The sequence below is a fragment of the Lampris incognitus genome, chromosome 2, assembly GCF_029633865.1.
Source record: "Lampris incognitus isolate fLamInc1 chromosome 2, fLamInc1.hap2, whole genome shotgun sequence".
NCBI lineage: Eukaryota > Metazoa > Chordata > Actinopteri > Lampriformes > Lampridae > Lampris > Lampris incognitus.
The window spans coordinates 48,522,434-48,644,329 of record NC_079212.1 but is presented as its reverse complement, the minus strand read 5'-3'; the positions used below and the strand labels follow the sequence as shown (position 1 = coordinate 48,644,329).

At 45.4% G+C, this 121,896-nt stretch overlaps 2 protein-coding genes across 2 annotated transcripts; both read left to right on the top strand.

Annotated features, from left to right (window-relative positions):
* Positions 1-2,092: 2,092 nt before the first annotated feature.
* On the top strand, positions 2,093-68,226 carry usp19 (ubiquitin specific peptidase 19). Its single transcript, XM_056302110.1, has 26 exons — positions 2,093-2,385; positions 3,844-4,192; positions 15,990-16,118; positions 16,458-16,594; positions 16,888-17,469; positions 20,951-21,356; positions 27,007-27,163; positions 27,295-27,366; positions 27,590-27,705; positions 42,135-42,373; positions 43,957-44,149; positions 45,237-45,370; positions 46,485-46,643; positions 47,335-47,445; positions 47,610-47,720; positions 47,885-47,986; positions 49,475-49,615; positions 49,932-50,050; positions 50,260-50,403; positions 53,544-53,932; positions 54,074-54,184; positions 55,274-55,499; positions 55,851-56,003; positions 56,147-56,313; positions 56,634-56,809; positions 66,845-68,226. Exons 2-26 carry the CDS (start codon positions 3,991-3,993, stop codon positions 66,983-66,985), a joined length of 4,617 nt encoding a protein of 1,538 aa, XP_056158085.1. The 5' UTR covers positions 2,093-2,385; positions 3,844-3,990; the 3' UTR covers positions 66,986-68,226.
* Positions 68,227-68,535: 309 nt separating this feature from the next.
* si:dkey-32e6.3 (uncharacterized) lies at positions 68,536-86,570 on the top strand. The gene is made up of 6 exons (XM_056299935.1): positions 68,536-68,824; positions 70,740-70,912; positions 76,158-76,376; positions 83,502-83,662; positions 83,794-83,926; positions 85,919-86,570. The coding sequence occupies exons 1-6, from the start codon at positions 68,536-68,538 to the stop codon at positions 86,093-86,095; spliced, it is 1,152 nt and encodes a 383-aa protein (XP_056155910.1). The 3' UTR covers positions 86,096-86,570.
* The last annotated feature ends 35,326 nt before the right edge of the window (positions 86,571-121,896 follow it).

Genomic DNA, 121,896 nt, shown 5'->3' with positions numbered 1-121,896 from the left:
CATCAGGGAGGGGGGAAGGAAGCCATTTTGAAACGCCTCTGTGTACATATCTAATAGCATGGGGGCTAACTCCAGTGCATAGCACTTGTAGAATTCAGCTGTGAAGCCGTCAAGGCCAGGGGCTTTACCTGATGGTAGGCTTCTAATGACCTCTACTATCTCCTCAACAGTGATGGGCTCATCTAATAACTCACGCTGCTCATCAGACAGAGTGGGGAGGTTCAGACTACCAAGGAAGGTTTGGATTTCCTCACTGTTTGCCTGCAATTCAGAAGTGTACAGGCTGGTGTAAAATTGTCTAAACTCTGCATTGATATCTGAGGAGTCTGATAATAGGGTCCCCGCCTTGATCTCTAATTGCTGGTATGGCGCTCATTGTCTCCTTCTGCTTTATGTATCTGGTAAGCATTCTCCCTGCTTTGTCTCCCTCTTCAAATTGTTTATGCCTGGCTCTGAATAAGGGCAAACTCTGCTTTCTCAGTGAGAATGGAGCTAAATTGATATGTAAGACGTGTGAGGGAGGTTAAATTGGTAGGCGTCATGTTTTGTATATAGACGGTCTCAGCTGTCTCAATTTGTTTTTCTAATTCAATTTGTTTAGCCATATTCCGTTTTTTCTTAAAAGAGACATGTGGAATGACATGTCCTCTTAGGAAGGCTTTCATGGCTTCCCATGCTGTTCCCATTGATGGGGATGGTAGTAGATTAGTTTCCTTATAGAGGTTTATTTGGGCTTTTAAGGATCCTCTGAAGCCAGCATCCAGAAGAAGGCTTGAATTCATCCTCCATCTTGGAGTCCTATTCAACTTGTTAAAGGGGAGAATGCTGACCATTACGTGAGCGTGGTCTGAAATGTGAACACTACCAATACTCTAGTATTGGTAGTATTCTAGAGAGGATATTGCAGAGGATACAATCAGTGGTGGATCTAGAGATTTTTTCCTGGGGTGGCAAAGGGGTGGCAAGACTGTGTCCCAGAGGTGGCAGCTGCCACCCCTTGCCACCCTGTAGCTCCGCGCCTGTGAGGGGGAGGGGGATTCTAAATCGGCGACTTCTGTTTGAGATGAGTTTGGTGCGGGTCTCATTGACCTTCACCATGCATGTACATAAAATGTACTTTAAAAACATATTATCTGATTTACAAATATGGCGACAGGCATGGGCGCAAGTCCATGAATACTGGAATGGCATCCAGCGCTTTACCTGTGCCCCCGTCCATAGGGTTAGTGGTTGTGTCAGGAAGGGCATCCGACGTAAAATTTTGCCAAATCAATATGCAGATTGACAAGCCCATACCGGATCGAACAACGGTCAGCATTGGTGCTGTGCCCTCACAGGGTCCTGATGGAAACTGTAAAATCTGCTGTGGCGACCCCTGAAAAACAGGGAAAAGGCTGAAAGAAGAAAGATCTGATTTACAAATGGGGTGGCAACAGGGGTGGCAAGACTGTGTCCCAGAGGTGGCAGCTGCCACCCCTTGCCACCCTGTGGATCCGCCCCTGGATACAATGGAGTCTGAGATAAAGGCCGGGTGAAGGTTTTTGTTCCTCAGCAAAGCCTCTACTGGTTGATTGGTGGGATCAGGTGCGTTAACAGGTGTGTAATTGTTTTGTCGGAACAAAAGCCTTCGCTCACACTCGCCCTTTTTGGGAAAGATTGCCCACCCCTGAGTCAGAGCATGGAGCCAAACCTTGAGGCCAGAGCTGCACGTGTGCCCCACCCGGTCAGTGCACACAACCGGCCCGTGTACCTGCGTGACTTCGTGGCCGAGTTATCACACGTGGGCTCTTTTGAGGGGGGGTAACTTCCGCCTGGCCTTGCCGGAGCGACGCCGTGGTCCGCTCCTGTGTTACCCTAAGTCGACTCTTAGTGGAGTTGGTGATCAGAGGGAGCACGCTGCCGCTGGAGTTTCGCCAGTGTGTCTGTCATTTCAACACGACAGTTACGGCCGGTGTGCGCGCGCGTGTGCGAGAGAGACGCAGGTGGGACGTTTCTCCTTGCGCTCCTGCCTCCTCAGGTCACGTGCCCTCCTCGGCGGAAGTAGGCAGTGCGCGCGCGCCCCCGTTTTTTGGTTTGGCCGTTTATTTTGTTCCCTAAACAAAGTGCGAATCGCCTCAGCCGCGGCCGAGTGACAGAAGAGCCGAGCGACTCATAGCTGCTCGTCGCCTGCCCTCGCTTCGCTCGGCTACGCACAGGCAAGGATTATCAGAAATGGATCCCGGATAAAGGAAAAGGAAGATTCCAGAAAGACCGCGGCGAGAGCGCCCGTAGCAGTGGAGCGGCCCACGGCCGCGAAGCGCTTTAGCACCAGGACGCAGCTGACCGACTCGCCGGTCATTGTGCGGGAAGAGCTGGACTCGCCCCTTCGCTAACATCGAGTGTTGTGTAAGTCGGTTCGCGTTAAACGGGATAGGTTTTTTTTTTTTGTTGCGCAATTTAACTGCGGATAAGTTGTTAGCCGCCGGCGGTGTCAGGCTGTATTGTTTGTCCAACATTAGTGTGACAAGCAATTTCACGTCGGCTAACGTTTGGGGGCTAATGACATTAGCGGCTAGCCGCTAATGTCTCTGAGGCTAGCGGCTGGCTGGCTAGCTAGCGCTAGCCTCAGAGAAAGCTGTTGGGAGCGTTCGATTAACTGCCGGCTGCACGCCAGCCCCGAGACGCGGAGGACGCGGGTCATGGCCACTAACACTGTGTTCACCACCGCGCACCGGTGACGTCGTCGGTGGATTTATTTTCCTCCTTTTGACCAGGAGCGCGGGTATTTAATATCCGGCTGAATTGCTGGAGAGTTTCTGTCATGTTGGTGGCCGTAATGTTACCCCGGCGCTGTGGAGTTATTATAAAGAACTTGCTCCTATTCATACCTACAGTGTTGATGAAGCTGATGCTTATCCATGGCGATGATTAGGCTTGTGGATGGATCGTGAGCCGGGGGGTGGGCAATCGTATCCGGGAAGGGCCAGTGTGGCTGAAGGTTTTTGTCCCAGCCAAGCAGTTGGAACCTGATCCCACTAATCAACCGGTAGGGTCTTGGCTGAGGAACTTGATTAGGAGACACGGGTGTGTACCTGCTTGCTTGGAACAAACACCTTCACCCACACTGGCCCTTCCCGGATAAGCTTGCCCACCCCTGCATACGCACAACTTAATGGTTTGGCACATGACGGATAATGTTACACGTACAGTAAAACAAACCTCCCCAGTCGACCGGCAAAGAAGTCGATGTTCGGGGTCGGGAAGATGCCGCATAGTCCCGCTGGCAAAGTGTTGTGTCAGCAGCATAGATTACGTTCATGCATAGCAAAATTATTTTGTCTCCTGTCTGAAGGAAGGGTTTATTGTTCGTGCTTTCAGTTAGTTCATACACAATCTTAGCAATCTGTTTTGAGCTATGCTAAGGAAATGGGGGAAGGATCAACGTCAGACCCAACTGGCTATTGCTAGCAAGAAGTAGACAGGTGTACAGCCATATGTCTGCTTATGATTAGACAGTTTGCCCATGTCTAATTCAGTGCCTCCCCAGATATTTGAAACCCGCACCTGATTGTTGTGAAGTCTCTCTCTCTCTCTCTCTCTCTCTCTCTCTCTCTCTCTCTCTCTCTCTCTCTCTCTCTCTCTCTCTCTCTCTCTCTCTCTCTCTCTCTCTCTGGGCAGGTGAGATAGGTCAGACAAAGAAAGAGATGATTAATGACTTAAACCATGTTGGCACTTGGGCTTTTCTATTGTTAGACTGTGCTCAAATTGCTACTGTTTCCATATATAACAGCTGAAATTTTATTCTCCATCATCTTCCCCTTCTGACTTTATATTGTCTCTTTTTTTCCTCATTGTCTCCCCTAGCCATCCTGATTCTGTTCTAGAGGAGCTCAGCCCCTTACCATCGCCAAGATAGCCGGGCCAGGCAGGAAGAGGCACACCTCAGATCCAGATCCCAGCAGCAGTAGTGACTCCAGCGACGGGCAGCCCGTTGGCGCCAAGTGCTTGAAGATGGCAAGCAGCAGTGGGAGTAGCATGGCCGGTAGTGAGACAGTGGGCCGTCGCAGTGGGACTCAGCAGCAGAGAAGAGGCAGTGGTCCAGACAACAGAGCAGATATGTCCTCCAGCAAGAAGAAGCAGAAGGACAGAGCGAACCAGGAGAGCAGAGAGGCCAAGAGGGCAGCAGCTGGAGTTATTGCTGAGGCCAAGAAAGGTCAGTATGGCGGAAAAGGCTCCAATTAACAATGGTCTTATTAATAAATCTACTTGTTGATCAATGTAAAGGCCTAATTTATACAAAAAAAGGACATGCATTTTAAAATGTGAAAGGTTACCGATATTTACACTTTTCATTAGAGCTGACCCGGATACCTAGAAACGTAGATGCTTCGATCGGTACCATGATAATCAATACCAAAATCACTCATGGAGCATTTATTGATTTATTTTTCAATTAACCTTAACTAATGCTCTTTGAATTGTCTGCTACCAATAAGTACGCTAAGCACAGATGACACTGAGAATGGCTTTCCAGCCATTTTTCCAGTGTGTGCTTCCAAGCACACTGGCTTAGCCCCACTGCAAGACAAAGCGTTAGTTGATGTTAAACTGAACATTGCAGTGTCATGAGGTTATTTAGATTATCATCCTTATGCAACAAAACTGACCACACTTCTTTCTGCAGTGACAAGAACAGATATGAAAGAGAGGTTTCACCTTATGATTCAAGCATCCTAACAGGTCTGCTATTTAGAAATACCAGACCACAGGAATCTTTAATTGACCAATCATAATGGAGTATTCAGTGTGTAATAAAGTTTAAAATAAATAGATTAATAAATCGATAATGCTTGTATTCAGTTTAGGTCAGAATGTCCAGTCTTGAAATAACCTAATCATACATTTTAATATTTTTTTTTATAACTGAGATTAACACAGGATTTATTGGTTATTTCTTTTTTTTAAATTCAGGGCGTACATTGTGTGTTACTTTGTATCGATGCTTTGCTCATGAATGATGATGAATCAGCAGCATATGTGATGTTAGTAGCATTGGCAGGGCTGTATCCTTGTTTTTACACAATTCCACGACCTTTAATCGAGGGCTGGTGTTTGATTAAACATTTTACAGGGGGTGGTTGCAACAATCTGAACAGATAGCACTGAATGACATCAGATTTCAAAGCCAATCCGATGCACGCACTCCAAAATAAGAACACATTAGTATGTTTCACTTTCAGTTTCTGTTTATGGTACTGGAATGAGTTTCAACCAGGCTTTATTTGGTAATGTGGTTGTACAAGTTGGACTAATTTAGAATTAGAATACTTTATTCATCCCTGAGGGGAAGTTGGGTAGAGATATGTAAATGAAATGAATGTGGAGAACTGTATCTGGTGATACAGTATTCCATTTAAGTAGATCTGGCAAAGTAGTTCAGGCTGGAATACAACTGGCTTGTGTGATGGATGTGTCTGATTCTGGAGGTCAAAATGCTGATGCAGAAAATATCACATTTTCTGTGAGTCCTTAACCAAGGAGGATGAAGAGCCCTTGTTTCCAACAGAAGGAACTGGGATTCTTCTCAAAATTTGTATTTTTTTCTGACATTTCAGGTCAGTTTGTCATCAGTTTTATATTTCCCTCAATATTGAAAGCAATATCAACTTTATTTATTTTTGAGTTTTTTTTTTTTTGGAATTTTTTTTTTACTCCCCCCAATTGTATCCAGCCAATCACACCATTCTTCCGAGCCATGCCTGTCGCTGCTCCACCACCTCTGCCGATCTGGGGAGGGCTGCAGACTACCACATGCCTCCTCTGATACATGTGGAGTCGCCAGCCGCTTCTTTTCACCTGACAGTGAGGAGTTTCACCAGGGGGACGTAGCATGTGGGGGGGCTCACGCTATTCCCCCCAGTTCCCCCTCCTCCCAAACAGGTGCCCGACTGACCAAAGGAGGTGCTAGTGCAGCGACCAGGACACATACCCACATCTGGTTTCCCACCCACAGATGCCCAACCAAGCCGGAGGTAACACAGGGATTCGAACCGGCGATCCCCGTGTTGGTAGGCAACGGAATGGACCACTGCACTACCTGGATGTCCCGTATCAACTTTATAAAAGGAAATAAAAAAAGTCTTGTTCAGAAGGTTGGATTTTATCCCTAGCCATACACTATGAATCCCCACACCTTTGCTGCTCATTTTCACATAAATCCCATAAGTTTTTCTTTCTACTGGAAGCACTTTATGGTAGATATATACACTAAAAATAGCATTTGATCACAAAGTTCACATTTGTCTCTGACATGGATTATGGTTGGTATTGCCAGCATTTCATTGCCCTTTGAAATGGATGTGGCTTATTAGGTGTAGTACTGCCTTACTGATATGTACAAGATTGTGCTATGTTCATGATTCAAATGTGGCCCATTGACGAGCCACATTTTTGTAATGCATTAGTTGTGTTTCGCTCTATGTTCCCTTGCTCCTGCTAAAATGCTTTGTGAATTGTATCCCTGTGCATTTACATGTTAGCTAACCCAGCACACTGATAAGTCTAGTACCAAGGAAGCACACTGTTTTCGCTGGTTATGCTGTGTGTTAACCAAATGTTAGGGCGTAGCATGGTGCAACAGTATGTTTGTGCTTCAACCTTCTTTCGTGTGTGTGTGTGTGTGTGTGTGTGTGTGTGTGTGTGTGTGTGTGTGTGTGTGTGTGTGTGTGTGTGTGTGTGTGTGTGTGTGTGTGTGTGTGTGTGTGTGTGTGTGTGTGTGTGTGTGTGTGTGTGTGTGTGTGTGTGTGTGTGTGTGTGTTTTACATATCTTGCTGTGCACAATGTCAAGCTCAAATGCTGTGTAATCCTAGCTGAGAGAGACAGCCCCTGATCTGGGAAACTGGGTATTGTCAAGGTCATGAGAATAACCTTTACCCTTCCTTTGAGCACGCTACTCCGTCTTCCTTCCTGTCGTAGCTAGCATAAACTCAGCCAGATTTGTGCACGAGGCTGTCAGTCATGTCCTAAACCAAGGTGGCCACTGTTGACATGAGATGCATTCCACGGTGTTAAGCATGCTATTTCCCCATCTTTACTCGAGTTAGAAACACACGCTTTATTAGCCAGTCTTATAGTTGCTAGTAACTATAAGGCTGAATGCAAAACCAGTTTGTAGCTCTCATATAAATTTAATATAAATCCTTCAGATATCTAAAGCAAGTTGCTGTGTTTTATCCGTGATATTTGTATGGAAAAAGCACAGGTGTAACACACTCTAGTATTACGGTGTTGACCGGGCTGCGATGGATGGCTTATAACACAGTTACAGCAAAACGTCATGTTTCAAATTTGGTACATGTTCTCATTTAAGATTGGTTTACATTCCACACAGCTGAAATATGTTCCAATGAGTTGGAAGATGACTCAGTGCGGGATGAGGTTACTTTTACTTTCACACCATAAAGAACATAATGTCACTGTGAGCAAAAAGCATGTATTGCATATGGGGGAATTTTCTCTTTATTACATAAACAAATACATATGTACCTATTTAAAGCTTGTGAATGGCTCAGTCCTGGACAGAAATATATTTTCAAATACTCGAGACGATTTTGAGGGCATCTGAGTAGCGTAGCGGTCTGTCTACCAACATGGGGATCGCCGGTTCGAATCGCCGTGTTACCTCTGGCTTGGTCAGACATCCCTACAGACACAATTGGCCGTGTCTGCGGGTGGGAAGCCTAATGCGGGTATGTGTCCTGGTCGCCGCACTAGCGCGTCCTCTGGTTGGTCAGGGTGCCTGTTCGGGGGGAGGGGGAACTGGGGGGGAATAGCGTGATCCTCCCATGCGCTACGTCCCCCTGGTGAAACTCCTCACTGTCAGGTGAAAAGAAGCGGCTGGCGACTCCACATGTATCGGAGGAGGCATGTGGTAGTCTGCAGCCCTCCCCGGATTGGCAGAGGGGGTGGAGCAGCGACTAGGACGGCTCGGAAAATAGGGTAATTGGCCGGGTACAACTGGGGAGAAAAGGGGGGGGGTGGTAAAAAAAAAACCAAGACGATTCTGCCATTTCAGAAGTAAGGGAGTTTGTTGTGACACAAATCCCCTAACTTGAAATGTAAATTCAACCGAGGAGATTATTTTTGATCCCGAAGAAGTTGGTGATCACAGTCCAGTGGTTATACATAACCAGCCAGTTACACAGGTTAGTCGTATAAGTATCTTGGTGTTCACACTGATGGCGCTATAACCTGGGTATGTTCTTGACTCCTCCAAAGAACGTATTCTTTATGTAGATTGCATCTGTATTGAGTCGAACAAAAAAGTATGTTTCTGTTTTATTAGGCTGCTTAGAAAGTGTAATCAGGTGTGGAATGACCTGCATGGTTTGGGAACCTTCCTGTGTCATCAAAATCAAAGTTATTGTGTTACAAACATCGGTCAGAAAGATCATTATAATCTTCTGTATCTCTTTGGCCAGTACATACTTAAACAGGTAAAGAGAATCCTCTGTTATCCATCCCATAATCTGTACTCGCAGTACAAGCGGTTACCATCAGGCAGACTATACAGGACTGGGCAGTGCAAATTGAATCGATTTTTAAGAACTCTTTTGTGCCTGTATCAGTTGGTGTTTTAAACAGTTTTTGTCCTGCAGTACAGAGGCTTGTACTGCAGGACAAAAACATAAACGAGTTGTTGCCTCAGGTTCTGTATTTTTTTCACCTTAATGCATTTCTGCTTCTGTTTTACTGACATTGTGTGTCTATATGTGTTGATGGGTCTAGTCTAGCTTTGTAGAGTCCAAGTCAAATTTTCCAATGGGGACAATAAAGTATCTGTCTTTGTCCTGTCTCTCTCTCCATCTAGCTAGCTATCTACGAAGATGCGTTGTTTGGTTACAAAATGGTGAAATGGTAATGATTTTTCTCCACTTTAGTTGCCTCACCATATTTTGTCATGCTGAAAGTGGCTCTGTTACCCCCCCCACCCCCCCACCAAACATTGGCATTGCAGACACAACAAGTGGCTGTTAAGCTGCTTTCATTTTCAGTTGGCTCTACTGCAGATGCATGCTTTTTGCCAAAAAGCACCAATAATTACTGCAGTTAAACTGTGTACTTGCTAGTGTGGTGTGGCGTAATGGAAGGCTGTGTAAAGTTTGGCCAAGGTATGACGATAAGGAAGTGAGCCAGGCAAAAAATACATTATTTATGACCTTTTTTCCTTAAGCAGATGCAGATGCTTTTGTCCAAAACAATTATTAAGAGTCAGCAATTGGCAAATAGGTTCGAGTGTTACCAGCTAGCGTCATAGAGCACTAAACGGTAATCCTAACAAAGTCAAAAGTGTATGTCATGTCAAGTGCATTTAGGGCACCTTAAATCATCAATCGGGAATGATGAAAGTATGACATGGATTGACAATTATATGTCTCAGTATCGTGGATATATCATAGCCATCAGTGCTTATCATGTCAAGCGCACATAGAAGGGCACAATAGTAGGTGGTGTCTGATTAAGGGCTCAGTAGTGTTTTATTGTTGATCAGTGGTTCGAATTCCTGTGTTACCTCTGGCTTGGTTGGGCGTCCCTACAGACACAATTGGCCGTGTCTCTGTGGGTGGGAAGCCGGATGTGGGCATGTGTCCTGGTCGCTGCACTAGCTCCTCCTTTGGTTGGTTGGGGCGCCTGTTCGGGTGGGAAGGGGGAACTGGGGGGAATAGCGTGATCTTCCCATGTGCTACGTCTCACCTGTCGAAACATCTCACTGTCAGGTGAAAAGAAGCAGCTGTTGACTCCACATGTATCCGAGGAGGCAAGTGGTAGTCTGAGGCCCTCCCCAGATAAGCAGAGGGGGTGGAGCAGCGGCCGGGACGGCTCGGAAGAGTGGGATAATTGGCCGGATACAATCGGGAAGGAAACAAAGGGGGGGGGGCAAGAATTAGCCGATACTGATCAATTAAAATCAGCATCGATAGGCCTCGATACTGATCTGTCGGATCGAATCAGTACATCCTTAGTAAAAAAGTGTAATGATTTGCGCTGGGCCTTGAGGCACACCTGTTGTTGTAACCTGTCAGGAGGTGGACACCTCACCCCTCCATGACATGTGGTATGACCTCCCTGTTAGGTACGCTTTGAACCACTTTAGGGCAGTGCAGATAATGCCCAGGCCTGATAATGTCTACAGTATGCGACAGTCTGGTGATTCACTGTGAATGCAGGAGGTAGGTCAAGGACAGTTACTACAGAGGACTTGCCATATTGCTTTGGCTTTTTATGGAGTGCCAGAGTAACTGCACGAAGAACAGGTTTAGTAGAGTGGACACTCTTAAAACCATACTGCTTTGGATCAAGTAGGTTGTTTAGAGAGATAAAGGAGGAGCGCTTATTGCATGCGCCCTCACATGAAGTCGTTTTAACTAATAATGGGAACAGTGAGGCCGGCCCATAACTTGGAGCCCAAATAGGATAAAGTAGGTTGTTTGTTTTTTGAGCAACTGGGTGACCTTGAGCATGCTTAGTGATAATCTCAAACTTTTTAAATTAAACGAATGTCTGTCTTGTATATAACTGACTATGGTAAAATAGTAGTGATTCAACTCACTTTCAGTTCGTGAAAGTGTTTGCAATTTCGGTAGTTCAGTACGACACTTGCTGTGGAAAAAGCTTAAAGCTGTTCATATAATCCATGAAACTGACAGGTTTTACTTCAGTCAGCAGCGGTTGGTCCACCAGAGAGGATAGGTGGAACTTCCTCTCTGGTGGACCAATGAGATAAGCTCTGCTTGGTCCAACAAAGATAATATGTTAACACAGGATAATAACTGACATTTATTTTGCCAGTGAGCAGTGACTGGTCCACCAGAGAGGATAAGGTAGAACTTCTTCCCTGGTGGACCTACTTTAGAGAAGCATCAAAGATAGTCAACTAGCAAAAGATAGCAATCTAATGGACAGTGGAACTCTTCAAGATTGACACTTTAAGGTTAAAAGGGGAAAAAAAAACCCAGGTGATAGTTGAGTTTAAAGTGAAGGTTAGATAGGAGATGACGATAAGAGTGATTGACCGATTAAGGTGGGATGACGGTATGGGATCAAGAGCCCAAACGGTGAGAGGAGAGAAGTTTGGAAGGAGTTGTAGGGAGTTGGATGTAATGTGGTCTTGGGGCTGGTGGGCAGTGGAATGGCAGAGATTGGAGGAGTAAATTAACCACTGATGACTGTCACTTTCTCAAAGTGGAGAGCAAAGGCATTTGAACTGAGGGAAAAGATTGGTGAGGGAGGATTGATGTGAGAGGAGAAGGTGGAGAACAGCTCGTGGAGGCTGGAGGCATTGGAAACCTTTTCACTTTATGACTCCATAAAAAATATTGAAGAAGTCCTTTAGGATTTAAGGTTGAAACTCTCCAGTGCGCTCTAGTTTCATTGTGACAAGAATAAAAGAATCGTCTGCTTCTCCCTTGCGTCTGACTGACATACAGGATAAGCAAGCAGAACATGTCTTGTTTGACACAAAATGACTCTTGATATAAAAATAAGTTACTCAACACTTGGTTCGAATCCCCGTGTTACTTCCAGCTTGGTCGGGCATCCCTACAGACACAGTTGGCCGTATCTGCGGGTGGGAAGCTGGATGTGTGTATTTGTCCTGGTCGCTGCATTAGCGCCTCCTCTGGTTGGTCGGGGCACCTGTTCAGGGGGGAGGGGTAACGGGGGGTGGGGTGGGGTGGCGTGATCCTCACACGCGCTATGTCCCCCTGGTGAAACTCCTCACTGTCAGGTGAAAAGAAGCGGCTGGCGACGCCACATGTATCGGAGAAGGCATGTGGTAGTCTGCAGCCCCCCCCCCCCCCCCCCCCCGATTGACAGAGGGCGTGGAGCAGCGACCAGGATGGCTTGGAAGAGTGGGGCTACTGGCCAGATACATTTGGGGAGAAAAAGGGGGGAAAATCCAAAGGAAAAAACCCATTACATACACTCGCCACTTTATTTTCAGGATGTCCTAAACGATTGTTGCACCGTTTGAATGCAGGTAGGGTTTAAGAGGCCCAAATCATTGTTTAACTGGATGGCATGTCATCACTAAGGATTCACAATACAGAATTTTATGCTTGTAACTGATCATTTACACAGTCATTTTGGCAAATGCCGATATTTTTCATTTCATTGAAATTCCACCATGCATGTTAGTTTCCACTGGTGGATTTTACCAAAAATGTGTACTTACTGCAACTGTGATGTTTGGTACAGATGCACACATTGAAAAAACACTGCTCTGTTACCATCTGTCCTGATTTCTTAGTAAACACTGCACTGTTTCTGGTGTTGCAGTCACTGAAGGACCTGAGCACGCAAGCTCCTTCAACTTGAATGGAGACAACATGCAACATTTACTTTGGCATACTGTTTTCAAACATCTTTGCGTTTGTTCTTCGACTGGAGGATCCTTCAAAGCACCCTTATAAATACTGTCGCTGTTGCCTGAAATGAAAACAGTTTTTTGTCAATATGTCTTTCTTTTATAGGCTCTTGTGCAACATGTCTCTCCATCAGTGCCTATTGGTGTATCAATGCGTCATCATATCGGTGGGACATATCTAGCATATGTCACAGTACGCCCAATGACTGCTGGGATAGGCTCCAGCATCCCCGCAACCCTAAGCAGGATAAAGCGGTTTGGACAATGGATGGATGGATATCTGGCATAGTTTTGATATGTCTCGATACTAACACCTTTTTAAGTAGTCATCAGCTATTGCCAATAAGTTGACCAAGATATTGTACATCCCTGCTTCTTACTGTTGATAAGACAGTACCCTCTGCTAAAGCCAAGACCAATAGACAAAAGACCACCCGTTATCCAAACCGCTTATCCTGCTCTCAGGGTCGCGGGGATGCTGGAGCCTATCCCAGCAGTCATTGGGCGGCAAGCGGGGAGACACCCGGACAGGTCGCCAGGCCATTACAGCCCCCCCAAACACACACACACACACACACACACACACACACTTTCACACTTGGGGACAATTTAGTAAGGCTGATGTTGCATGATATTTGACGCTTTCATTTCTGCTGAGTGAAGGTTGTCAAACGTTTTGTGTCTGAGCATACAGTAAACTGAAGACTGTTGTACTGGTGTGTCTGTAATCACGGTCAAGGTCACTGAATGAAATTGGCTCCCAGCATATGCTTTTTAGAGCCATCCTCATGCAGGTTTTCAATTGTTTATTTTTTTTTTCCAAGATTATTTTTTGGCATTTTCCGCCTTTATTTGACAGGGATAGTAGAGAGACAGGAAAGGCAGGGGAGAGAGAGGGGATGACATGCAGCAAAGGGCCTGGGCCAGATTCGAACGCGGGCCGCTGTGGTAAGGACTCAGCCTTATGCGCTCTACCAGGTGAGCCACCAGGGCGCCCCGCAGGTTACACTAGATAGAGTGGAGACGGTTAACGAAATTACTTAGTGTTGTGCTTTGTCAAATGAAAACTTGTGAGTGCATGGCTCAGTGGTACATTTTTGGACCAAGGTTCAGACCTAGTATGCTGCTCAGTGCGTCTGTGATCCTCCTTGTTCCTGGCCTGCTTGGCTGATTTTTTTTTTTTTAATTTTTGAGATACTTTATTGATCTCCCGTAGGGAAATTACGCTCCGCATGGAACCCACCCTAGCTGTGTAGCTAGGAGCAGTGGGCAGCTGCTGTGCAGCACCCGGGGACCAACTCCAGTTCGTCTTGCCATGCCTCGGTTAGGGGCAGAGACGGGAGTATTACCCCTAACATGCATGTGCTTTTGATGGTGGGAGGAAACTGGAGCACCCGAAGAAAACCCAACACAGACACGGGGAGAACATGCAAACTCCACAGAGGATGACCTGGGATGACCCCCAAGGTTGGACAGCCGAACCCAGGACCTTCAATATGTTGATAAATATGATAAATATGTTGATTTGACTGCAGATGGACTGTAGACAAGTCTGAGCCGACACATTGCAAAAACACTGATGTTCACTTTATGTTTAATGAAAAAGTAATGGCCATCCGAAAACTGTAATTCCAAACAATGGATGCAGATGGAAATGCTCAGGCTGCACCACTTTGTTAGGATTTACCTTTTGGCTTTCTTGTTTTTGTTGTTTTTTTTTTTTTTTGCTTAGAGGTCATATTTTATACACATGATATGAAAAGTACAGCTTAGCAGTGCTTCATCAGGAATATAACTCTCTTCAGCTTTAAGGGATTGGGTGTTGCTTGTGACCTTTCCCACCCATATGGGAGGGAGGGGGAGAGAGAGAGAGGAAAAAAGCTCTTCAGCCAGTGTTGCAGACTAAATCGAGTGCGGGTGTGTGCAGGGTCTACGTATGGAGCCTCCATGCCAGCAGAGTCCTCACACTGCTGGCAGTATATGTTTGGTGGCTGCTAAAACTCTGATCAGTATGACGAAAGGTACATCTTTTTGTTGATAATGACATCTGGTGTTTGAATTTTTCTTAGAAGAAGGAGGTTTGTAACGTTAGTCAGCATGTTTTGTTATGTACTGTGAATGTGAATAAGTGATTTGGTGTGATTAGATGAACTTGAATCCCCAAGTTGAAATTGAGTTGTTGCAGCAACAAGACAAGGAGCTTAGACATGAATACACGCAGAAGTAAGATGTACACATAGTAGTCCATAAAATGTGATTTTAAAAAGTGAAAAGTTGTAAGACTTTATAAAATGATGAAAAATCTGACAAGAAGTGATAATTTGCTGATAAACTGTTGGAGTTGTAGGAAATGCTTGTGCATGTGTATATTTTCCATAGGGTATGTGTGGCAGGATCTATTTTAGAAGTGCTCCTATGGTTGGCTGAGTTCAGTTTATTCTCTGTGTGCCAGCTTCTGTCTGAAAGCATTGGCCTGACCCACTTATTCATATGAGGGCATTGGTGTGACCCATGAGTGTGTGAGCAGGTGCATCTCCATGTGCGTGCCCTCTTCATGTGGCCTGGTTGTTTGCTATCGCTGTTTACTCTTATTAGCCAAGTGAGTTTTTTCCCCCCTGTTTGTCTGACCAAAGTGTTGCTCTGTGGGTTTTGTAGTATTTTTTTTCTTTCCCTTTTTGTCTGCTCCTCCGTATTTGTCCGATTAAGACTGACTATCCTCCGTCCCGTGTGTTGTTTATGCTTCTGAGAGGGAAGGAAGGAACTTAATCTTGTCCGTGAATTTATATTTATTTCAGTGTGACTCTTAAGCCTCTTACAGGCTGTGTGATTTTAGCTGTCCTGTAAGTTTACTGCAGGCCACACTTTGATATGGATCTAATAAACTTGGTACGACATCAAGTTTGATGTATGTAGACTGTATGATAACACTACTGAATCACAGGCTACGACACAAGCTCATAAAAACGTCATCAGCATGCTTGCCACATCAGTGCGCATGATCCAACTATGCTGCTGGTAGAGCAACAGGACGCCAAGCAGGAATTGAGTCCTTTCAGTGGTCGCCACAGCTCGTTCTGTTGCTCGTGTTGAATCCATCACATTTGGGTCACAGACACTAACAGTCTGTTTGTTTGTGTTTAGTGCAGCAAAGATCCTGCGTGGTCTTGATCAGTGCGTCATTTCCTGCTGCATTTCTATTGGTTGGTTAGTAGACGTAGTTCGCAGCAGCAGTCACATTGTGAGATGGTCATCCTACATTTTTGACACTGTCAGACTTTTGTCCCAGCTTATCTTTGGTCGCAGGACCGTAAATTCGGCCGTCTTTGAACCTGTCTCACAGTCTGATGTAGGACCATCATTTTGGAGCCCCGAGCAAAGATATCGCCACATTTAGTCATCTTTCATCTGAGACGGCCCACATCACACAGTCTGTAGGAGGCTTTAGTCAAATTGTCACATCCACACTGGCCAGAGTTGAAGAGTGGTCTAACTGAAGTGCAAGGAAGGATGGAAATAGATAGGCCTAAATCCTCTTTTATTTTTTGCCCATCAGTTTCTGATTGTCTGTCGCCTTTCTGTATTTCAGATGTGTTTGTGGACTGGAAGCAGAATGCCAATGAGGTGATTGTCAGGCTGCGCTGTGGAGAGGAAGTGCAGCGGGTCGAGGATGTTGGAACAACCTTCACAGATACACACTGCCACATACAGTTCCCAGGTCAGTCATATGATGTAATAAATCCCTTTATTGTGTCCAACAAGTAATAAAACCTGGGACACAGGATTAAACCAAATGAGAGCAATACAATTGATAATTTAGTGAGCAATTAACTTACTCTAGACATATTTGTCATTTGTTTGTAATTTGACACTCACTCCATTGAATACTCAGCTGTCCATTATTAGTTTTTTTCTGTGTTGGAGGGTTTGAGTAAACAAGAATCTGACTCGTATTTTCGCCTCTGTGCTTGTTTATCTTTTTAGGTTTAGTGTAGACATCCTCTTCTTCCTTGGTATGTGTTGTTTTAGTCCTTATTGTCTGTGTGTGTTGTTTCAGATGGGCGCCAGTGGGGCTGTCGGTTGCAGGAGGAGATCGAGGCTTCCTGTAGCAGGGTCCAGTACAAGGAGAAGGGAGGGTTCCTGTTGCTCACCATGCACAAGAAGATTCCCTTCCATATCTGGCCTTCATTAATGGTGAGATGTCTAACTGAATGGTCACCACAGGTGTTGGCCCCCTCAGTACCAAAAATATCGAAGTGTCTTCAGCTTTTTGGGGTGATGTTAAAGTGTGTTAGTGTTATGGATTAACCTGAAAATTTTGAGGAGTTTTCACCATTTCCTCTTGGTCTTGTGTCTAACATATCTAAGCCTCTTTATTTTGTACTTGATTGTTCCTCCCACATTTAATCCTGCTAAAAACAACAGACCTTCCGTGTTGGTTTTTCTCTGGTCAACACAGCATTTTGTTTTGGTCCTTTCTGCTTTAGTCAAACAAAAAGGACAAGGAGCCAGTAACCACAGTGACCAAGAGCGGCAATGAGCAGTTCACCTCGCCTCTGGCAAAGAGCAAAAAGAAGTCTGTTTCCTCTGAGTTAGAAGAGAAAACAAAACTGTCAAGCCTCCAACCCCAGCCTCCCGCCTCGCCTGCACGCAGTGAGCTGAGACGCAGCAGTGGCAAAGCAGACCGGGGCATTAAACGCTCCCTTAAAAACAAACAAGTGGTTGACAAACCCTCTGTGGACTCTGTTGGGGTGAAAGATGGAGCAGGAGATGGGACAGCTGACATTAACAGGCCTGCTACTATCACCAGGGGGGACCAGCAACCTCTTGAACCTAGTGCAAAGCACACCACGGTACGAGCCTCTAAGACCACTAAGGAGGCTACATTAGCAGCTGACGGGGACTCTCCAAAAGCTACAGCAGCCAATGGGAAAGAGCCACAGACACAGCCATCCGCTGGTCAGAGCTTGCAGACAGACCCCAGGGATGGAGAGAACAGGGTGGAGAGAATACGTAATGGCCGGGAACATAGACCTGTAGTGGCCTCCACTGCCGCCACCCATGCCCAGGTAAACAAATCTCAGGTTAGTTGGTATTTGAAACGTACACCAACATTGTAGGTGTGTACACAGATGGATGCCAAAGGGGGAGTGATAAGAGTAGCTTAAATGAATATAACTGCTTATTTTAAAAGGCCACCCACTGGGGACTTTTTGGTTGATTCAAAGATTTTTTTCAGTGATTACAGGGTACCCGTGGATCCTTAATAAGTCTTAAAACATCTTGAATTTCTTTTTGTTTAATTCAAGGTCAAAAAATGTTTTAAAACATCTGGAATTTTAGGAGGGGAGGCGTTCAATTTATTCTGGGGCAGAACAAATGAGTATATATCTGGTTTTTGTTCAGTTTTTATGTTTTCTTTTATTCCACAACAGCCTGAAGATTGTTGCAAGCAATATACAAAGAATTTGCACTACATTGCATACGTTGGGGTCCGCGGTGGTGTAGCGGTCTAAGCATCGGCTTTGTGTCGATGCAGTTGCCCACTGGGGACCGGGGTTCGCGCCTCGGTCTCGTCAGATCCGATTATGGCCGGACTTGATGAAGCAGCAATTATTGGCAACGCTGTCTTCGGGAGGGGGGCGGAGTCGGCTTGTGTTCATCACATGAATGTGTGTGTTGGAAAAAGCAGTGGTTCAGCCTGGAGTCGCCTTGTCACGAAAGTGGGGAGGCGACTCCTTCGAGACTGCTGGCCGGGGAGATGCAGTTGGCGAACGCACACAGTATGAGGGTGAGTGTTTCAACTAAAATAGGGATCGATTGGCCACTAAATTGGGAGAAAATCAGAAATAAATTTATAAATTGCATACGTTAGATCTCCAGGGACAGTGGGACTGGCAGGCAGTAGCTAGCGGGCGACCGATGAGGCGGCAAGGGGGAAAAAAAATCAAACAATCTGTTGGAGGATGACAAATATTGTGGGTGGCTTAAACAATCCAGCAATTCTTACGAGGCACGATGTGAATTTTGTGACAAAACATTCAAACTGGTGACAGTGGGTTGTAAAGCACTAGATTCCTACATGAAATCAGAAAAGCAGAAGCGCTATGCTATGCTAGCACTCGAGAGGGCACTGTGGCCATCAAGTCATATATGTTGAGCCCATTGTTAGCTTGTCTGCTCTCGATAACGTTGGAGCTAATTTGTCTGCTTTCTTTGTTGACCCTGTCTCCAGTCAGCCTAACTGGCACTAGACAGTATAACATGGCTGCACCCCCATGAAGACACCCACCAGAGACGGGGAGAGAGCTGAAGTCTGCAGGGACAAGGACCTGCACAGCACTCTCACCATGAAAATTTAAAAAGTGTTTTGAAATGTTATTAATCATCTGTTTTTAGTGAAGAGGATGTTACCTTCCCCTCGTGGCCCCTCTCTGTCCATGTCACTGTACCAGGGAGCCTTGGCTGAGTCGCAGGTTTGCCACAGCGGTTGTCTGTATTGGGGCTCTGGCACAGTAAAGAAACACGGACACAGAGGGTCGATGAGGGCGCAACGTCCTATTTATTCAAAGTGGAGAAAATTAAATACACGACTTAAAAACATGTTAAAAGACGAGGAATAAAGTTTGTGGGGAGAGGGCTAAAGGCAGCGTGGACAGCTCTCTCCCAGGCTCTGGTGTGTCTGGTGTGTGTCAGTTTGGGAAAAGCCGCTTCACACAGTTTACTCACCAGTTAGTTTATAGTAATATAAGTGATATACATACAGAAACCATGCCTTACAGTTTAGCAATCATAAAAATTGACTTTGGGACGATTGATTTTAGAGTTAGTGACAATACTGGGGTGGTAGGGAAAATTTTTTGCGGTTACATTTTGAGTCTTTTTTTATTGTATTCAAAACATTCTGTTCATATGAACTTAGGATAAATGAAGATATGTGTGAATACTGTGAGTGTCCCATTTTCGAAAAGGAGATAGCTCAAGGTTTTTGAAAGCTGAAGGGATTGCCCAATTGGACATGCTGGGTCCAAAAACAGTGGACCTGTGCTCTAACTATACAAGATTACCGTCCCTTTCAAATACGGTTGATGTAGGAGTGTGAAAGAAAAACAAAAACAAGGACTGTCTCTATCAGTCACTTCCAGTGAGCCCCCCTCCCCTTTCCAAACGGTACTACAAGTGTGCTCTCTTACTGAGTATCATATTTTGTAATGTATCCTAATGCCTTATATACATCATAAATATTTTTATGAATCGCATGTGAAAACTATACACCGATCAGCCAAAACATTAAAATGACCTGCCTGATATTTAGTAGGTCCCTCTCGGGCCTCCAAAAAAGCTCTGACCCATTGAGACATGGACTCTTCAACACCTGAAGGTGCCCTCTGGTATCTGGCACCAAGATGTTAGCAGCAGATCCTTTAAGTCCTGTAAGTTGTGAGGTGGGGCCTCCATGGATCGGACTTGTTTTTCTAGCCCATCACACAGATGCTTGTGTGATGGGCTAGAGATCTGGGGAATTTGGAGGCCAAGGCAACACCTTGAACCCTTTGTCATGTTCCTCAAATCATTCCTTAACAATTTTTGCAGTGTGGCAGGGCACATTATCCTGCTGAAAGAAGCCACTACCATCAGGGAATACCATTGCCATGAAGGGGTGTTACTTGATGTGCAACAATGATTAGATAGGTGGCATGTGTCAAAGTAACATCCCCATGCATGCCAGGACCCAAGGTTTCACAGCAGAGCGTTGCCCAGAGCATCGCACTGCCTCTGTCGGCCTTCCTTCTTCCCACAGTGCATCCTGGTGCCATCTCTTCCCCAGGTAAACGATGCACCCCCCCCGGCTGTCCACATGATGTAAAAGAAAATGTGATTCATCAGACCAGGCCACCTTCTTCTATTGCTCCATGGTCCAGTTTTGATGCTTACGTGCCCATTGTTGGCACTTTTGGCAGTGGACAGGGGTCCTCATGGTCTCTCTAACCGGTCTGCAGCTGCGTAGCCACATACGCAGCAAGCTGTGATGCACTGTGTGATCTGACACCTGTGTATCATAGCCAGCAGTTGAGCTGTAGTAGCTCTAATGTGGGATCGGACCAGATGGGCTAGCCTTGACTCCCCACCGACATCAGTGAGCCCATGACCCTAACCCTGGTTCAACGGTTGTCCTTCCTTGGACTACTTTTGGTAGGTACTGACCACTGCATACCGAGAATACCCCACAAGACCTGCCATTTTGGAGATGCTATGACCCAGTCGTCTAGACATCATAATTTGACCCTTGTCAAAGTCGCTCAGATCCTTAAGCATGCCCATTTTTCCTGCTTCCAACACGTCAACTTAAAGAACCGACTGTCTACCTGCTGCCTAATATGTCCTACCCCTTGACAGGTGCTATTGTAATCAATGTTATACACTTACCTGTCAGTGGTTTTAGTATTTTGGCTGATCGGTATATCTGTACAGTTTTTTTTTTCTTCTTTGCAACTATTTACAATAGAAGGGAAAATATTTTGCATTGTGCCATGTTTGTTTCTGATTCAGGTGGAGGAAAAACGAGATGAGTCCTGTGACACGGAACAAAAGACTAGGGTGGCAGCAGATGCCAGTGATAACCCACCAGTAGCCCCTGTAGATATAAGTGAGCGCCTCATGCCCAGGGGCTCCATCAATGAAACTGGCCCAGATTCTTCAGACAGGGTGGGAGAGTCCCATGCAGACAGAACTGACTCTGATGCAGCGAGAAATCCTGCTGAGGGTGAATCAGAGCTGAGTGCTGTGATCCAACAGCAACCTGGATCTAGAGAGGCAGGTTCAGCACAAGCTACGGGTTCAATCACCAAGCAGACTGAGTTGTCAAATCAAAATCTGGAGCAGGGAAGCTGTGATGGAGAGGAGAAAAGGGACCAGTCAAAGGAGGAGCCTCCCCTGGTGATGAAGCAAGAGGAAGGTGAGTGAAGAAGGTTGTGAACGTCCTAGATTTGTTTTGCTCTTGCTCCTAAAATGTTTACCAGGTCCTGCCTACAGGCTCCCATCATAAAGGGAAATTTCACCAATGGTTTTGTGTATGTGCAATTGGGGTGGGCGATATGGCCAAAATCTTCTATCGCGGTATATTTAATTCTATATCACAGTAACGGTATATACTTGTTTTGCATACATGCTTGCCTCCAATGTCCTGTTGTTGTTCCATTTATTTCTAATATTTTTCTCTTTTTTTGTTTTTGTTTTTTCTTTTGTGTGAGTGTGTGCAAGTGCTAGAAGCTTCTGTGTACTAGATTGCTTGTGCATGGACACACTTGGCCAATAAAATTGATTCTGATTCTGATATCATGATACAGGAATTGCTCTTTAAATTCAATTAAATGGTTTAAAATAACCATACCGTACTTCATCACATTTGATTATTTTCTCATTTTATTTGGAACTTCCATACAAGCGCTATATAAATGATTATTATTATTATTAAAAACACTTGCCTCACATGAGACAACACTTGAGTTAAAAACAAAACAGTAAGAACTATAAATTTTTCAAAATAGAAGCTCTAATTGTTTCTTAGAAGAGGTTACTCGTGTTTCTCCTCCAGCAATGACCGTGGTGCGACTCAGTTTGCAGAGTATTGTTTTCTGTTTGGTGGCGGATTTTCTAAATCCAAACCATGTTCACACGACAAGTCACACACACCCTTTTTAGTAACAAGTTCTTCTCCCTCATCTTGGGTTGGTTGGGAGACCTCTTCCTGCTCTGTATTTATAATTTCACTCTCTTTCTCCATGTTTCCTTGTTGTTCTCTCGTCTTCTTCTTAAGTTTTATGGCTGTTGGCAAACAACGGTACAGGTGCATTACTGCTACCAATTGGTATGGCGTGTGCACTGCCACCTATATCACATGAACCAGCTTCCGTGGTTGAAACGGTATTGCCAAATCTCTACCGGTGGACAGATTTCTGTCGCAAGGTATATACCGTCATATTGCCCAACCCTATGTGCAATCAATACTGATGAGCAATGTTGTGAACTGACGTGAGAAAGTCCTCACTGTGTACTATATTGATGAAGAAATCAGCATTCTCCTGCTCAGTCTTTCCCACAGTGCTTATATTTACCAGAATTCATTGCGTGTAAGCGTCTGTATCATTTCCACCATTGGAAATGTAGATTAGCCAAGGGAATAAGGATGTATTTTTCAAACAGTGTCTTTAGAGTAAGATTAAAGTATTTGGAACCATGCTAGGCTGTAGTTTTTCTGGCCACCAACTGACGTCACCATACGGTTGGATAAAAAACTTGGCGGTTGAATAAAAAAACTTTCGGCGCGTCTGGGTGGCGTGGAGGTATATTCCGTTGCCTACCAACACGGTGATCTCTGGTTCAAATCCCCGTGTTACCTCCGGCTTGGTGAGGCGTCCCTGCAGACACAATTGGCCGTGTCTGCAGGTGGGAAGCTGGATGTGGGAATGTGTCCTGGTTACTGCACTAGTGCCTCCTCTGGTCAGTCGGGGTGCCTGTTCAGGGGGGAGGAGGAACGGGGAAATGGCGTGATCCTCCCACGCACTATGTCCCCCTGGCGTTCAGCCCTCCCTGGATTTGCAGATGAGGTGGAGCAGTGACCGGGAGGGCTCGGAAGAGTGGGGTAATTGGCCGGATACAATGGGGGGGGGGGGGTTTCACTGCCATCCCTGAGATGTAGAAAGAATCAGGAACATTTGCAAGTGTTTTTCATCTGCTATTCCTGTTGCAGATAGACAGCGATAAGGTTGGAAATCTGTGAATTTTACCTTTAACAGATGCAACAAAGTCTCAATGGCCAACATGAGCATGCACACACACACCTCAAATAAGCTATAAGCTGCATCTTGCCAAAAGCACACATGCATACCATACACACCTCAAACTTCTAGCTGCGTATATAAACCATGATAGGAACTGATGCGTTTTACTTCAGTCAGAAGTGATTGGTCCACCATAGAGGATAAGGCAGAACTTCCTCTCCTGTGGACCAACCAGAGAGAAGCTCTCCTTAGTCCAACAAAAATAGTGTATTAACAGAAGATAGCAATTGACATGTATATACTTAGCAGGCAGTATTTAGCCCACCAGAGAAGATAAGGCGGAACTTCCTTTCTGGTGGACCAACGAGAGAGAAGCATCAAAGTTGGTCAACTAGTGAAAGATGGTAATCTAACGGACAGTGGAAATCTTCGAGATTGCTATTTTAAGATTAAACATATGCATTTTATAAAACATTTGCGTGCAGTAGCTTTCATCTAATGTTGAGGGCTATCTATGATGCAAGTAGAAAGGGTGTTGCTGTAGACCTCTAGCAGACTTTCAATTTTTCACTTAGAAATACCGGGGTATAGTCTCAGATGTCTAGGCTAGTACTGGGCAAATTTTCACAAGTGGTTCACCCAATAATCGCACACTCAGTTCTTCTTACTCTCTATGTCAAACCACATATGCCCCATGGGCCACAGCCAGTTTGTAAATGTTGCTGCCACTGACTTGTTAAATGGAGACATCTGATTTGTAAAACTCTTAAACATCAGCAGGCTAAATGCACGTTTACTGCAGAGCACAGCTCCCTTGACCTAAACATTCTCTGCAAAAATTACATTAAATGATAGCTCATTAAATATATCTAATTAAATTGCAGGCTGTTGCAATTAGAAATTTCACATAGTCAAATCGCGATTAAGGTCTTCTCTGCTCAGCACTCCCTGAGGCTCACCCTATATCCATATTTCCTGATGACCCAGTCATATCTAAGTTTATTAAGATTTGGAAAGAATTTAGACAGGCGTTCTTTAAAGAGCTCCCTGTTCGTACCCCTATTACAAATAATCAGTCTTTTGTGCCCGCTATTTCTGATGGAGCCTTTGAGCATTGGAGACTCAATGGACTATTCACTTTGGAGGACCTATTTATTGATGACGCTTTGCGTCTTTCGATCAGCTGTCTGAGAAGTTTAATTTACCTCGAAGTCACTTTTTTAGATATTTGCAGATCTAAATTCAGTTGTTTTCAGTTCTGCCGCCAAAGGCTCAACTGGACCACATTCTTGAAATTAATCCTGCTGAAAAAGGTCATATTGGTACATTTTATTGTGCAATTAATACATTTGGCTAAATATTACTTGAACCCCTAAAAAAAAAATCAATGGGAGAGTGATATGGAAATGTCTATTTCAGGGGAAACTTGGGATCTAGCTATTAAGAGGATAGAGGTCAAGTCAATTTTATTTGTATAGCTCATTATTACAAATTTGCATCAGTGGGCTTTACAGCAATACAACATCCTGTCCATAGATCCTCGTATTGGATAAGGATCAGCTCCCTAAAAAAAAAACCCTTTAACAGGGAGGAAAAAAATAGAAAGAAACCGTAGGGAGCACCTGCTCCAGATGCACAAGACATGGCGTAATCCAGTTCAAAGTAGTGCACCGCCTTCATTGGTGCAAAGAGAAATTGGCTAAAATTGATCCAGATTTAGACCCAACATGTGACGGGTGCAGACGAGCCATTGCCAGTATCTTACATATGTTCTGGTCCTGCCTGAAACTAACTCAGTTCTGGTATTCCATCTTTGAGGCCATGGCTGCTGATTTATTTTTCCCACTTGAACCTTCTCTGAGTGCCATCTTTGGGGTCGTCTTTCCAGCTGGTGCAGATTTAAATGCTACTCGGGCAAACTTGTTGGCCTACACCACTCTTATTAGCTAGGAGAGTGATACTTTTTAAATGGAAGGAGGCTTCCCCTCCTACTTTCGCACATTGAATTGCAGAGGTTATGCGGTCATTGAAATTGGAAAAGATGAGATATACCATGAGAGGATCTATATCCAAATTCAACTAAACATGGAAGCCCTTTTTAGACTTTGTGGAGGAGTTAGATGCTTGGTTGGTGGTGGGGTTGATGGGCTTACAATCTAATCTCAACCTTCTCTCTTCTATCTCCTTTTCCCTTTTGCTTATTTATTTTTTTAGTTAATTTTTTTCCCTATGGGAAAAATTGTTCAAATGAAAATTCACGACCTATGGTCATGAGCTTTGGGTAGTGACTGAAAGGGTGAGATCACAGATACAAGCGGCTGAAATGAGTTTCCTCCGTAGGGTGTCGGTCTCTGGGCTCAGCCTTAGAGATCGGGTGAGGAGGGTCCGCGGTGGTGTAGCGGTCTAAGCATCGGCTTTGTGTCGATGCAGTTGCCCACTGGGGACTGGGGTTCGCGCCCCGGTCTCGTCAGATCTGACTATGGCCGGACTCGATGAAGCAGCAATCATTGGCAACGCTGTCTTTGGGAGGGGGGCGGAGTCGGCTTGTGTTCGTCATGTGAATGCATCTCTGTGTGTATCAGAAAAAACGGTGGTTCAGCCTGGAGTCGCCTTGTCATGAAAGTGGGGAGGCGTCTCCTTCGAGACTGCCGGCCGGAGAGATGCAGTTGGCAAACGCATGCAGTACGAGGGTGGGTGTTCGAATTAAAATAGGGATCGATTGGCCACTAAATTGGGAGAAAAAGGGAAAAATCAGAAATAAATCTGTAGAGATAGGGTGAGGAGCTCAGACATCCAGAGGGAGCTCGGAGTAGAGCCGCTGCTCCTTCGCGTCAAAAGGAGCCACTTGAGGTGGTTCAGGCATCTGATTAGGATGCATCCTGGGCGCCTTCCTTTGGAGGTTTTCCGGGCATGGCCAACTGGGGGGAGACCCCGGGGTTAGACCCTGAACTTGCTGGAGGGACTACATTTCCAATCTGGCCTGGGAATGCCTTGGGATCCCTCAGGAGGAGCTGGAGGGCGTTGCTGGGGAAAAGGGACGTCTGGAGTGCCCTACTTGGCTTGCTGCCACCGCGACCCGACCCCAGAGAAGCAGCTGAAGATGAATTAATAATAATAATAATAATCATCATCATTACATTTATATAGCGCTTTTCTAGACTCCCAAAGCACTTCACATTTGAAGGGGGTACTCCACCTCAACCACCACCAATGTGCAGCACCCACTTGGGTGATGCACGGCAGCCATTTTGCACCAGAACGCTCACCACACATCAGCTTGAGCTGGAGAGGGATGAATGAACAATTTTCCCCCTTATTTTGTTCATTTAATTTATGGTTGTTACTTGTTTACTTTGTTAGTTTTGGTTATGGTTTAATTTAATTCATGTTGTTTCAGGTGACATGCCAGGCGGGGTGGGGGTGTGGTGGGGGATTTTTTATTGGTCTGTGGGGAGGATGGGTTGGCAGTGGGGAGGGGTTGTAGTTGTTGTGGGTCCATTGTTTGATTTGATCTGTGTTTGAAATTGAAAGTAAAACCTTGTTTAAAAAAATGCGATTAACTTTTTAATGCCATTCGTTGCACAGCCCTAATTTTTGCCTTGAGACTTGTGGTAATTTCTTTCTTAGGTTTTTGAGTTTTAGAGTTTAGGTGTTATTTCTGATGGAGATTGTGTACCCGAGATTTTTTTCATGTTTTACGATATAGTGTGGTTCCTGCCCACACATAGCTGTTTGTATCTAGGTCTTGAAGTAGTTGGGTAGTGTAGAAGGAAATGCTTGTGCAGTCAGATTGAGTTTTGCTGTTTCTTTGGTCATTTCCTGCAGACCCGGAGCCCATTGTGAACCTGCAGTTTGTCAAGAATGATTCGTATGAGAAAGGCACAGACCTCATGGTGGTTAATGTTTACATGAAGGGGATATGTAGGGACACAGCTAGAGTCATCTTCAGGGAACAGGACTTCACTCTCATCTTCCAGACCAGGTAAAGAGTTTTTATGATTTTTGAATTAAAAATAGGTGGCCATCTGTAGGGCTGGATCTTCAAATGTTTCAATTGAAAGGTGAGTTGGAATTAATGAACGATGGAGATCTTTTTTCTTTTTTCTTTTCCAGTGATACTAATTTTCTGCGGCTTCATGCAGACTGTGGACCAAACACAGTCTTCAAGTGGCAAGTCAAACTCAGGTGAGACACAATCATAGTCAACGGTGGTTTGTTTTTGAGGCCTTCAAATGCTTGTCAAATGTCATAAGACTGCATCATTTTGTGGTCTTTTGAAAAATTATGTTCAAAATTTAGTTCTGATTTGAGATGGTACTCATCAGCCCCAATTATAACCCCAGTCATTAAGAACCATAATCATCTCCATCTGTCTCACTTGCCCTCATTTTTCTTTCCTGCTCTTCAGGAACTTGATCCAACCTGAGCAGTGTAGCTACTCCTTCACACCGTCCCGCCTGGACATCACTCTGAAGAAAAGACACAGCCAGCGTTGGGGGGGCCTGGAGGCCCCTGCCACACAAGGTCTGTTGCCTTGCTTCTGTTGGTCGAAAGCTCTTTGAACACCTAAAATTCATCTTATATTTAGTCAAATATTCTCTAATGTACCCACTAATATTGTCAATAAAAAAAGACACACTTGTAAATGTGATTAAATTAACATACTGGGATGGGAACAGAGTATCTGGAAATAAACAATGTACCCAGACACTTCACAGTAACCAATGAACATTGCATATAGCCATGCCACACTGCACAGACAGCATTCATAGCTGCCATTTTCAGTCTTTCATTCAGAGTTTAATACATCCATGATTCTAAAATCAGTGCGATTTATCAGCTGATTTTGTTGTAACACCAAAAATAAAACTGGGGGAAACAGTCGCACAAGCCAAAAGACAGAGATGGAGAGAAGCATTTAATATGTAATTTCCGTGGAGCACACAGCTGATAATTAATCATGTTGACATGACAGGCACAGTAGTCACATTACTAATATTGTGTACACAATTGTCAAAATATTAGTGCAGACTGATTACTCTTTGTCGTGTCTGTAACCTTATATACACAATTAAGTAATATCAATAGTGGCAGTCGGACTCGGAGCTTTAGTTTCGAGTATGAACTTGAGTCACCAACTTCTTAGATGCACCATTACAATGGATCCATCAGCGCACTCGCAAAAGTGCAACATAGGGGGTGTACATACACTATGTGAAATGGATCCTGCAATGTTCAATACATTACACATTCTCCACTTTTAGTTCACTGCTAAATAAAATCCAAACATATTTACGTTTACTATTTGCAAAATTACTCAACATATCAGCTGTACATTAACCCTTCGTTAATATTTGTTTGCTTGACAACATAGCACAGTTGCATTTTATACATTTAAAAAAAAAATCTCCCTCACCCTTTTTCGGTTGGTGTGTGTCTTCCTCAATCTCAGGTCCTCTACCAGAGGCCTGTAAGTTTGACGGTTCTCTGCAGTATCTTAGCTGTTGCTAGGACCGCACTGTTTTGGACAGAGACCTTAGATGTTGTTCCTGGAATCTGCTGGAGCCACTCGTAGTTTGGGGGTCATGGCCCCTAGTGCTTCTATTACCACTGGGAGTACGATTTCTTTTTTCCTTCAGCCCTTGGTATTTCTCCAGCTTCCATGCTCTTTCTTTCTGATGTTGCCATTGTTTGGGAATGCTACATTGATCACTATTGTCTTCTGTTCCTTGTCGACCACCTCAGTGCCTGGTTAGTTAGCAAGCACTTGCTTGTTATTCTGGAACTTGAAGTCCCACAGGATCTTAGCTCTGCCATTCTCAGCCACCTTTGGCAGTGTTTTCTATTTGGATTTGAGGACTTCCAGTCTGTATTCAGAACAGATATTCCTGCACACTATCCCAGCCACTTGGTCATGCTTTTCAGTGTATGCTTTCCCAGCTAGCATTTTACACCTTGCTACTAAGTGCTGGACTTTCTCAGGAGCGTCTTTGCATAGCCTGCGTCTTGGGTGTTGTTTGGTGTGGTAGACCCCTGCCTCAACTGATCTGATTCTGAGTGCCTGTTCTTGTGCTGCTATGATCAGGGCCTCAGTGCTGTCCTTCAGTCCAGCCTTTTCTAGCCACTGGTAAGATTTCTCAGCTATGTCTTCTATCTGTTGATGGTACATCCCTTGGAGGGGCTTGGTCTTCCGTGATGCCGCCTCTCTTCTTCGTCCGGACTCTCATGTCTTCTGCTGCCTGAGGTACTTACTCAACAGTTTGACCTGGGGGGCCCACTTTCTGATGTATTTGTGGATTTCTTCGTTTCATCCTGGATAGTGGCTTTGACACTCACAAACCCTCAGTCCCCATCTTTTTATTTTCACTTATCGCACAGTCTCAGGCTCAAGCCCAATTCCAATCTTGTTAAGAACTGTCTCCCAGCTATCGCCACACTTATCACAGAAATCGTTAACTCCTCCTTAAGCTCTGGTTCGGTCCTCCGTACACTTAAACTGGCTGCTGTCACCCCTTCCTCAAAAAATCTGGACTCAACCCCGATATTGTGAGCAATTGCCAGCCCATCTTCAATCGCCCCTTTCTTTCAATAATACTGCAATGTGTTGTTACCTCCCAAATCAAAGCTCGACTCCTCTCCAATAACCTGTTCAAACCATTTCAATCTGATTTCCATTCACAGCACAGAAACAGCCCTCCTTAAAGTCACCATGGATGACCTCCTCTTCTCAGACTCTCGCCACCTCAGCCGTCTCATCCTCCTCAACCTCACTGCAGCTTTCAACACCATCAGCCACACCATTCTTCTCTCCTGTCTTGCATCCTCCCTCAACATCCCTAGTTCTGTCACCATCTTACAATGCTGTGATTGCAACTATTCCCCAATCATCTGTGAATACTACACATGGCCATTGTAACTCTCGTTCATGGTCATGCCTATTTGCGTATGAAACCAATCATTGGTTTCGGTCATTATGCAACTGTGCTTTTTATAAGGTTGGGCGATACCTGCAGTCAGTTGAGACTGATGAGGTCACTTTGATGAGTGATGAAATGGTTCTCCCACTGAACATTGTGTCCAGATGAACTGATTCACCTTTCTGTGATCACCAGTACTGGTCTCTCCTGGCTAAGGTCATATCTCACAAACAGACAACAGTTCGTCAGCATCAACAACTGGTAAAATTGACTTGACTTCACTTGACCTCTTTCACTGCTCCTCTGACTGAAGGCATTCCCCAGGGTACGGTGTTTTGTCCTCTCCTGTTCATCCTTTACATGCTACCTCTTGGTAACATCATACGTCATCATGGTCTCCACTTCTACTGCTACGCAGATGATGTCTAGCTCTACATCTCCACGAAATCCATCTCCACACTAACTCACTTCACTCTGACCAACTGCCTGACTGAAGTTAAATCATTGATGCAAGCCAACTTCCTTCAACTAAATTGTGTTGTATCTGACATGATCATCGTTGGTCCCAAATCACTTACCAAAACCACTTCCCAACTTCTGCCTCAGCATCGATAACTCCACTCTGTCTCCCTCTCCACACATTCGCAACCTTGGAATCATTTTCGATGGAACCTTTCCTTTGAACACAAGGTCAATCAAATCACCAGAACTGCCTTTGTTCCAGAACTAAAAAACATAGCTAATCTCCGCCTATCAATCTCCTTCTCTGCTGCCAAAAATCTGATCTATGCCTTCACCCTTTCCAGAATTAACTACTGCAATAGCATTCTTTACGGTCGTCATCATCCAAAGTCCTAAACAAACTCCAGTATATCCAGAACTCTGCTGCCTGTGAGCTCACCCGCTCCTGCTCCTATGACCACATCACTCCTGTCCTCCAGAACCTCCACTGGCTGCCTGTCCCCCAATGGATCCAAAGTCATTCTCCTCACTCACAAAACCCTCCATAACCAGGACCCCTCCTACCTCACCGACCTGCTCCACTACCATACTCCTTCCCGCAGCCTTCGCTCCTCTGATGCCAATCTCCTGTCTGCACCACACAGGATCAAGCACCGGACCTGGAGGGACAGAGCCTTTTCCATAGTTGCCCTCTCCCTCTGGAACTCTCTCCCCAAACACATTAGAGACTGCACCGAGGTGGCCATGTTCAAATCGTAATCAAAACTCACCTTTTCAGGATTGCTTTTAGTGTGTGATTAATGGTGATTTGTGGGTCAGGATTTTTTAATACCTGCACCCACCTGACCTATTATGAGAGCTAATCTGCACTGTGCGACCCGCTAAAATGTGTTAATTAATCACCTGATCCACAAACCCCTGAATTTAGCCTAGGGTACAGCAAACTGAGCAGTGTTGCACAATTTTGTTTTTGGGCTGTTTGCCCAGCATAATGCACTCATTGCAAGGCATAGCCTGTTGTATCTTAGCCTAATGGCGTCTGGGTCTAGGCTGCAAAATAAACAGACAAATTGTTCCAAAAAGTGTTCTTTATTGTTGAATAGCAGCCAAACAAGTAACCTATCATTGAAGGCATGAACTCGCGCTCCCGCTCACGGAGAGACACACACACACACACACACACACACACACACACACACACACACACACACACACACACACACACACACACAAAAGCCTCTACTTTCTGACAAAATAACAAGTTTTGATGGTGTTAAAAGCTGCGGATACCACTTGGGGAAATACTCATAGGTGACACATCAACCGTCTGAGAGAGAGAGAGAGAGAGAGAGAGAGAGAGAGAGAGAGAGAGAGAGCGAGAGAGAGAGAGAGAGAGAGAGAGAGAGAACTACTTGCACAGCCTAGCTTTATTGTACACAGTGTTTCTGTACGTACCCCTCCCCCCTTTTTCTCTTAATTGTTCTTTGCGAATTACCCGACTTTTATGAGCCATCCTGGTTACTGCTCCACCCCCTCTGCCGAGCTGGGAAGGGCTGCAGACTACCACATGCTTCCTCCAGTACATGTGGAGTCTCCAGCCGCTTCTTTTCACCTGACAGGAGTTTCGCCAGGGGATTGTGGCGCGTGGGAGCATCATTCTGTTCCCCCTAGTCCCCCCCCGCCTTTTGAACAAGCACTGACCAGAGGAGGCGCTGGTGCAGCGACCACGACACATACCCACATCCGGCTTTCCACCCGCAGACACAGCCAGTTGTGTCTGTAGGACGCCCATGCTTTGGCACTTTTTGACCCACCCGCCTGAACCCGTGATATTATTTAGTATGCTTACTCGAACCCGCCCAACCTGCTGGTCAACCTGTTTCTTTGTTGTGACACCACTGCTGATATCCTGTGATTATATTGTTCAGGGTTTTTATAGTGTGCCAATCCAGTTCAGTTTCCCTTAGCCATTCCTGTTCAAGCAATGCTGGGCCTCCATTTTGCACAATATACAGAACTGCTTTGTTTTGTCTTTGTTCGTCACATTCGCTGTTATTTTTCCTTTACAATTTTATATATATATATATATATATATATATATATATATATATAAATAAAATGTATCCATTTTATGTTTCTAACATGTCTGATGTTTTCTGGTGTGTATTTTTGAATACACATCGGAACATTATACACATTATAATCAGCCACATAGATAATGGATAAAGCTGACCCTGTGTCTAGCTTCATTTTGAGTTTTGCTCCTGACATCTCTGGGGTAATCTCAATTATCTGTGGGTCTGGCTCTGTAATGCTATGCAGTTTACAGTATGACCGGTCTCTGTCTGAGTTTGCTTCCCTTCCATTTTCATCTGAATCATTTTCAGTCATCTTATGCACAGTTGCAGTTTTATGTTTTCCTTTTTGGAATTTTGATCTGCTGTGTTTGCTTCCTACCTGCTTTACACTCTCTCAATACGACCGCACTTATGGCACATCCTACATTCTGTCTTTAAACTAACAGTCATTTGCATCATGAGATGTCTTGCCACAGCAATAATGTCTTTCTCTTTCCTTGATTCAATGGCATTTTATTTGTTGTACATTCCACTACTTTTTATTTCAACTCAGAAACATCCTTTGCTGCAGTTTCCATGGCTTTTGAAATCCTAACTGTGTCTTCCAGTGTCAACTCTTTTTCAGATAAGTCTCGAGTATTTTAAAAAAAAAATTATTTCTGATTTTTCCCTTTTTTCTCCCAATTTAGTGACCAATCGATCCCTATTTTAATTCAAACACCCACCCTCGTACTGCATGCGTTCGCCAACTGCATCTCTCTGGCCGGCAGTCTCGGAGGAGACCGCCTCCCCACTTTCGTGACAAGGCGACTCCAGGCCGAACCACTGTTTTTTCCGACACACAGAGACGCATTCATGTGACGAACACAAGCCGCCCCCGCCCCCCTCCTGAAGATAGCGTTGCCAATGATTGCTGCTTCATCGAGTCCGGCCATAGTCGGATCTGACGAGACCGGGGTGCGAACCCCTGTCCCCAGTGGGCAACTGATCGACACAAAGCCGATGCTTAGACCGCTACACCACCGCGGACTACAAGTCTCGAGTATTTTTAATGTACATGCCACAGACAAGTCTGTCCCTCAATGCGTGTGACAGTCTTGCTCCAAACTGACAATGCGCAGATAATCTGTGCAGTCCAGCCATATATTCTGATATTGTTTCACTTTTGGACTGTTTCCTTTTGAATCTGAACCCTTCAGTTATTACCAATGACTTGATTTTTTTGAGATTTTGATTTTGAGATACTTTAGTGATCCCCATAGGGAAATTACACCCTGCATTTAACCCATCCTAGCTGTGTAGCTAGGAGCAGTGAGCATCCGCCGTGCAGCACCCGGGGACCAACTCCAGTTTGTCTTGCCATGCCTCGATCAAGGGCACAGACAGGAGTACTAACCCCTAACATGCATGTCTATTTTGATGGTGGGGGAAACCGGAGCACCTGGAGAAAACTCACCACAGACACAGGGAGAACATGCAAACTCCACACAGAGGACGACTTGGGATGATATATACTTGTGGCTGAAATGTGTTTTCAATGCGTCAACGACTTCTTGAAACGTTTTGTGGTATCGGGTTGATAAGCTACGTAGCAAGCATACATCTTAACACCTATAACGCTCAAAAGCAGGGGGATTTTCTTACCATCTTCAGCACTATTGGCTGTACATGAATATTTTTTTTCCTAGGATTAATCCGGAAAGTTCCTGCCCTCAGGCGCTAGGATTGGCCAGATCTGCCTGTCAGTCAAGGTCGATGTGAACGTACAACAAACCTAACCTTAACCCTAGCCACGTTTGCTAGCTAATTGTTAGCCATTAGCCATGTTTGCAACCAAGCTGACTGTGCTAACTTAACTGTGTGTGTACGGTAAGTGAATATTTTTTTCCTAGGAGGAATCCGGAAAGTTGACTGACAGGCAGACCTGGCCAATCCTAGCGCCTGAGGGCGGGAACTTTCCAGATTCGTCCTAGGAAAAAAATATTTGGCTAGCCGTACAGTAGAGTTCCGCTCTTTCAATATTTGTTGCCCAATCTTCAATAATGCCATTTAACTCTGTAATAGTTCTAATCATAACCATTTTTATTCAGGTTCTGAATCAGGCTTATATCTCTTCTCCAAGCTTCATGCTAGGTCATTCTGTGTGTACATTTCCCTTGACTCACTTTGCTTGGGCAGTGTCAGGCCATTCCAGTGGTGCATCATGTGCGTCCTAAGCTGTCATTTCCCTTTTTACTTCCAAGTTGAGCTGTCACCTGGAACCAGGGTAGCACACCAGTGGAATGCAGGTTTATCCTCGTCACCAATTTGTCGTGTCTGTAACCATATATACACAACCGAGTTCAATACATCCATGATTCTAAAATCGATGCTATTGTCGGCTGATTTTGTTGTAACACCAAAAATAAAACTGGGGGAAACAGTCGCACAAGCCAAAAGACAGAGATGGAGAGAAGCATTTAATATGTAACTTCCGTGGAGCACACAGCTGATAACGAATCATGTTGACATGACGGGTACAGTAGTGACATTACTAATATTGTGTACACAACCGTCAAAATGTTAGTGCAGACTGATTACTCTTTGTCGTGTCTGTAACCTTATATACACAATTAAATAATATCAATAGTGGCAGTCGGAATCGGAGCTTTAGTTTCGAGTACAAAGTTCAGTCACCGACATCTCGGATGCACCATTACAATGTATACATACACACACTCACATAGGCACAACATAGGAGGTATGTACACTACCGTTCAAAAGTTTGGGATCACCCAAACAATTTTGTGTTTTCCATGAAAAGTCACACTTATTCACCACCATATGTTGTGAAATGAATAGAAAATAGAGTCAAGACATTGACAAGGTTAGAAATAATGATTTGTATTTGAAATAAGATTTTTTTCACATCAAACTTTGCTTTCGTCAAAGAATCCTCCATTTGCAGCAATTACAGCATTGCAGACCTTTGGCATTCTAGCTGTTAATTTGTTGAGGTAATCTGGAGAAATTGCACCCCACGCTTCCAGAAGCAGCTCCCACAAGTTGGATTGGTTGGATGGGCACTTCTTGCGTACCATACGGTCAAGCTGCTCTCACAACAGCTCAATGGGGTCAGATCTGGTGACTGCGCTGGCCACTCCATTACCGATAGAATACCAGCTGCCTGCTTCTGCTCTAAATAGTTCTTGCACAATTTGGAGGTGTGTTTAGGGTCATTGTCCTGTTGTAGGATGAAATTGGCTCCAATCAAGCGCTGTCCACTGGGTATGGCATGGCGTTGCAAAATGGAGTGATAGCCTTCCTTATTCAGAATCCCTTTTACCCTGTACAAATCTCCCACCTTACCAGCACCAAAGCAACCCCAGACCATCACATTACCTCCACCATGCTTAACAGATGGCGTCAGGCATTCTTCCAGCATCTTTTCATTTGTTCTGCGTCTCACAAACGTTCTTCTTTGTGATCCAAACACCTCAAACTTGGATTCATCCGTCCACAACACTTTTTTCCAGTCTTCCTCTGTCCAATGTCTGTGTTCTTTTGCCCATCTTAATCTTTTTCTTTTATTGGTCCGTCTCAGATATGGCTTTTTCTTTGCCACTCTGCCCTGAAGCCCAGAATCCCGCAGCCGCCTCTTCACTGTAGATGTTGACACTGGTGTTTTGCGGGTACTATTTAATGAAGATGCCAGTTGGGGACCTGTGAGGCGTCTGTTTCTCAAACTAGAGACTCTAATGTACTTATCTTCTTGCTCAGTTGTGCAACGCGGCCTCCCACTTCTTTTTCTACTCTGGTTAGAGCCTGTTTGTGCTGTCCTCTGAAGGGAGTAGTACACACCGGTGTAGGAAATCTTCAATTTCTTAGCAATTTCTCGCATGGAATAGCCTTCATTTCTAAGAACAAGAATAGACTGCCGAGTTTCAGATGAAAGTTCTCTTTTTCTGGCCATTTTGAGCGTTTAATTGACCCCACAAATGTGATGCTCCAGAAACTCAATCTGCTCAAAGGAAGGTCAGTTTTGTAGCTTCTGTAACGAGCTAAACTGTTTTCAGATGTGTGAACATGATTGCACAAGGGTTTTCTAATCATCAATTAGCCTTCTGAGCCAATGAGCAAACACATTGTACCATTAGAACACTGGAGTGATAGTTGCTTGAAATGGGCCTCTATACACCTATGTAGATATTGCACCAAAAACCAGACATTTGCAGCTAGAATAGTCATTTACCACATTAGCAATGTATAGAGTGTATTTCTTTAAAGTTAAAACTAGTTTAAAGTTATCTTCATTGAACAGTACAGTGCTTTTCCTTCAAAAATATGGACATTTCAATGTGATCCCAAACTTTTGAACGGTAGTGTACATATACTATGTAAAGTAGATCCTGCAGGAGTGTCCGGGTAGCATAGTGGTCTATTCCGTTGCCTACCAACATGGGGATCGCTGATTCGAATCCCCGTGTTACCTCCGTCCTGGTCAGGCATCCCTACAGACACAATTGGCCGTGTCTGCGGATGGGAAGCAGGATGTGGGTATATGTGCTGGTCGCTTCACTAGCTCCTCCTCAGGTCAGCTGGGGTGCTGTTCGGGGGGGGGGGACTGGGGGGGGGATAGCGTGAGCCTCCCATGCGCCACGTCCCCCTGGTGAAACTCCTGACTGTCAGGTGAAAAGAAGTGGCTGGCTACACGAGTATCGGAGGAGGCATGTGGTAGTCTGCAGCCCTCCCCATCTCGGCAGAAGCAGTGAGCGGGACTGCTCAGAAAATAGCATAATTGGCCAAGTACAACTGGGGGGGGGGTAGATCCTGCAATGTTCAATACATGACACTCTAAAACAAATTTGTTGTTTGCATGTGAACATACTCGGTGTTGTAGGAAGCTGGTGTGTCATTGCCTTGTGCTGAGGAGTGGCTGTGCTTTATTTTCACTACCAAATGGGCTATGTTCTTCTTGATGCATGTAGACAGGTGGCCCTTCATATTTACACATGTGTATGAGCAATCATAGCCAACCTGTGTGCGTATTTCTAAGGCAAAGGGGTGTGAGCATTTAGGGTAGCTCTCAAGACAGGGAATTTGATCTCTGCAACTAATTCAGTAACCAGATATGGGTCTGAAAGTGCACTCCCTTAGCCTGATGTGGACCGCTTGGTTGCTGTCATTCCATGGTGAAGTTCTCCTGGGAACCTGTTTACAAGTAATTGGAAAAGAAGGCTCTGCTCCCTGCAAATGAGAGGGCTGGGACAACGTTGTAGTCAAAAATCAAAGGGATTTATTTCATGGTGCCCAATTGAATAAATTACTTTTGATTTTCAGACTGCAGTATGATGTTGTCCCAGCCTTTCTTTTGCAGTGAGCAGTCTTCTGTTTCCTTTATTTTGATGATTCCTTATGAATCAATTGCAGTAATTGTGTTAAACTTGGAGCAACCAACGTCACTGTTCATTTTTACTAATCTATTAACAAGTACAAAACAGGCTTAGAAAGTTTTTAACACGTGGCAAAATCTGAAAATAATCAAAAGACCTTTTAGTTGTTTTGACTTTATCAACTTAACGTTTTTTCACCAGAACTCACACATTTGTCAGATATTCTTGATTTTAATTTTACTCATAGATCCCCTCCGATGAAAATCAAGTTTTTAACCTTGCTGTCATGTCCATGTGGTGTTAGGCTTATGTTACAAGACATATCGGGAGCAAAATAAGCAGTCAGCGCTACGGCTGAGCATATCTGCTTTGAAACTGCGGTGTACCAAGACTCAGAAAAGCTGATTCAGTCAGGCAGGATTTCATGCGTCACAAACCTAAGGATTCGATCCTGTCAATGGACATGGTGGTGCTTTACATATTATGTGCACCTACTTTGGCGGTGCAAGTTGGAGAAGAGGGCAGGTGTAGCTACCTATCGTAATTTTGCCAGCTATAAGTTTCACTACTTTCAAAACGATGGGAGAGACGTGTTTTGTTTTCGGCTGCAGATTTACAAAAGGAGAAACAGTGAGCCTTCAGTTATTACCAAAGGATCCAGAAATCCGAGAGAAATGGGTGCAGTTTATTTGGAAAAATTTTGGAAAATGTCCTAGCCAAACTTCCAGAGAAAATGCAGGTTTGCAATAGCCATTTTCAAGAGCACTGTTTGGACAGATGTTATGGAAGTAGTAGCACTGTCAGAGAGTGGACTGAGAGAGAACTGTTAACGTAGCTGTATCTAACTACTACTCTCGGCTGCTCCTGTTAGGGTTTGCCACAGCGGATCAACTGTTTCCATCTCTTCCTGTTCTCTGCATCTTCTTCTGTCACACCAGCCACCTGCATGTCCTCCCTCACCACATCCATAAACCTCCTCTTTGGCTTTCCTCTTCCCTGGCAGCTCCATATTCAACATCCTTCTCCCAATATACCCAGCATCTCTCCTCCACACATGTCCAAACCATCTCAATCTTGTCTGTCTTGCTTTGTCTCCAAACCGTCCAACCTGAGCTGTCCCTCTAATATACTCGTTCCTAATTCTGTCCTTCTTCATCACTCCCAATGAAAGTCTTAGTGTCTTCAACTCTGCCACCTCCAGCTCCACCTCCTGTCTTTTCGTCAGTGTCACTGTCTCCAAGCTATATACTATAGCTGGTCTCACAACCATCTTGTAAACCTTCCCTTTACCTCTAAAGTTATTTATTAATATTCCTTTTAACATTAGCTGTATCTGCTGTGTTATTGTGACTAGGAGACAGCAACACTTGGAACATGGTGCATTCCTTCAGATTCATGCCATGTTGAAGTAAATGCTTTGTTGTATTTGAGGCGCTTCCTCCCTTGCATGAAATAATCCTTACTGCAGGTGTTGCGCTTTGCTGTGTCGTTATCTTCTTTAGTGAAGCTAAGCCAAACTTTCGAGCGTTTGCAGCGGTCAGCCATGGTTCAGAATGTAAATAGAAATGTCTCTTCTCACATGCTTTGTTGACGTATTGTGTAACAAATGATGTGACATTAGGTCTGCGTAGCACGTCCTGGCAGATAAGTGCAACTTTTAATGGACTATAAAATGCTCGCTGAAGTTCACTCGGGAGCATGACTGAAATATGTAAAAGTTAGGAACCGAAGCATAATCGAAAGGCACTTGTCTTATCAAATTCATGGCTCTCGGAATTTGGAACCGGTTCCAACTTGGAGACTGTTCTTGATAATCAGCCCTAGTACAAGCCGTCAACCGGTAAGTTTGCTTTTTCTTTCTCTTTCTGAATACTGACAAGGGCGAGAATAGTGAACCCAATTTCAAGGCTAAGGCGAGTAGAAAAAAAGGGTTTATTGAGGATTGCAACCGGTGGAGAGGTGATGGCGTAGAGGCAGAGGCGGATAGCAGAGCCGGGCCAGCAGATGGAGTGAGCGCGGCTGGACTGCGCCGAGCTTGGGGGACCAGCTGGCAAGGCAGGCAGGCAGATGAACCGGAGTGGCAATACTAAACTCCGTGAAAAGGCAGGTAGACAACAAGCAACAACACTAGAAAAATATTCTCAAAGATTTGCAGAGCGGCTGAGCGCATTAGATTAACAAACAACGGTGTGATGATGACTGGTTGAAGAGCTGGGTTTCTTAAACTGCTGGGGTTGAGCTTGGTGAAAGCAGGTGTGTGGCTGAGCCGGTGAGGTGAATGTAGGTCAGGAGGGAGAGATTGGCTGCAGGGTAAGTGGACATGGAGGACGTGACAGAGACTTTCTATGGTGTTCAAAGCGTTCCTTCCTAACCGTGCATCCGAGTGTTTATCTTTACAAGGGAGCTGACTTGTCAGAACTGGCGAGCAGGACCAAGGTTTATCTAACATTAGCAACACATTATCAGACTGATAATGTCAAGCCGAAGTCTCATGTTATCTGTTACCGTTGCATTTCTAATGTTGTAGAGTGATCCATATAACACATAACCATTACTTACTTGCTCATCACTTGCACCTGATACCTGCCCTGTCTCAAGGTTCGATTCACAAAAGAAATTGTGCTAATATTAACGCTCAAACAAGCCCATAAGGTTTCGCTGCTGAGTGCAATTTGCCCTTGTTTTGCGTCTGAGTGCAATTATCCATGTGGCAAAGTATAAATGGTGGCTTTGCGCCAAGAACACAGTCCGGCAGGTTCAATGTCATCCTTGATGTTATCAAGTAGAGCAAGAATTGTTTGACCTGGCAACTTATATCTGTGAATGATTTCGGTCTTAGTTAAATCAAAAAGTGATGGGCGTCCGGGTAGCACGGCAGTCTATTCCGTTGCCTACCAACACAGGGATTGCTGGTTCGAATCCGCGTGTTACCTCCGGCTTGGCCGGGCGTCCCTACAGACACAACTGGCCATGTCTGCGGGTGGCAAGCCAGATCTGGGTATGTGTCCTGGTCGCTGCTCTAGTGACTCCTCTGGTTGGTCGGGGCACCTGTTCAGGGGGAGGGGGGAACAGGGGGGAATAGGGTGATCCTCCCACGCGCTACGTTCCCCTGGCGAAACTTCTCACTGGCAGGCGAAAAGAAGCGGCTGGCGACTCCACGTGTATCGGAGGAGGCATGTGGTAGTCTGCAGTCCTCCCTGGATGCGCAGAGGAAGTAGAGCAGCAACCGGGACGGCTCGGAAGAGTGGGGTAATTGGCCAAGTACAATTTGGGGAGAAAAAGGGGTGTGTGTGATATTTTCTTTCGAAATATCTGATCATGAGCATGCCTGGCATGGCGATGCCTTCGCCTGGATACAATCCCTGCTGCCATGCTCACTGGAATGTCTGGGTGTCAGTTACCACCAACCATCTGAAGACACTAATAATTTCCACAGCGTGTGGCTGTTAGGGCTAGTGTTTGTGAATTGGACTTGTTTTTTTACATTGAGGCTCATTTGCACAGAGTGGGGCCAATTTTACATCAAATGTATGCATATTGATATAAATATGTGCAAATGGCACCGGAGCACAGAGATGCGATTTGCTTGGCAGCACAGTTAGGGGTGCATTTCACCGTTTGTGCATGCTTTGAGAATTACAGTTTCTTTTTGTCTTATTTTTGCAGGTTTAGCATCGCAAAAACCACACGATACTTTTGTGAATTTGGCAGTGAGTGTTTTTTCAGACTGATTATTCAGGGTGCTTTAACTGCGCGCTCTCCCTCATGCCTCTCGGTGCTTGGCCGACCAATCATTGTTGGTCACCTGATCCAGCGGCCCAGTCGTGTCAAGCAAACAAGTTTATTTCTATAGCACATTTCTTACACCGGACAATTCAGTGTGTAAACATAATCACTCAGTCAGTCACGCTAACATGATTGTCAGTCAGGGACATTCGCATTTGTAGGGCTGGTGCTCCAGTGTGTCCAGCCAAATATGGGACCCTTTTGAAATTATGAAGAAAATGCCTGAAATTGCTGTATTAGGCTACACCACCGATTTGTATTATCAAAATGGCAGTACTGTCCAGCTTGTTATTGCTGAACCTTAGCTTCTAACCACAAGTTCCATCCTCCTGTTTAAGGTGCAGTGGGTGGCGCCAAGGTCGCTGTGCCCTCCAGCCCTGCCTCCATGGAGAAGAGCCAGCCAGGCAGCAGTCATCATAGCCTCCCCGCCAAGGAAGAGCCTCCTCGGGTAGGCGAAGAGAAACCCAAGGTCCCCAAGGCCTCCCCAAGAGTGGAGGATGGAGATTTGGATCCTGTTGCTCCTCGTTCTGTCCCTGAACACGTCCCTATTGCCAAGCCGGAGCCTGCTGCCACCACGGTGAGTTATAGAATATGATGACTTCGCCTGAAGACAGGGTGCAGGGAAAATGGATTCAAATGAGAAGTAAAGCATTGGTGGTGGAAGTGGTGGTGATGATTTAACACAAGCACAGTTAAATGCTTGCTAGTGGTTTACGGAGGAGTGGGAGATTGGTATTAAGCCTTGCCAAGGGAAGACATATGCAGTACTTGTGCGATGTGTCTGCATGGTGTGGCTTGTCATTTAGTGCCCATTTCAAACTCGGAAATTATTGGGGCTAACATCAATTGAGTTTTGCACATGAATGTTCCTTATGCACTCTGCCTATTCGGGATACTCACTGAAGATTTTTGGACTGCCTTCACTTCCATAAGTGTTTATTAGAAGACCAGATTATTTGTCCTCCACATCTTTATTGTAGAAACTGATCCATGATTTTTTTTTCTTTGTCATCTTTCTGTTCTGACATTGATTTACTTTTTTTTTCTGTGCTCTAAAGAAAAAATTCGAAAGAATTGCCCTTGGTCATTGATTGGATTAAAAACAATTAACCTAAATCATGCCTGGTTTATATTTTATTTTACATGTGTTCTTATTTAAAAAAAAAATCATGTAAAAATGAAATCGTTTTATAGCGTAAGATAGGGCTGTTGGAACGAATTTCTATATTCAAATATATTTCGAGTATTAAAAATGTTAATACTATTCGAACGCTAGAGTCGCCATTCGAATGTGTAAAAAAATATTTTTTAAAAATGTGTATAAATGTGTTGGCTAATGTTGGCGACTCTTGCTCTTCTTGCCTGCCTACCCATGTGAAATGCTTTTGACGTGTTATGAACAATAAAGTTTTGAGTCTGAATCACAATATCATTAAACGTGCGCAATACCATTAACGTTACTATCACAGAAATGGCGGAAAGAGAGGCCACAACAGAGATCACCACTGCTGACCATTTGAGAAGCGAAGTGTGGAAAATATTTGGATTTCGGTCAGCAAACGGAATAATCACAAATCGAGATACAGTAATCTGCAGAATATGCAAGATCCGAAAGAAATGCCACACTACAGCCAGCAACTTGAGGGCACACCTGCTAACACTCTTGAGGTCTCCTAAATATCCGGGGGATTAGGAGCGTTTCTTAGCCTTGAGAAAGTTTATCAATAGCTTTTATTCAAACCTGATCTTGACCTGGACTTTCTGAGAATTCATTCGTCTATCTAGACGTTTTGAATGCCCTCTAGTGGACAGAATGTACTTAATAACCACATTCTGATGCTGTAGATGTTGACGTAAGCCTGATAGGCTAAATCAGAGCTTTAAAAATGCGACTATATTCAAATATTAGAAATAATAATGCATTATATAGGAAGAATGACAGCCCCAGCGTAAGATACGTTTGTTGACGATACTTGCTTTCTAGTCAACTCACTGAGAAGCTTCTCCATGTGCACTGCTCACATCAGTGAATTTCTGTACAACGTCTACAAGACTGACCAGTTAAACGTTCATAGAATGTTCACTTTTCCTGTTACTGTAAATGTTCCTTTTTCTTTGTTTTCTCAATGTTATTTTTTCTGTATGCTTGGTCATCTGTAGCCAAAGCCCACTTGCATGGTGCAGCCCATGACGCATGCGCTTCCTGCCAGCAATGACCGTCACGAGGAAGAGGAGGAGCGCAAAGTGTGCCTACCTGGATTCACAGGATTGGTCAACCTCGGCAACACGTGCTTCATGAACAGCGTCATCCAGTCTCTGTCTAACACCAGGGAACTCAGAGACTACTTTCATGGTCAGTTTTGTTTTTGTATTAATAATGGATTACATTTATACAGCCCTTTATATTGATGCCCAAAGCGCTTCACAGTGAAGGGACGAAACCCACCTCAACCACTGCCAATGGGCAGCACCCACCTGGGTGATGCACAGCAGCCATTTTGTGCCAGAACACTCGCCATACATCAGCTTGAGGTGGAGAGGGAGGGAATCACTGGGTTACACTGGGGGATGGTTAGGTGGCCAGATGGAGAGAGTCAGGTTGGGAATTTTACCAGGACACAGGGCAACCCCCCTACTCTTTGTGATAAGTGGCATGGGATCTTTAATGACCGCAGTGAGTCGGGGCCTCGGACGGCATCTTCTACAGCACGGTGTCTCCGTCACTGCACTGGGGCATTGGGATTTATTTATTGGGACCAGAGGGAAGACTGCCCCCTACTGGCCCACCAACTCCACTTCAAGCAGCAACTTAGTTTTCCCAGGTCTCCCATCTAAGCCAAGCCCACACCTGCTTAGCGTCTGTCATTCAGCAGAACCAGGGTACATGTTGGTGTGGCTACTGGCCATTGTTTGTCTCCACCTTACAATAATGCCATGTCATATGGGTAGTGTAGGTCTGTATTAGCTACAGATGCCATATCTTACGCCTGCTCTCCTTAAACCCTTTTTCACTCTTGAACGCATGGTTAGTGTAGGCCTGTATTAGCTACAGATGCCATATCTTACACCTGCTCTCCTTAAACCCCTTTTCACTCTTGAACCTGGGTCTTATGATGATGAAATTATTTCTGGCTTAGTGTTATTGATGAACTGTGGAGTATTCAATTTTCCACTGGCTTCATAATGCCTAACAAAGATATCCGCACCCCAAGTATTAGAAACATTTAGAATTGCTACTAAATCTAGATCGCCTCAAAACTTTGACACATTTTTTTGGTGCTGTGGTGCATTAAATATCTTCAGTAAGCATTAAAAGGATATTGATGGCCTGCGTTAGAGCTTTTCTACATGTACCTCTGATCTTCACTCAGACCTCATCATGCCTCCATCGGTCTCCAGCCTGATGTCTTGTTTCATCAGCTTGTTTGCTGTCTTTGCAGACCGAGCATTTGAATCAGAGATCAACTGTAATAACCCGCTGGGCACAGGGGGCAGGTTGGCCATTGGCTTTGCCGTGCTGCTCAGGGCCCTTTGGAAAGGCACACACCATGCCTTCCAACCTTCAAAGCTCAAGGTACACATATGAAACATACTTTTTTCCTGTAGTTGATTGTTTTGTTGGTTTTTTTTTTTACTTCTTGAAATAGAATCTTGTTAAAAGTTTGTGTCATGTGTGCAACAGTTGCATACAGTGCAGTCAGTGCAAAAAAAAATAAAGAAGCTTACTTGCAGATGCTCTTGACAGTAATATTGCAAAAGGAAGATAAAATATCTAAAAAAAAAAAAGGAAAAATGTAAGGTTAAGATAAAGTTAAATAAAAAGAGGTCAAGTATAAGAGCAAAGTAAGAAATAAAAACACAGAAAAAAATCAGTCACTCTTAAGTTCAACATTGTGTATGCAACAGTGCGATTATGCAACTGCAGTGAGGCACCTCTAATTACAATAGAGCAGCAGATGTCGAGTATAAACACAGCACAATAACGAAATGGTGTTTCCTCAAGATCTGAAATATACTTGTGGTGGTAGTCTGCGCCAGGTTGGGGTGGAGGGTTGGTATTGATCCATTTGCCCCCATAAGTGGTCTATTAATGATATCAAACAGCTTTCTGAAAAATATAAAAGTATGGAAAAAAAGTATAAAAATCTAGTAGTCTAACCTTAACCTAGTTAGTCTGTCTTTAATTGTGATAGTCTGAAGAGAATACTAGTGCTAATGCACAGTTGCTATGGTTATATGATGAGAGCCTTCTTTTCTGTGAATTTGAAATGGACGATAACAGATTAGCAGAGAGTGCTTGCAAAAACTCCACATAATTTGTGCCTCTTTCTTTCTGTCTGTCTTTCCATCTGTTCAACTCTCATGTGCATTATTATGTGCAATTCTGTAGATTGTGTACATCTTCTCACATATTAATTAGCCCGTTTGCAGAAATTGAGTGAACAGGGATGGGTAGAGTGAGATATTGTTTTCCCAGTTCTCATTTTCTCAGTGACATACTGTCTTCCTGTTAGTCTCATGGATGGTTATTGACCTTTTCACTTCCACCTGTAGTTATACCTGGTTATGTCCAGCCATCATGACCAGCTTTATATTACATTATATTTATTTTTTCCTGCCTTCCTTTCCTCTTTGTATTTCCCATTCTCCTTATCCTGTCCTCCTCCAAATTGACTCTAACTCAATAGGCGATTGTGGCCAGTAAAGCCAGTCAGTTCACAGGCTATGCCCAGCATGATGCCCAGGAGTTCATGGCCTTCCTACTGGATGGGCTCCATGAGGACCTGAACCGCATCCAGAACAAGCCCTACACCGAGACTGTCGACTCAGATGGACGGTTGGATGAGGTGTGTGCTGTAGTTGTACCTGGAGGAGGGCAGACAAATTCATTTCAATACATAATGTGGTAGTTGACACTGACTGTGAAAGCATAGAGATTACAGACAAGTTGAAATACGAAGAAGTACAACAGATCAACACTATAGGTTAGTTCAGTCCATGCAGTGCAGGATAAGGGATTTTTCTTCGTTTAAACAATAATGGAAGTAATCTGCCAGTGTTCATACCATGATAACATGGAGACATTGGATACCGTGAACATTTGAATCACAATTTTCATGTTCAAAACTACAAATGATTTAAAATTTCATGTCCATTATTCCGTATATATTTTAATGAAATTTACTATAATGAAGAATTTTTATCTTTTAGAACAAACTTTCATGTTGGTTCCAAAGCACTTTCACGCTGTAACCCCCTTTGGAGATACTTTTTGGTCCATGACCAACCCAATTTTTGTGCAATAAAATTAATGACATTCACCTGTTGTTCCAGTTATTGCATTCTCCATTCACGATGCTTTTACATCTGGAGCAATATGTGAATGTAATGAACTACTACTCCAGTACTGGTGGTACTGGACGACTGGATTTAGAACTACTGGCTGAGCTGGAATTTTGTTTGCCCACTGTCTTTTTTTTAAAAGAAAAAAGTATACTTAAAATCTGGTTGTGATTGTGTTGTGTTCTTTTGGTCCAGGTGGTTGCAGAAGAGGCTTGGCAGAGACACAAAATGAGAAATGACTCCTTTATTGTGGACCTCTTCCAGGGCCAGTTCAAGTCCAAGCTCGTATGCCCCATGTGCTCCAAGGTAATTAACTCTCATTTACTCCCAGGAATATTTTTCTTTTCAGGTGTGGTTCAGATGAATGCTATTTTGACAATATTCCCCCTTTTCATATTTTACATCACCCATTTCTCTCTCTCTCTCTCTGCTTTTCTATTGCTTCTGCATCTCTTTTTCACTTCCTACAGGTGTCCATCACATTTGACCCCTTCCTTTATCTTCCTGTCCCATTGCCTCAGAAACAGAAGGTGCTCACAGTCTTTTACTTCGCTAAAGAACCTCACAAAAAACCTGTCAAGGTAAGGGGACATGGCAGCCTATCTGACCTTTTTTAAGAATACAAGTTGAAGTGATTCTGTTGCTCCAGTAGTTCTAGTTTCTTTGTGAAGAGGATTTATTAACCCCTGCCACAACTTTTTGGTGCTTGTGTGTGATTGTGTGTGTATGGGTGTATATAATTCAGTTCCTGGTAAGTGTGAGCAAGGAGAACTCTAGCACAGCAGAAGTCCTGGAGTCCATTTCCAGAAATGTGAGGATTAAACCAGAAAACCTCAGGCTGGCAGAGGTAAGAGACAGTTGATAAACAACACAGACACCTGCTCTTCCAGTCTATATAATGTGAATGGGATACACAAAATGCAGTTGAGGAAAACAAATGTGACTTGAGCAGCTTATTATAATTGGTAGTACACATCTTAGTGTATAGTATTGCCTCCTCTACAAGGGTTTGTGGTTTGATTCTCCCAAGGGCCACCCATGCTATAGAAATATAGGCACTTATTGTGCTGTAATGTGCCTTTGATTTAAAAGTATCCACCAAATTGGGGTGCCTTGGTAGCACAGCGGTTTATTCCATTGGCTACCAACACTGGGATCACCGGTTTGAATCCCCGTGTTGCCTCTGGCTTGGTTGGGCATCCCTTCAGACACAGTTGGCCATGTCTGGGGGTGGGAAGCCAGATGTGGGTATGTGTCCTGGTCGCTGCACTAGCGCCTGCCCTCGTCGGTCGGGGCACCTGTTCAGGGGGGAGGGGGAACTGGGGGGAATAGCATGATCCTCCCACGCGCTACGCCCCCCTGGCGAAACTCGTCACTGTCAGGTGAAAAGAAGCAGCTTGCGACTCCACATGTATCGGAGGAGGCATGTGGTAGTCTGCAGCCCTCCCCGGATCAGCAGAGGGGGTTGGAGCAGCAACCAGGACGGCTCAGAAGAGTGGGGTAATTGGCCAGATACAGTTGGGGAGAAAAAAAAGGGGGGGGTATATACCAAATTACATGTTATTTATAATGAACTTCCATGGCTACCCCCAGAAATTGGGGGGGCGACTCTATTTAGTTATTTTTTGCCCTCAACCATGATGAGAGTCCCTGTCTGTGCTGTATAGAAAAAGGCCCATACCAGGATTCAGTTGGGTCGACACCAAAAATATTATTTGGACTTAAGACCAGAAAGTTTGACTTTGCCTTTATTAGCCCGTCAGATTTCCTTCATGGTTTGGGAAAACATGATTAAAATGGAAGTGGATGTTTTTTTTGTGGGAGGCAGTTTTCCTGACCTCAACTGTAAAACCACATTTTTTTGTTATACCACATTACTTTTCCATGAGAGAAATGCTTAGGTTATTTATGCACTCTGCATTACGGCGAGGGTAAGTTGGCATGATCTGCGCTAAACCATTTCTGTCTTGAAGCAGTACTACTTGTAGTTCCTGCTTCACTAGAGAAGAAAAATGGTTAGATGTTTAAATGCTGGTGCAGTTAGTGTGATTTCCACAAAACCACGACCCCCGACAATGAGATTAAAATGGAAAAAGTCAAATTGCAAGGGTGTGTAGATTTGTGATTTTTCCCTTGCAAATAGAAGGCAAAAACAGCTGCCTAAGAATTCTATGCTTTCCTCAAAGAGCACTCCATTTTCAGAAGAGAGTTTTACTTCTCAAGTTACTGTTTTCTTCTATCCTAAGTGTATCCCAAATCTGGACAACGTTATAACTGGGTTGAAACTTGCTTTTTAAGATGGGCATCAATCTTTATTTTCCTTTCTTCCCTGAAGGTGGTTAAGAGTCATTTCCACCGAATCTTCCTGCCTTCCCACTCCCTGGACACCGTGTCCTCTTCCGACATGCTTTTCTGCTTTGAGGTGTTGTCCAAAGAACTGGCAAAAGAGAGGGTGGTGTTGCTCAGGGTCCAGCAGGTAACAACAACAGTTCTAATGTTTGAGTGTCCTCTCTTTAAGAGCTTGACATGGAGTTACGGAACTTGCTTAAATGCTCAAAACACAGGAATCACTGATTGGGTCTTAAAGAGTTGAATATTGTCTAATTTGCAGTAAGTATTGTAGTAATTGCAACTATTAATGATGCTTTTATATGTCTGCTAATATTCTTTTCAACAAGTGGCCAAGTGGTAACCAAATGAAGACTTTTTATCGCTATGCAAGTTAGGAATTTTTTTTTTACCTCTCCTCTGTCATCCTGATCGCATCCGTGCCTTGTCTGTTGTAACTTCAGCGACTCCAGGTCCCCAGTATCCCCATCTCAAAATGTGCCGCCTGCCTAAAGCCTCCCCTGTCCGAGGAAGAGAAGCTGAAGCGCTGCACTCGCTGCTACCGTGTGGGCTACTGCAACCAGTGAGTTTACTTAGAATGTCTACCGCTCAGCCTTACATAAAATCAGAAAACATCAGTACTCGAACACGTGAAACTTTGTATCATAAGGGAATATGAAGTGAGATTATGTATTTATATCATAAATTGTTCACTGACTCAACTATCCTCCAGTCTGAAGTTCCAAACACTCTTTTCTTCATTCTTCAATAAATGGCTCTGTTTTTCCCCAGAGTTTGTCAGAGGAACCACTGGCCCAACCACAAGGGTCTGTGTCGTCCCTATACGGAGAATGTAGGCCTTCCCTTCCTGGTCAGTGTGCCAGAGTCCCGACTCACCTACACCCGCCTTACCCAGCTGCTAGAGGGCTACTCCAGGTACATGATAGTCATACACATGCTCCTACTCGCATTCAGTTTTTATTATTTTTAAATATCATGTTGAAAGTCCAAATTTACTTGCAAAAGAAGTTAATGACTTCTATCTATAGCATATACTGTTGACCCATCTTTATTGCAATATGAATTACACATCAAACAATACATATCAGTAGGCCACTATTATAGACAGTGTCAGTTTTTGATTTGTATATTGTCATATTCAACACGAACAGCTGTCAGAAAGCTTTGTATCTCCACTTATGACTATCTCTTAATCTTATAGTAAGGCTACTTTTGGAACCAAGCCCTTCATGTTCTCAGAATTAGAATCAGAATCAAGTTTATTGGCCATGTAGGTATGCACTACATGGAATTTCACTCCGGTTTCGTGGCTCTTTCAGTACACTTCACAGAATAACAACACTAAAACACAACAATCTTCAGATATGTACACAAGGTTGACTATACAGGTGAAATAAGAGGTGATAAAGTGCAGTGGTGCAGAGAATATATCAGATGCTGAAATAGATGTTGGCAGGTTACTTACATACATGCCTGGGGTAGATGGACATGACGGCGTGTACCAGTATATACAACATGTACAGTGCAATGTATACAACATGTACAGTACAGTATATACAACATGGTTGGATTTATTTGACAATGTTAAGCGTTCATTTGAATGACAGCCCGTGGAAAGAACCTGTTTTTATATCTGGTTGTTTTTGGGTACAGTGCTCTGTAGCGCCTGCCAGAGGGGAGGAGTTGGAACAGGTTGTGACCAGGGTGTGATTGGGTCTGCAGTGATGTTGCCTGCCTGTTTCCTGACTCTGGAGGTGTATAAGTCCTGAATGGAGGGCAGGTTGGCACCAATGATTTTCTCTGCAGACTTAACTGTCTGTTGTCATCTGTCCCTGTCCTGTTTGGTGGCCGATCCAAACCAGACAGTGATGGATGTGCAGAGGACAGATTGGATTATTGCAGTGTAGAACTGAATCAGCAGTTCCTGAGGCAGGTTGAACTTCCTGAGCTGGCGGAGAAAGTATATCCTCTGCTGGGCCTTTTTGATGATTATGTTTGTGTTGGATGCCCACCTTGGGTCCTGTGAGATTGTGGAACCCAGAAATCTGTAGGTTTTCACCCATACACCATGCTGTTGAGTATGTTGGGGGCGGCTCGGGGCTCCTCCTGAAGTCCACTGTCATCTCCACAGTTTTGAGTGTGTTCAGCGCCATGTTGTTATGGCTGCACCAGAGGGCGGCCTGTTCAATCTCCCGTCTATATGCATACTCGTTGCCATACCAGATAAGGTCAGTGACAGTTGTGCCATCTGCAAACTTCAGGACTTTAACAGAAGGGTCACCTGAAGGTCAGTCATTTGTGTAGCGGGCAGAGCACACATCCCTGGGGGCCGCCAGTGCTAATTGTTTGGGTACTGGATGTGATTTTCCCCCCAAGCCTCACCAGCTGCCTCCTGTCTGTCAAAATTTTTAATCCACTGGTAGATGGGGGTTGGTACAGTGAGTTGGATGAGTTTGGAGTGGAAGATATCTGGGATGATGGCGTTGAAGGCTGAGCTGAAGGCCACAAACGGGACCCTTGCATGTGTCCCTGGGGAGTCGAGGTGTTGAAAGATGTCATGCAATCCCATGTTGACTGCATCCTTCACTGCACTGACGCGTTTGCTAGGTAGGCACACTGCAGGGGTCGAGCAAAGGCCTGTGATTTCCTTCAGGTGGGCCAACACCAGTCTCTTGAAGGATTTCATGACCACAGATGTTAGGGCAATGGGCCTGTAGTCATTTAATGCTGTAATATGAGGTATCACAGAATTGGGGACCAGGATGATAGTGGAGCTATTGAAGTAGGAGGGGACTTCACACATCTCCAGTGATTTGTTGAAGATCAGTTTGAAAATGGGGGCCAACCGGTCAGCACAGACTTTTCAAACAAGAGGGTGACATGCATCCGGGCCCGGTGCCTTCCTGGTCTTATGTCTCTGGAAGAGCTGGCGCACATCCTCAACATAGATTCTGAGTGTGGTTGGGGGTTCAGTGGGGAGGAGAGAGTGACCGTCAGGGGGTACAGTTGGTTGTGTGTTGTGGCCGGGGGGGGGGTTAGGGGTGTGAAAGTGCTTTTTCAAACCTGCAGCAAAATCCATTTAGATCGTCACCCAGTTGATGATTCCCTGCAGTGTGTGTCTGGGGGGGGGGGGGTGTCTCTACCTGTAGTTGGTAATGTCTTTCAAACCGCTCCAGAATGATGATGGGTCATTGGCAGAAAACCTTTTTTCAACTTTTCAGAGTAGCACCATTTTGCCACTCTGATCTCCTTTGTGAGTGAATTTCTGGCTTTGTTGTACCGGATTCTATCTCCACTCCTGTAAGCTTCCTCCTTGGCAAGTTTTGCTGTGAGCCAGGGCTTATTGTTGTTGAAGGTACAGAAAGTTTTGGTGGGCACACACATGTCCTCACAAAAGCTGATGTAAGTCAAATTAATTTTATTTGTATAGCCCAATATCACAAATTACAAATTTGCCTCAGTGGGTTTAACAGCAACACAAAATCCTGTCCTTAGACCCTGTCATCGGATAAGGAACAACTCCCTAAAAAAAAAAAACCCTTTAACAGGGAGAAAAAAACAGGAAGAAACCTCAGGAAGAGCAACAGAGGAGGATCTCTCTCCCAAGACGGACAACGTGTAATGGATGATGTTCTGTTTACACAATTTACACACTACAACACTGAAAGAGGATAAACAGAATTATAATTTAAGATGTCACAGTGTCAGTAAGTTCATCCAGGTGTGTAGATGCAGCCTCAAAAACACTCCAGTCGGTGCAGTAAAGGCATGTTAGGATAGTAAGATCACATGGAAAAATACACAGTATTTAGGATAAGATCATGTTTGTTTTGTTTTACATCATTCAGTCAAAGACAATTTTGTAAAGTGTTAATTTACAATACATCATGGTCTCTCTCCCTCTTCCTCATTTACTTTTTATTTTCACATATTTATTTATTTGCTTGTGGTTTGAATATGATTGTATTTTTTTTAAATAAAAGTTACTTTTTAAAAATCAAAAAATCTCTCTCTCTCTCCCTCACTCCCTCGCTTCCCTCCCTCCCCATGTGCAGGTTTTCAGTCAACGTATTCCAGCCTCCTTACCAATCTGGCAGGACATCACCAGAAACCTCCCAGTGCCGTGCAGACCTCCCTCCACTATCATTAGGCACGCCTGAGGGTCTGGGTTCAGGAGAGAAGGCCATGGGTAGTAGTAGCACTTTAGGAACAGGTGATATGGAGCTTGAGAGCCCAACTCTCATACCTGAATCCCAGGCAGAATCTGCCCAGGCATCAGCTTTCCAGTCAGGGGAGCCAGAATCCTTCTCCTCTCGGACTTCACACCCCATCATCCGGACCACGGACTCAGGATTTTCTGAGCCCCCCTCCTACACCTCCTGCTGTTCTCATGACCCTCAGGCTGAAAAAGAGACATCCTGTGAGAAGGCAGTGAGACCAGAAGGTAAGGGAAACAAATAAATTATTGTCAGCCTCACCGCCCCCCCCCCCATCGGCACCCACTTCAGTCATAGAAATACTTCTGTTTTCCACCTCTCCTTGCCTTCCCTTCCCTTCCTTCATTCTCTATTCCGCCACTGTTTAGCTGCAGTAACAGGGTACCAGCAACCAAGTGAGTCTGCGTCGGGTCATGCCAGTCAATTCTACATTTCTCTGCTAGACCCGAACAACAAGGAGCAGAGACTGGATGAGAAAGGTAAGTTATTCATGATATTTGAATATTGAGTGGAGTCAATTATGGTGTGTTCATTATTTTCTGTAGTCAGATTAACGCTTACTTGTGAGATCGAAGATTGACGATGAAAACTATTAAAGTTGAATTCATCAGTTTATCAGCCTATAACTCAAGTGTTGCCATTGTTGTCCAAACACTTCCTTACTCTGAAGTGGCAAATAGTCTAGTTTCTCTGTGTTTCAGAACTGCCGCGTCTGTCCTTTTTTCATAATGTGAGGTGAAAAATATATCTAAATATTTAATAATAGAATAATGAGAGCCCCGTTACAGCCTGGCGGCCTGTCCAGGGTGTCTCCCCGCCTGCCGCCCAATAACTGCTGGGATAGGCTCCAGTATCCCCGCCACCCTGAGAGCAGGATAAACGGTTTGGATAATGGAAAAAATGAGCGCTTCCTGCTGTGGCAAAAGACCCAAACCTTTTCATTACTATGAGTAAATAACAACAAAATAAATAAAAGTTAATTATGATGGAAAAGGAAATGAGGCTGGCAGATGTTTGTATTAATTAATGGTATTGGTAGATAATTCTAGAATAGATAATGTATTCTCGCTGTCACTTGACAGCTTCAGCACTGTCAACTATGGCTGTGGCGATAGTGATGATGTCAACCGAATTCCATCTATAGGTAGTTAAGTAGCTAGCTAACATAACTACATACTCAGAAGACTGCTCTAAAGTGAACTTTGCAAGTTAATGTGCTACAAGTGAGATTAAACATGCTGTGTATGACCTTGAACTCAAGATTAAAGCATGTTATTAGATGTCGCTGCATGAACACTAGCTGGTGTAGTAATAATGTAGGCAGCTAAACTATGTCTATATCAGACTGCTACTTACAGAAATGGCAGTGCAAAATTTTTGGTTTTCAACCTTGTGTTTTGTTTGTTTTGAGCATGATCTTGACTGTTTTTACTTCGGCTGCAGCTAAAATTGATGGATAAACCGGGAAACCTATAACGTCTGCACCTCAGATATGCAAAGTGTGTGTGGGAGTGAAGCAGCTAAAATTCAGAGCCTCCATCACAAAGACCTTATTTCTTTGGCTACAGCCTCCGCAGACGACACGCTGGTGGACATCCCGGAAGAGGCAACCCTGGAGTTGGTTTGGAAGAACAATGAGCGTTTAAAGGAGTATGTCCTTGTGCGCTCCAAGGAGCTGGAGTTTGAGGAGGACCCGGGCTCTCTGAGTGAGACAGCCAGAGCAGGGCACTTCACTCTGGAGCAGTGCCTCAACCTCTTCACCAAGCCTGAGGTGCTGGCACCAGAAGAGGCATGGTAGGGATGTTAAAATTGGACATGCTGACATGATTAGATGCTGATTGTTTCACCAATGCACACCAAACTAAAACACAAGTTTATTTTGCTTTTTTAAACTTCACTGTCATTCTGTTTTTTCCTATAGTTGGGTCTGTCTTGCATGCACTATATTGATGATGAATAAGCTCATTGACTAAACTCAACTGATACCTGAATTGAGGCAAAAAGACCATTGTTATTATATTTCATAGAACGTTTTTTTATTGAGCCGTGCAAAGCACGATTTGATGTACCATTAAAATGTTTGATTGTATGTGTCTTGTGTTCTGAATCAGCCGGTTAGAAGTAACTTCTTGGTCTGTGTTCAAGGTACTGTCCAAAGTGCCAGCAGCACCGCGAAGCCTCTAAGCAGCTGCTGCTGTGGCGCCTGCCCAACGTGTTGATCATCCAGCTCAAACGATTCTCTTTCAGAAGTTTCATCTGGAGAGATAAGATCAACGACATGGTCGACTTTCCTGTCAGGTGTGCTTTTGCGTCAGTCGAATTACTGGAGCGATGGCAAATTCATTTTGACTTGTTTTGAATGGTTTCAAGAGGTATTTTGTACAAACTGTACATTTGTGTAGTATTTCAAGTATAGCCTCTAATTTCATCTTGCCCTTTAGGAACCTCGATCTCAGTAAGTTCTGTATTGGCCAGAAGGATGAGATGCAGCAGCCCCCTATATATGACCTGTATGCAGTCATCAACCATTACGGGGGCATGATAGGAGGCCACTATACAGCCTATGCACGGCTGCCCAGCGATAAAAACAGCCAGTGCAGTGATGTCGGTGAGTCTGTTTGCGTTCATCTTTGCCCCTTTGGTATGGCAGCTCTGATTGGTGTTGTCATGATTTCTTAACGACTTGTGTGCTGATATATTAAAGAACTAACCGTCTCTTCTGTCCTCTCCTTTCCTCAATCCCCCTCTCTTCTCTTCTTTTTCCTTATCATTTTTCCCTTTCAACATCTCCCCTCCTTTCCTCTTGTTCTCTTCTTTTCACTCCTTTTCCCATCATTTAATCCCATCGTCAATAATAATACCTCTTTACCCTCACTATTTTCCCATCATCCATTCACCTCCCTCCAACCTGTCCCTGCCCTCCTTCAGGATGGCGTCTTTTCGACGATAGCACTGTGACAACGGTGGAGGAGAGCCAGGTGGTGACCCGCTATGCTTACGTCCTCTTCTACCGCCGGCGGAACTCCCCTGTGGAGAGGCCACCACGCTTCTTGGGACCGCTGGGGGCCGAGTCGCCCGCTGCTGCAGGAGCCACAGCCAGCCAGGTGAGAGCGTCGCCCATCTATACAACAACAAGGCGTTGTTTGCATTATGTCAGAATAGGAGTAATAATCTGATCAACTATCCACTCGTGGTATTTTATTTGGTCATGTGATTTGAGAAGGAGTCCCAAGGCAGTAATCCTTGATGGGGTTGCACCACATCACTCCAGAATCAGTTTACTAAGTTTGCATGTGAAGTTATCAGGTTCCTAGTGACAGCTAATCAGTTCAAAACTAGTGATTTGCTAGTTTTTGGCTGCACCCATTCCAACATAAGGGACATCATGGCTAGTAAAGCTTTACTGATGTGTGTAAATATGTTCCCCAGTAACAACTGCAACGGCTACCCGGTGAGAAAATGTTGAACTATGTAATACGCAAAGTGCATATTACAACATAAACTGTAAACTACCAATATAAATGTATCTATTTTTCAGTGGATTTTTTTCCTTGTCCAAATCAAGGAACCAAGGACGGGGTGTCATATAACCTGATTCCACCGTGAGTGCTCTAAAGCCCTTTCAACCTGTCATTGATTGAGGGTTGTGTAAATAAGCTCGACTTGACAATGATTTCCGAGGTAAACTGGACCTGTTTCAACTCTTAAAATCCAATAGCACTTGATAAATATCAACCAGGACTTCCAGAATGCTTTGTAACAGGAAACGACCCCCAAAAAACTAAATGAAACCAGCTACAAGCAGTTTTTGATTTTTGCATAATGCTGTGGACAAAAGCAGTGGTGTCTCGCAGAAGATTGTCTTCATTGTTGCAAAGATCTACATTTAAACTCTGGTAGCTTGTGCATTTGTCTTGAACAAAAGAGTGAGAGGTATGGTGGCGTTTTGTAAAAACGGGCGTTTACAATGTTGCAACACAGTATCATTTCTCTAAAACCTCATTAATACATGCCGACTAACCAATGAACCGGAACCCGGTTGTACGTGTTGGGCCTGTGTGAATGTTAGCCGGAGTGGATAATCCAGAAAAGTTGCACTGGCAATTTGCCGACTTGTGACCTAGTAACATTTATACAAGCTTTACGACACTTCTACAGGTGCAAGTGAACCAGTTATAAGTAATGTATCTGCAAACTGTTCACAGTAGATGACGTTTCTTTTTTAAATTTTCTCCCCAATTGTATCTGTCCAATTACCCCACTCTTCCGAGCCGTCCCGGTTGCTGCTCCGCCCCCTCTGCTGATCCAGGGAGGGCTGCAGACTACCACATGCCTCCTCACATACATGTGGAGTCACCAGCTGCTTCTTTTCATCTGACAGTGAGGCGTTTCGCCAGGGGGACGTAACACGTGGGAGGACCACACTATTTCCCCCCCCGAACAGGCGCCCCGACCGACCAGAGGAGGCGCTAGTGCAGCGACCAGGACACATACCCACATCCAGCTTCCCACCTGCACACATGGCCAATTGTGTCTGTAGGGACGCCCGACCAAGTCACAGTTAACACGGGATTCGAATCGGTGATCCCCGGTGTTGGTAGGCAACGGAATAGACCACTATGCTACCCAGACGGCCCACAGTAGATGAACTTTGAGGATTTTCTTTTAAACTAGTAAATGTAGGCGTCTGGGTGGCGTGGCGGTCTATTCCGTTGCCTACCAACACAGGGCTCTCCTGTTCGAATCCCCGTGTTACCTCCAGCTTGGCCGGGCAATTGGCCGTGTCTGCGGGTGGAAGGCCGGTCCTAGTCGCTGCACTAGCGCCTCCGCTGGTCAGTCGGGGCGCATGTTCAGGGGGAGGGGGAACTGGGGGGAATAGTGTGATCCTCCTACGTGCTACGTCTCCTTGGTGAAACTCCTCACTGTCAGGTGAAAAGAAGCGGCTGGCAACTCCACATGTATCAGAGGAGGCATGTGGTAGTCTGTAGCACCTCCCCGGATCAGCAGAGGGGGTGGAGCAGCGACCCAGATGGCTCGGAAGAGTGGGATAATAATTGGTTGGGTACAATTGGTGAGAAAAGAAAAGGGGAGGGGGATAATCTGAGACTGAAAAACTCATCGCAGCTTTAAGTAAATCTTATTGACCAGTATTAAGTAGACTGTAGTGCTGAACCAACATCCGTTTCAAGCTTTTAAACTGGAAATTGCCACTGCTGAGACAACTTCAGGATAGAAAACTCAGTCATCGTTGTGCTGGCCTCTTTTTTACAGGTGTATATTTTACTATTGACTGAATTGATAGCAGCAGAGAATGTCACTTCGACTGCAGTAGATCTTCCATACATTTTGTTCACATGAAAGCCACCTGCAGGAGTATTGCATCATTTGGTTATCAGTACTTTCCTCCTCCACTTGTGTCCATCAGTCTAGTGGCTGTTCAGATTTGCTTGAGTACTAATGCTGATTTAGAATTGGGCTTGATTATTTCTCCCACTTAGAAATGCTTGATAAAACCAGTCCTTGGGAATTTGGAAAGGGAAGCTCTGACACTGAAATGGTCAGTTAAGTTCCAAAAGTGGTTCCAGACAAAGTTGATATCTTACGCATGACTCAGTTTGGTTGAGCAGCCTACTCGTGTCTATAAAGTTGGACCTGGTGGGAATTGATGCTTATGTCATAGCCTGCTAAACCTTTAACTTGGAAATGGTAGAAAAAAGTACTTAATCAAAAGGACATTACAGTACCTGGGTGATGAGGCTGGAAAGTGCATTGTCCTGAAACTTCCTTAACAAATGGAAAAGTTTAAGTGGGGTGGGGGTAATGCAACACAGTGATTGCCGGACCGAATCCCCGTGTTACCTCCAGCTTGGTTGGGTGCCCCTACAGACACAATTAGTCGTGTCTGCGGGTGGGAAGCCAGATTTGGTTATGTGTCCCAGTCACTGCACTAGCGCCTCTTCTGGTTGGTCGGGGCGCCTGTTCAGGCGGGGAGGGCAAACTGAGGGGAATAGCATGATCCTCACACGCGCTACGTCCCCCTGGTGAAACTCCTCACTGTCAGGTGAAAAGAAGCGGCTGGTGACTCCACGTGTCAGAGGAGGCAGCCCTCCCCGGCAGCGACCGGGACGGCTTGAAAGAGTGCGGTAATTGGCCGGATACAATTGGGGAGAAAAGGGGGGGGGATCCAAAAAATAAATAAACGAATAATCGGGGGGGGGGGGTAATTATTGTAAGCCATGAATTTTTCACACCCATTTTCTCCATTTTCCAACCTCAGTACCTCCTCTGTGAAGATTCAAATAAATGTTCATATTTGTATTCTCTTTATTGGAATGAAAGAAATGCATTATTTTCTTTATCCTTGTTCAGGAAGCTCTTCCTCTTGTTTCTTTTCCTTAACCATGGATGAGGGGAAAGTTTTGGTTGCGAGCTTGTAATTGCTCTAAAGCCTGTTTATTCATCAGTCATCGTTCATTTAATGCCAGGCTTGGTGTGAATCTGGTTATTGCTTAAAGGAAAGGAAACTCAAGTCACACTCGCCTCCAAATCCTGCTCCAAGCTCATGTTCAGCTGGTTCTGAAATGAAGTTTAACACTTAAAGGACTTCATCTGTTCTTCCTTACTTGGTTGCTCACTGGTTTAAATCCAAGTGTTTGAGTTAACAGTATGACTGTTCACAATTATTTAATTTAAAAACTTTTTTAGGAGCAGCCATCTTACCACAAAGTGCAGGAAAAGAACTTAAGCCTCCTACAGACTGTGTGATGTGGGCCGTCTCAGATGAAAGATGGCTAAACGTGGCGATATCTTTGGTCGTGGCTCCAAAACGGTAGTCCTACATCGCACTGTGAGACAGGTTCAAAGACAGCCGTTATTACGGTCTTGTGACCGAAGATAAGCTGGGACAAAAGTCTAACAGTGTCAGAAATGTAGGACGACCATCTCACAATGTGACTGCTGCTACGACCTACGTCTACTAACCAACCAATAGAAACGCAGCATGAAATGGCGCACTGATCAACGCCACGCAGAATCTTTGATGGCGTTAAACACAAACAAACACACTGTTAGCATCTGTGACCCAAATGCCATGGAGTCAACAAAACAAGAAAAATGAGCTGCGGTGACTATTGAAAGGACTCGAGTCCTGTGTGGCGTCATGTTGCTCTACCAACAGCGTAGATTGATGACGTGCGCTGATACGGCACGCATGCTGATGACGTTTTTATGGACTTGCGTCGTAGCCTGTGATTCAGTAGGTGTTATCGTACAGTCTACACACATCACACTTGATGTTGTACCAAGTTTATTACATCCATATGGATCTAATATACTTGGGTACGAGTTCCCTGGCAGCTCCATGTTGAATATGGAGCTGCCAGGGAAGAGGAACAGAGGAAGACCAAAGAGGAGGCTTATTGATGTGGTGAGGGAGGACATGCAGGCTGCTGGTGTGACAGAGGAAGATGTAGAGGACAGGAAGAAATGGAAACAAATGATTCGCTGTGACGAGCCCTAACGGGAGCAGCCAAGACTAGTAGTAGTAGTAGTAGTAGTAGTAGTAGTAGTAGATATGACACAGTGTGGTTTGCAGTGAACTTACGGGATTGCTAAAATCACACAGTCTGTAGGATGCATTAGGGAGGGCAGGAGCACTTTGTGCTCTGATTCAGATGACCATCTCGTAACTTATAAATCATGTGACTCGTTCTCACATGTGTCCATGTGCTTGCTGAAAGGCGTTCCTCTCTCTCTTCCAGGGCGTGTTCTCATTAGAGTGAAGGCATGTCACTGGCCAGCCTCCTTAAACATGCGTAATCAGGGACGTAATGGAGCAAAACAGTTTAAATGCTGCATTCATGTTACTGGAAATAAGCCCCCTTTTAAAAAAAAAACAGTAGTTATGGTGGTAATTCTTTTTTCACTTCACATTTTAACTGCCCCTTATGGCTCCTAATTTGTTCACTGCCCTTCATAGTTCGGATCGGTTAAATACAGACTACTTGGCTGATAAAGTGTTTCTTCTTCATCATCATTGTTTACTGATGTAGGCTGTCAGAATGCCACTACCTCCCTGACTTGATAGCGCTGTGACTTTCTCTTCTCTGATTTAATGTCTGACCGAGTGTTCATGCAGGTTTAGCATCATGGGACAGGATGTTCTGAGGGGGCGTTTTGATGTTGAAATGTTTAAGGCCATAGTTGTAGGATGACGTTGGATGTGAAGGTGTTGGTTGGAATGTCAGCTAAATGTCTGTGTAATTATAGTGTTTGTTAGACCACGCCTTTTCCCAGAAGCTGACACAGGTTTCCGACAATCGCAGGCCTCTCTAATATGGCAGGAACTGGAGGAAGAAGAAGAGGAGCTTGATGAAGGGCCCCGTGCCCTGTTCCGCACTGGGCTGCGGAGGAGACAAGCACCGAGGATAACGGCGAGGACAGACGAGGAAGACAACGATGGAACCGAGGGGCAGGTGCGACGGAGGCGCTGGCGGAGGATGTCGGATTATCCTGACGATGACTGTGTGCGATATTTTGTCCTCGGGACCCTGGCCGCGGTGTTTGCTCTCTTCCTCAACGTGTTCTACCCTCTTATTCACAAAGCCAACTGGGGCTGACGTGTGGTCAGCTGGCACATGAAGGGCATTGTTTAGGTATTTCTTTCAGATCAGTCATGCAGGCGGAGCCTCAGCGATGGACTGAAGGTGGAGTTAGCTGTTTAACATGTCAGCCAACACAATCATGCACATAATGTCATCACCAATTCTGAGAAAGACCAGGTCCGAGTCAGCTGTCCTTCGCTGGTGTGATGGGGCCGTTCTGCATAAATGCTTACATCACGAAAGTGGAGTCAAATTCCATGTATGTGCAAACCTACATGGCCAGTAAACCTGGTTCTGGTTCTACACTACACATGCAGAGGGGACTCAGCTGACTCGGGCCTCTAAAGAAAACTGTCACACAAAAATAATATGGGCCTACAACACAATAGTTGGTTGCACTTAATGTATTGAAAGTAAACATTTATGCATTGTGGTGGGATAACTGAACGCTAACTTAACCTAAATGCTATTGTACACAGTGATGTTAGTATGGAGGAAGCTTGTGAAGCGTAGATGAAATATGGTGGCTGTCGACCCTCCTGCTTCAATGTATTGTGTTGACAGATGTACAGCTAAGTACTTCTCTCAGCTACTTGAGCTTTATGCCAAGTCTGCTTCATATGGTGCAGCCGAACAGCTCTTAACAGCCTTAAACACCAACGTAGTACTCAGCCTGTAGGCTGCATCACCTTAATACTCTAACCTACACACGCTTACATGCTAAGAAGTAACAATTATATGGCTTTGTTGCACAAGCAGAAGTGCAGTAAGAAATTCTGGATTTATACATCTAGATTTATACATCCAGATCTATACAGCTAGATTTATACATCTAGATCTACACATCCACATCTATACATTTAGGTGTATACATCCAGATTTATACATCCAGATCTATGCATCTAGATTATATATCCAGATCTATACATCTAGATCTAGACGTCTAGATTTATACATCCAGATCGATACATCTAGATTTATACATCTAGCTCTTCTTGCACGAGTGCTTTACAGCTGCTGCTCATCTGCACCACAGTCTCTCTATTTTTTGTTTTTATTTTACATTTACTGTAGTTTTGGTGCAAGTTAGATATGTGGATAGATAGTTTTGATGCAAGTTAGATATGTGTATGTATGTGTGTGGAGCATTTGCTCAGTAACATCAACCACTACAGTTAACGTTGCTTGATGAGCTGTGTTATGAAATCTGGAAAACATTGTGTTGACTGTGTGACGGGGGTGAACTATGGTAGAAGTGTTCTGTCGTGTCCTGGCAGCACGTTTGATTACCTGTCATCACTACAGTGTTGTTATGCTTTGAATGTACATTGTCACTTTACCTACTTGCTCTTCTACAAGTTTTTTTTAATTTAATTTCCATCATTGTGGGTTTTCAGATCCAGTTGTTGCGTAGTGAATTAATATTTGATCATTTCAAGCCATAGCCTGTCGAGGAATTGAACCTGTGTGGGTGGACTGTTGCTTAAGCTAAATTGAACAAACTGCTGTGTGTCTGCAAAATGAGATCAGGATGACCGTACGGTTCGTGGATTTTAAGACGGTCCCATCCACCTCTGAATGTACTTTGTATTAGTTCAGCGGTTTCCAGACTTTATAGGCAACACAACCCCTTCTGCGCCCCGACTGGGTCGATGCACCCCCGATCTTCCACACCGTAAAAACAAAACACGCAACGTTGTCAGTTACTACCTGCAATAAAGAAGTTTAATCATGTACAAATAACCAGGAAACACACACACAACGTTCAAGAGATCACAGCAACGCACTGTCACATTTGAATGAAGGTAAAACTACACTGCGACAGTTTGAGTAAGTTGTGTCAAAGTTGCGCACAAGCGGTCACTTCTCCAGAGCGAAGAGGATGGATGAGGGTGAGGACACGCACAGGCTCCGAGGCAGACCCTTTAGACCAGCGGTCTGCCACGTGAATGATTGATGACATCACTCTACACGCTTCAAGTATCCATTTCAAATTAAAAGCCCCCTAGCATTACACGGTCCAGCTCGAGCTTTTAATTTGAATATTGTAAAACATATTTTGTCCTTAGCAAATGCTTTGAGGCTCGGTGCCGGTCCATAGCCTGGTGGTTGGGGACCCCTGCTTTAGACCAATGCAGCGAATTCAGAGGGCAGCTGGGACGTGAACCCGAGCTGCCCGTATCGCGGGCGACTGCACTAACCAGTCGACTAAAGGGTCCGCCCCTTTAGACCCCATCACGAGAGAAGATGGGGGTGGGGAGGAATGCTGTCATATTTTCAGCTGCGTGGGAAACTAAACACCAGTAACTTGAATCAAATCACAAAGTTGCACACGATCCAACACTTCCCCCTCTCGTGCACCCCCGTGAGGCAGCTGGAGCCCCTGCAGGGGTGCGGGCACCGAACTTTGGGAACCCCTGTACTAGTTGTAGGGTTTTACAGTGTGCTGTGTGGAAAGTTGTGAAGATGTTCTGGTGCTTAAAAACAAAAGTAAAATGTTAGCTATGTGTTGGAACGGCACACGCTGTAGGAGGACACGTGGCCATGTTGGTTCTATAGAAGAGCCTTTGAAATGGCGCCTCCCCTCTGGAACTGGTACCTAAACCTAAACGCATAACTGTTTTGTTCACTGCTTGTTATCAGGAAAAGATGTTTGTCTGTATTGGAGTAGGTATTAATTTTCATTCTTCTGATTTTTTTTGTTTTGAGAGAGAGTCAACTAGTCAACTGAATATAGAAAATACTTTAATTGAAAAAATGTCTCCGTACAGCTGTCCTCTGACATACTGTAGGCTGAGCCGCTTTTCATTAGTTTTATTCTTTTACATCTTTTTTTTCCAAAATTAGTAGAGCTGTATTTCATACATTGAAATATGTGTTCTCAGGTACACATTTATCCGAAGGCGTATACAAACTCAGTGTGTGTATATATATATGTGTGGGTTTGTGTGTGTAATATCTGTGCCATGGCGGCACAGTGGCGCAGTGGTTAGCATGGTGGCCTCACAGCAAGAAGGTCCTGGGTTCAAGCCCCAGGGTAGTCCAACTTTGGGGGTTGTCCCGGGTCGTCCTCTGTGTGGAGTTTGCATATTCACCCCGTGTCTGCATGGGTTTCCTCCGGGGGCTCCGGTTTCCTCCCACAGTCCAAAGACATGTAGGTCAGGTGAATCGGCTGTACTAAATTGTCCCTACTGGTGTGTGTGTGTGTGTGTGTGTGTGTGTGTGTGTGTGTGTGTGTGTGGGGTTGGCCCTGTGATGGACTGGCGGCCTGTCCAGGGTGTCTCTCCGCCTGCCACCCAATGACTGCTGGGATAGGCTCCAGCATCCTTGCGACCCTGATAAGGATAAGTGGCCTGGATAATGGATGGATAGATGGATGGATTTTTTTGGGGGCAGGCTAAAGTGTCCCCTTATGAATTAGTGAGAGCCAATCAAAAAAGAATTAATTTTGTGGGAATAACATGCTACTTACAATGTCAAGCCTTTGGTTCTGCCCTCAGACAGCCAGCTGCTGTGTTGAGTCTCGCAGCTGCTGTGTTGAGTCTCGCAGCTGTTGTGTTGAGTCTCCTAGCTGCTGTGTTGAGTCTCGCAGCTGTTGTGTTGAGTCTCTTAGCTGCTGTGTTGAGTCTTGCAGTGTGGTGCATCTTTTCAAGACTCAGAATTGCTGAAAGTGAACAGTGATCGTGTGTTAGGCTCAGTCTCAGGGAACCTCCAGTGCTTTTTTTATTTTTATTTTTGACATCCAGGCATTGCAGGGTGACCTATGCTTGTAATACTTAGTACACCGTCATACTGTGTATACTTGACTCAAATATATGCAATTATCTTGTTTTTAAATGGCGATATGCCCTGTGCTAAATTATTCAGTTAGTGAAATATGGGACAGAATGTGTGAAATCTACCAGTACTCTTAATTCAGATGTTGAGCTGTTTTCCAGAGATTCAGCTGAAGATAAATATGATTCATGTGTAGGGCTGACAGGAAATAACAGGAATATCGGAGTGGCGTTTGGCTTTTCTTCTAATCAGCTGTGAGATGACGGCCATAACCGTTCAGTTTGAGAGGAATAATCATGACTGCACTTGTGTTTTGTGTATGATCATTCAAGATTTTAAGCATTTATGCACATTCATGTAATCTTAAGATTGCCACATCAATGAAATAATTTCAGCTGCTGTATTTAAAAGTATAATATAAAATCTGCTTTCATTCAAAACTGTGTCTAGGTACCTCAGTACAGACGCTGCTGTCTAATATATAATCATTGTACTTATTATAAAAAATAAAATTACCAACCTTTATAGTCTTTTTGAATATTATTTGATTTATTAACCTCCAGGAGTCTTCGTGTATGTAGGCAGTGGTAATTGTTCTCCAAGAGGAAACTGATCAGTGTTTACTGCGTTTGTTTGACAGGACAGTTGGGGGCGCCCTGGCCGTCGCTTCCAAAAGGTGTACTATCTGCAAAAGAGAAAGAAAGGATGATTATTAAGCAAACTAGCTTGATTTATTTGTAACACTGGTTCTTTTCACAGGCTTCTAGCCAAGCACTATTTGGGGCAGACCTGGATCCTGACGGGCCACCCACGCTGACCCCAGAATTGCCGTCTGACCTCTTTGCTCATTCTGGGGAATGTGCCGCTCCATCCTACACCAACATGGAGGAGGTGGATTAACCGTGACACGGACTAACCGAATACGGAACGGAGCTGAAGATTCCGGACGAATCCCGGCAGATTCCATTTAGTTCCCGGTGGCGGCCGAGCGACCCGACGGCTCCACGGGGAAGGTTGTGCAGTAGCCACAAGCTACTCCTCAGCTTAAAGACACTTTAGTGTACACGAATTACATGGGCATCTTTGGGTGTCCAAATAATGGTGCAATGTTAGCGGGTGTGAAGGTGGTAAGTGGGGATTAGACTGTATACTCGTGAAAATTGTGCACGTGCACAGGCAAATGTGGATAAAGTTAACACCTGCAGACCGATCATAAACGCATTTAGTGACGTGTATACCGGCCTATTGATACAGACCTACCACCTGTACAGTAGTAATACTCACACAATGCATATAGTAACATGCAAATACCCAGACGCTACACTTCTATAGCCATAGAGATCCCCCTCCCTGCAGCCCATTCTAAGCTGACCCAGTTTTCTTTTTCAACCACCGATTGAAGTAAATAGTGGCGAGCCTTTTCAGGCTTTCTTACCGATGCTCATTTTAGTCTAGCATAAGACTAAAACCTCACTGCTAACCTTGACCAGACCCATTCACCTCTTAAGAATGGTCTTACTGAACAAGCAAATGCTGATTATAGGGCATATATGATAAATTCAGCAAGTTGGGGAATTGGGAGTGATTACTGTTCCTGTCTGGGTTTTTTTTTTCCTCGTTAAGGTATTCCCTCGTCTCATGTATTTGTGCCAGATTGTCGTGTAACCTGGATTAAAATTGTAGCAGTTGACGTCAAAGGAAAAAGTGATGGTTGCTCTTTTTTTCTCTTTTCCCCCCACCCACCCCCATTATTTTTTCCTAAACACGTGAGAAGTGGTTTCCCCATCGTTTGTCGACTAGCCGAGTTTAATTTGTCTTTTCCTTCAGTTTCCTTTTTTTACCTGTTTGTTCACTAGATCCTGTCGGTGTGCTCTTCAAAGGCTTCGTATACAAAGAAATGTGCATGACTTGCATGTTCATACACACGGTAGACCCCCACGTCACACTGTTGTGCCCCCCCCCCCCACACACAGACACACACACACAACCGCATTGATTTTTGGTTTCTTTTTGAGCGTATTGTTTTGTACGCCCCTTTGCACCCTTCCTTTGTATGGGACTACGTATATAATGTGGGGGGCCCATTAAGAGTGTTGCTGTGAATACAATATAAATGGTAATATAAATAAAGACCTTTTTGAGAAGACGCTGACGTCAGAAGGGGTGTGTTTTACTGTCCCGACAGGCTTTTCTGAAAGACAGCCTTTGCTGCGGAAAGCTTTCTTTTCCTCCCAATTTGATTATCCACGCGGACGGGTTTTCACGCTGCAGGTCCTCCGCCGCCAGCCTGCCCGATAGGTGGCGATCTTTCCCACGCGAAGCACGGCGCCGAAAAGAAAGCGGGCGAACGAGGAAGTGAACGAGCACGAGCCAGATGGGAGAAGCCGGTCGGCTCGCCGGTAGCCGAATGTCGCGGGAGACACTTAAGTGTTGTCGCGCGCGCCATTGTAATGGCGGAGCCCGGTGAGAGCAGCAAGCGGCGAGACGAGGAGGGCGGCGGTGAAGCCGGAGCGGCCGGACGCGTCGCCGACATCGCAAACGTCAAAAAGCCCGCCGGCGAGGCGGATGAGCCGACGGTGGCGGTTCCTCGGGGGTTACACGCCAGCAGGAAAAAGTTGGTTCTTCACGTTGACCTTAACAACACCATCCTGGTGTCGGACGCCGTGACGGGCCAGGGGACCGTAGCCGCTCTGGAATACTTCCTCACCACTGTGACGTGGGGCCGGATGAGCGAGCAAGGTAACCTGGAGAGAGCGTGTGACCTGCCGGGCGGCGATCAGCTGGTCGTCGGGTGTGGCTGGGGGCTTCTTCTACCCCTCCTAGCGGTCCGTGGCTGTGGGCTGCGGTGCGGCGTTTCGACTGTCTGAACGCCGGTGTTATGCGAATATGCGACCGCCTTAAAAACTTGAGACGCCGATGTCGCCCTAAACCCCACATGCGCCCGCCTCACGGTTGCCGCTAGATGGCGCTGCTACAGAGACGACCGCCTCCAAAGCGTTACCAAGACCTTATCCTCACCAAAATATATCGGGGGGGGGGGGGGGTGCCAGTCCGCCTCTGTTTACGTAACAGGGTCGCAATTTTCGATGGTCGCAGATTTGAACGTTACACTGTAACAAAGCGATACCGTCCGACGTCTATTAAGGCACGTTCCAACAAAAATGTGATTCTTACGTCTTTAAAGAATCCTTACTTTTGCATTTGTTACCCGAGTTGTTGCCCTGTGTCACGCTTCCTTTATGAAACCACTAGAAGAACCCCGCTACAATGTAGCGGTTCGGTTATCCACCCGTCTAAATCTCCCTCCTCTTCATCCTGCCAGCTAACCACCTTCCTCATGCCCCTAACCCCCCCCACTCCAACTCCCTCCCCCCAAATGCTCAGAATCATCTGAAATGCTGAGAAAAGTGGTTTTTAGCCCTTTTTAGAAAATGCATATTTTGCATAGTTATGCATAATTATAATTATTTTAATGTTCTGCTATTTTTCTGGTCCTCTCTGGAACAATACCTACCACCTCCAAAAAAAAAGAGGATCATAAGTGCATTTTTGCAAAAATGCACTTATTTTGCATAATGCCAAAACGTTTCTAAGTCCCAGAATTTTTTTTTTATATAGGTGAAAAAAATCAAAGATGCTCAGAATCATCTGAAATGCCGAGAAAGGTGGTTTTAATCCGTTTTTAGAAAAATGCATATCTTGCATATTTATGCATAATTAATTATGCATAATTTTAACGTTCTGCTATTTTTTATAGGTGCCCCTGATCATCCCCAATAATCTCCAAAAAGAATCAAGGCCCCAAGTGCTTTAGTTTAGCCGTTTATAGACTCTCACACAGACACACCACACACCAGACACACACTGAAAATACAGGAGTAGATTTCCCATGTTCATGTTCGGTATGTTCCTTATAAATTACATACAGACCATAACCATAGGTACTAGGGCAGCGTACTGGTGAGAATCTGGCGGTACGATACGTATCACGATACAGGGGCTTACGATCCAGTATATCGTATACTGTAAGAAAGGCGATATATTGCGATTTCACATGCCTGTGTTCTTTGTGTTTATGCTACTTCCTCTCAGTTTACGTTGTTGCATTGGCGCGGAAGAGTCAAATGGCTGAAGATAGTTCACAACACTGCCATCTAGCGGTCACAACACTGCCATCTAGTGGTCACAACACTGCCATCTAGCGGTCGTGGGGGTTCCGCACAACACAATGTTTGTCACGAACCTTTACATGTAAACAAAAATCGATAGCGTGGTTTTGAGAATCGATACGGTATCACGAAGGATAATACCGCGATACTCGAGTGTATCGATGTTTTCTTAACACCCCCTAATAGCTAATCTGAATCATTTGTGTTGTGAAAATATAACTACTAAAATGAGAAATGGAATAATGAACTGGGCAAGACCGAAGTCGGTGTAAAGTTCATGCTATGGTGATACAATGATTTGTTTACACTCAATCATTTATAATGGGAACTAAGAGTGTTGGTACATTCTGAGGGCCCAGAAGTAGGAAATATCGTTGTCTTTTGAGAGTCACTGGAAATAAAAGCCCCTTGACTTATTTATCAACCCATTCCTTTTTCTGTCTCCAGTCAAACATTTCTGTGCTTTTCTCTTTATTCCCTTTCAGGAAAATGGCAATGGCTGAGTGATTTTCCCTCCCTGCTGCCACCATGTGAGGGAGCTGTCAGTTACTGTTCCCAGTTCGGACGGGTGACAGGTTTCACCTCCGCTGCCGGAAGACGGTTTCGGGGAATTCTGGACCAGCATTTGAATTTGCTCAGGTGGCCCGAGGGCCTCAAGGCAAGAGAGCTTCATATGTTGTATTCGTATTCATATGTTATATATGTATAATTCACATGTTGTAAAGTCATGATATGCGGCTCTTAAGACTAGATTCTATGTCAGGAATTCTGTCTTCAAAATCTTGTCATTGGCATTCCGTACAGCTGAAGAAACCACCAATCTTTCCTACAAAAGCATATTAGCCTATTCGCTCTTTCTCATCCTCTTCATTCTTTCTCTTGTAGGTTATTATGTGTGCCCTTTGCCGAAGTGCCAAGCTCTAGGTACAGACCTTTCTCTCACCTGGCCCTAAAATGGTGGCACAAACTCGTGGTCTCCATCAGAGCTACTGACTTGCTTGTTCCCTTCAAGAAAGGCTTAAAAACTTTACTCTCCCAGGCCTACCTTAATCCTTAAATGGTCTCTAGTGGAAAGGCACACTTAAACTAATGCACTTGACATGCACTCCTGGCTTTAATATAATTACCATGCTTCAGCTGTATTGCTATTTCATGTAGTACTACGATGATATGATTACTATGTAGTACTCTGTGTTGCCTATTTGTAACACTTTAATTTATCTGCTAACTGCTGACTCTCTTGTAAGTCACTTTGGATAAAAGCATCTGCCAAATGAGTAAACTTAAATGTAAAATGTAGATGTCTTCTATGACTTGGGGGGTACGTTTCTTAGTCAATACTTCCTTTTAAACACTCACTCATGCTAAGACTGCATGTTTTAATATGTATGATTTTTTTCCCCCTTCTCTGAGGAAAGAGCAGATAGAAATGCCACATGAACAGTGCGCATAGCTTTTACAGTAGAGTAGAGATGTCAAGCCATGTAGAACTAATCTGTGCCAGGTTTAAGGACCAGGCACTGCTTGTAAGTCAGATCTACATGGGCACCAAAGGTACTGGATTGTAATATGCAAGGTAGCTCTGTCCACAAATGACAACACTGGTGTGTAAAACAACGGAGGCATTTCTCCATTTGGATGCCATCTGAGTAATACTGTAGCTACCTGAGGGCTGTTCTTATTTTCTTTAAAATGTTTGTTAATGGTTTCTGTTAGTGCGTAGTATTGCACTTACCAGTGTTAACAGTCGCTTATGTTAGAGGTAGGTAAGGTCCCGCCCATCATCCTCAGGCTGTCAATCACAGGCAAGACAGTGGACCCTGTGGTTTCTGGTCCTGTTGATCGGGGTTGACAGTTCATTAAGTTATAATACATTGCATCCTGCGGTGTAGCCTTTCTGAAGTTGAAGATGGAAAGTAAGTTTTGTGAGAGAAACCAGACAGCGTAAGAAAGGAGTTGGATTTGCCATTTTTCTAAATGATCCGCTCCAATGCAAGAAGATATCTTATGGACATTTTGTTTCTTTTGTGGCTCTTAAGTTGTATTTCTCTTCTTGAGTTATATTTCTAAATATCCATAGGCCACCTGAATACAATGCAAACTTTTTCGATGACTTAACTGATAGGCCTTAGGATTTGGGAATGTTTGCAATCACAGCATTGTAAGATGGCGACAGATGTACTCTTAGGCCTCCTCCCTCGGTTCAGGGATGGTTGTTCCCTCTTAACACAGATGGCCTCTTTTGTCCCAAATCCTCTGAATAGTACACATGGCCTGTGAAGCTCGAAATAATGGTCACACCTATATTTGCATATGAAGTAGGTCATTCGTTACGCAGCTGTATTGTACTGTATTCTTTATAAGGGTGGGGATACCTGCAGTCAGTTTAGACTGAAGATGTCACTTAGTTGAAACCAAGCCAGAATTCTGGAACATGTAGTCTTAAGTCTAGTAAGGTCTGATGGTCATAAATGATCATTGTAGATGAAGTATGTGCTAGAAAGATGCCAAAACTAATGTAATAAACAAGGGAGAAAGAAGCTCCTAGCATGTCGCCATCAGTTGGCGTGTTCTTGTTTCGATCACCTGATCTCATTGTAAAGTTGACTGTTGGTGTTATGTAACCTTTCTCCATGGTCCAGATGGATGAAATGATGTTGTATAAATGGAATCGAAAGGATGGATGTGATTTCAGCTTTGAATACTTTCTGAACCTCTTGGAAGTGACCTGAACTTAAAAGCAGGTGGAAACTCTGGGAATAACAGAAGTTTATGGCAGTTATTGGTGAAAGGGAGGGTAAGCCCAAAACCTAATTAATTTTTTTGTTTCTTATGGCCAGATTGGGGGGGGTCTCTTACAGAGGTGATTCTCACATTCTCACACGTTTCAGCTGTCTTCTGTTCTTCATATATATATATATATATATATATATATATATATATAGTGTATTATGTTCAGATGTGATCATGTGGGCTGGCTTGGACTGTGAGGGTGAGAACAAGGAGGAACAGATGGTGTCAGAAAGTGGAGAAGAAGCTAGGGAAGTGGAAGTTGAGAATTTAGAAGCGGGAGAGCCTGAGAGAAAAAGAAAGTAGATTCATCAAGTCATAGTGAGAGTGAACAGGAAAAAGAAGCCTACATGTTACGAATAAGGATTCAGGGTTCGAAAGAAGGTGCTGAATGTGGAGCTTTGTCAGAAAAGCATATTGTGGCAAAATGGATTAAGAATGAAGTGTGCGGAGTTAAATTGATCACTATAAAGTGATCTGGCATGATAGTCATCGAATGTATGTATGTTGAAGTCACAGATGGAAAAAGCCTTCAAAGTGGTTTTGTTGGGTGCTGGGTGGGAAATATACCCAGTGTTGTATTTTCCATTCAGCAAGAAAGCCCCAGTAAAAAGTGTTGTTGACGCAGAGTGGATGCAAGGAGATTTAAAGAGTGTAAAGGGGTCACTGACAGCTATAGAATGAATAGGTTTGATGAAGCCTTCTTCTTTTTCTTATTCTTTCATCTGTTCCCGTTAGGGGTCACCACAGCGGATCATCCATTTCCATTTCTGTCTGTCCTCTGCATCTTCCTCAGTCATACCAACCACACCTGCATGTCCTCCCTCACCACATCCATGAACCTCCTCTTTGGCCTTCCTCTTTTCTTCTTCCCTGCCAGCTCCATATTCAGCATCCTTCTCCCAATATACCCAGCATCTCAATCCTCTCTTCTCAATCTTCTCAAGCATCTCAATCTTGTCCCTCTTGCTTTGTCTCCAAACCGTCCAACCTGAGCTGTCCCTCTAATATACTCGTTCCTAATCCTGTCCATCGTCATCACTCCCCATGAAAATCTTAGCATCTTCAACTCTGCCACCTCCAGCTCTGCCTCCTGTCTTTTCATCAGTGCCACTGTCTGCAGACCATAATAATGATAATAGCAAATCAGTCTTCTATAAGCGCTTTTCTAACACTCAAAGGGGCTTTACAATAAACGGGGTGAAACAAGACAACAGGTAAACATAACACAGACATACAGGGGTGGATGGGAAGGGGGGGGGGGTTATGAGAGGGAGAAGCGGCAGCCACACATGACACCAGCAGTACTCTCCCATTTAAACACATAAAAAAGGGCAAGAAAAACAACAGCACTGTGGACATCGATTTTCTGTAGGGGTTTACTCCCTTAGCCTAGTCCTCTCCTGAGGTATCCACTCTTGTAAACATTCCCTTTCACTCTTGCTGGTACCCTTCTGTCGTAAATCACTCCTGACACTCTTCTCAAACCCACTTCAGCCGGCCTGCACTCTCTTCAGCACTCTCGGTTACTTTGAACAGTTGACCCCAAGTATTTAACCTCATCCACCTTCACCACCTCTACTCCTTGCATCCTCACCATTCTGCTGTCCTCCCTCTCATTCACGCATATGTATTCTGTCTTGCTCCTACTGACTTTCATTCCTCTTCTCTCCAGTGCATACCTCCACCTCTCCAGGCTCTCAACCTGCTCCCTATTCTCACTACAGATTACTATGTCATCTGCGAACATTATCGTCCACGGAGACTCCTGTCTGATCTCATCCGTCAACCTGTCCATCACCACTGCAAACAAGAAAGGACTCAGAGCCAGTTCTTGATGTAATCCCACCTCCACCTTGAACCCGTCTGTCATTCAAACTACACACCTCACCATTGTCACACTTCCCTCTTACATATCCTGCACCACTCCTACATACTTCTCTGCCACTCCCGACTTCCTCATACAATACCACACCTCCTCTCTCGGCATCCTGTCGTATGCTTTCTCTAAATCCACAAAGACACAGTGTACCTCCTGACCTTCTCTATACTTCTCCATCAACATTCTCAAAGCAAACATCACATCTGTAGTGCTCTTTCATGGCATGAAACCATACTGCTGCTTGCTAATCATCACCTCTAATGTTAACCTAGCTTCCAATGCTGTTTCCCATCACTTCGTGCTGTGGCTGATCAAAATAGGTTTGACGAAGAGTTAATGAAAAGTATGAGACTAAATCTGTTATGATACACTTTGATTTGGAGTACTTGCCTGATAGGGTGGGGATACCTGCAGTCAGGTGAGACTGAAGAAGTCACTTAGATGAATGATGAAACATTTCTCTTAATAAACATGTCCAGATGAACTGATTCAACTTTCTATGACTTCCTTACCTGGATTATTGAGCATGCATAAAGATGCTACCTGATAGAGTGTTCTTGGACCAGTAGTGCAGTATGCTCCCAAACCTTTACAGTGTAAAATTTGTTGGAAATTTGTTCATAGTTTATTTGTATGTAGGAGGGATTTCACCACGTGGTAAATGTTTGGTAAATGTGGATTGAATGTGAAGGAAACCGTGAAAAAGATCCAGATCCCTTTTCAAAGATCCTTCTTTGCAGAGAGAATCATGCAGTATGGGAGGCTAAATGTCCAAAGAGAATAAAGGAGGCAGAAGTAATCAGGGTTAAATCTAAGAAGAGAACTAATCATGAGGAAATTAAGAAATATGATGTGAGAAAAGATGCTAAGGAGGACAAGTCAGTCAGGAAGCATGCTGAGTTTTGCTTTTGTAAGGATCAAAAAGGCATCAGAACAGCCAAACATATCTATTCCCTACGAATAGAGGATCACTCCAGTTTCTGGAGAAGGTGTGCAGCAGCTGCTGAGAGAGGCTTTTAGGCCCTCTCAGAAACCTGAGAAATAAGTTATAGCGGAGTGGGACATGGGTGGGGAAGGACTAATTATTTAATTTAGGCAGTAAAGATTTTAGTTTAGATTCAGTAGATGGCGGTTATGCAACATTTTGGATGCCAACCGCTAATAAAAACCAAGAGGAAGAAGATGATGTGATCATGTTGTGACCACATGCTTCCTAACTCTATTCCTGTAGGAAGACAAGGAGCTGGCTGTGAAGGGGGAGGATGGCCGGCTGTACCAGTGGATCCTGCCCTCCTTCTTTCAGCTGTTGAAGAACCTGGTGGAGGACGGGAGGGAGTTTGCTGTTCTATTTCGTACTTTCGGCACAGACCTGCCCCGTGTGCTGAGCGCTGTGTCTAGAGCACTGACCCAGAGTGTACATCCACTGTTCCCTGATCTACCGGACCTGAAGGTAATATTAATCATTACATTTATAGAGGTACAGTCACATCACACTTGCACTGGTGCAGGAAATCAAAGGGGTAGGGCATGCAGGCTTAAAATCCTGCTTTTGCTGCCATCCAGCAGCTGAACTTTTCCCCTTGATGCAGGTTCTGTCCCCATCCCAACTGTGACGCAACAACAAACAAACATTAGTTCATTGTTACATCGCAATTGGGGTGGGGACAGAACCTGCATCAAAGTGAAAATTTCAGCCGCTAGATGGCAGTGAAAGGATTTTCAGCCTGCAGTTCATAGTCCTCGATGAGAAATTTCACCGATGGTTTTGTGTATACGCAATCAGTACTGACAATGTAGTGGAATGAAGCATTAATTGTCCTGTGTACTATACTGACGGAGAAATCAGTGTTGTCCTGCTCACAGAGTCTTCCCCACAGTGCCTCAACATATCAGAATGCATTGCGTGTAAACCTGTGTATCATCGTCTGTAAAATCATCTGCACTAATGTTGTGGGATGTCATTTCCACCACCGGAAAACCAGCTTAGTCGAGAGAATGAGGATGCATTTTTTGAACAGGGTCTTAAGAGTATATTGGAATATCAGAAACCCTGCTTGACTGTATTTAGTTTTCTGGTCACCAACTGATGTCACCATAGGTCACTTGGCAGCCAGAAAAGAACTCGGTTTTACTGCCGCCTCAGAGATGCAGAAACGACCAGGAACATTTGCAGGTGTTTTTCATCTGCTGTCCCTGTTGCAGATAGACAGAGATAAGGTTGAAAATCTGAATGTTCCGTCTAGGAGCTAGCCATCAACCCTAACTTTTCAAATATAGGTGTTGGTGAATTATTTTGTTCCAAATTAATTCTTGTGTCATAGTGAAGGTGGTCAGTTAATTCTTGGGTCAAGTTGGCCTCTGTTGCTAATCGATAAATTTTCAATTTGTATTCAGATTCACATCATTTTAAAAACTGTTAAACTGTTTTTCCTTGGCTTGTAAACTCTTCGGCTGTCAACATAAATCTTCCCCCCACTCATCTCAAGGAAAATAGGAAATGTTCAAGGTTCACAAAGTGTCATGCCAGGAGCAGGGATAGATGACCCAGATGCAGACAGTGGAGACAGGCAGGGTGAGAACAATGCTTTAATAACGCAAACTAACTTACAAAACAGGAACAGTAGATACAGACAGTAAGGAAGGGCGGCTTGGGACGAGGCATGAAGCATCCAGCTACCAAAGTCGATCTGACAACGAGTCGGGGCAACCCGGGGGAATATAACTGCTGGGGAGCCAACCAGGGAATGGGGAACAGGTGAGCAAAGCAGGGGCAGGAACAGAAATGGCAAGCCAATCGGAATGAAGAACAGACATGGCACGCCAATCAGGGAATGGGGAACAGGTGAGCAGAGCAGGGGCAGGAACAGACATGGCACGCCAATCAGGGAATGGGGAACAGGTGAGCAGAGCAGGGGCAGGAACAGACATGGCAAGCCAATCAGGGAATGGGGAACAGGTGAGCAGAGCAGGGGCAGGAACAGACATGGCAAGCCAATCAGGGAATGGGGAACAGGTGAGCAGAGCAGGGGCAGGAACAGACATGGCACGCCAATCAGGGAATGGGGAACAGGTGAGCAAAGCAGGTGCAGAAAGACAACCATGACAACAATCTCCTGAAAGATGCTGTACTGTACTTTTGTCACTTGTGTATTCAGGCTGCTGTCTGTAGTTCAGCAATACCATATCTTCTTTGGGAGCTAGTGTAACTCTTGAGGTTTAGTGGCGTAAATGGCTGTAAATCCTCACAACGTCACCGTGTGCATTCAATAATGAGACGTTCACATTATCATGGCAAATGCTCTGTGTGTCGCTTTGCACGGTGTGATATTTAACCAGTCAAGCACACATGGTAGTGCTGTATTAAATCCTGTCTTCTCCTGCTCAAGGTGCCAAGCATCTCTGGCATGCGGCATCATCATACTGTGCTAACAGCCAGCGCTAGCTAAATCACTACCTTTGCCCACTAAAATTAGGCTTTTGTTCCAAACCTGTTAGTTACAGTCAAAGGCTCACATTTTGCCATGCCAATGCATTTACAGGTCTCAGAAGCCAATTTATATTGTTTAGTTCCTACCAACCGTCACCCTGGAGTTTCAGTATAATTTGAACCCTGCACATGGCCCTCCATGACACATGGTCGGGGACCACTGTTGTAGATAGATCCTTGTACATGAAGCCAATTGCTTTTAAGAGTTGTGTAGCTCTCCCAATTCATCCTGAGGTAAAACCTGCGTAGTCGTACTACTATATGACATTGCACAAAATATTCCAAAGCTGTTGGGGTTGGGCCAAAGCACAATGCCATATCAGAGAACAGGAAGGGTTCATCAATACCCAGTGTTAACATGACATTGGTCAGCCTTTATTATGATGATGATGGACAGAGTAGGGTAAATTAACTGTAGTAAATTCACTATTTTTTTGTCATCTGTCAGTTTGGTCTTATTGTCAGGCAGCCATTACAGGGCTTGTTATTGACTGTTACCTTGTGTCTGTTATTTGCACAATAATGGATCGCTGTGTTCAGTTCTCCATTCACCTCTGTCGGTCATTCGTGTGCATGCGTGATGCATGTGTGTGTGTTGAGGATATTTATTAGGGTTGAGTGAAGAAATGTTCCCCTGAGCAGCATTAGGCTTTATGACCCCCCCCCCCCCAACACACACACACACACACACACACCCCCCCCATTTCAGAGTGTTTTGTACCTCTGAACTCACTAGGGTGGAAAACATAGATTTCTAGAGGAGCATGGGGGGGGGTCGGATGGACCGATAGAACAGAAAGAGCGGAGCAGTGAGTGGAAGAGAAGATGTCAGAATGTAGGCCTGCCAGCCACTGCTTAGATGCTGTGAGGAAAGTGTAGCGAACATCTGATTCAGACTGCCTCCTGTCAGATTGTATTTATCTATGGTCAGAGACAGGAAGGACGGACGGAGAGCAGTCACAAGACATAATGTGAGTGGGCAGGTTTCAAACTCGCTGTTTGCTCACCTACATTGATTGCCCATTCTCTGGGACAGAAGGAGAGCAGCTGCCACATACATCGTTGTCAAATCACAGATGCAGGCGCAATACCAAAAGAAAAAAAACGTTGAACTCGTAAAACTTTTGAATAATTATCAAACACTGCTGTATTCATTTGCCTCATCCAATTAGTGTGCTTGAGGGCTTGGTTCTTGGTTTAGCGTGCTGTATTGTGTACAGGTGCCGAGTCACTTTTAAGCTGCAAAGCATTTGTGTGCAGCTTAAGAGTGTTATGGCAGTGCCTCATTTCTCCTGTTTTTTTGTTCCTTGCATCTTGAGTCAGGTTCAAATGCTTTTGAGGTCATGGCAGACGTGACTGGTGTGGTGGCTGGTGGTGGGCAGGCAGTAAGGATAATCTCACTAAACACTGGTGGATTGAGTTCCTCTATTAAATGGACAAAAATTCTGACACATTAAAACCCTAAGTGCAGACATAATGTTTATTCAAGAGACATATTTATTCAACTCTGACCAACGGAATAGAATGGGCCTTGGATTGGACAGATTTTCATTCTCAATTTAACTTGAAAATGAGGGGCGCTGGCATTTTGATTAGGAAAAATGTGAATTTCACACCTAAGGATGTAATCACAGATCTGAATGGCCGTTATGTCATTGTCACTGGCATACTCTATCAGAAGCCAATTGTATTAATGTCTGTTTATGCTCCAAACGGGGATGACCAAAACTTCAAGAAATCTCTGCTGTCCTCTCTTCCAAATTTTAATTCCCAGGAGACATGAACTGCATTACAGACCCATTTCTGGATAGGTCCAGTATGACACCAATAGCACCTTACGGAATGGCCCAGACTCTCTCCGCTTTTATGGACCAATATGGCTACATTGACCCTTGGACGCATCCTTATTGTGGGAAACCCTTAAGGCATTTACTGGAGATAAGATTATTTCACATACAGTTCATGCTAATAAACTCTGTAGAGCATGCCAGAAGGAACTAGAAACATCCATTGCGAATCTCGACAATCTACTCTTAACCAGTCAATCACCCAATTTATACAAAGATAGGATAGCACCTAAAACCGAGCTTCATCTTCTTCTGATGAGAGAGGCCGAATGACTCCTCCTCCACTCACAGGGGTCCATGTACCAACAAGGAGACAAAGCGGGTTGTCTCCTGTCCATTCAACTAAAGGCTAAGTTAGCCTCCAATCAAATTACTCAAATACGAGATTCAACAGGCTCCATTGTATCTGACCCGAACGCGATTAACATCTATAAAACATTTTATTCTCACTTATACACTTCAGAATCCCCAGATGATGATGCTGAGCTAGCTTCATTTTTGAGAAATTAACCTTGCCCAAGATCTAAACTAGCAACCTGCAGATACTTGACGCCCCTTTAAAACTTTGTGAGATAAAAGAAGCAATAGTCTATGCACAGCAGCAAATCCCTGGGGCCTGACGGATTCCCGTTTGAATTTTATAAGAAGTTTTCAGACCAACTACCCCCATTGCTATTAGAAATGTTCAATGAGTCGCACCGTCAGGGATCCGTACCACTCACTCTCACACAGGCCTCGATTTCTCTGATTTTTAAGAAAGGCAAGCACACATTGAGTTGTGCTTCATTTCACCCAATCTCACTCCTACCAGTAGATGTCAAGATATTTGCAAAGATCTTCACTCAGCGACTGGAATCAGTCATATTGGAGGACCAGATCAGGTTTATAAAAGGGAGGCACTCCTTTACAAATATTCTAGGGCTTCTCGGCGTTATTCTTACTCCACCATCTTCTACCAAACCAGAGTTGGTTGTGTCCCTTGATGCTGAGAAGGCCTTTGACAGGGTGGAGTGGGCTTATTTATTTTCTTCCCTATGGCAGTTTGGTTTTGGCACTGGCCTCATCTCTTGGATTGAGCTACTCTATTCATCTCCTCATGCGGCGGTATGTATGAATACTCAACGGTCTGAGTTCTTTCCACTCTCCCGTGGGAAATGTCACGGGTTCCCACTCTCTCTGTTATTGTTCGCTATCGCTATCGAACCACTATCGATCGCTCTGAGGGCGGAGAAAAGACTGGAGGGGATTCAGAGGTTTTGAACTGATCATAGGGTGTCACTATATGCTGAAGATCTCTTTTTGGATGTGAGTGACCCTTTAATTAGTGTCCCTCATATTATTACAATTTTGAAATTGTTCAGTTTGATTTCAGGATACAAATTAAATATTCACAAAAGTGAGTGTTTCACTGTCAACTAATTTGTTACAGAGATACCATCACCGTCTATACCCTTTGGGCTGTCTAATACGGGATTTAAATATTTGGGCATTCAAATCACATGATCCATTAGCACATTACAGGGAAAAAACTTGACTTCCCTAACAACCACGTTCAAGGCCGACTTACAGAGGTGGAGTCGGTTGCCACTCTCCCTAGCAAGAAGAGTACAGACAATAAAAATGAAGATATTACCTGGGTATCAATACATCTTCCAGTGTCTACCTACCTTACTTGCCCAGATCTTTTTTTACTACTATTGGCAGTATAGTTTCTTCATTCATCTGGGCCGGTAAACATCCAATAGTTGGTAGAACATTACTGCAGAGGAACAGGTCCCTGGGCGGACTTGGATTGCCCGGGCTCATAAACTACTGCTGGGCTGCTAACACCCCTCAAGATCATGCTCTGGTTCACTTCGCCTCAGAGCAGCTGGTGTAAGATTGAGGCAAAGTCGTGCTCCTCTTCTTCACTCTATGCTCTTGTGTGTAGCACCCTACCCCTTTCCCCCTCACAATTCACCGCTAACCCCATCGTAATAGGCACTCTAAAAGATCGGGGCATAAGTCAGGGGTTACATTGGTTGGTCTCCCCTCCCCCAAGCAACTCCAGTGTGTAACAATCACTTGTTTATGCCAGCCAAGATAGGTCCTCGGTATTCCTCACTAGAAAGGAGGGGCCTCCGCCTCCTGGGAGACTTGTGTCGATGGTCTATTTGCCAGTTTTGATCAACTGCATGCGGCTTTTAATTTAGATCGTTCTGATTTTTTCAGATACCTTCAACTATGAAATGTAGGTAAAACTCACTCCCCTTCTTCCCTCAAATCTCCCCTCCTATTAGCATAGACTTGTTACTCAAAGCAGGAGCCTTATTCGAAGGTCATGTCTCCTATTTCTATGACCTTTTATCCCGAGCGGATAAGTCAGTTGTTAGTAAAAATAGAGTTTGCTGGGAAAAATAACTGCAGACCACTTTTTCAGATGATTTCTGGAAAAAGACTCTGGAAGCCAACAACTCCTCCTCTAGCTGTGCTAGACTCAGCCTCAGACAGTTCAAAGGTTTTATTCTGACTGGAAGCCATTGATTGAATTATGTTGATTTCCTTCCCCCTGGTGAGGTAGCGCCGTAGAAATCAGGCTTAGGCACACCTAGGGTGAACGAGCACCTTGCGGCCTACCCACTTCATAGACAGCCAACTGTTACCTAACCTCATGAAGCCCAAAAAGACCACAAGAATGGCCGAGATGCTAGGAAATAGAATACAGTAGCTATTCATTTATTTATCTACTTGCTTTTATTTATTTTATTTTTTTACTTTTTATTTGTATTTTTTTTTTACTTATCTGACTGCCAGTTTTATTTATTTATTTATGTATATTAACCTGCTGTAATGTGGTCTTCTGTTCTGTAAAGGGCTCTGCGGGATAGGGTAAGGAGTAGATGGAGGGGAGAGGGACCTGGGTAATGGGATTTGGGGATGTTAAAATTTTAGAAATATGATATGGATTCTCTCAATTGTAATGTACATTTTGCTCGGTTTTCTGTTTTCCTTAAAAAGAAATTAAAAAAAACAGAGTGTTAGTGTAGGTTAATTATAATAAAGTAAAATAGTTTTTCTTTGTTTCATTTATAACCATTTTACGTCCCTAACAGTTAACCGTGTCTTATGGTTAACTGCTGGAAGAACTTAACGATATTATAATTAATATTGCATTTTCACACAAAATCTGCCAGCGGCTTCATGCTGATCCAAGTTTAAATCTCTCTCTCTCTCTCTCTCGCTCTCTTCTCTCTCGACTCAGTTAAGTGTGAATGTGACCCCAGGAAAGATCCGCTGTAGTAAAAAGGGAATTGTTCTTAGCCGCGCTGAGGACCGCGTGTCGACCCGTGAGGGACAGAGGGGCCTCTACCAGTACCTCAGCTCCGTTCATGGCCTGGGAGGCTTCCAGGACCACTTTGACTGGTACTTGGAGCAATAGATATGTGAATGTTTTTCTCTGTTTGTCTCCCACTTTGTCTCACTTCCTGTTTTTTTTTCTTGGTCTGTCCTCACCCCGTGCCTTCTCCCCCCCACCTCCATGGCTCTGAGTCTAGGTGGGCTAGTAACACCTATTCCATCTCAGGAGGGAAGCCACTGTGGATTGACCCCTTTGACCTCGACGTTCAGCACATCTTCATAGATGACAACATCAGACAAAATGACGAGGACACCATTGTAAATCCCATGGTAATTTTTGACTCGCAGCATGTTCAGAACCCAACAAAGCCCAAGAATGTGTCGTTTCTCTCTCTCTCTCTCTCTCTCTCTCTCTCTCTCTCTCTCTCTCTCTCTCTCTCTCTCTCAATTCAAAGGGCCTTATTTATTTCTTTATTTATTTTTTGGATTTTCCTCCTTTTTCTCCCCAATTGTATCCAACTAATTACCCCACTCTTCCGAGCTGTCCCAGTCGTTGCTCCACTCCCTCTGCTGATCCGGGAGGGCTGCAGACTACCACATGCCTCCTCTGATACATGGGGAGTCGCCAGCTGCTTCTTTTCACCTGACAGTGAGGAGTTTCACCAGGAGGATGTAGCGTGTGGGAGGATCACGCTACCCCCTCCCGCCCGAACAGGCGCACCGACCAACCAGAGGAGGCGCTAGTGCAGCGACCAGGACACATACCTTCATCTGGCTTTCCACCCACAGAAATGGCCGATTGTGTCTGTAGGGATGCCAAACCAAGCCGGAGGTAACAGGGATTCGAACCGGCGATCCCCGTGTTTGTAGGCAACGAAATAGACCGTTACACTACCCAGGCGCCCCATCAGTCTTTTCAGAGAATGTATCAAAATCTTGAAATGTACATTTAATTGTTATAAAGAATTTGTTAAGTCTTCGTATGTGCTACATTGTAGCAGGAAGTGTTGCTCTGTCTCCACCTGTCTCTCTGGACAGAGCTGACACAACCTGTCTTCTCTGGGCAGCAGGTCCGCCTGTGTCAGCCAGTCTCTATGGCCAAGCTGTGATCACTGAGTCTGTACATAGTTCATGTCTTTCTCAGTTTCTGGTCAGTCACGGTGGTCAGATAGTCTGCCATCGCGTACTGTCTGTTTAGAGACAAATAACATTGAATTTTGCTTTGAGTTTTTGTGATAGATGTCCAATGGTTAATGTAATTTTCTTTTTCTTTAGCTATAATTTGTTTGGGCCAGATTGTGTGAGGGCTGTCTTGATGCCTTGTGCTGTTGGCTGAGCTGAGCCTCAGGACCAGCTGGCTGAGGGGACTCCTCTCTTTGTTCTCCTCTTGGTAATGGAGAGCTTTGTGATGGTAGGAGTTGGGGTCACTTGGTTTTAGGTGTTGGTAGAATTTTATTGCTCTTTTTTGCATCTTAATTAACAGGGTAAACTGGCCTAGTTCTGCTCGGCATCCATTGTTGGGCGTGTTCCTGTGTACTCTGAGAATGCTCTTGCAAATCTCAGTGCAGGGTTTCGATTGGCTGTTTGTCCCATTTTTCAAAGTCTTGATTTACAAGAGGACCCCACACTTCACTACCATATAGTAAAATTGGTTCAATTATGGATTTGAATATTTTGAGCCATATTCTAACAGGTATGTCTATGTTTGAAGACTTTTTTTTTGCATAGAAAGCCCTTCTTCCCTTGATCATTAATGGCGAGATTGAAATTTCCTGTAGAGGTAATTATTGGTTCCAAATACTTGTAGCTGTGTGTGTACTCTGTGTCAGTGGAGCCTAGTAAGAACCTATGTGGGTTTCCCTGACACCTGGGTCGTTTCTGGATACCATAATTCTAGTTTTGGTTTTTTTCCAGATTAATGTCAGAGCCCAGGTCTGACAGAAGTTTTGCAGATCATCTGCAAAAAATAGGCATTTAATTTCTGTGTCAGAGAGGGTGAGACCAGGGATATCTGATTGTTCTAGAGATTTTGCCAGTTCATCAATATAAATGTTAAACAGGGTGGGGCTGAGACTGCAGCCCTGTTTCACCCCATTACTTTGGGGGTACAGACCATTATGCCAAATTGAGTCAAATGCTTTTTTGAAATCTACAAAGCAAGAGAATTTTTTTTCTTGTTTTGGTGGATATGTTTATTAATGGGGGTGTGGAGGGTATAGATACGATCTGTAGTTCGATATTGTGGTGTAAAACCAATTTGACTCTTGCTCAGGACATCTCTCTCTCTTTCTCTCTGATTCCTCTTTTGTTGTGCTCCTGCAGGTGTTCTTTGACCCACATGGCACCGAGACCCGCACGGCTTGTACCTCTGAGCTGTACGACATAAGTCTGGTCCAGAACGACCTGCTCCGCGCCATCTCTGACCCGGCCTACTTTACGCAATGCATCCACATCTGCGAGGAGAACTACGAGAGGAACATCCAGTACGGGGCGAGCTAGAACAACAAACACATCTACCTCCCTTCCTATCTGTCTGTTTGTCTTTCTATCTGCCGACCTATGGATTAGGGGGCTGTAAAGCACTGACATTAAAATATCAATGCATGAAAAAGATGCATTTAGACTGTAGTTGGGGCTATCTGAACAGCTGTTTCTTTTTTTAACATGGATGTAAATGTGTGGGAGAAGAGAAGGACTAAGAGTTCACCAAACCATTTATTGAGGAAGATTCCTTGATGTTTCTTCATGGGAGAGATCAGAGCGCTCTTAACATCTAAGAGCAAGTACTTCAGAGATTCTCTACAAGGAGACGCTAATGAAGCGGACTGATGTTTAGATTTGGGATGCAAGGTAAAAGTTACCAGTCCATACACGTCATAGCTATACCAGGATTGCTCCGGCTGAATAAGTGACTGAGGGATCTAAATAGCTCTGACACAAGGAACAGCTTCCCCACACCTCTCTCTCTCTCTCTCAAGGTCAAATACCGACATCAAGCCAATTACAATAGAGGATAAAGAGCAGTGGAACCCACTGTGTTTTACCTCTGACTCTTTGCATCCAATTGGTCTCAGGGTTTGTGGAATAATCAGCACTTCAGACGTTGAAGGAGTTTGCAATAGCATTTCTGTGCTGCTACTTGTCTTTCTTTTATAAAGATACCTTATTTTAGAGTGGTCATCAACTTTGTATTGTTGACATCCAGGAAAAAATGGACAGATGATACCTGAATATGTCTGACAAGTGCAGTGCTGAACTCTCAGCCCAACACCTGACTACTGATGTTAATTGTGGTTAACATGTTACATAGTTTCGAAATGCATCATACAGAGCTTTGGGTAGTGACCAAAAGGGTGAGATCGTGGATACAAGCAGTTGAATGAGTTTCCTCCGTAGAGTGTCTGGGCTCAGCCTTAGAGATAGGGTGAGGAGCTCTGGCGTCCGGAGGGAGCTCAGAGTAGAGCTGCGTCTCCTTCGCGTCGAAAGGAGCCAGTTTGCCTCCTGAGCGCCTTCCTTTGTAGGTTTTCTGGGCATGGCCAACTGGGAGGAGACTCCGGGGTAGACCTAGAACTTGCTGGAGGGACTACATGTCCAGTCTGGCCTGGGAACGCCTCGGGATCCCCCAGGAGGAGCTGGAGGGCGTTGCTGAGGAGAGGGACGTCTGGAGTGGCCTACTTAGCTTGGTGCCACCGTGAACCAATCCCGGAGAAGCAGCTAAAGATGAATGAATGAACATCGTAAAGATATGAAATGAAGCTCACGAACACATTATAACCACAGTTTGATGTGCTAAAACGGTTAGTTGATGAGCACTTTCTGGGTTGACTGAAAAGCTAGTAACTATTCTCGCGTCAGGTTAATGTTTTATGATTTTAACCTTGTGGTAATGCAGTCATTGTCTAAGAACAATGCAAACAACTGCGGCTCTGATGCCTCACAATGTGTTGTTGGTATACTGCTTGCAATTAAGTTTATTCAGTACATCTGCAAAACGCACAAAACAATCCAGTCTGGAGAGTAAATCATTTGGCTGAATATGGTTTTGAGGTTAGTTAACTTATGTTATTCAGTGTAGGTATTGTTCTTTAAAAACACTCTTGTGTGGCACTTTGATCATGTTAAATGTATGTTGGAGTTATCTTCAATTTGTTTTGAGGGATTTCTCACTTACTAATTCTGATACTTCAGGGGACTCAACTTTAATAGCTTCCCTTCACTATTGAACGCCAGGAGTAAGCGGGAGGAAAGAAAAAGGAACAATCAAACATATTGCTAGTCTTTTTTTTTGTGGGGGGTTTTTCTCCCCAATTGTATTTGGCCAATTACCAACTCTTCCGAGTCGTCCCGGTCGCTGCTCCACCCCCTCTGCCGATCTGGGGAGGGCTGCAGACTACCACATGCCTCCTCCAATACATGTGGAGTCGCCAGTTGCTTCTTTTCACCTGACAGTGAGGAGTTTCACCAGGGGGACGTAGCACGTGGGAGGATCACGCTATTCCCCCCCAGTAACCCCTTCCCCCGAACAGGTGCCCTGACCGACCAGAGGAGGCGCTAGTGCAGCGGCCAGGACACACACCCACTTCCGGCTTCCCACCTGCAAACACGACCAGTTGTGTCTGTAGAGACGCCCGACCAAGCCGGAGGTAACACGGGGATTCAAATCGGACATATTGCTAGTCTTTTCAGAGTACTTTAGGTGATGCAAGAAGAATACCAGGATGCTCAAGTCCATATGTTTTATGATTTAGTTTTCAGCTAAACATTTCTTCAGCAAGGTAAGGTCTGTGTGCTGACAGTACTGCAGAAATGCCAACAGATCAGAAAGGGAAGCTTTGCAGTTTTGTGATAAGGTTACGTTTACATCATGTACAATGCCACGCACCCTCAAACTGCCATGAATCAAATACATGTCTGGAGTTTATCCATGTTTAATTCTCCGGTACTCATGAATGTGATGAACAAGTCTGTTGTTTTGGTTTTTGGTGTTCAATAAACCAAGAGGGATTTCTAAAGAGATCATTTTGGTGAATTCAGTTTTGATTCAAGGTTGTGGAAATAATTATTTGCCTCGATTCCCAAAACCCTCGTTAATAAAGTGTTAGGAAAGAGTTGGCGTGTTGCCCTCCATTTTGTGGAGACGGAAAAAGGCCCACAGAGAAGGCTAAAGGGAAACTGATCATGGCCTGAGGCAGCTGTAAGACGAAGAAGGGCTCAGTACTCGATCAATAGATGAACAAATGGGGATGGCCACCAAACAACTATTAAAGCTTTTCAGATAGAATTCTTGTGTAGCCCATGGGTAGGTTTGGATGGTTACCACTTGTTTTGTGCGATGTGTCGGTATCCTTTAACAGTACAGTACCTTCAGAAAGTGTTAATCCCCCTTGAACATTTTGTTTCTGATACATCTCAAGATTTATCAAATCTTGGTATATCAGTAGTCCTTTGGCAGCAATTAGAACTTTGAAAAGTCTTGGGTATGAGCTCTGAAGTTGCATGGAGAGCATTAGTGGACAGTGCCTGTTCAGGTCATACCTCAGATTCGCAACAGGATCTAAGTCCAGGCTGGGCCATGCCAGAGTTCCTAATTTGCAGAGGTGGAAAGTAACGAAATACATTTACTCACGTTACTGTATTGAATACTTTTTTGTGTATTTTGTATTTTTTAAGTACAATTTAAAATCGGTATTTTGTATTTTACTTGAGTACGTTTTGACTCAAGTATTGTACTTAGTTACTTTTTAAAACCTATCCGTTACTGAGTAAAAATAACAATTCAACCTACAGGGGAAAAATACGCGCCAGCACCATAGACAGTAAACCAATGGCCAGAACCAACAGTGACAAATGATGATGTGATTAGCACTGGCGCGTGAACATAGAGGGCGCGCGCGGACAAGCTAGGTTAGTGGGCGCGAAGTTTTTAGTTTCTAGTGCTAGAATGGGGGGTCGACAAAGCAGGCACGGCCAGCGGTCGCGGTCCAGAAGACCCGGACCTAGAAATAATAGATGAAGCTCAAGCTGAAACATCGAAGTCTGTAGAACTAGATGCAGAAAAAAAATCCTTGGCCACATTTGGAAGATTTCTTTTTGTTCAAGCGTAGGAAAGGCAACAGCATCATCATGCAGTGCAAGATGTGCCTCCCAGCAGTGAAGTACCTGTCTGCTTTCAACAACTCCACTTCAAATCTGCAGAAGCATGTTTTGGTAAGTATTTCTGCTGTCTCATTAGTAGTTTTATTTAATATAGCTGTTATGTCTGCACACATCGACAGTGCTGCATTTGATTTGGTGCTGTTCTATTGTGCTGGGATCGATTGGTGATGCCTGCGGGCTCTGGGTTGTTTGATCGGGTCTGCCTTTGATGCTGTGTCAGTCTAAATAAAGAATGCCACGGAGAGGTTGTGTCGAGCGACAGCGCTGTGTCCTGACGTGATTTAAAAATACAATAATAGCCAACCCAGGCTCACCCCATTTCGTGGGCATTTTTATGCTAGCACCTGCAACCATTGACAGTAGAAGAAACCCACAGCTAGCCAGCACATTCTAATTAGCTGCTATGCTAACATAATCAAACGTGACACATCATTAAGTACCAAATGAACTCGCTCCAGCCGACAATCCGCATGTTTATCGTACTTCAAACAGATACAAAACGCGTTATGTATATTTGCAGTCTGTTTAAGTCTTTAGGACATTGGCTAAATTTGCATAACAGGTAGCCCCTGGTACTTGAATGTGTAAAGGCTAGCTGTTAGTTGCTAGTAGTCTTGAGTGGACTCGGGGAAATTAGCCTTGGTTAAATTTAGCTGCTATGAATAGTCGGTGTTACCCCGTCGAAATTGCCACGGGTTTCAATTTGATTGTGTCTTTGAATTTACAGTCAAATCAAATGTATCAACTGTGTTAACAGAGAGGGTTGTAGTGTGAGGCACTTTGCCTAACCAACATTACAGGGCACTCAGCGCTCCTCCACAATAGGCGGGGAGCTAAGGGGCCTTACCGTCTGACCATGCTGAACATGTTAACAAATGTTAACATTGAAAATGTTGGGTTGCATTTCATGTTTCAGGTACTCAATGCATTTCAATGTATTTCCCTCCATTGGAAATGCGTTACAATTACAGGAACATGACTCTCCATGAGCAAGGGGAAAGTGTGACATCTGTCTTTGCAAGTTTAATCACATCTAGTGATAAATGTATGGTTTTAGTGGTATTATTGGCTTTCTCTTAATAATAAAGGCCAAAATGTAAAGTCTTTCTACTCGATTTACAAGGCAAATCAAGTAGAAAGACTTTAAATTTTGGTCTCTACTATTATGGAAAGCCAATAATACCACTGAAACCATACATTTTCCAAAGCTTGTGTCCTCTAGATGTGATTAAACATGCAGAGACAGATGTCACACCTTCCCCTTGCTCGTGGAGAGCCAATGGAGGGAAATACATTGAAATGCATTGAGTACCTGAAACATGACGTGCAACCCAAAATTTTCAATGTTAACATTTGTTAACATGTTCAGCATGGTCAGACCTTTCAAAAAAAGTTGGTTTCGTTCGATTGTAAGGAGGGTGCATGACTGCACGGTAAGGCCTCGTAGCTCCCCGCCTACTAGGCAGACCCAGAAAAGATTGTTTTGACTCCTTCATATCGACGACAAGGGATTAGATCACTAGTAGGCGATTGTTGCTCTGTGTGCATGCAAGCAGCTATGATGATTACACATGCATTGATATGTCTCCTTCCTCTGTATCATAATACTGGTAGGCTATAGAAACACATTGGCTTTTGATGTTGATTTGAAATCTCAATTTTAGCATTCAAATCCAAATCATTGATTTTGTTGGGAAGGGTGCAGCATTGTAATGCCCTCTGGATTGTGGCATATTGTGCTTAATACAATGTAATAGACAAAATGTGATGACTAAAGAAATAGAAAACTTTTATTTATCAAAGTTTTAATTTCAGTGTGTTTAATAAGCACCACATTGATTCCTCTACTGATAATACCCTTTTCTGTTTTTTCACAGAGGAAACATCCATCGAAACAGTTGGCTTTTAGCCGAGCAAAGCCAGGGAAGCGAACCCACCAAGCAAATCCACCAAGTCCAAGCAAACAAACAAATATAAAAGATGCCATGACAGTGGGAGGCAACCGCCGTGTGCCACAAGGCAAGATCGACAAGATCATCATTAGGCTAATATGTGAGGGCCTTCATTCATTTAGTTTGGTTGAACAACCTGCGTTCAAAGAACTTTTGACAATGCTAAATCCACAATGCAAGGTCATTTCCAGGCCCACTGTCCGGCCTAGATTAGAGGCATCTGCCATTCAGATGAAGAAGAATGTCATGTCCCATCTCAGTAAAGTGAGCTACGTTGCCACCACTACAGATTGTTGGACTGCACACCAGCAAAGTTTTATTGGGGTGACGGGTCATTGGGTGGATGAAGAAACCTTTGAAAGGAGATCAGCTGCGCTTGCATGTAAGAGGTTAAGAGGGTCCCACACCTTTGATGTCCTTGCAGGGGCACTTGACGACATACACTGTCAGTATAGAATTAGGGGCAAAGTGGTGAGAACCACAACAGATAGTGGCTCAAACTTCGTTAAAGCTTTTAGTGTCTTCGGAGAACAGAGCCAGTCTGAGGATGCAGAATCAGATGCTGAGTCGGACAGAGATTCAATTGATGATGAGCCCACAGCCAACTACCTGGACACATTCAGCATCCTGGAGCAAGATAATGGCCTGGAGTACCAACTTCCTACACACCAAAGGTGTGCATGCCATCTTCTCAACTTAGTTGCCACAACAGATGCTGAGATAGCAGAAAAGAAGATGGACACATACAAGAGACTATCACGTGCAGCCTTTGGGAAATGTCAAGCCATGTGGAACAATACGGGTCGTTCATACATGGCAGCAGAAGTTGTGGAAGATCATTGCCGACTCCAGCTCATCCGACCAAATCAAACGCGGTGGAGAGAATCATACGGATCATACAAGAGAAAGGGGAGGAGGCAATCAGGAATATTTGTGAAGAATTCAAATTGAAAACGTAAGTTTTAATTTGCATTTCAACAGTATGAAAGTGTGAATGTGTGTTTACATACTTGAAACTTAACTTTTCCTGCTTGATTTCCTGACAATTCTTTGTATTCTATTTATGCCAGGCTGACTCAAGCAGAAATTGCTTTCCTGACTGATTACTGCTCGGTGATGAAACCTCTGGTAAAGGCCTTGAACATACTTCAGTCAGAGACCAACACACACTTAGGGTGGCTTCTTCCAGTGATATGTCAGCTACAAGCAAAACTCAAAAGGCAGGAGACCTCATCCAAGATGTGTCTACCACTCATCAAAGCCATTCAGGATGGTGTCCAAAAGCGTTTTGGTGAGATGATGATGGACCCAGAACTGATTGCGGCAGCAATACTTCTACCGAAGTTCAAGACCACCTGGACAGAGAGGCCGGATGTCATAGAAACAGGTATGATTGCATCTTATAATAAACTGCTTTTCAACAGTGTATTGGAGATCTACTTTGTTTTATACTCAATACAATGTGGTCAGTGCTATAAGGCATTATGCATTATGGTGCACGCTTGGTAAATTAATCAAGTCTTAATTGTCAGAAATGTGTTGTTTGTCACTCGACAGGTCTGGCTCATGTCAGACGAACACCTTGACCAGATGGCAGAGGTGGAAGTGGAGCAAGTTGGACAACATTCCTCAGATGAAGATGATTTCTTCACCTCAATGAAGTCCAGAAGGTCAGAAGGTACAGGGGAGTTGGAAGGGTACCTAGCCTGTATCCCAAACGATATGGATCTGCTAAACTCCTTTCCAAATTTAAAAAAACTCTCTCTGAAACTCAACACTGGCCTGCCTGCTTCAGCTGCCTGCGAACGGCTTTTCAGTTGTGCTGGATTACTGTTCACTGCAAAGCGAGCAAGGATGAGCTCAACTAACTTTGAAAGTCAGCTGCTGCTTAAACTGAACAAGAAGTTTGTAGACTAGGTTATAGGTGATTTAGGGTGTCACAAAACTAGTGGCCTTGATTTGCAATATTCCTCTCTGGAATATTGCTGCTCTTTTATGTTAGTTCCTTTAATTTTGTAACACTTGTGAGCGTCATCATGTGGACATTACTTTGTAGTTTGTACCTCTCTGAGAGAGAGAGACAGAGAGAAAGTAGGCGTGCACAAGCCTGTTTAATGTTTTTTACCACTAAATGGATGAGCTCAATTAACTTTGAAAATCAGCAGCTGCTTAAACTGAACAAGAAGTTTGTAGACTAGGTTACAGGTAATTCAGGGTGTCACAAAACTAGCAGCCTTGATTTGCAGTATAACAGCTGTTGCTGTTGGTGTTGACATGTATGTTGTTGTAATTACACTTACATTTGTGTAGGTATTCTTTGTTGTTATCGCACTTACACACACATGCCCTCTATAGCGCTCTTGCAGCTGTGGAGATGGCATTAACACATTCTCATTCTCTGACGGTTAACAAACACACACACACACACACACACACACACACACACACACACACACACAAGCATGTCTCCTCTGGAATATTGCTGCTCCTTTATGTCAGTTTGACTTTGTAGCAACACTTATGAACGTCATCATGTGGGCATTACTTGGTACTTTTTACCTGTGTGTGTGAGAGAGAGAGAGGGTGAGAGGGAGAGAGAGGGAGAGCGTGTGCGTGTGAGAGAGAGAGTGAGAGAGAGAAAACGTGAGAGTAAGCATGTTTAATGTTGTACCACTAAATGGATGAGCTCAACTAACTTTAAGATGCTACTTAAACTGAAGAAGAAGTTCAGTTGTTGTGAAGTTGTTGTTATTGCGCTTACATTTGTTACACTTGTTCTTTAATTAAAAACAAAATAGTTATGGATTTCTGACCCCTTGTCCTATTTTTACTACCCTCACACCCCACACAAAGAAAGTAACTAAGTAACTTTTACTTAAAGTACATTTCAAATGAACTACTTTTTACTTTTACTTGAGTACATTTTCAGATGAGTACTTTTACTTCTACTTGAGTAATATTTCATCAAAGTATTGGTACTTTTACTTGAGTACAATATTTTTGTACTTTTTCCACCTCTGCTAATTTGTTAAAGTTCTTCCTTAAGAAAGCCCCGTAAGATGATGCTGCCACTGCCATGCTTGAGGGTAGGGACGGTGTAACCTGTATATTGGGCTGTTTGGTTTGCTTCGAATGTAGGACTTTACTTTCAGGCCAAAGAACTCATCTTTATTTCTGTCAGATCACAAAACCTTCCCGAAGGTCTCAAATTTTGTCATGTGGCTTCCCAGCAAACACCAGGCATGACTTCATGCATGCCTTTCTCAGAAGGTTGGTACTAGATCCAACGGGGTGTAGGCACAGAAGTAGACGTGATTGGTTGTTGGTTAGGGTTAGGATTTAAACTCTTTTTGAATTTCCATTGTTAGCAAGCGTTAACGTTGGCTATCGTTACAGTACAATCTGGCAATGTTAAGGTAAGCTAGCCAGCTAATTGTTTCGGTGCGCATGGTTTGTTTCAAGTCAGTACGCTTCGAGGTTCCGCACTGTCTATTGGCCGAAGCAACAGCCAATCAGGTCTACTTCCGTGCCTACACCCCGTTGGATCTAGCATCAACCCTCTCAGAAGCGGCTTCCCTCTAGCCACTCTTCCATAGAGGCTAAAGCTGTGATGTGCTAAGGAACGTTGACCAAATTTCCCCTCGAGGATGAATGAAGTATTTTGATTCTGATTCTGGACAGTTTCTTCCACTTCAGCCCATCAACTGCAACTCTGAGCGTTGTAGCTTGTCTGTTTGAAAGCTGCCCCCTTTTTAGATGGTTGTTCGATTTGAGAGAATGGCTTGAGTCCAGTGGCAGCTGGTGCTAAAAGATTTGGCGGGGGTGGGGGTGGGCACAATTTACCTTGTTGCAGCACACCTGACAGCTGCTTTAATATCCACACAGTCAGAGTTATTAAGAAGGACTATGTAGCCTATAGATGTTATCCGGGTTCGTAGATGGTGGATGATTGAGAGCCGAGACGAGGTGTCGTGGTGGGTGTGAACATGATTGACAGTGTCCAATCACATTAGATCAAAAAACATTAAAACAATACCAATTCGCTGCCAATAAAAGTGGGAGTGTCCAGGGTGCACAGAACTGCGCCCCCTGGAAAATCTGAAGAAACCAATCAGACCGCAGCCTCAGGTCACCTGCTCGCCACAAGGGCCGAGGGCTTGCATAAGGTATGGTTTGGCCCATATTTAATGCTGCTGACAGGCGCTCACAGACTGAAAGACACTTTTATTTCATAATTATTTGCATTATACAGCTAAATTATATTTAACATGTTTCAGTAGATTTTCATCTGTTGATGTCTGAAGGGGGCGGCGCCGCAGCGCCCCGTACTGGCCAACCGCCCCTGCGTATATATCCACAGTACCGTAGCACCCCCAATTAATAGTCAAGCTCCGACTGAGCACCCCCGGTAAAAATCCGCTGGCGCCGCAAGTGAATATTTCTATATCTTTGATTTTATTGAAATAATTGTAATTCAGGGTCCGCGGTGGTGTAGCGGTCTAAGCATCGGCTTTGTGTCGACGCAGTTGCCCACTGGGGACCGGGGTACGCGCCCCGGTCTCGTCAGATCCGACTATGGCCGGACTCGATGAAGCAGCAATATTGGCAACGCTGTCTTCGGGAGGGGGGCGGAGTCGGCTTGTGTTCGTCACGTGAATGCGTCTCTGTGTGTGTCGGAAAAAGCAGCGGTTCGGCCTGGAGTCGCCTTGTCACGGAAGTTGGGAGGCGTCTCCTTCGAGACTGCCGGCCGGAGAGATGCAGTTGGCGAACGCATGCAGTACGAGGGTGGGTGTTTGAATTAAAATAGGGAGCAATTGGCCGCTAAATTGGGAGAAAAAGGGAAAAATCAGAAATAAATTTAAAAAAAGAAATAATTGTAATTCATTCCGCAGTCCGTTGGCCAGGTTACAAAATGAAAACAGAACACGTCAATCAGCCGTGTGTTCTAGAATCAGTGACGTGTGGGCGTGCCGGTGGTTTATAAAATCGCGCAGCAGCCGCGGGCGGTCATTCCGTCGACTGGCGACGGACAGAAGAGGTCAGGCTCGAGCCACAGACAGAGAAGCGAGCAAGCAAAGCGGTGCGCGCGGCGACACGAGAGCCAAGAGTTCCGGCACGCGGCAAGCAGCCGGCGGGTGAAACAGGACAAGACAGACAGGTGAGGGACAGCGAGACAGTGTTCTTCTCTTCCCCCCACAAAGAATTAAAATGGGACAGTTCCCCCCCCCCCTTCGTTTGGTCGCGATATTAAGGCGAACCGTTGGAGAGCCTTTTTTCTTTTTTTTCAATTTCCCCTCTTTTTCTCCCCCCAATTGTATCTGGCCAATTACCCCCCAGCCGTCCCGGTTGCTGCTCCGCCCCCTCTCTGCCGATCCGGGGAGCGCCCCGACCGACCAGAGGAGGCGCTAGTGCAGCGACCAGGACACACACCCCCATCCGACTTCCCACCCGCACACACGGCCAATTGTGTCTGTAGGGACGCCCGACCAAGCCGGAGGTAACGCGGGGATTCGACCCGACGATCCCCGTGTTGTTAGGGAGCGTACTAGACCGCTACGCTACCCGGACGCCGAACCGTTAAGAGAACCGTTTTTTTGCGTTACGAACCGGGTGACGTCATTCATGTGGACGAAAGAGACAGTGAAAAAACAAAAAAACGACGGCCCAATATTACGAAACCCCAATAGCCCGAAAAATGTCCCGTTGGACCGAAAGCCCATTTGTCCGACAGGCTGTTAACCCGAAAACAAAACCCACTGCTCCGAACATACACATTGTCCCTAGAGGGTTTTTTTTGTTGCCCTTACCATCGTATTGCCCCTTTTCCGCTACATGGTACCGGCGCATCTCGACTCGACTCGCTTCTGTGTCGTTTTCCATTACCGTAACAGCGCCCCCTCAGTGTAGCTGGTCGTCATAGCTCTCCATCCCCCCCCCCATTCATTCATTCATTCATTCATTCACTCATTAATTCATCATCAGCCGCTTCAAAATGTACTTTTAGGATAACTCCGCTTCGGTATTTCAAAATGGTCGAGGCTAGTTCCCGTCGATGCAGAGAAAGGTCAACTGAGCATGCGCAAGTACTCGTTGCCTCCGTTGTTTGGGTAGGTTAGGGTTAGGGCGGGGTTAGGGTTAAAGTTAGCTAATCAGACGCAGAGTAGGGGCGGGTCTTCCTAGAATCCCAGCGCCTGGATGCTACGCGGGGCGTGTGGAGGCATGGTCGAGGCATGTCGCGCATGCTCAGTTGACCGTTCTCTACTCCATTTCCGTTCTCTGCATCGATGGGAACTAGCCTCTACCGTTTAAAAATGTCCGGCGATATCCCGTGCGCGCATTGATGACGCAGTGACGCCTTTCTCTGACCAATCAGAGGTCTGCATTGGTTTTGGTACCCGCCCCAGTTCTTTTTTTTTGGAACCTCGTCAAAGTCGTAACCATAGGCGTTTCTAGCCCATTTTTGGGGGTGCTGCAGCACCCGTAAATTGAACCCCAGCACCCCTAAAATTGATGAGATTTTTTATTTTGTACCGTGTGTCCATGTTTAATAAGCTGAAGAAATGTCAAAACCATATCCAGTATATGGTTTAAACGTAATTTTTTAACAACAAAAATACAGCACCCCCCATGCTTCGAAAATGGTTTGATTCACCCCCCCCCCCAAATTTATCTTGCCTGGCGGGCCAGCACTCTGGGTGCTCAGCACCCCAAAAGCTCTGATCCTAGAATCGCCCCTGGTGGTAACAGTACTCAGAAGGAGTGCAGTCGCTTGTGGTTTTCGAGGCGTTTTGGATGCAGTTCATTCGACACGTCTCGGCCACCGTAGTACACACCCGTGGCGCGCGCCGGGCGCGTGTCCCACTAAACGTCCCTCTCGGGTTAACCTGTGTAAAGAATGAATGGATTATTCTGCTGCGCCACCTGTTTGACACCAGCGATAACAACATATAGACCCGACGGGAAATGCGATTGTAGTTTTGAGTCAAATGCTCACAGATGAATAAGGTTAATTGAGTCGTATTTTAACAAGACGAGGACGTTCTTATTTTTAAGTGCCAGTCTAGCTGTTGTAGGTTAAGCTAAATTTGGTTTATGAAAAGCCTAGGAAGTTTAGCTTTCCCCATACCTGATGCCTTAGCGCCGCCTATGCAGATAATCTTACCATCTGTGGGACAGCAAACATAGTGAACATCACCGTCCTCATAATGTAACAAAAATAAGAGGAAATCAGTTTTGACAAAAGTTATCATTTAACTGATCCTGCTGTATTACAGTGTCAGATGACAGAAGAGAGGGACAGCAGGATGGAGAGACCCCTGACTGTAACAAAGGAGATGAGGAGATGGAGGCAGCAGAGGGAGGAGATACCCTGCCCTCTATTGCAGATGGTGGAGCTCTCACGAGCATGCCTGGACAGTACTGCACACCTCCAGAGATGTCTCAAGAAGAGATCTCTTTATCAGAACGAGAACCTCAAGAGCACGTGTCCTCTCAACTCTGAAGAGGGACAGGCTCTTTATGCCAAGGAGAACGTGGAGCAAACAAACTTATTGAGAGAGGAGAGGAAGAGGGTGAGAGAGGTGGAAAATCACTTGGGAGACATCCTGGACAACGCGGTATACCTCCAGAAATCTCTCGAGGAGAGATCTATTTTTCAAGAAGAAGTCCTCTGTCAAAACGAGATCCTTCAGAGTGAATGTCTTCTTAAATCTGAGGAGGTGCGGGCTGCTCTGTCTGCTAAAGAGGCCATGGAGCGGTGAAAATGAGTTGATCCTCCGAGAAAAATATGTGCTCTGGCAGCAGGTGGAGGCGCTGCAGAGATACGCCATCCTGCAGAGAGATGCCGCCCTGAAGGACCAGGTGTTAATTCAAAGTGCCAGGATGGTTTTTGAAGGTATGGAAAGTCTCTTTCAGACACATTGCCAAGGGGAGCTGAAAAAAGAAAAGACAGAGGCTGCCCTCCTCCAGGCACAAGAGGTGTTAAAGAAACAGCTCCAGCAGTTCCAGGAGGATAAGTCTTGTCTCCTCCTGGAGAGTGACTGCTCCGTGGACAGTGACAGCTCCGTGGACAGCAGTGCAGACGACAGAGAGCAGGTGGAGGCCCTGCAGAGACATGCCGTCCTGCAGAGAGTCACTGCCCTGGAGGTGCAGGACTTACAAACTGCTGCCATGGAGAACACAACGCCTCTGGTGGAGTGGGTGGAATGTCTCACTGACGATGCTGAGTTTTGGGAGCCAAGCACAGAAAATATGGCTGCTGCCCTCCTCCAGGCACAGGCAGATTTAAAAAGACACCTCCAGCTGTGGCAGGAGGAAAAGGATCATCTGCTTATTCATAAAGACGACCTCCTCAGTCAGAATGAGATCCTACAGACCGAGTGGATCCTCAGATTCGAGGAGGAGCAGGATTCTCTTTCTGCCAAGGAGGCCACGGAGCGAAGAAAGGAGATGATTGTACAAGACAAAGTCGTGCTCCTGCAGCAGGTGCAGGCCCTGCAGAGAGACGTTGCCCTGGAGGATGAGACGTTACATCAAACTGCTAACACGGTGATTCATAATAGCTTGAACCTGGTGCAAGGCCTCGCCGAGGAGCTTCACTGAAGGGAGCCGAGAGAAGAAAAGATAGAGGCCGCCCTCCTCCAGGCAGAAGAGGTGTCAAATAGACAGCGCCAGCAGTGCCAGGAGGATAAGTCTGGTCTCCTCCAGGAGAATGAGGAGCGCTCCATGGATAGCAGAGCAGACGACAGAGACAGGTATGATCACTGTATCTAGTGGTAATAACAACAACAACAATAGTAATAATAATAATAATAATTAACATCACCATTACGGGCGGCACGGTGGTGCAGTGTTTAGCGCAGTCGCCTTTTGAATAGATGGAAGAAATAATGTGCATTACATTATAGACAAATACACAATTTGCCATTGTGTCTCGGTGAAATGGATCAAATAAGTTGGCAGTAATATCAGAGAATCGGTGTCCAGCAGTAGGACGTACTAAAGTGTGTTAACAGTAGAATGACGAGAGTTTTGTACTTCACAGAGCTTCACTTATGAGGGAAACCTCCTCACCTGAAGAAGAGGAGGCCAGGGCAGGAGCACCCTCCCCTGTTAAGGAGGAGCAGGAAAGTATCTACAACAGTCCAGACCCAGTGGAAGAACACTGTTTGAGAAGCGTATGCCCTGCTGAAACACCCTCGCCCGATGAAGAGACAGAGGCCAAGAGAGGACATAAGGTCAAGAACGGCCGTCTCCGCCGCTTCTTTGGGAGGCTGAGGAAGATTGTTTGCTCCTGCACTGGCAAAGATCTGTCATGAAAGAGCCCTTCTCTCTTCAACCCTGCTGCCCCGCAATGGTCTACAACGGCCTTAAAAAATGTAGAAGAAGAAAAAAAGACCTGTCCCATTATAACGATAACATTGTGGAGGATGAAAGACAGGAGACGAGACCACTTGTCCTTTTGACCACACAGCCGTGGGGTCGTTTATTTCCTCCAACTAGCTCCAAGTCAACAGTTCACCATATTAAAAGCCCAACCTCGTGTCTACCCACAATCCCCCTTGCTAACCCCTGCCCACTGTCTTAAAGGGACCGTCTCTGGTCCACATGGTGAACATCTGAGCTGCAAGTAGGCCACCACAATATCACTATTATTATTATTATTATGAACTGTAAACACAACATCACTGCAGGCTGTCCGTCTTGGGGGAGAGACCCCTCCTCTGCTGCTCTCCCTGAGGTTTCTCCCTGTTTGTTCTCCCTGTTAAAGGGGTTTTTACAGGGAGTTTTTCCTTATCCGGTGCGAGGGTCTAAGGACAGGATGTTGTGTAAAGCCCCTTGAGGCAAATGTGTAATTTGTGATACTGGCCTACACAAATAAAAGTGACTTGACTAATTCATGTTGTCATCATCAGTCCTTTATGACTCTTAAACTGAGGATAATCTGACGTTACAGGCAGATGAGCGTATCAAGTGTGGCGTGTACTTGTATGTAACTTGTATGAGGATGTGTGTACTTTCATATACACTTTGATTAAATGTGTAGTACGCATTCAGAATGGTACCGGTGGAAATAATCGGAAAAACAAATGTAGAGGATGGGAGTGTGTTCAGTTGCGCAGCTTGGATTTTATTTTGTGTTTGTCAGCCATCATGGTCACTACTACAAACCCTTCAGAGCGTTTCAACACACACATCAAGTAAATGGTGAGATGTTGTTGGCTTGGTGGTCCCGTATTACTACCCATCCATCATCCATCACCCAAACCGCTACTCCTGCTCAGGGCTGCGGGGATGCTGGAGCCTATCCCAGCAGCCACTGGACGACAGGCGGGGGGACACCCTGGACAGGCCGCCAGGCAATCACAGTTTAAAGGTCATATAGTGTTGTGGGGTTAGAAAACAACGAGACAGGAGACGTGAGAGTAGACGTAGTCGAGGTAGTTTACTAGCTCCAACTTTACATGTCATATATTCGACAACGACACTGAACTCTCTGGACCGGAAGCGGAAGTGCATTCTCTCTTAGGTGAATGTCTCTAGTTATATAGATGTGGGTCACCACACAGGCCCCCCCAGAATTCACCTACACAAAACAATGCAAAACAGCAAAAGCGCAACTCATGAACATAAAAATAGACTCTACAACAGAACAGCCAATGACATAGTGCAAAGTCACGGGGAAAACAAGTGACGAGTCGGGGGGTGGACCCTGCGGCCATAACGGCTGCGCTTCACAGGAGGGGAAACAGATGGGGCCGAAACCCGGGCCATAGGCGGGGCCGAAGCAGGAACAGAGGCAGGTGCCGGGGCCGACCTAGGAGGGCGTCCCCGCCGCGGGGGTAGGGCCAATTGCATTGGCTCCCCAATGTCCAAGTGAGCAGGCTTGAGACGGTCTATAGCGACCCGCTCCGGCCTGCCCCCCATGTCCACCACAAAGTTCTTATCCCCCGCCTCCAGGACGCGGAAGGGCCCGTCGTATGGGGGCTGCAGCGGGGACCGATGGCTGTCGTGCCTAATGAAGACGTACCTCGCCGATGGCAGATCCTTGGGGACGTAGGACCGGGGGAGGCAGTGTTGAGACATCGGAACGGGAGCGAAGGCACCGGCAGCGCTCCGGGACGCACTGAGGTGAGAGGCGGCCGACCAGGGAGTCGTAGCATCCGGAAGAAACTCCCCCGGAACTCGCAGGGGCTGGCCATACACCAGCTCAGCGGAGGAGGTCTGGAGGTCTTCCTTCGGGGCCGAACGCAGGCCGAGCATGACCCATGGGAGCCGGTCCATCCAGTCGCAGCCAGTGAGGCTTGCCCGCAGAGCGGCTTTCATGTCCCGATGGAACCGCTCACAAAGTCCGTTGCTCTGCGGGTTGTACGCCGTAGTGCGGTGGATCTTCATCCCCAGGTGCTCAGCGACCGCCGTCCAGAGCTCCGAGGTAAACTGGGAGCCCCGGTCGCTCGTGATGTCACCCGGTGTGCCGAAACGGGCCACCCAGCAGCCGATGAACGCCCGTGCTACCTCTGCTGCCGTCGTGGAGGACAAGGGAATAGCCTCTGGCCACCTGGTGGCCCTGTCCACAATAGTGAGGAGGAACGTATAACCACGGGAGGGGGGCAGGGGACCCACCAGGTCAACATTGACGTGGTCAAACCGCCTCTCTGGAACCACAAACGGCGCCAAAGGGGCCTTGGTATGGCGGTGCACCTTGGCGCGTTGGCACGCCACACAAGAGCCGGCCCAGGCTCTAACATCCTTACGGAGCCCAGGCCAAACAAACTTGACGCTCACCAATTTGGTCGAGGCCTTCACTCCCGGGTGGGAAAGGCCGTGGACGGTGTCGAAAACTCGGCGCCGCCAGGAAGTAGGCACCAGGGGGCGCGGTTGACCGGTGGAGATGTCACAGAGGAGGGTGGTGTTGGCCGCGTCGAACGTCACGTCCTCCAGCCGTAGCGCCGTAGGGGTCGACCGGTAGTCTTGAACGGTCGCGTCCTTGGCTTGGTCCGCTGCCATAGCGGCGTAGTCGAGTCCCAAGTGAACGGCGTTAACAACCGCCCGTGAAAGGCAGTCGGCGACGGAGTTATCCTTGCCCGACACGTGTTGTATGTCCGTGGTAAACTCGGAAACCGCCGCGAGATGACGCTGCTGACGCCCAGACCACGGTTCTGAGGTTTTGGCCATACAGAACGTCAGCGGTTTGTGGTCCACGAAAGCGGTGAACTGTCGGCCCTCCAATAGGAACCTAAAGTGTCTGGTTGCGAGGAAGAGACCCAGTAGTTCCCTATCAAAGGTGCTGTATTTGCGCTCGCTCTCACGGAGTTGTTTACTGAAGAACGCCAACGGCTGCCAGCCCCCCCCCACCCACTGCTCACACACGGCCCCCACGGCGTAGTCGGAGGCATCCGTTGTAAGGGCTATGGGGGCGGCAGGCGACGGGTGAGCTAGCAGCGCAGCGTTGGCCAGCGCGGTCTTGGCGGCCACAAAAGCCTCGTCCATCCCCGAAGACCAGTCCAGCTCGTCCTTAGACTTCTTACCCCGCAGGGCCTCATACAGGGGACGCATGATGTGGGCGGCACGGGGCAGGAAACGGTTATAAAAGTTCACCATGCCCAGGAATTCCTGCAGCGACTGTACAGTGCGGGGGCGGGGGAACATGGTGACAGCCTCAACCCTGGCAGGGAGGGGAACGGCCCCCTGTGGAGTGATGTGGTGCCCGAGGAAGGTGATGGACGACTCCCCGAACTGACACTTAGCTGGGTTGATGATGAGGCCGTGTTCGCTGAGCCTGTCAAACAGCTGTCTGAGGTGCGTCATGTGTTCCTCCGCCGACGCGCTGGCCACGAGGATGTCGTCTAAGTACACAAACAAAAATGGCATGTCACGGAGCACAGAATCCATAAGGCGCTGAAACGTCTGCGCCGCCCCTTTAAGGCCGAAAGGCATACGTAAAAACTCAAAGAGCCCAAAGGGTGTGATGACAGCCGTTTTTGGGACATCCAGTGGGTGGACCGGCACTTGGTGATACCCCCGCACTAAGTCGATTTTGGAATAGATGGCAGCGTCCGCCAGGTGGGTAGAGAAATCTTGTATGTGCGGTATGGGGTACCGGTCGGGGGTCGTGGCATTGTTTAGGCGACGGTAGTCCCCGCACGGGCGCCAACCCCCGTTGGCCTTAGTAACCATGTGAAGAGGGGAAGCCCACGGGCTGTCAGAACGGCGGACAATGCCGAGGCGCTCCATAGTCGAAAACTCCTCCCTGGCTATTGCGAGCTTGGCCGAGTCGAGGCGTCGGGCCCGGGCGTAAACTGGGGGCCCCACTGTGGTGATATGATGTTCCACGCCGTGCTTGGCCACCGCCGAGGAGAAGGTGGGTGTGGTCAGCTCGGGGAAATTTGCGAGCAGGCGTTGGTATGGATCCCCGGTGGAGAGTGTGTTAGCGAGGCACAGCGCTCCAGCGCCCCCAAGCGTGCAGGGGTATGACGCAAAAGAGACGGCATCAATCACGCGACAGTTTTTAACATCCACCAGCAGGTTGAAAGCACAGAGGAAATCCGCACCTAGGAGCGGGGTGGATACAGCAGCCATCACAAAGTCCCAGCCGAAACGTCGGCCGCCAAAACACACGTCCACATGTCTGATACCGTACGTCCGAATGGACGTGCCGTTGGCGGCGTCCATCTGGGGGCCGTGACTGTCGGTCATCGTGTCCACAGCTTGTGCTGGTAGTATGCTGCGTTGAGCGCCAGAGTCAACCAGCAGCCGCCGGCCCGACAAGGAGTCTCTGATGAACAACAGCTTGCAGTCACGGCCGGCGCCCACAGCCGTTAACGAGCGCCGGCCTTGGCGTTTCCCTGAACCCTGTAACTGCAGGGTTTGCGACACCGTTTTGCTTTTGCCCCAAACCTGGCATGGTAATAACAGAGCCCGTCGTCAGGTTGGCGGCGGGCTGTCACCGCAGCCGCGGTGTCCATATAGTCGTACACAGGTGGTGGTGGGGCGGTCTGGTGGGGTAGCAGGGCATGCACAAACTGTTGCCGGTTGGCCAGGAAAACCCTGTCTGCTTCAGCAGCCAGAGAACGGTAGTCCTTGGAGGCGGCGAGAGGAGAACTGGCCAGTGCTGTGCGTACAGGTGCGGGGAGCTGCCTCAGAAAAATGTGTGTGAAAAGAAAGGCCGGATCAGCCGATCCCAGCACAGACAGCATTTTTTCCATTAAATCAGACGGTTTGCTGTCGCCGAGGCCATTCGGGGACAGTAAACGGTCTGCCTTCTCCAGCTCCGACAGTTCAAATAGTTTCAGGAGGAATGTCTTTATAGCATCGTACTTGCCAGCAGCTGGCGGAGCTTCCAACAGTGTCATTGCTCGCGCCGTTGTCGATGCGTCTAACGCCGCCACTACGTGGAAGTACCGCGTTGCATCTTGCGTTATCCCTCTCAGCTGGAACTGGGCTTCCACATGTTGAAACCACGGCCGTGGATTATGCTGCCAAAAGTCGGGTAGCTTCACAGTAGCGGTGTAAATGCTAGCGTTAGCAATAGCCATGTTGTTAGCACCGGCGTCGTCGTTGTCAGACATACTCGTATTAGTTGTTCGATCACGTCGGGGTCACCAATGTGGGGTTAGAAAACAACGAGACAGGAGACGTGAGAGTAGACGTAGTCGAGGTAGTTTACTAGCTCCAACTTTACATGTCATATATTCGACAACGACACTGAACTCTCTGGACCGGAAGCGGAAGTGCATTCTCTCTTAGGTGAATGTCTCTAGTTATATAGATGTGGGTCACCACAGTGTACTGAATTTGGGGGGGCAGCCGTGAATCCGCCGCAGCCGAGACGCGAACCCGGCTCTCCGGCACCACAGGTGACTGTGCTAACCAGTCGACTAAAGGGTCCGACCCCCTGTATTATTAAGGACCCCCCCCTTTTTTGGACCCCCCCTTTTTTGGACCCCCCCCTTTTCTCCCCAGTTTTATCTGGCCAATTACCGCACTCTTCTGAGCCGTCCCGGTCGCTGCTCCCCCCCGCGGATCCGGGGAGGGCTGCAGACTACATGCATCCTCCGATACATGTGGAGGCGCCAGCCGCCTCTTTTCACCCGACAGTGAGGAGTTTCTCCAGGGGGACGTTAGCGCGTGGGATGATTACACTAGTCCCCCCCCCCCCGAACAGGCGACCCGACCCACCAGAGGAGGCGCTAGTGCAGCGACCAGGACACATACCCACATCTGGCGTCCCACCCGCAGAAACGGTCAATTGCGTCTGTAGGGACGCCCGACCAAGCCGGAGGTAACGCGGGGTTTCGAACCGGCAATCCCCGTGTTGGTAGGCAACGGAATAGTCCGCTACGTCACTCAGACGCCTCAGGGACTCCTTTTTTAAACAGTGTGCGTATTGAGTGATTGTGGCCCTGCAAGGCTCTACAGAGGGTGGTGAAAGCGGCAAAGCACATCATCAGGACTGATCTACCAGCCATGCCAGACCTCTACACCCAGAGCAGTGGCGGCTGGCCAGTACGGGGCGCTGGGGCTCCTGCCCCCTCAAACATCAAGAGATGAAAGTCTACTTAAACATGTTAAATATAATTTAGTTGTGTAATAATTATGAAATAAAAGTATTTTCAGTCTGTGAGCGCCTGTCAGAAGCATTAAATATTGATTCAAATGGTATTTGGTTGATTTCTGTCTGAATACATATACTTCCTGGGTGAGGGGCGCCGGCCAAACCATACCTTATGAAAGCCCTCAAACTTGTGGCGAGCAGGTGACCTGAGGCTGCTGTCTGATTGGTTTCTTCAGATTTTCCAGGGGGCGCAGTTCTGTGCGCCCCAGACACTCCCACTTTTTTTGGCAGCGAATTGGTATTGTTTTTTGTGATCTAATGTGATGGGACAGTTCTCGTGGCTGTCAATCATGTTCACACCCATCACGACGCCTCGTCTCGACTGTCAATCATCCACCGCCTATGAACCCTGATACAATCTATAGGCTACATTGTCCTTCTTAATAACTCTGTGACTGTGTGGACATTAAAGCAGCTACCAGGTGTGCTGCGCCAAGCTAAACTGCGCACCTGCGCTCCCCCCCAATCATTTTTTAGCACCAGCCGCCACTGACCCAGAGGTGCAGGGAGAACGCCCAGCGGGTAGTTGGGGGTCGCAGCCACCCCAGCCACAAACTGTTCACTCTGATGCCGTCTGGAAAATGGTGCCGGAGCGTCCGGTTCCCGAAACAACAGGCTTAAGGACAGCTTTCACGGACAAGCCATAATACTCGTGTCCGAAATCAGTCCCTACTCACATGTAGCACCTTCCGAATGTATAGTGACAATTATTACAGCCTACGTAGTCACATAAGCACTAGAGAAACATCTACTGTCAATTTATTTTAATCTCCTCGGGGATCTACGACGATGTGAGAGAGAGAGAGAGAGAGAGAGCGAGAGAGAGAGAGAGAGAGAGAGAGAGAGAGAGAGAGAGAGAGAGAGAGAGAGAGAGAGAGGGAGAGAGAGAGGGAGAGAGAGAAGAGGGGGGGGAGAGAGAGAGAGAGAGAGAGAGAGAGAGAGAGAGAGAGAGAGAAAGGGAGAGAGAGAGAGAGAGAGAGAGAGAGAGAGAAAGGGAGAGAGAGAGAGAGAGAGAGAGAGAGAGAGAGAGAGAGAGAGAGAGAGAGAGAGAGAGAGAGAGAAAGAGAGGGAGAGGGAGAGAGAGGGAGAGAGAGAGAGAGGGAGAGAGAAAGAGAAAGAGAGAGAGAGAGCAAGAGCGGGGGGGGGGGACCACCTCTCTGCAACTGGATGGGAGTGAGTTATGTCAAATTCTTGTGGAGAAGTATCATTTCATTGTATGTTCATAACAAAAGTTAAATTGCACTTTATATTTTGGCTAAATCGCCATCTATCATTTCTAATGATATCGATGGGTTCGTTTGTTGTTGTTTTTTGTGTAAATACATTTTATTGATTTTCAAATGTTTTATCCCACAAGAATTGCAAAACATGTATAGCGTCAAAGCTACGTAGTCACATAAGCACTAGAGAAACATCTACTGTCAATTTATGTTAATCTCCTCGGGGATCTACGACGATGTGAGACAGAGAGAGAGAGAGAGAGAGAGAGAGAGAGAGAGAGAGAGAGAGAGAGAGAGAGAGAGAGAGGGAGGAGAGGAGGGAGAGAGAGAGAGAGAGATGTTTTATCCCACAAGAATTGCAAAACATGTATAGCGTCAAAGCAGCTACTCATCCCCAGATACAAAGTATTGTTCATCACATGTACTAACAAATTGAAAACCCCATTCCATCACTACCAGCCCACCCACCCACTCATAGGATCACAGGTTACAGAATACATTTAGGTAAAGAGGGAAAACACAAGATAATCAAACAATTGTATTAATTGTTCAAACAAAAGGAAGAAAAGATGAAGGGGGTAAGGAAAACAACGGTAGGGAGGGAATGCTCATTACAGTAGTAGGACATTTATGGCTTCTATCCTATTCTTTCAAGGGGTTCCTCTAGAGAGTCATTGAACCCCAGAAAGGGCCTCCATATCTTAGCAAAGGTTCCAGGTGGCCCTTTGAGTGTGCATTTAATTTTCTCTAAATCTAAGAAATGCATAACATCTTTGACCCAATGAGAAAAGGATGGAGGAGTGTGTTGTTTCCATTTTAAGAGGACCAAACATCTCGCAAGCAATGTGGTGAAAGCTATGATCACATGGCTTTATTTGGTAAGAGAGCACGAGATTGCTGTGATGTTAAACCAAAGAGAGCACAGACTGGGTCAGGGTCAAATTGGATTTCAAACATCTCACTAAAAGCTTTGAAAATTCTTATCCAAAAGGTGGGGAGATTCGGACACAGCCAAAACATGTGCATTAAATCTGCTGGCTGGCCTCTACATCGAGGGCATAAAGGCTCAATGTTTGGATAAATCTTTGCCAATCTAGCATCAGTAAAATGTACTCTGTGTACAGTTTTCAGTTTTATTAAGCTATGTTCAGCAGACGTAGATGATGTGTGTATCAAATCTAAACTAGAGTCCCATTGGTCATCTGTTAAAGCTATTCCAAGATCAGAGTTCCAGGCCAGTTGTAAATGTTCCATGGAATGTGGCTTTATGTTGTTAATAAACTCATAAATCTGGGATGTCAATCCTGTATGGTCTGAATTAAATTCCAGGATATGGTCGACATGTGACTTTTATGGATTTGTTTGGAAACGAGTTAAATGTCTTTTGTACAAAACTCATGATCTGTAAATAACGAAAGAAGTGGTTCTTAGGTAAGTCAGACTTTGGATAACTGAGGAAAATATGTAAATACGTCCTCTATGTATAGATTATGGATTGATCTAATCCCTTGTTAAACCATAAAGTAAATGCAGGGTCTGTACAGGAGGGAATAAACATGTGATTTGACTTAATAGGGCAGAGGATAGAAGTTCCTTGCACCCAAAAATACCTTCTAAACTGATCCCATATTCTTATTGAGTGATTGACTATAAAATTTGAATTCAGGTTATTGCTAAGAAGGGGCAAGGCTGCACCAACCACTGAGCCCAAATGGTACTGGCATGATGAGAATTCTAATCGTACCCAGTCTGCCTTTCCTGCAATTGGTTTGTCTTCAAACCAGTGAATTATTTTCTGAATATTGCATACCTAACTATAAAAAAGGAAATTAGGCAAAGCCAGGCCTCCTGGGCGCATTGGTCTTTGGAGATGGGTTTTGCTGATTCGGCTAGACTTATTCCCCCATATGAATGAGATAATACTTTTATCAAGGGTTTTAAAAAATATTTTTTAATTAGGATAGTGATGTTTTGGAAGAGATAGAAAAACTTTGGTAATACTATCATTTTAATTAGGTTAATGCGCCCTATTAATGATAATGGTAAAGAGGACCAGTGATTCATATCCTGTTTGCACTTGTTAAAAAGAGCAGTGAAGTTTTTTTGTAAAAGTCGCTAGAAAGGAGCGAGTGACCTCAATTCCCAAGTGTTTAGGTCATCTTGGACCCTTTTAAAGGGAAAAAGCTAGGAGAAGTGAATCTGCTTCAGAATTTAAAGGGAAGAGTTCACTTTTTTGCAAATTTATCCTATACCCCGAGATTTTTCCAAATTGATTGGGGATGTCTAGAATGCAGAGGAGTGATAAAGCTGGATCAGAGACATACAGAAGCAGATCATCAGCATAGAGACAAACTTAAACTAGCCCATCTTGATGCATGCCTGTAAAGTCCTTACAGTGTCACAGTGCTATTACTAGGGGCTCAATGACTAGTGCAAACAATAGGGGGGAGAGTGGGCATACTTATATTATCCCCCTTCCAAGAGGAAAGTAACCAGACTGAGTGTTATTAGAGATTACGGCTGTAAGGGGAGAGGAATAAAACAATTTGATCCAGGCAGTGTATTCGTCTTCAAAGCCACATTTTTGGAGGGTGAAAAATGAATATTTCCACTCGACCCGGTCAAAGGCCTTCCCAGCATCAAGTGAAATCACGACTTCTGGGCACTTTTACCGGTCCAAGTGGACAACATTGAATAGTTTTCTTAGATTTGAATAAGAGTGCCGGCCTTGAATAAATCCTGTTTGATCAGGTGAAACGATATTTGGAATCACACTCTCCAGGTGCTTAGCTAAGACTTTGGATAGTACTTTAAAATCTACATTTAGCAAAGAAATAGGACGATATAATGCACATAATGATGGCTCTTTATCTTTCTTTGCCAGCAAAGATATAGAGGCCTGTCTCAAAGTCATAGGAAGAATGCCTGAGGAGAGTGTCTCCATAAACATAGCTTGAAGAATTGATGCCAATTGAAGGGAAAACTTTTAAAAAAAATAAAATTAAGCTGTAAACCCAACAGGAACAGGCGATTTGTTATTTTGCATAGGTTTAATGGCCGTAATTATTTCAGAGATCAAAGTATCCGCACTCATATTGGTGTTTTGTTCTTCTGATACAGTGGGAATAGTCAAGTTTTCAAAGAAGGCATGTATGGGAGCAAGGTCATCACTACATTCTGATGCATAGAGGCTAGAGTAAAATTGCAAAAAAAGCTTTGTTTATGTCATAATGATCTGTCAGCATCTCTTCTGTATGAGACCGAATCTTTGTGACGGAGCGAGTAGCAGCTGCTTGACGGGCTTGCAAAGCCAACAATCTACTCGCTTTATCACCAAATTCACAGACATCGTGTCTGGATTTCAAAATGAGAAGTGTTGCGTCATCAGTGAATAAAAGATTAAATTCAGTTTGCGGTCTCAAACGTTCCTTATATAGATTTGGGGTCGGGGATTGAGCGTATTTTGAGTCAATATTCAGGATTTGTTGAGAAATCTAATTTAATTTGGAGTTTTTTTTCTTTTTTAATTGTCGAAGAATAAGCTATGATTTGCCCTCGGGGGTACAATTTAAGAGTCTCCCATAGTGTGCCTTGTGAGATCTCTGGGGAAGTGTTTGTCTCTAGGAAAAATTGTATTTGGGCTGAAATGAACTCCACAAATGTGTTGTCCAATAATAGAAGAGGGTTAAGTCTCCAGATTCTATTCGGGGGAGGGCGATGTGGAAGATCCAAATCAGATATGATGGCACCATGATCAGATCTAATAATGCTATCATATGAGCAAGTTTTAACCTTAGGCAGCAGTCTGTTATCGAGTAGGAAGCAGTCTATGCGGGTATAGGTATGGTGCAAAGACCACATTGATTCATGAAGTCACTCACAACTCCAGCTGACCTAGAGAGATTCTGGGGAGTTTTTGATGACCTATCTAAGGTTACATCTAGTACAAGATGGAAATCACCTCCCATTATGAGAAATCCACTGTCAAGCTTTCCCTTTTACTGCTATCCACTTTGTGCTTAAATCCTGCACGTCAAGCTCTGTCTTTATGGAAAATTGAGAAGAACAAAGAAAAATGAATTTAAACTCGGTATCCCGCTACTTATGTATCTAAGCAATGATACAGTGAAAACGAACTTCCAACCACTTTCTCTATCAACAGTTCTGTATCTCAACAAGATAAAGATGAATAAATAATAAAATAAAATAAAATAAAAATGAGATATTTAAAACCTGTAATCGGGAATTGTTGGTTCTGTCTAAGTCAAAGTAAGAGCCCTAAAACATTCAGTTAGACGGCTAGTTTCCTATTAAAAAAAAACAAGTTCTGGGCAATAAAGTGTGGACATTGGCAAAGAAGGTATTCTACAAAGTGTTTGAATACGTGCAACAAACAATAGAGGGCAGCAACACGCCACGGCAGCCTTCAGTCTGCCCAATCCAAAAAAGAAAAAAAGAAGACGCGACGTAACGTCCATTTCTGTTCCACCTGGTCAGATTCACGTCAGTGACGTAACGAGGCGTTAGAAAAATACAAAACATAAAAAACGTTGCGCTCCACGGCTATGCACAACAGTCAAGGCACACACATAACACGACTTTATTAGTCAGACCGAGTTCATCAACTGAACGTTAAACCAAATAAAAGGCTATTATGAAACCGCACAGCAGAGGAAAAACAGGAAGTAGGGAGTGGCTGTTAGCTGTACACTGTGAAAGGGCATGGTCGAATCTTCATGGTTTGTCAAGTGTAATCAAAAGGAATCTGCCGTGAATATCCTTCAGAAAGCAATGGCTGTAAGTTTAAAATGTTCCCTACATGTTAGAGAATTGATATTAATGATTATTGTGCGTATTGCTTAGGTTTGTGTAACCGGTTATTTTCTTGCTCGGTGCGGGATTCGATACGGGGGTAATGCACCACAAGGCGACATCACTAACCGCTCGGCTAACGGGTCTTATTAGTAGATTACATTTGTATGAAAATAATAGTTTAACATATGCAATACCATACTTACCCGCTACTTACCTAGTTGTAATGTCCATCTTCATACTTAAGCTGTTGTATACTTACCCAAAAGTGCTGTTTGATGCCAGATCTGTTTCCGTTCTGTATGAAAAATAGATGTTGTCTAGAAATGTCTAGTCTAGTCTTCTTAAAGGAAAATTGTCTACATTGTTAGTGCTAGGTTGTTCATATTTGGCCTACCTGTTGTTTACATAGCAGTCCTTTAAGTCTATTTTTGCATCTTTCCTTTTCTAGTTTTACTCTAATTGAATGTGCCATCTTGACTTACCTGATGCACGAAGTTAATAAAGGAGCAAGGAGGCTCATTCTCCTGGCTCTTGGAAGCAAGTTTGGCTGGCTGTTTATTTATGTTAGCACTTTGGAAGTTTAGCACATAAAGAGAACAGTACATTCTGGCTACCTTCAACTCCATCTTTGGACACTCGGGTGTACTGTTTGACATTCTGCAGACTAAAGTGTTGGACGTGCAGTTTTGGCTGAAGAGGATTAATGACTTTTGTGACACCATTGAGGAGGAGAAGGTGAGCTTCCATGCCATCTATGAGGAAACAGTTTGTGAGACTGGGGTACCCAGAAGGCGGCAGGCTGGAGTGCAGTATGGCGTACGCACTCATTACAAACAACTACACAGTGGGATAATGGACAGCCTGCCCATGCAGGTGAGGGACAGGTTGAAAGACCACGAGAGACTCTTGTTTCTTGCACTACCCAGACAGCATCCGGTTGTGGGCCACTTCAGGCAATGATGCGGCACTGATGGCCTTCTTCTGGCCTTGACAAAATGGATATGAGCCTGAAGTGGCCCACATGTATAACAGCAAATATGGCCCAAATATGCCAAATCAAATGTGGGCCTTTTTCGGCAAAGATGCGGTGCTCTTGGCAACATGCAATCTGGGTGTGACCCTGAAGTGGCCCGTGTGGTAAATGGTGAATATGGCCCAAATATCACTAAACAAATATGGGCCACCTTTGACAAATATGTGGCACATGCAGGGGCGCAACAAGGGGGGGTGCAAAGGGTGCAATGCACACAGGTGTTGCATCAGTGGGGGCACCAAAAGACCGTACACAAAAAACATATATATAATTAAAAATATAACATGTAACTGTACATTCTAATCCAAAATTCTCATCTAAGTAATAATATTTATAAATATTAAACGTTTAAAAAACAAATAGGCCTATAACCAGAATTTTTTTACTGTACACTGTACTTTTGGCACTCCTGCTGATGCAGTGCCTGTGTGCATTGCACCCTCTGTACCCCCACCCCCACCCCCGTTGCGCCCCTGGATGCATCATTGATATGGCTTAGTTCTGGCCCAGATCTGGCAAACAGGAGCGGACCGCCCAAGTGCCATCAGTCCACACAGTATGTGGGCCAGATGAAAGTGTCAGTGTGTGACGGGTCTGGGCCACAGCAATTTTGCTATCTGGGTAGACCCACAGCAGTTTACTGCATATAGGCAGAGCTTCCCTAACACGGCTCTCTGCAGTCTGGAGGATCATCCGCCCCAGCGGATCATCCGTTTCCATCTCTCCCTGTCCTCTGCATCTTCCTCTGTCACACCAGCCACCTGCATGTCCTCCCTCACCACATCCATAAACCTCCTCTTTGGCTTTCCTCTTCTCCTCTTCCCTGGCAGCTCCATATTCAGCATCCTTCTCCCAATATACCCAGCATCTCTCCTCCAGACATGTCCAAACCATCTCAATCTTGTCTCTCTTGCTTTGTCTCCAAACCGTCCAACCTGAGCTGTCCCTCTAATATACTCATTCCTAATCCTGTCCTTCTTCATCACTCTAAATGAAAATCTTATCATCTTCATCTCTGCCACCTCCAGCTCCACCTCCTGTCTTTTCATCAGTGCCACTGTCTTCAAACCATATAACATAGCTGGTCTCACTACCATCTTGTAAACCTTCCCTTTAACTCTTGCTGGTACCCTTCTGTCACAAATCACTCCTGACAGTCTTCTCCACCCACTCCACCCTGCCTGCACTCTCTTCTTCACCTCTCTTCTGCACTCCCCGTTACTTTGGACAGTTGACCCCAAGTCGACCACCGGCACCCTGCTGGCCAACAGTACCGGTGGTGGTCGTTGGTAACCCGGGATCCGACCGATCCGGTATGGAAATCTGTTTTAAGTTCTGCATATCTGATTTGGCAAAGATGCCCTTCCTGACGCAACCCTCCCCATTTATCCGGGCGTGGGACCGGCCACTGAGGACGCACTGGCCGGGTTAAAGTCACCTACTGTGGACAATAAGAGAAAAAACAAAACACTTCCCTATGTCACGTACCAAGAATAAACAGAGCTCAACCCAAATATCCACTGTCATGGAAAAATAAAAAAAGTAATAAGAAATGTTTAGAGATAAATAACACTTAGACAGTTAACATAACTCTTCGTCGCCCCCATATCTCTTGATAAGCAGTCCTTCGTACTTCATCTTGAACTGCGTAATGTTTGCACCCGGTTTGAGTTCCACGCTCAGACTGTCCCACAATTTTACCCCACAGATGGAAATGCCCTTCTTGGCAGCAGAGGAGGGGATTCATCTGCCTTGCTCACAGACCGACCCTGGAAAAAACACAACGCACACAGAGCCCACCGTCCTTGCAGGTTCTGTGGCTCTGCTATTCTGGGGGTGATCCGGTCCGTCCTGCGGTGTGCGCGGCTCTTCTCTGCCTTGACAACAGCCAGCCGGCATGAAACGCAGCCAACAGCGGAGCGCGGCGGTCCTCTGCTTCCACAAGGTGGCAGCAGAGAAGCTTGGGAAACACGCTCTCCCGTCCCTCCAACACCACGCCAGGGATACTTTGCGAGTGGAGAAAGTCCATCTCCGACCGAAGCACTTCACAATGTGAAAACCACACGGCTGAGCTGGATACGACGCGGAGGAGCATCTCTGAGCGAAAGGACCGAGTTTGGGGAGGATGAAGTGACGGTTGCGTGACTGTCAGGTCAATGGCAGCGGCTGAAGGACACCGCTGGAAACGTTTCGGGTGAGGGGTGGGAGGAGAAGACGAGAGAGAGAGAGGGGGGGGGGAGAGATGTTGAGCAGCGTAAAAGAGGAGAAAGCTGCGAACAGTTGGCCACGTTTGAGTCCGTCGCTGTGCGCCTTTCCGGGAACACTATTCTCCCTCCCCTCTGGTCCTCCTCTCGGTAGTCCTGTAGGATGCGCCTGACCAAACATTTACGCAAACCTCACCCGGCGAGCGCAACCCCGCGTTGACTGATAAGCTGCTCTCCGGACAAGGTAACGACCGCTTTAACAACACTCCCGACTACTGTCACTGCGTTTCTTTCAGCTGTGCGTTTGAAGGGATGCCATCCTAAAGCAGCCGGGAAGCGTTGATACACCCCGGTCCACTTCAGAAGGACTTGCGATGGGGAGGGTTTGGCACAGATTCTGGTAATACGCGCGACTGCACGGTGGACACCGGGCGTAATCGAAACGCGCCGACCTCTGTTGCGCAGATGCGCTCCGTGGTCGGGCGTCGCTTGGAGGAGAGGTGTGCCGTCAAACTGTGCATCCCCTGTAATGTGTGTGCATCCCGGAGGCTTGATTAGCTTGGCTGTTTTTGTGTCGCGGTAGTAGTTCAGCGTTCCCCGTGCGGTGCAATTAATTACACGAAGTTAGGCAGGCCCGCCAAAAACAGTGCGACCTGCGTGGCATCTTAGAGCCCATGAGACGGTTTAGCTCGCCGTGCCTTCGTGCAGAGAGAGAAGAGCGTTGAAAGCGTTTGTGTTGCTCCGTGCGTCGGCAGAACTTCTCTCCACGTAAGAGGACGCAGAGGAGCCACAACACGCACGCTTCCGGTTTGCTGCTTCGGCCGAGAGACCGTGACGGTGATCAGAGGACCAGTTGAACAAACACGTTGACGCTTTGAGTTTCCTTGCGCGCAATGGAAACATAATAATCAAGGTCCGCCTGAAGTGGTTTCAAGTGTATTCCGCAGGGGACACAGATCAAGGGACAGCAAGTTCCGCCCAACCCCCCCCAACCCCCCAATCCAGACCTGCTGCGTGATGAACTGCTGAATGAGACGCACGATGTGATCCGTGTGCGCGAGGGGATGTCAGTGAGAGATCTCAGTCTCGGGTCCGTTGATCTGTTATCAGGAGCGGAGTGTTCTTAGACCAGCACGTGTCGGTGACCCCGGCCAGCTGCTGGTCAACAGCTGGATGCAGCTGTCTTTCAGAATCTTCAGCACCTATCCCAGCTATCTACTGCCTTTGTTTTCAAGGACACCACAGCATGGGGCGTCCGGGTGGCGTGGCGGTCTATTCCGCCGCCTACCAACACGGGGATCGCCGGTGCGAATCCCCGTGTTGCCTCCGGCTTGGTCAGGCGTCGCTACAGACACAATCGGCCGTGTCTGCGGGTGGGAAGCCGGATGTGGGTATGTGTCCTGGTCGCTGCACTGGCGCCTCCTCTGCTCAGTCGGGGCGCCTGTTCAGGGGGGGAGGAGGACTGGGGGAAATAGTGTGATCCTCCCACGTGCTACCTCCCCCTGGTGAAACTCCTCACTGTCAGGTGAAAAGAAGCGGCTGGCGAGTCCACATGTATGTAGTCTGCAGCCCTTCCCGGATCGGCAGAGGGGGTGGAGCAGTGAACTCTGAAGAGTGGTGTAATTGGCTGGATACAATTGGGGAGAAAGGGGGGGGGGGCAAAAAAAAATAAAGTAAAAAGGACACCAGAGCATGGGGCAACTGTAGCATGAGCCCTACAGCGGCCCTGCAGACTTGATGTGAGGTAATAAGCATAATTCAGGGTACAGCTGACAAGCGGCCTGTCCTGCGGGCGGCAGGGTGCTGTCTGAGGCCCCATGGTGCTCGCAAGATGCCACCTTCAATCACGGAGTCTGAACGGAGGCCTGAAGTCTGTTTTGACAGTGTAGGCCCTGTCTCCTCTGTCTCACATCAAACGGGGGGGGGGGCAATGACAAGTGGACTGTGACGAGTACGAAATTATTGTTCAGATTCAATTTTATTATCATGTGTGTTGGAATACAACGACATTCTTATTCTTTGGCTCTCTCTGCCTCAACACAAAGGACACACCGGACCTACACCAGACATGAATTCATACCTTATATACACAATAGAGAAAAGTACACAACAACAAAACAATGTAAGGTGTATATGGGTGTGTCAGCTGTTCAGCAACCTGACTGTCTGTGGAAAGAAACTCTTCCTGTGGTTTGATGCTCCGCTAACGGTGTTTAGATGGAAGGAGCGAGAACAGATCATGAGCGGGGTGGCTGGTGTCCTTAATGATGTTTTGGGCTTTCCTTTCGCAGCGAGTGGTGGAAATGTTGTAGCGAAATCAGGGGGCAGCCGGGAATCCGCCCGCAGCCGGGACACGAACCCGGGTCGACCACGGGCGACTGCGCTAACCAGTCGACTAAAGGGGCCGACCCGTTAGCCAACAGGCTGGCGAGTCTAGTCCTTCATGATCGTTACAATCAGGGGTTAAAGTGGGATTTGTAAGTGGGGGATCTCTGTATTAGAGAGGTGGGCAAAAGTGCGGGAGTGATAGCATTGTTAGCTAATAATAGCTACCGGTAGCTAACGTTTGCTAGCTAGTTCGTTATTTGAATGAAAATATTGCATGGCCAGAGCTAAGGTTGGACAAACATAACTAGCTAGCTACCGGTAACGTTACCAGACGCTACCGATAGTTAGCTTGCCTAGCAGCATTCAAACAACTAGCCAGCAACGTCAGCAACTAGCTAGCAACGTTACCGGGTGGAAGATAGCTAGTTAGCTAGCTAGCTAACGTTACGTTCAATAACGTTAGTTCGCTAACGTTAGTTGCTTGAATGAAAACCACAGCAGAGCTAGACAAAACTATTGGATATACTATTGGAAATACACTGAAGATACTCACTCTTTATGCCCCCCAATCCAAGATAATAGTGCAGGTAGCAGGTTGACGCTCTCTCGAGTCTTGTCTGCCTGGTGCGGTGAACTGACCCTGACCCGTGAGTGTGAAGCCAGTCTCTTTTGATGTCAAGTCTGGTGAAGCCACACAGCAGGCAGGTGCGGGTCACGTGAGGACGCGATATCATTCAAACTTTTAAGTAAAGTAGTATAAAAATAGAAGAACGACTTTATTTGCAATTTATTTTGTAATGCTTGTGAATTGGCTGCATCATGTTTTTTGTTTTAAATTTTACTGTGAAAAAAAGGTTGAAATTACTCCTGTCTACAGAGTGCCGGATCTCAGCTCCGGTTGACTTGGGGGAGGAGGGGAAGTGCCGGTGTCGGGATCCGGGTAGCTCCGGCCCACTTTAATCACTGGTTACAATATTATGAAGGTGTGGTAGTTCCATGCCAGTGATTTGTGCAGCAGTCTGCAGTCCTGTGCTGCAGTCTTTAGTCCTGTGCAGCAGTCTGTAGTCCTGTGCAGCAGTCTTTAGTCCTGTGCAGCAGTCTTTAGTCCCGTGCAGCAGTCTTTAGTCCCGTGCAGCAGTCTGCAGTCCTGTGCTGCAGCCTGCAGTCCTGTGCAGCAGTCTGCAGTCCTGTGCTGCAGTCTGCAGTCCTGTGCTGCAGTATTTGGTCCTGTGCAGCAGTCTGCAGTCCTGTGCTGCAGTCTGCAGTCCTGTGCAGCAGTATTTAGTCCTGTGCAGCAGTTTGCAGTCCTGTGCCATAGTATTTAGTCCTGTGCAGCAGTCTTTAGTCCTGTGCAGCAGTCTGCAGTCCTGAGCAGTGAGGCTGACAGACCGCACTGTGATGCAGCCTGTCAACACCCTCTCTGTGCTACCGCCATGACAGTTCACGAGAGTTTCGGTGCTCATTTGATGTCTGAAATGAGTTCTTGATGTAGTCGAAGTAACAATTGCCTGATATTAATCGGGAAATTAAGTTGCATGATTTTTTTCCTCTGTCGTTCTATATCATTTTGTTCCTCATCATTCACTTTCACAAGCGTGACTAATTAATTTGCCTCATTCAGTCACTTGTGTTAATTTGTATCAGCTCTGTCTGGAAGACTGTGTGTGTGTGTGTGTGTGTGTGTGTGTGTGTGTGTGTGTGTGTGTGTGTGTGTGTGTGTGTGTGTGTGTGTGTGTGTGTGTGTGTGTGTGTGTGTGTGTGTGTGAGAGACAGAGAGACAGACAGAGAGAGTAGATGTGGAGAGAGACTAGATGGGAGACAGAGAGAGAGAACAAGAGTAGATGTGGAGAGAGAGTATATGGGCGAGAGAGCGAGAGAGAGTAGATGGAACAGAGAGAGAGAGAGAGAGTATATGGGAGAGAGAGAGTGAAAGTAGACACCTATTTACTATAGGTACCACTGCCCTAGAGCACAGGTTAACTATGATGACCTGGGACTGGGGGTCAGTGACTGAGGGTCAGTGCCTCGGGAAGCTTTGGTCTGGCAGTGATGCACTTAAAGAGAAAGTCCGAAGAGCTTTCTATGCAATAAACCAGACATCCCAATTAAAATCTGGTCCAATCTCTTTGACAGTGTCCTCCTGCCCATTGCAGCGCTCTGGGAGGTGCTACAGGAGCCTCAGAGCCCACACTACCAGGCTCAAAAACAGCTTCTTTCCACAAGCTGTTGCCCACCTGAACCTGGCTACCCACTGAATGTCTGTAGATATTTTGAGTATTTTGTACTCCAGCTCTTTTTTTAACTTATCGTTAGCTTTTGGTCTTCATGTGTGTATATCTTATATTGTGTTTGTCTGTGTCTGTCTTGCACTGTTTGGTGAAGCCACAGCCCTCATTTCCCAAGTCCCCACCACACATTGCAGTTTAAAGCATTTCAGATCCAGGAGCTAAGGAAGAGTCCCCTCAGTCAGCCGGTTCTGAAACTAACTGACCCCGTAACCACTGACACAAATGAGTTTCAGACTAGCGCTGCTAACCAACCACAGACTAGAGGAAACCACATCATCACACCATGCAACAACTCATATCTTGAAAACTGGGACATAGAAACCAAATGACAACACAAATCAGAATGTTATGGGGCCTAAAAAGAGAAGACAGACTGGCTGACTGTCTGTCCACTGTCAGAGACAGTCAGCAGAGACACATCCTCACCAAGTACAGGCTCACTGACCACAGTCTAGCCACTGACAAGGGCAGACACACAACACATCTTGGCTACCAAAAGAGCAAAGAATATGTGGTCACTGTACGGCAGATGAGGTGGAGACAGAGATGCACTTCCTGCTAAATTGTGAGACATTCCAGAACATAAGACAAAAACACCAGGAGACATTTGAAAACCAGATTCCAAATGTTCCACTCCTGGATGAGAAAGAACAATGGCCACTTATTGTAGGAGAGGGTCAAAGGTCACACC

Coding starts and splice junctions, on each gene's coding strand:
- si:dkey-32e6.3 (XM_056299935.1), top strand. CDS start 68,536: ATGGCGGAGCCCGGTGAGAGCAGCAAGCGGCGAGACGAGGAGGGCGGC. Junction 76,377..83,501: donor CTGATCTACCGGACCTGAAG/GTAATATTAATC, acceptor CTCTCGACTCAG/TTAAGTGTGAATGTGACCCC. Junction 83,927..85,918: donor ACACCATTGTAAATCCCATG/GTAATTTTTGAC, acceptor GTGCTCCTGCAG/GTGTTCTTTGACCCACATGG.
- usp19 (XM_056302110.1), top strand. CDS start 3,991: ATGGCAAGCAGCAGTGGGAGTAGCATGGCCGGTAGTGAGACAGTGGGC. Junction 54,185..55,273: donor GCAGAGACTGGATGAGAAAG/GTAAGTTATTCA, acceptor CTTTGGCTACAG/CCTCCGCAGACGACACGCTG. Junction 56,810..66,844: donor CAGGAGCCACAGCCAGCCAG/GTGAGAGCGTCG, acceptor TTCTTTTCACAG/GCTTCTAGCCAAGCACTATT.